The sequence below is a fragment of the Loxodonta africana genome, chromosome 4 (assembly GCF_030014295.1).
Source record: "Loxodonta africana isolate mLoxAfr1 chromosome 4, mLoxAfr1.hap2, whole genome shotgun sequence".
Taxonomy (NCBI): Eukaryota; Metazoa; Chordata; class Mammalia; order Proboscidea; family Elephantidae; genus Loxodonta; species Loxodonta africana.
In genome coordinates this window covers 130,054,681-130,176,017 of record NC_087345.1, presented here as the reverse complement: position 1 = coordinate 130,176,017, position 121,337 = coordinate 130,054,681, and the positions used below count along the sequence as shown (strand labels likewise).

The 121,337-nt window shown below is 38.7% G+C and overlaps 1 protein-coding gene across 6 annotated transcripts; it reads left to right on the top strand.

The window, feature by feature from the left end:
- The first annotated feature begins 14,245 nt into the window (after positions 1-14,245).
- LOC100660388 (C-type lectin domain family 12 member A-like) lies at positions 14,246-110,372 on the top strand. Of its 6 annotated transcripts, XM_064284632.1 has the most exons (7): positions 14,308-14,605; positions 19,897-20,021; positions 20,260-20,448; positions 21,053-21,204; positions 23,338-23,444; positions 109,410-109,543; positions 109,779-110,372. In XM_064284632.1, the coding sequence occupies exons 2-7, from the start codon at positions 19,991-19,993 to the stop codon at positions 109,808-109,810; spliced, it is 645 nt and encodes a 214-aa protein (XP_064140702.1). In that variant the 5' UTR covers positions 14,308-14,605; positions 19,897-19,990; the 3' UTR covers positions 109,811-110,372. The 6 variants fall into 6 exon arrangements, 3 of the variants coding, with proteins under 3 accessions (XP_064140702.1, XP_023404882.2, XP_064140703.1); XR_010321911.1 differs by lacking the exons at positions 19,897-20,021; positions 20,260-20,448; positions 21,053-21,204; positions 23,338-23,444; positions 109,779-110,372 and adding exons at positions 68,899-69,000; positions 72,077-72,196; positions 77,564-78,115; positions 78,734-79,775 and having other exon boundaries at positions 14,246-14,605; positions 109,410-109,758; XM_023549114.2 differs by lacking the exon at positions 109,779-110,372 and having other exon boundaries at positions 14,309-14,605; positions 109,410-109,727.
- The last annotated feature ends 10,965 nt before the right edge of the window (positions 110,373-121,337 follow it).

Here is a 121,337-nt window from a genome sequence, read left to right as displayed (position 1 = left end):
AGGCCCAAGAAAACAGACTTTAAGACCTGAATCACCTGCAGCCCAGCTGGCAATGAGGGACTCATCACTGGTAGTAGTGGAGAAAATAGGGCCCAGATAAAAAGCTGTATCATAATTGTCAAAAATTCACAAGTGGTAAACTGGGATGGTGAACCAGTGGAGGATGTTAAACTAAATAGTGAGAGGTATTAGGAATTTCAGATACATAAGGGGAGTGAGAACTATATAGACAGTGGAATTGTGTGGTTGTTGCTAAGCTCAACTAACATATCGAAAAGTATAATGTAAGACTGAAAGTGAGCAACCCAGCAAAAAGGAAAAAAAAAAAAAAAAGAGTTTTGTGAACGTTGTGAGGGCATCCTGTAGAGGGGCTCTCACTTCATGAAGTTGGAGGACAGAGAAAGATGAGAACCAGGCATATGTCTTAATAATAAAAGTATCAGAGCTCCAAAGAATGTTAAAATTTTAACCAAGGCAAGCTTGCTTTTCCAGTATTAGGGTCTTTGGCATAAAAGGGGACATCTTGGTTAAGGACCCCCAAAATCTTTCTCCACAGATTTTTCTGAACTCTCTGAGATTGCAGAAGGGAACTGTGATGTTGTTTTGGGTGACTGAAAGTCAATTCTGACTCATAGCAACCATATAGGACAGTGTAGAACTGTCCCATCAGGCTTCCTAGTCTGTAGTCTTTATGGGAGCAGATACCCAAGTCTTTTCTTCTACAAAGCTGCTGGTGGGTTAGAAGTGTTGACCTTTTGGTTAGCAGCTGGGCACTGAAGCACTGCATGACCAGGGCTGCTTCTCTGTATTAGGTGCTAGCACTCTCACTTTGCTTACACACCATGTAGAGGCTTCTCACTACAAGTCAAGATTCATCACCCTAAAAGTCTTCACTGACTTCTCCTCCTGGTCACAAGGCAAACAACCAGACAACCTGGCCAAGGACATTCTGGGCCTCATAAAAAAAGAAAGAAATTGCAGGACCAAGACAATATGTCCAACAGGAGTAGGGAGAGTACACATAGGACTAGCTTCTCAGGCTGCTGGCTCAAGGGCGGGGGGGAGGGGCATAACATTAGATAAGAGAGAGTTTATTGATTTGGGGACATGTTCCTAAGATAGAGTCTTTAGCAACCTGGCAAAAACTCTGGGATAAGGTGCAAACATTCTAATAGGATTGCTTCTAGAAGAATGAAAATATGAATGGTCCGCACTAAACAAGGAAGAAATGCCATAATTGCCTTGGCAGAAAAAACAGAGGAATAAAACGTTCAAAGATGTAGCAGTATTAGAGTGGGTATATTATATGCTGGTAGGTTTCCTAAACCCGTCAGAGGACTGAATTCTATGTAAGGTCTGTAGAATGCAAACTCTTCCAAAGCAATAATGCATGTACTGGCTATAGGGTCACCATCCTGAGGAAGTTGACTTCCTTGGTATGACTCTCCTTTGGAGACAAGTGCAGGGTTGCATTCCTGCAGAGAAGCAGCTTCCACAGAAACAATGATTCCAGAAAGACAATGGTGTCTATGGAGAAAGCATTTCCCAGAGATACAGCATCTTTCTCAAAGGCAACAGGTACCACATAATCTGTGTCCTCCACAAAAGGGGAAAATTTCACAGGACTCACCAAGAGCTCCCCCTTTGTAGTCCCACAAATGGAGGTCAGATAAACACGAATTCTTGAAATGTTCCCTCTCCCAAACTGTAGCAGGCTAAATAGTGGACACCCAAGGATATAGCAGGTAAGAACTTAGCAAAAGGTCAGCAGTTTGAATCCACCAGTCCCTCCTTGGAAACCCTAGGGGACAGTTTTACTATGTCCTATAGGATCACTATGAGTTGGAATTGACTTGATGTCAACAAGTTTGATTTTGGTTTTTAAGGATATCAGGGCTTAATTCCTGGAAACTGTAGATGTCACCTTATCAGGAGAAGGGTCCTGGTAGATGTGCTTAAGTTAAGGATCTTCAGATGGGGAGATAAACCTGGCTAAAATCCACCAGGTGCTCCTTGGAAACCCTACGGTGCAGTTTTACTCTGTCCTGCAGGGTTGCTGTGAGTTGAAATTGACTTGACAGCAACAGTTTTGTTTTTGGTTTTTTTTGGTTATGTGTGACCACAAAGGCTGAAAATGAGTGATGTGACCATAAATCAAGCAATGCTGCCAACCCTTGGCAAGAAATCGTTCTCCCATAGATCCTCTAGAAGGAGTATGACCCTCCCTACACCATGATTTCAGCTCACTGAAGTTGATTTTTGGACTTCTGGCCTCCAGAACTTGAAGAAGTAAGTCTCTGTTATTAAGCCACTAAGGTTTTGGTGGAAATTCTGGTGGCATAGTTTTTAAGAGTTTAGCTGCCAACCAAAAGGTCAGCAGTTCGAATCCACGGGGAGGTGCTCCTTGAAAACCCTATAGGGCAGTTCTACTGTGACCTGTAGGGTCACTGTGAGTTGGAATTGACTCGGAGACAATGACTTTGTTTTTCTCTTTTTTTGGTTTAAGCTTTGGGTAATTTGTTATGTCACTCATAGGCTAATAAACACACAGGCCTTCCAAGATCCAGATTCTTCCCCACTGTAAATCCTCTATAATGTCCCTTAGCGGCCCCTCCCCACACCACACAGTTGCAGTGGCTGCTTCTGTGACTGAACACTGGCTGATGCAATTGTCCTGGGAACCAGATTAAGGATAAAATTATGGGATTTTTTTTTTCTTTTAAATATCCAGATTTAAAATCATCAACGACTCAACTCCACTCTTAAATTGGACACTGACACTCTACGGTATGCGTAACAAAAATGCGCTTATGTTACCACTTATAGTCACCTGAAATCAAGTGCTTATTGAAGGCCAGGTTTTGGAAGACTAAATGTCAGCAGCAATAGAGTATAGCATTAGAGTGTAAATGGAGCAGAGCTTGACAGAACTTTCTGGAGTATGGTAATCTTCTGTATCTTCACCTGGTTATTACATACGGATGCATACACACATTAAAACCCATCATCTGTTGCATATTCTTCAGTTTTATGTTCTTAGCTCATGGACCATACAAAAACTGAGTGGAATTGGTCATGGATTGTTAACCCAGGTTAAACATAATAAATAAATAAACTAAAAAAAAAAAAGTTGCGTAAAATATAAAAGATTTATACACTCTACACAAGTAGGATTTATCCCATAAATGAGAAGATAGTTCACTGTTTCAAACTAACTGACATAATTCTTTATATAAAATGGTTAGAAAGGGACATATGATTTTGTCAAATGGCATTTGATGAAATTCAATAATCAATATGATTATGCCCTATCTAATAAAGTAGAAATGAGAGAAAATTACTGAAGTATGTTAAATATTAGACAAAAACCACAAAAATAATCATATTGAGAGGCATAATGCTGGTGATCTATTCTAAGACAAGGATGCATACTACAAGTACTAGTAGTCTAATTTAATCTGAATGTTTCTAGGTAATGCAATAAAAGGAAAAATGAAAATATCAGTATTGCATTGTATATGTTGTTGTTGTTCGGTGCCATCAAATCAATTTGAACTCATAGGGACCCCACGTACAACAGAACAAAGCACTGCCTGGTCCTGCACCATCATCACAATCGTTGTTATGCTAAAGCCCATTGTTGCAACCAGTGTCAATCCCTCTCATTGAGGGTCTTCCTCTTTTTCAGTGACCCTCTACTTTACCAAGCATTGTGTATCTCCTGGGGCTGATCCTTCCTGATAACATGTCCAAAGCAAGTGAGACATAGTCTCGTCACCCTTGCTTCAAAGGAACATTCTGGTCATACAACTTCCAACACAGATCTGTTCCTTCTTTTTGCAGTCCACGGTATATTCGATATTCTTCTCCAAAACTGCAATTTAAAGGCATCAATTCTTCTTTGCTCTTCCTTATCCATTCGAGCAGAACAAGGGGATACTGTGTGGCTTAAAGTCAGGAAAGATGTGTGTCTGGGTTATCTCCTTTCATTGTACTTAATCTGTACGATGAGCTAATAATCTGAGAAGCTAGATGAACGAAGAAGATCGTGCCATCAGGATTGGAGGAAGACTAATTAACAATCTGCAAAATGGGGATGACACAACCTTGTTGGCTGAAAACTAAGACTACTTGAAGTACTTATGAAAATCAAAGACTATAGCCTTCAGCAACACTTCAACATAAAGAAAATAAAACTCTCACAACTGGACTAATAGGCAACACCATAACAAAGGAAGAAAATGTTGAAGTTGTCAAGGATTTCATCTTATATGGATTCGCAATCAATGTTCATGGAAGCAGCAGTCAAGAAATCAAACAACCTACTTCACGGAGCAAATCTGCTGCAAAACACCCCTTTAAGGTGTTGAAAAGCAAAGATGTCACTTTGAGGACTTAGTGCGGCTGACCCCAAGCCATGGTATTTTCAATCACCTCATATGCAGACAAATGCTGAACAATGAATAAGGAAGACCAAAAAAGACTTCATGTCTTTGAATTATGGTGTTGGTGAAGAATATTGAATACACCATGGACTTCCAGCATAACGAACAAATCCAGCTTGGAAAAAGTACAGCCAGAGTGCTCCTTAGAAGTGAAGATGGTGAAACTTTGTCTCATGTATTTTGGACATATCAGAAGGGGCGAGCCCCTGGAGAAGAACATCGTGCTTGGTAGAGGGTCAGTGAAAAAGAGGAAGACCCTCCAGGGGATGGGTTGACACAATGCTGCAACAATGGGCTCAAACATAGTAAAGACTGTTAGGATGGTGCAGGACTGGGCAGTGTTTCATTCTGTTGTACACAGGGTCGCCATGAGTTGGAACCAACTAGACCACATGTTACAACAACAACCCGATTGTTCAAAGTCATCCCAAAATTTCTTTGGTTCACAGTTGGGTATCATTTGCTACTGTTTTATGCTTTTTTCTTTGATTGTCTGTCTTTATTTCTCTGTTTATATCATATCCTTAGGATTTTGAGATCCTCAGTCATATTGTTTATTCTGTGGTGTGTCCTTTTCTTTCAGAGCCCTCCTTCCCAGAATCCTCAGTTCTCCTGCTTCATTCTGAAAGAGTGGTTTGCAAGGCCTGCTGCACTATTCATCCTGGGACTTTCATCACTGCTCTCCTGGGCATTGTCATGAGCATAGGAGCCATATCCCATGCCCTTCACTTTTTTGGTTTATTCCAACTTTTGCTTAATTGTTATTTTTTCAATGGGTGCTAGATTCACAAATTGGTCAGTTTAGACATAGCCAGTGATGAAGCGTTTCTGACAAAGAGGAAAGAAAAAGGTTAAAGAATTCTGAACAAAGAAACTCACCTGAATCGCCAATTGTGTAGGAAGTTACTGGAGTGGATCAGGGACTCCAGAGGTTGATACATGAATTAATTCTTATTCATGTCAGATGAGGACACCCAGGATTTGATATATTTCTAACCTTGCTTAGAATTGGCAAGGGATTCGTTTTGGGCCAGAAATTGAAAATAGGGAACATATTATGAAGAAATAGAAGGAGAGAGGAAAGATAAAGAAAACAGAAAACCTTTAAAATGGTAGTGAAAATAATTACTTTTAGAAATTATTCTGACTCGAATTATGATTTCAGGAAATAATAGAGATGGTAGGCACAGTACCATAGTGGGAAATTAGCATATTTTTATTGAATAACAAAGGTCTTGAGATCTTTGCATGGTATAGTCCTGATACCTGGAACACTCTTCCCCTCTAACACCGGGACTTGTTTTTCATGTGATTAATGTCTCTGCTCAAAGGTCAACTCTGCAGGGAGGTCTTCCATGAACACCCTATTTTAAATAACCCTTCCTTCCTTCCTTTGTCACACTTTCTTTTATCTTGTTTTAGTTCTCTTCATAGTACTTATCACTACTTAGCAGTATAATTTTACCCTTGGGAAATATATATATATATATCATTGTATATTTACAAAGAAATATATGTAGCATAGAGTGCAATCACCATTAAGAGAAATATTTTTCTACAATTTACTCTGAAATAATGCCCAGCACATAGTAGGCATTCAATTAATATTTGTAGAATGAAGGAATAAATGAATGTTTCTGAAGCCCTAAGTAAAAATATTGATTTTCCTTTTCAAGGTTAAATTGGCAAAGTTCAGCTATGAAATAAAACGCATTGCCCTTAGGTTTACGAAGACAAAGTTTATTATATTGGATTGGGATGTTTATCTGTACCTGTAAGAAGAAAGCAGGTGCCTTGGCGATGAGGTGAACAATTACACAAGTTTTCTAAAAGAAGTTTATGCTATCGACAGATTTTTATCTAGGTTATTTCGTGACAATCAAAGCACATTTGGAAGGATGGAGAAACAATTGTTAAAGGATGGAGACCTTTAACTATGTGAAATTCTGAGCTTCACAGTAAGTCTTGGTTTTTTTTTTTTTTTTTCCATTTCATCAAGGTTTACAAATGAGAACATGCTTTTCCTAAAATGTGTATTTTTATATTCGATTTGTTAACACTAAGTGAAATATTCCTAAACTTCTGGCTTTTCAATGTTTTTATGGTACCCCATTTTTATCCAAACACACTGCATCCTAAACACAATGTGTTCTATTAGGAAGAGAGGAAGAGAATGTCCACCAGGCTCCTGATTATGCAAATAAGGGTAAAAAAAAAAAAAAGCTAAGTGAGCACACAAATAAAATTAGCCCAGTTTAAGCCTATCTTTGTTCTGAATAAGACTCAGTATTATTCCCTCTTCTATTCTCATTCAATTTCTTTTCATCTGTCACGGTCTGTATGGGTTGTTTGAGTAGTTGTATCCCTAACGTCCAGGACACTGCCAAGTACATAAATGATTGATAAATAATGTTCAAGAAGAAAAACAATACCGACATCAACAATTCTTATGTTAACAGTCTAGGACTGTCTTCTGAGCTGAAGATTTATTTATTACATTGCCTACTCAATATCTCAAAATCACACTCAATTTAGTCTAGAATTGAACTCATAGTTTTAACTCCCTAATATGTTTGGTCCTATTCCAATACGTTTACCATATTTAAAGGCACCAATCTATGTAATTTTGCAAGATCCATGACAATGTATCAATAAGTATTTTTTAAAAACTTTTATTTCTGGAGGTGGGGCCAAGATGGCAGAGAAGTCAGACATTTCCTGTGGTCCTTCTTACAACAAAGAAAAAAAGAGTGAATCAATTATGTATGACAATCTAGGAATTCTAAACACCAAGGTCTAAGTTAAGGAATCAGACTGAGTGGCTGGGAGGAAGGACCATTCAGAAGCAGCAAGCAGTCACCAGATCGGACCCAGAGGGAACCTGCAATCCACAGGCCAGATCCACTGGCATAAATCTCCTGAGGCAAGCAGTGGGTTTCAGGACGTGTTTTCCACGTTGGGAGAAACCGAGTCATGGAGATTCCACTCACACCTCCCAAATCAGCAAAAAGCAGTGTTCAATCTCCAAGAGATAAGTAAACACATCGGATCTATTGCAGAGATCAAAAAATAACCCTTTGGAAAAAAACTCACTCCCATTTACCTGACTCCTCCCCACTCTGCGTCAGTCAGGAGCTGGCTTCAGTGATAGCTGCACTCCCTGGGTCAGAAGTAGGATCTGTGGCACACCATGAGACATTCTCCGCTTCATTTCCTGGGCTGAGTTGTTTCTCCTTAGTATTTTCATTCCTGTTGATTCTGTATTTGCTGAGTCTTTATATTTTTCTTGTTTTTGATTTTTATGTGTAGGATTGTTAGTTTCCTTTGTGGTTACCTTAATATTTACCCCTCTTTTTCTAAGTTTAAACCAATCTTTTATTTCTTTGTATAGCCTTGACTTCCTCTCCATATGAAAGATCTATGAGTACATATTTTAGTCCCTCTTTTTCTTTTTAATGTTGTCATCTCATACATATTGAAGCCTCTGTTTCCCTATTTTCAGAATTTTAGCTTTGATTTATTTTTGTGACTTCCCTATATACAGGTTGATATGTGGTTGCTCTGTCCTGTGTTGTAGTCTTGGGTTATTATTTGATGTTATTGATTTTCTAGCCAGAAGAGTCAGTATAGTATTTCCTATAATTTTGTTTTGGATTTTACAAATTCCGTAAATTTCTGTTTATCTAGAAGTCCTAATTTCACCATCATACTTGAGAAACAGTTTTGCTGGATATATAATTCTTGGCTGGCAATTTGTTTTTTTCCTTCAAGGCTTTATATATGTCATCCCATTGCCTTCTTTCCAGCACAGTTTCTGCTGAGTAGTCCAAGCTGTGTCTTACTGACTGTCCTTTGTAAGTGACTTTTTGTTTATCCGTAGCCACTCTTAAAATTCTCTCTTTGGTTTTGGCGAGTTTGATTATAATATGACTTGGTAACTTTCTTTTGAGATCTACCTTGTGTGGGGATAGATGAGCATCGTGGATAGATCTCTTCTCTTCTTTCACGATATCAGGGAAGATTTCTGGCAACAAATCTTCAACAATTCTCTCTGTATTTTCTGTTATCCTCCCCCTTCTTTCTGGTACTCCAATCACGTGTAAGTTATTTCTCTTGAGAGAAAGAGCTTCACATAATTCTTAGGATTTCTTCATTTTTTTTTAAATTCTTTTATCTGATTTTTCCTCAAATATGTTTGTGTCAAGTGCTTTATCTTCATTCTCACTAATTCTCACTTCCACTTCCTCAATTCTGCTGCTATGACTTTCTATTGAGTTGTCTAATTCTGAAATTTTATTGTTAACATTCTGAATTTCTGTTTGGTGTCTTTCTATGGATTCTTGCTTTCTATTAAACTTGTCATTATGCTCTTCTCTAATCTTCTTAAGTTCCTCTAATGGTATGTCTGTACATTCCCTAGATTTTTCTGCATTTTGCCTGATCTCTTGACGAGTTTGGTATATTAATCTTTTGTAGTCTACCTCTGGTAGTTCCAGGAAGTTCTCTTCATCCAGAAGATTCTTTGTTTTGGGACTGTGCTGAAGTCAGCATGATCTGCCTCTGCCTCTTTATGTGAATTGCTACTGACTGTTGTTTCCAAGGCATCAATAAGTGATTGTATTTATTTTATGTTTGATTACTGTGTCCTAGCTTCTTGTTTGGTTTTGCTTTGATATACCTAAATAGGCTCCTTGAGTGAGCTAGTTTGATTATTGGTGCCTTTGAAGCTCTAACATCCTATCAGCAGGTGGTTAGAGCTGTTAATAGGTATATGAACCCAGGAGTCTGTTTACTTTCCTTGTATGTATTCAGCTTAGGTATCCAGGTAGCCATTCACCAAGTGTGTGGTCCAGGCCCTCACCTACAGTTTAGACAAGCAGCGCTAATGGGTACAGGCATAGGTATCTTGTTGTAGTAGAGGGTCAAGTGCTGAGCAAGGCAGGGGACCGACAACCACTCTGAATGTCTGTGCGGAAAGCATGTCCTTGTTCTCTATAGCATATACCTTGGCGGGTTTTGCAGCTAGACTATGGGTACCTGATGCTGTTGGCTGTACGGACTGGTAGCACCACTTATTCCTGAACCACTGCTGTGGGTGGCTCGGTGGTGTGGGTGAAGTCACCAGTTCTCAGGTCCCTGATATTGGTAGGTGAGGACCCTCCTTAATAGGTACAGTGGTGTCAAATATCAGTACCCTGCCACTCCACCGTATAGCCGATGCAGCTAAAGTTAGGCTTTCAGTGAATACCCTGTTGTACTGTGCTAATGTGGGTGTGAGGGTGTGGAAACATTGGTGGCATAATGGTTAAGTGCTATAGCTGATAACCAAGAGGTTGGAGGTTTGAATCAGGCAGGCACCCCTTAGAAACGTTATGGGGCAGTTCTACTCTCCTATAGGGTAGCTATGAGTCAGAATCTATTTGACGGCAGTGGCTTTTGATTAATGAGAGTGTACACTGCTGAAGTGGGGCCACATGGGTCTATGAGGTAGTGAAAGGCATTCAAAGCCCGTGGACCCCTTATGCCTGTGCCTAGGCAAAGGAGATGTGTCTGCCCAGCATTCCTGGTTTAGGAGAGCTGGCAGGTTATTTTTTCCCTGTTTGTTAATTTGTTCCCTCTCCAAGGCCAGGAGAATGGCTCAGGAGGCACAAAGGATCCTACTTCAGGCCCAGGGCATGTGGCAATCTCTGAAGCCAGGAAGATCCAGTATAGAGCAGGAAGGGGGCAGGTAAATGAGAGAGAGTATTTTTTTTTTTCCCCAAAGGACCCTTTTTGATCCCCCGTGGTTGGCTAGATGCATGTATTTATCTGTTGCCATTTGAGCACCACTTTTCACTGGTTCTGGAGGCTTGGGTAGACCCTCCACTACTCGGTCTCTCCCAACGTGGAAAACGCATCCTGAGTGCCACTGTTTGCCTCACCGCTGGTGCCAGTGGATTCAGCTGGCAGGGTGCTGTTTCTGCTGTGTCAGGTCTGGCAACTCCTTGCTGCTTCTGAACCGTCTCTCCCTCCTCCGGTCATATCAGTCCGATTCCTTAAATTTGCCTTTGATGCCCAGGGCTCCTAGATTCTCACATATAACCAATTCATATTTTTGGGAGTGCCTTTGTTGTAAGAGGGACCAGAAGAAGCTTCTGACTACTCTGCCATCTTGGCTCTGTGTCTAGAGAGCTATCATTTAAAAGCTTTAATTCAAGCCACTCAGGTGTTACTAATTGAGTAATAGGAGGCCCAGCTATTTCCCCAAGCTTACAAATTTACTGAGTATTAGAAAAGGACTAAAACATATGTGACCCTCGTGTTTCCTGCCCTACCTCTGCCCCCATAACCTCCTCACCCTGAATCAAAATATACTCTGCTCCTTCGAGCACAGTGTTTGTGCCTGATTGGAATGAGCTATGAATGTTGCTTCCTGGGTTTTGCATTCTGCTTTTAAAGTGTGTCCCAAACTTGGTGATATAACGTAGCATCTTTTCCTGTTATCAATGCTCATAACACTATCTTTCCAGCTGCACTCTAAGAAGAACAGGTAAGATTCTCTGAAAAGGTCAGCTAATCCAGAGGCAAAGAACTGTGTTGGTGGGTGTGGACAGATTCATGGTCTGTCACATATCTGCTGATATGTTTTTCTTTATTTAACAATTTTATCCTTTTACTGTGTATATACATCTGGGCAGGCATTTTGAACTCCATTTAAAAATAAATAAATAAGGTCACTTAATGTTTGGCTGCCAAAAAAATTAAAAAAAAAAAAAATCATTGTTGGAATCAGGACCAAGCTATGGAAAACTGAATGTAAAAAAGAAGGCTAGGGAAAAGAGTGATTTTGTTTGTTTGTTTTCCCTTTGGTTTTTAATCCCTGAAAAGGCAATGAAAAAAACGTTTGGAGTTGGCGCTGCATAGTGGAGCTGAAGCTGGAACAAAGAGAATCAGAGCACAGCTGAGCTGTGACAGGGCAGAGCTCTGAGAGGTGAGACCTTTTTGGATAAATAGAACTACTGGGTCACAGAGAAAGTTAATAAGAAGGACACTGTGGGAGATATTGAGATAAATAACAGAGATAACTTTTAAAGATAAAGTCTGTAAAGTCTTTGAGAAGAGAACTGAGGAGAATAAACAAAAGATGGTTAACTCATATCCTTTATTAAGAGAAATCATCTCTTTTTGATTACCTGTTCCACTCACCATCAAAGTTTTGATGCCCTTTAATAGAATTTTCCCATTTTAAAATATTAGACCTCATGAGCTCATCCTCTTCCTTTTATGATCATTTTATCCTATTATACCTCGTGGGTGAAATTCCCAATTTATCTTTGAATTTTCCAAATAAAACTGTGTTTCTGGTATCGTTTTGTTTTTCAGGGAACTTTTTTTTGGGTATGTTTTCAAAACTATTCTTTTTATAGCATTCTGTATTTTTGCATGCTATTGTACTTTCAAGTCAATATTGCTGAATTTCTTTAAATACAAAATAGCACACTGGCTTTAAATATACAATTCATCGTCCTAGTGATACAGCCTTGGCACTGAGGACAGAAAGAAGATATTGTTCCCCTTTCAAGGTGGAAGTGAGTTAGAGAAAGGAGTGGTAGAGAAAGACAGGAGACTAGGGGAACCAGTACCTGAGGTGAAAGAAGCACGGAAGGAAAAGAGACATAATGTGTTATCAGGAAAGTTAACACCCTGAAAAACTAAAGCTTAAATAATCAGGCCCTTACCTATCTTTCAGTGTATGGTACTGTCTTGCCACACATGTTATATTGCTGGAAGTTATGCTACCAGTATTTCAAATATCAGCAGAATCACACATGGTGGGCAAGTTTCAGTAGAACTTCCAGGCTAAGAAAGAGTAGGAAGAAAGTAATGTACTAGTAATCTACTTCCAAAAATTAGCCAATATGAAATCCTATGGGTCACAGCAGTACATTGTCCAGCATAGTGCTGGAAGATGAGCCCCCTTAGCAGAATGGATCATGAAGATGGTACAGCACTGAGCAATGTTTCTGTTGCATGTGGGGTCACCAAGTGTTGGAGCTGACTTAATGGCAACTAACACAACAACAACATTCACAATATCACTGGACTCTGTTTTCTGAAGCTCTAGGTAAGTTTGGGCTAATTCTCCAAAGGTGGGAGAATCCCTCTCTAAACCAAACCTAAAAGCAAACCCACTGCCATCGAGTCGATTCTGACTCATAGCGACCCTATAGGACAGAGTAGAATTGCCCCATAGGGTTTCAAAGCAGCGCCTGGTGGATTTGAACTGCCGACCTTTTGGTTAGGAGCCTTAGCACTTAAACACTATGGCACTTTTTGGCAGTGCAGTTTTTCTGACTAAGGCTGTGCCTGCAAGGAGGCAGCCTTCTACAGCTACAGCCTTTGTGCTTTGGTTAGCTGCTCTCAGCCTTGCCCTCTCAGGCCTGGTGGTGGCAATGGCTTCCCACAGTAGCTGTTCACCCCAGAATGATTCACCATCCCTTGTTGTTTCTTTTGACACTATCCATGCCTTGCAAATCGTCCATGTCCCTTATTCTCTTCAAATGGCCCTTTTTATGAGTTCAGCTTTTTCCTTGGGTCCCTGACTAAGGCACTATAGATTTCTTTTAGTACCTAATTGTATGCTGTCACTGTGGTCTTGGACTGTTTATTACAAAATTCTGAAAGTATGTGTCTTGACAATTTTGCCACTGTACACATGTCTTCACCTATCTCTATTTGTTTTCCTTGTTTCCGTTATAATAACCCACAAAAATATAAGTAATTCAGGTATCAGATGATTTTATTTTTCGTTATGTTTGATACTGGAAGGCATGGGAGAATTATTTGAGGATAATCTCTAAATATTGGGCAGGAATGAAGACTGATATAGGATGTGAAGGACAAATCAAAAATCATCCCAGATCGCAGCTGACTTTGTGAAAATAGTCTTACTATTTGTTCTAACATATATTAAAGCACTTAATTTTTTAGTGAATTCTTTTTTAAATCTTTACTCATGCTCCTTAATAGAAAAAAAAAAAAAAAAAGGCTGATGCGTCTCTGTTTTCTTATTTACATGGGATACTATTAATAAGAATTTCAAAGTAAAATTTAGTAATGAAAATGGCTTCCTCCACCCCCACTTCATTAAGAAATCAGTGTATCCTTAGCCTAAGAATGCTGAGTCCACCTGATGAAGCAAAAATCTGCATGCCCCTTGTTGTTCATCCCCTTTACCCTTTGTGTAGCTTAGCTAAGAACTGGCTCCAATCAGTAGTAAGAGAGACACTAAGGCTGATCTCAGCTGTCCTGGCACACAAAACTGTTCCTAGGGTCTTAGGTATGCACTTCGGCCCTGAATATATTGCCTAACTTGGGTTCCTGAGCACCAGATCACATAATACACTCCTAATGTGGAGAAACCAGGTGTTTCCTAGTTCCTCTTAGGCTAACCTTTGCCCTTGTAACTGGTTTAGGGGGCATGGAGCTAGCTCTCTAGTCTCTGGGAGTGCTCTCTGGGAGTGTTCAGTCTCCTGGCTAAGGCAGCCCTTCTCAGTGGGAACCTTAGCCATGATACATCAAAAAACATCTCTCCCAGGCCACAGCTGTGGAGTAATCAGTGTTCTTCAAGGACTGTGTCCTTTCTGTCACTTCTGCTTAAAAGCTTTTCTACAATAAATCCTATAACTGCACCATGTGGTTCTAGTGATTGTGTCCATGACCTCCTTACAGGACGCTAATATTTCCCAAACGCAATTTCAGAAAATGTTTTCTGTGTTTGATTTTCTTGTTTGTTAAAAAAAAAAAAAAAAATTTCCTGCTGTTAGTTGCCATGAAATCAATTCCGACTCATGGTGACCAGAAAAGGGAAGCAATGGGAGGAAGAAGTTTGTTCCCTCTTTCAACATTTACAACAGCTCATTTGCAGACATGTAGGTGATCGACACAACGTATTTATAAATGAAAGTTTAAACATTTAGACTTCATATAGCAGATCCTGTTCAATATTCAACTCTACTAGTTCACCCTTGGCTTTTATAATTATTATTATTAATTTACAGTCTGTGGAGCTTATTTTGCATATCCATCAATGCCTGAAGAAGTTACCTGTGTAGATCTAAACTTCCAGGAATCGAGAAAGACAGAAAATATGCAGAAGTTTGACAATTTGGAGAAAACAGGTAAGTTTTTGGGCTGTGGATGTGTATAAGGTGGTAAAATTGATTATATCCCTTCATCTTAGGTGATGATACTGGTATTCTTCCAACTTTACTTGTTAACTAACACTCTAAGAAGTTGCCTAAAGGATCCATAGAAAATGGTTATAAAAGATATTTAAAAAGCAGCGATCTGTGTCTCAAATAATATCAATCTACTTAATTTTTCCATTTTTTGTGTTGGTTGAAACAATAAACAGAAGTGAAGGAAGTGAAAGAAGAATTCTCATGTTTTATTTAAGACTGTTTTTGGAAAATATATGACATCTTTGAAATTCTCACTTTACTATGAATGGAAATTTTATTTCATTAATTGTTAGATCTTATATCCATTTATAATCACCAATAACAGGAGAATTCTGTGTGATTTTGCCTTTATAGAGGTTTTCTTTTTTGAAAAAAGGCTGTTAGGATTTTATAATAATTTGTCTTTATTTTCTTGTTTGTAATTCTCCTTTATTTTATGGAAAATCAGGATGGGCTTACTGTGAATTTAGCATAACCAACAACTAGAGCTTTGCCCGCATACTGAATTTAAGCATCCCATTCCTCCCTTCCATTTATTTTCCTACTATCCACTTCATTCTGAATTTTCAAATCAGAAGTTCTTCAACACCCTGGAAATCTTGAAGCCATGTCTTCTTTACTTCCTCATTATTGTATATTTTCCCATGTCCCAGCTTAGAGTCTATGTTAGGTAACAAAAGGTATATATCACCTAATATCTACCATTACTCCCCACCCCCTTCAATGTACTTTGTTTTTTCCTTGAAAAACTCTAATCCTGGTTAAATCCAAAAATCCTCCCTCTTTGCCCCACTTGAACAGCTAAATATTGCTTGTGAAAAATATGCACTCTCAACTCCAATGTACTCTCACCTGTTGACCTTTCTTCCTACTTCTTTCTATACCTTTTCTTCCTACTACCAGAATTTTCATTCTACCATATCTGTACTCACACTCTCAGCCTTCCTTCCAGATACTACTTACTAAATGCTTGCTCTGATTAAAAGACACCCTACTCATTTAGCTCATAATTCCTGCCCATCTGGAATTTTCTTCTTGCTCACCTTCTTCATTACCTTTCTTCATTGTGTAGTTGAATATTCTCCCTCAATCAAGACTGTTGCTATCATGTTGATTCTAAGTCATAGGGACCCTATAGAACTTAGTAGAACTGGCCTCATGTGGTGTTCAAAGAGCAGCTGTTGGATTTGAACTGCAGAGTTTTGGTTAACAGCCAAGCTCTTAACCACTGTGCCCCCAGTGGTCCATTCCCCCTTAATTCACTGAAATGTTCCACTTCTCCTCTCTTAACAAAACACAGTCCTCAGTTGTCTACTCAGACCTCTCCATCTATTGTTCCAATTCTTTGTTCCCTTTCACAATTACACTCATTGAGAGCAATATCTGTAGTCACTGACTTCCTATACCTCACCTCTCATTTTCTTCTCACCTGACTGAATTAGGCTTCTGCCCTCATTATTCCATAAACCATGGCTCTTGTCTAGATAACTAGTGGTCTCCTTATAGCATCACAATGGTCACATCTCTGTTCTTTTATTACTTGACTTCACTGCACCCTTCACTAAGTTCAAGAGTCCTTCTTCTTTAAGCACTTTCTTTGCATATACTCACGGACACACATCATCTGGTTTTTTGCTATCAGAGTGTCTGGTCCCTCTCAGTAACCTGTTTTGACTTTTCCGTCTGAATCAAACTCTGTATGTTGGAACACTCCAGGGCTCTGTTCGGGGTTCCCCTTTCTTGTGTCACTCAACTTACTTTTATATGTTACCTTAGTCAATTCTTTGTCTTCAAACACAATGACTCTCAAATATCTCCTTGTGGCCTCTCTTTGGGTCTCAAGGCTAGAAAATTCAAGTATGCATTTGGCATTTCGATATGGATGTCTAAATTAATTTCTAATTAAAAATGGCAAAAGTAGAAATACCTGTTTCCCCTCAAATGTGCTGACTCTCCCCAATCATCCTAATCTCATTAAATACATAAATAAAAATCTAGCAATAATCATGGGTTTCCTATTTGCCAGAACTCTTCTAAGTGCATTGCATATATTGAATCATTAAATTTCCAAAGCTTTGTGGTCTATTTTTACTAATGTAGAAACTGAGATGTATATAGACTTCTAGTGACTTGCCCAAGGACCCACAATGAAAAGCCACAAAACAAGATTTCAGGCCCAAGTATTCTAGCTTTAGAGATTGTGCTGTGCTTTTTATTACCAGGCTGTGCAGCTTGTGTGTGTGTCATCAGTGTCCACCAACTTTCTCAACTCAAAAATCTCTGATAAATAATTCATTAACTTGTACTGTAAATTCCAACTTCAGAATGTATCCTTAATCTACTCCTGGGTTATCACAATTCCTAATACTAGAAAACCAGGACACTATTCTCTGTCAGATGGTACATTTCATTTGCTTTTGTACTATTTGGAAAGCCCGGTTGCATAGTGGTTAAGCATCAGGGCTGCTAACCAAGCGGTTGCCAGTTCAAATCCACCAGATGCTCCTTGGAAAGTCTATGAATCAGTTCTACTCTGCCCTATAGGTTCACTATGAGACAGAATCAACTCGACGGGAATGGCTTTGATTTTTATGGGTTATGTATTATTGTCCTTGATTTCAAAACTGTAGCCCAAAATTAATTCTTCATGTGCGGTCATGGTAGTCTTTCTTAAAAATGAAATGGAAGAAAGAAATCAGCTATTTTTCTCTTCCAATTAAATATTTCTGGTAATTAAAAAAAAAAAATCCAATCTTGTTTCCCTGTCTAGCAGTGCTTTTGTCTGTCTATTGCCTTTCTGTTTGACCTCTTCTGACGTCATATCTTGCCAAGGCCACAATTTGTTGTTTTTTTTTTTTAATAATTTTTATTGATCTTTAACTGAACGTTTACGAATCAAGTCAATTTGTCACATATAAGCTTATATACACCTTACTCCATACTCCCACTTACTCTCCCCCTAATGGGTCAGCCCTTCCAGTCTCTCCTTTACTGACAATTTTGCCAGTTTCTAACCCTCTCTACCTTCCTATCTCCCCTCCAGACGGGAGTTGCCAACACAGTCTCAAGTGTCCACCTGATACAAGTAACTCACTCTTCATCAGCATCTCTCTCCAACCCATTGTCCAGTCCCTTCCATGTCTGATGAGTTGTCTTTGGGAATGGTTCCTGTCCTGGGCCAACAGAAGGTTTGGGGACCATGACCGCGGGATTCCTCTAGTCTCAGTCAGACCATTAAGTATGGTCTTTTTATGAGAATTTGGGGTGTGCATCCCACTGATCTCCTGCTCCCTCAGGGGTTCTCTGTTGTGTTCCCTGTCAGGGCAGTCATCGGTTGTGGCCGGGCACCATCTAGTTCTTCTGGTCTCAGAATGATGTAAGTCTATGGTTCATGTGGCCCTTTCTGTCTCTTGGGCTCATAGTTATCATGTGACCTTGGTGTTCTTCACTCTCTTTTGATCCAGGTGGGTTGAGACCAATTGATGCATCTTAGATGGATGGCCACATTTCTTTAGCCTCTCTGGGTTTCTTTTGCTTTCTAAGTAGGCAAAGCTTTTCCCCAAATGAGGGTCTTTGAGGTAGATGTTGCTGCTTTCTGTAATGTTCTTTCTTCTGAATTTGCATCGATTCCTAGGAGCTGTAAGACGTGAAGAAGCCACTTTCTTTATCACTTGATTTCAAGTTCTTCCTAGCATAGTACAACTTGAGCTTTTCTTATGTATCTGTTTATTTCACTATCTATTCATTTATTTTCTTGCACATTTGAAATTAGTGTCTATTGCATAAGCCTTCAGTAGATAACTTTTAAATAATTGAATTCATGAGAAAATAATTCAAAAGAAAAATGCCCCTTGAAATCATTCTAACCTTGGCAAGACCTCAAAATAGTTCTTTCACTATGGTTATCCAAAGTATGAAGCAACTTTTGCATTTTATTAGAAATCCTGTATTTTTATTGTATCACCAAGTGAGTCACAGGACGTGTAAAGGAAGTATAGTGATATTATCATGTGATCACTGAATTATGTTCTCTTGAAATATCTAGTCTTCGCAGGTACCCATAATGGATTTATATAATACAGTGATTTAATAATAATTCATTCATAATATAAAAGCCATAATTTCTGTTTTATTAATAGGAAAAAATCTGTTTTGGGTTTCATTGTTCAGAAAAAGTTTTTTGTTAAAAAGAGAAAAAAGAAGGAAGAATGAAAGAAAGCAGGCAGAGAGAAAGAAAAACTTATGGATTGAAATGTTTCCCCCCAAAATATGTGTTGTACATCCTGTTGTAAAGCCTGTGGTTATAATCCCATTTGGGAGTGGGTTGTCTTTGTCACAATGATGAGGCAGGAGAACTGTAGGATACATTTTGAATCAATCTCTTATAAGGTATAAAAAGAGCAGATTAAGACAAGGAAGAAACCAGAGATATGGGAAGAGAGATGCCAAGCCACATGAAGGAAGTCCAGTAGCATAAGCTCAAAGAGACAAGGACCGTCCTCCAGAGCCACCTGAGAGAGAAAACCTTCCCCTAGAGCTGACAACCTGAATTCAGACTTCTAGGCTCCCAAACTGTGAAAAAATAAATTTAGTTTTTTTAATGTCATCCACTTGTAGTATTCCTGTTATACCAGCATGAGATAACTATGAAAGATACAAATTGTAAGGAAGGAAAGCTATACATCTGGCCTAACTGAGATGGAGAGCTGATGGAAAGAACCCCCTAGAGACATTATATAGACACAGCCGATCGTGTATGTTCCACTGCCAGACTCTCAGGATGTTCTGGGAAATCTATACACAATGGAAATTGTTTTCTTTGTCACTCTATGTTTTCTATTCAAGCAAATAATACCCAGATTTTTTTAGCTCATAGCTTTTTGATTTTCCCAAATTTGTACAAATAAGAAAAAAGTATCCAGATTGGTTTGCTTTCTCTCCCTCTGTTTTATAAATCCTGCTTTTGCCTCTGTTTCTAATTCAGCGTACCAGTTTACTGCCTCTCCTGTGAAAACCAATTTGCATGCACACTAAATAACTTGACTGTTGTTACCTATTCTTGACTTACTCTTCCAAACGTTTTTTCTTTTTTTCATGCCTATGGTTTTCTAGGAATTCACAGTTAATAGAAGAAAATGTTAAAAAAAAGGGGGGGGGGCAAAAAATCGATCTGTCCTATTAAGATGCATACCATTTCCAGGTCTCTTTGCTGCTTTTGCCTTCCACAGCATCTTCTGCTCCATCCCGAGTAAGGGCACAGATGACCTTGGCTCTGATTCTTCTCTGCCTTCTCCTGCTGATTGGATTGAAAATGGGAAGTGTATGTATGTATTACCCCAGCAACCAGAATTGTGTGAGTTTTATAACCAAAATTTTCTTTTCAAATTGAGGCCTTGGAATGATTATATGTCATATGCCCAGAAAGAGCACTAACAACATGGTGCTTATAGTGTGGTTCTTAGTCTCTTTCTTTCACTCTTGTGGAGCAACTGCTTTCCAACCCCTTCCATCTCCTTAAATAGTTTCTGAAAAACGGAGGTGATGGTTCTTTGGAGGGATAAAAATATTTGATTAATTTTTTTTACCTGAAGTTTACATAATCTTGAAGCTAAAAATGGGAAACTTGAATGAACTGCAAAGTTTCAAAGAAGAACTTCAGAGAAATATTTCTCTACAAGTGATGAACAACAAGAATATTTCCAAGGAGAACATGATCCTGTCCACCACGTTGCAAAACATAGCCACTGAATTATGTCGTGAGCTGTACAAAACCCAAAAAGGTAGTCCTTTATTTCTCTCTAAGTTATTAGACAATGAACTAAGTCTTAAAGTCATTTGAGAACCTTTTCAGCAATAGCTAGGGGTCTTTCCTGATGAAACCATTATTTCAATGAGGGAATTAAATATGTTTGACAGAGGACTCATTGATATAGCAATATACTTAAAAGAAAAAAACAGAAAACTGAATAGTTATTTTATGCCATATGATATAATAATTGTTATTATATTATATGGTGTTAGGTAAGCAATTGCTGTCGAGTTAGTTCTAATCATGGTGACCCTATGTGTATCAGAGTAGAACAGTGCTCTGTATGATTTTCAGTGGCTGGTTTTTTGGAAATAGAACATCAGGGCTTTTTTTAAAGGTGTTTCTGGGTGGACTTGAACCTCCAGTCTTCCGTTAGGAGCCAAGAACATTCACCATTTGCAACACACAGGGACTCCTTGGTATAAGATCGAGGTCTAGAGCATAGAATTTATTTTTTTCTCTTTTGATTTAGAAAGAAGAAATACAAGTGAATTTAATCAATGTAATTTAGAGGTAAAAGGAAAAATGACAGAGAATAACAATAGAGACGACATAAAACCATGTTCTTCTTCCAGAGCACAAATGTAAACCTTGTCCAGAGAAATGGCTGTGGCATGAGGACACCTGTTACGGCTTATCTGATGATGCTGAAACATGGCAAAACAGTATAAGCAGGTGTTCTGCTTGGAATGCCAGTCTACTGAAGATTACGTCAGAAAGTGTTTTGGTAAGGACCCACGTCTCTCTGCCTGTGCGGAAGGAAATCTCTTTTCCATCGAAGAATAGAAAGCAGCGGGACATCTGGAGGGAGAGATGTATTAACCCTGACATGATTCTGCCTTATTTTAGTTATCAAGTGACTTACCTCTGTGTATCATAGCCAAGATAAGTCATATTATTCTTTAGCCTAGGACCTTCGGATCATTGGGGTCTTTAGAAACTGATGGGTGTATGCGTAGATACAAAATACCCAGAATACTCAGGTGTTAATATTTCCAACTGGAGCTCTGAAATCAAATCTCAGAACACAGCTTCTGAACATTTATCTAAAAACAGGGAATCTGGAGATTATTTCTAAGGGTTACTAATTCCATAAAAGCTACACAGGGGGAAATTGTTTTCACCATTTTGGTTTTCTTTCTTTTTTTTTTTTTTTTTAATGAAGAGAAAAAGTTAAGATATCCTAGGATAGCAGATGGTTTTGATGAAATAACTATTGTCAGTCCCCATCTGCTTGGTTCTGCCTTATGGCTACCTTATGTACAACAGGATGAAATGGTGCCTAATCCTGAGCCATCTTCATGTTATGGACATTTTGAGCCCATTGCCATGGCTCCGATATCAATTCATCTCTTTAAGGGTTTTCTTCATTTTTGCTGACCCTTTACTTTATCAAATATAATCAATCTTAGAAAATATACTATCAGAATGCTCCTTAGAAATGAGGATGACAAGGCTTTGGCTCACTCACATTGGACAGTTTCTCACGAAAGACCAATGCCTAGAAAAGGTTATCAAAATATGTAAAAGTAAATATTGAGCTGGGATGGCAAAGTCAAATACCAACCATTTACATGGCACTGAGTCTTTGGGTCTCAGGAAAAATGAGTTCTCTAGTAGGTTTATCTATTTATTTTACTTATTTAATGTTTTCTTGGATCTAAATAATCTCTCCATGCTTTTTTATTACTCTGTTTTGATGTCTCGGGAAGTAATCATATATTTATTCTTTATGCAAAATTACATTTTCCTAAGAGACTCTGCTTCCCTGCTATGAGAATATTTGTCAATGTTGATAGAACAGGTAATCAATCTCTTTCTCTCTCCATCATTCTCAAATGACACATTCATAGTTATTTATTAAAAAAAAAAAAAGTGGAATAAGAAAAAAAAATGTTACTTCAGCTGCATTGGGTTGATTCCAAATTCTGTTCTGATAAGTACTCTCGTCTGACTTTGCTGCATTTTTCACCTATTCTTTTTCCGTTTCTATTAGCTTAAGTTTACAGTCATTAACTATCTCCTTTGCCCTGGACTGAATGTTTAGTACTCAAATATTTGCATCCTGTAACTTGTGAACTTTCATTGACCCTAACTTAAAGTTATGCATGGAAAGGTAGATCCTTTCTTCATGTGAGACAGTACTTGATAGTGTACAAATGCTGGAGGAAATCTTACAGTAAGGGGCACTGTGATGTAGGATCTAAAATTAATGTTCAATATTATGTGCTGCCTTGGTACCACAGGGGGTGAAGGGGTGAAGGCTCAAATGGCCTAACTGCAAGTTCCCCACCCCCACAGATCAGGTCCACTAGCCAAAGAACACTCCTTGTCACATGGACTAACATCAGCTCCTGCTTATCCCTGAGTAGTAGGCTAGGTATTTGTTTTCTGCCAGTTCACTGAATTATACAAACAAGCCAATCACATCCTCCCTTAGAAACCAAGGGGCACCCCATCCTTGATAATACAGAGCCTGCCTCCGAAGCCCCTGCTTGTTCACACTGTTCCCGAGTACAACCCCTGTGTAGCCCTGCATGGCAGCTGGTGTCCTCCTTCCCTGAGCTGAGTGCGTGTGACTAACAAACTGCTGCCCATCTCATCTGTGCAGTGCTGTGTGCTGTGTGTTCAGCCGTTCCCCTCACCCTAGAGCAGGAATCCCTTCTTCACGACCCGCATCATGAGGAGGTCATCAAAGCAAGCACTCTTTCCATTTCCTGTGATGGTGTTGACAAGTAGTAGTACAATGTTACCTAAAATATGTTACCTTTAAAAAGTAGCTTGCAAAAAATCATGTAAGGAGGTAAGGTGCAGAAATGAGAAAAAAAAATTTTAATCAGATCACCTCTATTTCTGGTAGGAATTTGTAAAACTCCAGAGGTTTAATGACGTTTGGCTGGGATTATCTCCGGGACACAAGAGATACGAGTATGAGCTCTTGAAAGAGAAAATTAACTCTTCTGACTGGTAAGCCTCATTTCTTGCAGAATTTTTTCTAGTTGGATTTGCGTGGAGTTATTTCCCTTTGGATCATTTAGATTCCAATTACAATCAGCTTCGACTGGAACTGCATGCGTCAAGAACTCTTTTCTATCAGGCTTCTCTGATGTTTGAAAATGTAGAAAGTTGCAATAAATGTCCTTATTTTGACCAATACTAAGTTTAAGAGCCACATATGGTAGAACTTCAGTGACTAATACTTTCGTCTAAGGAAATTCTAGAGGTCAACAAAATTCACTGTACTCTAACCTACACTAAAAATGAGACGAAGTGCTGGAGATACAAATAGAAGTGAAAGATTGATTCTTCTCTTAAGTTAGTTTTCAATTGCATGTGCAGATTGATAAACAATCTAGAGATAAACAGAATAGAATATAATAAATGCTTCAGTAAAAATATATAAAATAACCAAAATAGATTTTAGCTTTGAAATGTGTGTAATAACTGACCTTTCAAAAGGACATTTTTGAGTGAAATATATAGAGACAGTCTAGAAGCGCATTTTAAGTCAGGAGAATGAAGCGAACTTAGCACGGCATATTGCATGAGTGGGCCGTATCTAATATTTTGTTGTGTAATACCTTGAGGAACGTGTTTATGCCTATGCTATTATTAGTGGACTTTTATACTGTATTTGTCCAGCTTGTAATGGGAAAGACACTTCACTGCTTTACATAAAAACGACTTTGAAATTCCATTCTATTTTATAATCCCACATTTGGGAAGCAGATAGGGTCAGACCAAAGAAAGAAACCGGAGTCTCAAAGTGGTGAATACTGTTGGAAGCCCAAGAGTGAACACTGGTCTGTTAGTTGAGCGCACATCAAACAGGAGAGAACTCAGGGGCACCTGTGTGGGGTGCTGCCGCACTGAATCTAAGCACTGATTCCTGCATCCTCAGCACAGTGGGTCAGGAGCAAATGCAAGTTTTGCCATTTTGTTTGTTTTTTCCTTCAGAAAGAAATAGTGGGTTTAGGCTTTGGGGTCAGAAAAAAAGGTGGCACTATCTTTGATGGTTGGGCAATGAGAGGACAGAATGGGGAAAGGATATGTAAAAATGGAGGAAGGAAGAATATATGCTGTAAAGGTACTACTTGGAGTGAAGAACTAGAGGCAAAGTAGTGTACGTGTCTGGAGACTATAGATGGAATCTCGTGTTGAGAATATAGTAGAATAATGTGTGCTTAGTTGTAATTATAGCAAATGGGAAGGTAATCCGCAATAGAGTGGAGAACACAGTAGATGTTTCTAATTACCAAGGAGTAATGATGCAAAAAAAAAAAAAAAATCCTGTTGCCATCAATTTGCTTCCAACTCATAGAAAACCTGGTGGTAAAAAGCTTTAATGAGCTTGGGTGCTAACTGAAAGTTTGGAGGTTCAAGTCCACCCAGAGGTATCTGAGAACAAAGACCTATTGATCTACTTTCAAAAAATTAATGTACACCTATGGAGTACAGTTCTACTCTGTTACGCATGGGTCATCATAAGTCAGAATTAACTAGAGGAAAAAAAATTATACATGTATAATGAAATAAAAAGGTGGATAAACCACAAAAAATGAAGAAAAATAAAAACGAAAAAAACACAGTGTGGAATAAGTAGTGAACATGGAGCAAGATGAAAGAGTAAAATTAATATATCAAAACAACTGAAGAAAGAAAGCTGAATCCTCTAGAGACATGTTAAAACTGTCAAATGTTCTTAATAAATAAATTCAGTTATAAGTTGTTTCTAAAACATGGTGTCAAAGTATAAAAAATAAAAAAAATAGCAAATACATATCAGGAAATGCAAATAAATAGAAAGCAATCTTATTATAATAATGATATTGTAATATTAATATCATTAACAGGAATTTCAAGTTAAAAGCCGAATATAAGACAGAGAGATATGTGATGACAGAAGGCTGGATTTATGAGACAGTAAAAAAAAAAAAAAAAAATTTTTTTTTTTTAATAGTCTTAGCATATGTATACCAAACAATGTAGATTCTACATAAGTAAACAAAACAATTTAGTAATTTAAAACTTAATAAATAGAATTATAAAAATAAATTTTACATTCCTCTTTCAGAGTGGAAACAGTTTTAAAGATTAAAAAAGGATCTAAGTAACATTATGAAAATGATTGTTTACTTAAATATAAGAGTAAATTTGCAACATATGAGCAAATATACGGACAGATAGGTATGGAGATATTTATCTAGTCTATAATGTATTTTCCTCAAAGATCAGCTACAAATTTTTCAGAAAACAAACTTTAATAAAGTCTAAATTTTAAGATTATTTTCTACTGATAACTTCGGATGAAAATTATAAAACGGGGAAATCTGAACTTGAATTTAAAACAGTTATTGCCCAAAAATAAATTCTAGGCAAAAAGCAAATTTGTTAGAAAAATACATCACAACCAAACTATAAGAAATTGCAGAAACTATACTCAGAGGAAAAGTAATAGTCTTTAATGAGTATGTGATTAAAGATGAAAGACTAATATGAAGGAGCATATAAAAATATGTGCTAGTTAGTTCCAGCCTAAGGCACACTAGGAAAAAGTACCTGGAGATCCACTTCCAAAAATCAGCCAATGAAAACCCTGTGACTCACCATGATAGTCTGATCTGGCTGTGCACGGGGTACCATGATTGGGGGGCCAACTAGATGTCAGCTGTGAACAAAAAGAACACTAAACGCTGAAGAGAATAGAAAAAAAATTAAGGGAAGCCCTATGCATTTAAAATTGATCAGTAAAATGACAAATCCCAATAAATACAATCAGAGCAACTAGCTATGAATTTGAAAAAAAAGTTAGTATACACCCACCATACAAGGACAAAACTACAACGTATTGCTGTTAATTATTGTGGAGTTGGTTCCAACACAAGGCTACCTTGTGATAGCAGAACTAAACATTGCCAGGTCCTGCGCCTTCTTCAAGGTCATGGTATATTTGAATTTATTGTCGCAACTATTGTGTCAAGTCATCTCATTGAGGGCTTCCCTTGTTTTCACTGGCCCTTATTTGCTAAACATGATGTCCTTTTCTAGCAATTGCTCTGTCCTGATGACTTACCCAAACTAAGAGAGCTGAAGTCTTGCCGTTCTTCCTTTTTTTTTTAATTTTCTTTATCATACTTTAGGTGAAAGTTTACAAATCAAGTCAGTCTCTCAAACAAAAGGCCATACACACCCTGCCATGCGCTTCCATCTGCTCTCCCCTTAATGAGACAGCACATTCTGACTCTGCACCTGGTATTTCCCATGCCCATTCAACCAGCTCCTGTCCCAGTCTTCCTTCTCATCTTGCCACCAGACAGGAGTCACCCACATAGTCCCACGTGTCTACTTGAGCCAAGAAGTTCACTCCTCACCAGCATCATTATCTCTCTTATACTCCAGGCCAATCCCTGTCTGTACAGTTGGTTTCAGGAATGGTTGCAATCTTGGGCTATCAAAGACTCCAGGGACCAAGATCTTCAGGGTCCCTCCACTCTCAGTCAGACCATTAAGCCTGGTCTTTCTACGAGAATTTAAGATCTGCATCCTGTGGTTCTCCTGCTCCATCAGGGTTTCTCTGCAGTGATCAAGGGTAGCCAGTCACCATCTAGTTCTTTGGGTTGCAGGCTGATGGAGTCTCTGGCTTATGTGGCCCTTTGTGTCTCTTTGTCTCCTATTTACCTTGTGTCTTTGGTGTTCTTCATTCTCCTTTGCTCCAGGTGTGCTGAGACCAATTTACGCATCTTAGATGGCCACTTGTTAGCATATAAGACCCCAGACGCCTCTCGCCAAAGTGGAGTGCAGACCATTTTCTTAATGCATTTTGTTATGCCAACTGAACTAGATATTCCCTGCAACCATGGTCCCCAGACCCCTGTCCCTGCTACTCTGGCCTTCACAGCTTTTGGTTGTATTCAGGAAACTACTTTTGGCTTAGTCCAGTTACACTATCACTGTGTTATATGTTGCTCTCCCTTCCCCTAAGATTTTTTTTGTTTTACTATCTAGTTAGTGAATATGCCTCTCCCTCCCTCCCCACCCTCGTAACCATCAAAGAATATTTTCTTCTGTGTTTAAACTTTATCTGGAGTTCTTATAATAGTAGTCTCATACAATGTTAATCATTTTCACATTGACTAATTTCACTCAGCATAGCGCCTTCCAGCTTCCTCCATGTTATGAAATGTTTCAGATTCATTGTTGTTAATCATTGCATAGTATTCCATTGTGTGAATGTACCATAATTTATTTATCCACTCATCTTTTGATGGGCACCTTGGTTTCTTCCACATTTTTTCTATCGTAAACAGTGCAGTAGTGAACATGGATGTGCATATGTGTGTTCCTGTGAAGGCTCTTATTTCTTTAGGGTATATTCCAAGGAGTAGGATTGCTAGTCATATGGTAGTTCTATTTCTAGCTTTTCAAGGAAGGGCCAAATTGATTTCAGAAGTGGCCGTACCATTTTACATACCCACCAGCAGTGTATAAGTGTTCCGATCTCTCCACAACCTCTCCAACATTTATTATTTTGTCTTTGGGATTAATGCGAGCCTTGTTGGAGTGAGATGGAATCTCATTGCAGTTTTGATTTGCAGTTCTCTAATAGCTAATGATCATGGCATTTCCTCCTGTATCTGTTAGCAGATGAATGCCTTCTTTGGTAAAGTGTCTGTTCGTATCCTTTGCCAATTTTTTAATTGGTTATCTGCCTTTTTCTTGTTGAGTTTTGGCAGTATCATGTAGACTTTAGAGGTCAGATGCTGATCGGAAATGTCATAGCTAAACACTTTTTCCCAGTCTGTAGGTAACCTTTTTATTCTTTTGGTGAAGTGAAGTCTTTGGATGAGCATAGGTGTTTGACTTTTCGGAGCTCCCAGTTATCTAATGGAAACCCTGGTAGCATAGTGGTTAAGAGCTACGGCTGCTAACCAAAAGGTCAGTGGTTTGAATCCACCAGGTGCTCCTTGGAAACCATATGAGGCAGTTCTACTCTGTCATATAGGGTCACTGTGAGTCAGAATTGACTCGACGGCAGTGGGTTTGATTTGGTTTTAGTTATCTAATATCTCTTCTGGTGTTTGTACAATGTTGGTAATATTTTGTGTACTGTTTATGCCATGTATGAAGACTTCTAGCGTTGTCCCTCTTTTTTTCCCTTCCAAGATCTTCATCATTGTAGATTTTATATTTAGGTCTTTGATCCATTTTGAGCTGTTTTTGAGCATGGTATGAGGTATGGGTATTGTTTCAATTTTTTGCAGATGGATGTCCAGTTATGCCAGCACCATTTGTTGAAGAGACGGTCTTGTCCCCATTTAACAGACTTTGGGCCTCTGTCAAATATCATCTGCTCATATGTGGATGGATTTATGTCTGGATTCTCATTTCTGTTCCATTATTCTATGTATCTGTTGTTGTACCAGTACCAGACTGTTTTGACTACTATGGTGGTATAATAAGCTCTAAAATCAGGTAGTGTGAGGCCTCCCACTTTGTTCTTTTTTCTTCAGTAATGCTTTACTTATCCAGGGCCTCTTTCCCTTCCGTATGAAGTTGGTGATTTGTTTCGCCATCTTGTTAAGCAATGTCACTGATATTTGGCTTGGGATTGCATTGTATCTATAGGTCACTTTGGGTAGAGTAGACATTTTTACAATATTGAGTCTTCCTATCCACGAACAAGGTATGTTTTTCCACTTATGTAGGTCTCTTTTGGTTTCTTGCAGTCATGTCTTATATTTTTCTTTATATAGGTCTTTTACATCTCTGGTTAGATTTATTCCCAAGTACTGGACCTTCTTAGGGGCTATTGTAAATTGTATTGATTTGGTGATTTCCTCTTCGATGTTCTCTTTGTTGGTGTAGAGGAATCCAACTGATTTATGTATGTTTATCTTGTATTCTGATACTCTGCTAAACTCTCCTATGAGTTTCAGTAGTTTTCTTGAGGATTCTTTAGGTTTTTCTGTGTATAAGATCGTGTCATCTGCAAACAGAGATACCTTTACTTCTTCTTTGCCAATATGGGTGCCCTTTATTTCTTTATCTAACCTAATAGCTCTGGCTAGGAGCACCAGCCCAATGTTGAATAAGAGTGGTGATAAAGGGCATCTTTGTCTGGTTCCCATTCTGAAGAGAAATACTTTCAGTCTCTCTCTGTTTAGGGTGATGTTGGCTGTTCGTTTTGTATAAATGCACTTTATAATGTTTAGGAATTTTCCTTCTATTCCTATTTTGCTGAGAGTTTTTATCACGAATGGGTGTTTGACTTTGTCAAATGCCTTTTGTGCATCAATTGATAAGATCATGTGGTCTTGACTTTTGTTTTATTTATGTGATGGATTACATTGTTTTTCTAATGTTGAACCATCCCTGCATCCTGGTATGCATCCCACTTGGTGCTGGTGAATTATTTTTTTGATATGTTGTTGAATTCTATTGGGTAGAATTTTGTTGAGGATTTTTGCATCGAAGTTCATGAGAGATATAGGTCTGTAGTTTTCTTTTTTTGTGTTGTCGTTACCTGATTTTGGTATCAGGGTTATGCTGGCTTCATAGAATGAGTTGGGGAGTATTCCTTCCTTTTCTCTGCTCTGAAATACCTTTTGTTATTAGTGGTGTTAACTCTTCTCTAAAAGTTTGGTAGAGTTCTCCAGTGAAGCCATCGGGGCCAGGGCTTTTCTTTCTTGGGATTTTTTTAATTACTTTTTCAATCTCTTCTTTTGTAATGGGTTTATTCAGCTGTTCTGTCTCTGTTTGTGTTAGTTTAGGTAGGTAACATGTTTCAAGAAATTTGTCCGTTTCCTCTAGTCTTTCAAATTTGTTACAGTACAGGATTTCATAGTATTCTGTTATGATTCTTTTAATTTCAGTTGCAACTGTTGTGATATCGCCCATCTCATTTCTTACTTGAGTTATTATATGCTTAGTCTCCTGTTTTTCTTTTGTCAGTCTGGTCCGTGGTTTATAGATTTTGTTCATCTTTTCAGAGAATCAGCTTTTGTTCTTGTTAAGTCTTTCAATTGTGTTTCTGTTCTCTATTTCATTTAATTCTGCTCTAATTTTTACTATTTGCTTCCTTCTGGTGCCTGAGGGTTTCTTATTTCGCTCTCTTTCTATTATTCAAGTTGTAGGGATAATTCTTTGATTTTGGCCCTTTCTTCTTTTTGTATGTGTGCATTTATTGAAATAAATAGACCTTTGAGCACCGCTTTTTTTTTTTAGCTGTGTCCCAAAGGTTCTGATAGGAAGTATTTTCATTCTCATTGGATTCAATGAAGTTCTTTATTCCGTACCCAATTTTTTCTTTAATCCAATTGTTTTTGAACAAAGTATTATTCAGCTTCCATATGTTTCATTTCTTTTCACTGATTTTTCTGTTATTGACTTTTAGTTTTATGGCTTTATGGTCAAAGAAGATGTTCTGTAATAGTTTGGAGTTTTGGATTCTCTTAAGACGTGCTTTTTATCCTAATATGTGGTCTAGTCTAGAGAATGTTCCATGTGCGTTGGAAAAGAATTTTTGACAGCTGTTGGGTGGAGTGTTCTCTATATGTCTATGAGGTGAAGTTGGTTGATTGTGGCATTTAGCTCTTCAGTGTGTTTATTGAGGTTCTTTCTGGATGTTCTGTCCTTTACCAAAAGTGGTGTGTTGATGTCTCCTACTGTTATTCTGGAGCTGTCTATCTCACTTTTCAATGCTGTTAGAGTTTGTTTTATGTATCTTGAAGGCCTGTCATTGGGTGCATAAATGTTTAATATGGTAACATCCTCCTGGTATAGTGTTGCTTTAATCATTATATATTGTCCTTCCTTATTGTTTGTGGTAGATTTATGTTTGAAGTTTGTTTTGTCAGAAATTAGTATAGCCACTCCTGCTCTTTTTTGATTGTTGTTTGCTTGGTATATTTTTCCCCATCCTTTGAGCTTTAGTTTGTCTGTGTCTTTAAGTCTAAGGTGTGTCTCTTGTAGGCAGCTTATAAACGGATTTTTTTTTTTTTTTGCCCATTCTGCAGCTCTCTGTCTCTCTATTGGTGCATTTAGTCCATTTATATTCAGCATGATTATAGATAGGCATGAGTTTAGTGCTGTCATATTGATGTCTTTGGTGTGTTGTTGACAGTTTCATTTTTCCACTTATTTTTTTGTGCTGAGCAGTTTGTCTTTGTAAATTGTGTGTTCCTCTTTTTCATTGCTGTTGATTTTATTTTTGCTGAGTTTTTATGTTTTTCTTGTATTTTTATGTGTAGAATTTTTAGTCTGCTTTTTGGTTACTTTAATATTTACCCCTATTTTTCTGAGTGTAAACTGAACTTGTATATCTCTGTATCAATTTGATTTCCTCTCCGTATGGAAGACCTATGACTGGGTTATTTAGTCCCTCCTTATTAATTTAATGTTGTCATCTTTTACATAATGATATGGCTGATTCCCTGTTTTGAGCTTTTTTTTTTTTCAATCTTGATTTATTTTTGTGATTATCCTATCTGGGCTTATATGTGGTTGCTCTGTCCTGAGTTCTAGTGTTGTGTTGATATCCGATATTATTGATTTTCTAACCAGAGAATTCCCTTTAGTACTTCTTGTAGTTTTGGTTTGGTTTTTGCAAATTCCTTAAGCTTCTCTTTATCTGGAAATGACTTAATTTCACCTTCATATTTCAGAGGCACTTATGCTGGCTATATGATTCTTGGCTGGCAATTTTTCTCCTTCAATGCTTTATATATATCATCCTATTGCATTCTTCCCTGGATGGTTTCTGCTGATTGGTCCGAGCTTATTTTTATTGATCCTTCTTTGTAGGTAAATTTTCCCTTATCCCTGTCTGCTCTTAAAATTTTCTGTTTATCTTTGGTTTTGGCAAGTTTCATTACAATATGTCTTGGTGACATTCTTTTGGAATCTACCCGGTATGGGGTTCGATGAGCATCTTGGATAGATACCTTTTCATCTTTCACGATGTCAGGGAGGTTTTCTGCCAACAAATTTTAAACAATTTTGTCTGTATTTTCTGTGTTACCTCCCTGTTCTGGCACTCCAGTCACTTGTAGGTTATTTTTCTTGATAAAGTCCCACGGGATTCTTAGGGTTTTTCATTTTTTAAAATTCTTTTATCTGTTTTTTCTTTGACTATATTGTTGCCAAGTGTTTTATTTTCAGTCTCACACATTGTGGCTTCTAGATCCTCAATTCTGCTCTGCTGACTTTCTACAGAGTTGTCTACTTCTGAAATTTTATTGTTAATCTTCTGAATTTCTGTTTGCTCTCTCTGTGTGGATTCTTGCAGCCTATTAAATTTTTCATGATATTCCTGAATAATCTTCTTAATCCCCTCACCTGCTTTATCTGTGTTCTCTTTGGCTTGTTCTGCATTTTGCCTGATCTCCTTCCTGATGCCTTAAAGAGTTCTATATATTAATCTTTTGTATTCTACATCTGGTAATTCCAGGAATACATCTTCACCTGGAAGACTCCTTGATTCTTTGCTTTGGGAGTTTGTTGAAGCAATCATGGTCTGCTTCTTCATGTGATTTGATATCGACTGTTGTCTCTGAGCCATCTATAAGTTATTGTATTAATTTATTTTATGTTTGCTCACTATGTCCTAGCTTCTTGCTTTGTTTCTTGCTGGCGGCGATGTTACGAAGAACTTTGAGGATGTTGGGTACTCTACAGATGCTAGAGAAAAGGCCAAAACATTCATCATTGGGGAGCTTCATCCAGATGACAGATCAAAGCTTACCAAAACTTTGGAAACTCTATTACTACTGTTGATTCTTATTCCAGTTAGTGGACCAATTGGGTGATCCCAGCCATCTTGGCACTGATTGTAGCCCTCATGTATCACCTCTACATAGCAGAAGACTCATCTCTTCCCAGAAGCTAATGCAAGAAAAGACTGCTTCAGACATGGGATAGAAAAGCCAAAGTGATGGTCTACTGGAAGTGACAGAAACGTCCACTGAAAAAATGATTGTAATCTGCCTGTCTTTCTCCTGCATTAGAAAAAAGAAAAGACAAAAAGAGCTGTTATTTTCTTTCTACTCTTTAATTTTAGAGAATGCCTTTTTATTCATCAACATAATTTCGATGTTTCTAATTACATAATTTAGTTATTGAGCTAAATATGACCCTTTAAAAATACACATGGCTTTGAAAATATCCCTCCCCCCCAAAAAAAAAATATTAGGCTACTAGAGTGGGCTAACTTGACTATTGGAGCCTTTGAAACACTAATGTCCTGTTACCTCATGACTAGAGCTATTACCAGGTATATGATCCTGCGAGTCCATTGGCTATTCTTGTATGGATTCAGCTCAGGTTTCCTGGGAGTCTGTCGCCTAATGTGTGACGCAAGCTCTCACCTACGATCTTAAGAGCAGTGGTGGCAATTGGTGTAGATGCACGTTTTTGGTAGCAGCAGGGTGTCACACTTAGAGGAAGGCAGAGTCTGACAACTTTCCCCTGAATGTGAAGGCACATCTCTGCTTTCTAGAGCACTTCCTGGGTTGGCTCTGCAGCTATACCAGTGCTTTTAAGGGTAAGATCTGGCAGGTACCACTTATCCTTGGAGCCCTGTTGCAGGTGCATAGGTGGTGTGGGTGGAGCCTCCAGTTCAGGCCCTAGCTGTGGGTAGCTAAAGGCTGTGTTTAATAGGCGGAGAGGTATCAGATGTCAAAAACCTGACTCTCCACCACAGAGCTAAAGCAGTTACACTCAGGCCTCAAACAGATTCACCCTTGCAATATAACAGCCAGATCTTATCTGATGTAAAGGGGGCCACCAGGATCTATGCAGGGGTGAAGACAAAGTCTGCGCCTGGACTGGAGCCACTTTTGCTCTGAGTTTCCAGATTAGGGGAGTCAGCAGAGTATTATTTCCCCATTTGTTAACTTGTTCCTTCTCTAAGACCAGCGGAATCCCTCAGGGAGTGAAGCAGGACCTATTTCAGGCACAAGGATATCAACTGTTAATGAAGCTAGACGGGGCCGAGGAAGGAGGGATCAGATAGATAGGAGAGAGTTCTTACAAAAGGAGGAGCTATTAGATCTGTGCAGTAAATTAGGCAAAATCTCTAATCTTGTGCCGAGAATGCTGTTTTATATCAGATTCCAGAGGCATGTGTAGCTATTGTGTGCTGGCTCCATGTTCATGCTTGGGGCCAGGGCTGCAGTACCTCATTTACCTTCTTTCGCCGAAGCAGCCATGTCCTTTATGCCACCACCATCTCTGTGGCTGTCACAGCTGGGGTTCCATGGTATGCCTCTTTGCTTGCTTTCTTTCCTTGAAGCAGCCATGTCTCAAAACACTACTGCCAGTCCCACCACAGGGGAATAGAGACTGTAGCACTGCCGCTGACTCGCTATCTCCTTTCTGTTTCTGTATCTTCTCTCCCTCCCCCGTCACTTAGTCCAATTTTTTAACTTTGCCTTTGATGCTCAGAGTTCATATCTTTCCATATATATAATTGACTCACTTTTTTTTTCCTTTGGTCTTTGTTTTATGAGGACCAGGAGAAGTGTCTGACTACTCTGCCATCTTGGCCCTGCTTGTATCCTCACTTCTAAGGAGCATTCTGCTTCTACTTCTAAGACCAAGTTGTTTGTTTTCCTGCTACTGGGTCTCTGCTGCCTGGTCTCTGCTGCCTTTAGTGTTACAGCTTGCTCTTTGTCTTCATCTCCTTTGTCCAGGAGCTTCTCAGTGCAGGGATCCCAGTTCCAAAGGATGATCTGGCTCTTCTTCCATGGTGGATGTAGAATCCACTCTCATGCCTCTGTGGTGGCTCATTGTAAGCCCAAGGGGATGGCAAAAATGACCAATCCTGTTGCTTGACCTCAATTACCCTTTCACACAGTCAGTCCCAGTCACTTAAGGGGGAGTGACAAGATCATGGCTAGAAAGGCCACAGAAAAAGTGATCCATCTCAAGTCAAGGTATAACAATTTTCTGAATATGCCTTTTTGTATACTTTTGACTTTTAAAACTATCTTGTACTTTAGATTAAAAAAATTCACAGTGATTTCAAAAAATAAGACAAAACCCCTCCTAGCCACTCTTTTGATTAAATGTTCTCAAACCAAAGACAAGATCATTATAAACATGTATTGAACTGTGCTTATAAGTTAACATTTCACAGTTGTATGGATTAGAATGTAACCTTGAGGACTAAGGTGCACCTGACCCAAGCCATGGTATTTTAATTGCTCATACACTTGCAAAAGCTGGACAATGAATAAGGAAGTCAGAAGAATTAATGCCTTTGAATTATGCTGTTGGCAAAGAATACTGAATATACCATGAACTACCGGAAAAATGATCAAATCTGTCCTGGAAGAAGTACAGCCAGAATCCTCATTAGAAGCAAGGATGATAGGACTTCATCTCACATATTTAGTATATGTTATCTGGAGGGGCCAGTCCCTGGAGGACGTCATGCTTGGTAAAGTAGAGGTCTAGTGAAAAAGAGGAAGCCTCTCATTGTGATGAACTGACACAGTGGCTGTAACAACTGGCTCAAACATAATAACAATTGTGAGGATGGTGCAGAACCAGGCAGTGTTTCCTTCTATTGCATGTAGGGCTCTTTGTGTTCAAACAGAGTTGACAGCATCAAACAACAACAACATAGATTAGAAACTCTGAAACTATTTCATGTGAATTCTTTTTGTTGTTGTTAGGTGCCCTCAAGTCAATTCTGACTCATAGCGACATCCCTCTCTGTACAACAGAATACCACCCTTCTGCACCATCCTCACAATCGTTATGCTTAAGCCCATTGTTGCAGCCCCTGTGCCAATCCATCTAATTTAGCATCTTCCTCTTTTTCACTGACTCTCTTCTTTACCAAGCATGGTGTCCTTCTCCAGGGACTTGTGCCTCCTGACAACATGTTCCATGTATGTGAGACAAAGTCTCACCATCCTTCCTTTAATAAGCGTTCTGGCTGTACTTCTTCCAAGACAGATTTGTTTGTTCTTCTGGCAGTCCGTAGCATATTCTTCACCAACACCATAATTCAAAGGCATCAATTCTTCTTCTGGCTTCCTTATTCATTGTCCAGGTTTCACGTGCATATGAGGGAATTGGAAATGCCATGGCTTGGGCCAGACACATCTTAGTCCTTAAAGTGACATCTTTATTTTTTAAGACCTGAAAAATTTCATTTTTGCAGAAGATTTGGCCAATGCAATGCATCATGTGAATTCTAGCATTGAGCAAATAAGTAAACAATAAATTTATTTTGGAAAGTAGGAGCCAAGTTTCTTTCTTTCACAGAAGAGAATGATGAATAAGGAAAGCAGATAGGGTAGTGCAAAACCTTTGGTGTTAGATTTGCATGGTAGGCGTGGTTTTAAAGATAGATTGGTAGATAGACAGCAAGCACATACTTCTACTCTGATTCTTCCATTGTTGCTTGCCAGGGGCTCCATTTAACACCCCTTTTGCCACAGACACTTAAATATCATTGGATTTGCTGGATCATAAACCCCACATATTACAGAAGCTTGAACTGCAGTCTAGATCTGCTGACACACCTTCTATTGCTCTTATTTCTATTGTAAATTACTGTGTCTATTGGTGATTCTGTACTTGAGTCACCTTAGTGCATTCAAATATGGTATATGTTGACTCCAAATCCTAAAAAAGCTTTGTGCTGTGGTTTTTTTTGTTTGTTTGTTTTTGGAGATGATACCTTGACATGCTCCATACCACTGATTCCCCCAGGGACTACAATGAGATGGTAGGCCCTTGAATTATTGTGGAGATTATCTCTAACTTTCTAGCTAATGTGCAGCTCATTAAGCTAGTGTGATATTTTTTTAAATGTCTAGGTGATGTAGATCTCTGTGGATTAAATTATTTGCAGAATGGAGGAATCATATAGTACTGAGACCAAATATAAGGAGCTATGTTTAATTGCTTCAGTAAAGATTTGATGTCTGAGAGAGTATCTGATTAATTTTAGTGTAGTTTATTCCCATTCTCCAAGATTCATGTGACTCTTGTATAGTCCAAATAAGTCAGTTAAACAGGGATGAGTTAGGTAGCACATTCCTTCATTTTCAAGACATTGATTGTTGCATTAATCTACTATATACCCAGGGTGCTGGTATTACTTTAGGTTAACTCTCTTTATAGAGAAAGGAAGTTCTAGGAGCTTTCACTTGGCCCTTCTATCGTAACAGCCCTCACCCTGTAAGAGAACCAACATGGGGATTGTGCCAATTGCCAAATTGTTTTATTCCAATTATGCATTCAGAAATCAGAGAAATAATCACAGGGCGTATCCCTTTACTAACCGGGCATACTGGTAGCCACACATGAGCCAATATTCCATCTATCAACTGACTACCTACCATAAGTTGCCATTGGGTCTAGTGATTCACATTAGTGTTTTGGAGTTTACAGGAATTAGCATCAATTCAGTGTCTCATTACTCCTGATTTGTTTGAGAATCCCTCCTCCCCAGCCAAAGTCATTGGAATGAGTGGCTCCAGGTCTCTTTGGGGAAGTCTTGGAAGAATAATTATGGTGCATCCTTGCAGTAAAGCTATAGAATCCTTCCTAAGCAGTCACAATCTTCTTTTCAATTAAAGAGCTATGGGCCTGTGAATTGGCTTAGGTCAGGAAACAGGATGAGAAGTTGTAATTCTCAATTGTGAAACTGAAATCAGGTTTTCAGACACCAGAAAAAAAGGATTTTCTGATACCCCTATCTTTGTCTATGTGTACGGGGTCAGATTACCCAGTAAGCAAGGTAAGTATGGGCTTACTGTATGCTTACTTACTAATCTGGAGTGAGCAATTTCACATGGGAAATCTATGTGGTGTAACCCATGTGAAATTGTTCACTACAGATTAGTAAAGCACAAGTATGCCCATGCTTACCTTGTTTCCTGGGTAATCTGTCCCTATCAGGGATTGTAAATTTGAAAAAAGGCTCTGATCCTGTAGGAAGGTGCTGTGGGATTGGGAGAGAGACAGATGCCAGGCATGCCTAGAAGTAGAATCTTTTTTTTCTTTCTTTGATATCTAGGTCTGTATTTAATGAGAGATACGTGGACTATATATAGAAAACTAAACCACTTGAAGCAAAGTTATAAAATAAAACATGAACTATAGGAAGCCATCTGATGTTCCTAGATGGAAAAATTTTATATTATTACGAGATTAAATCTCCACTAGTTAATTTATACACATTTAGTCCATAGCTACTGAGAATCGTACTAGGATTACTGGTTGTTCATATTTGATTAATTATAATTTGCAATTAGGCAAATGCCATTGTAGTTTTCTGAAAGAATTGAAGCTTTATAATGGAAATTTCTTTGGCAGGTACTAAAAACTATCAAGTTATTGGAATATTAAAATCTGCTGCCCTTGAGTCAAGCCCCTGTGATACAGAGTAGAACCCCGTGTGCATCATAGGATTTTCTGGCTGTCATCTTTAGGGAGCAGTTCACTAGGCATTTCTTCTAGGGCTTTGCAGGTGGATTGAAACCACCAGCCTTTAGGTAGGCAGTTGATTACACCTCACTTGTGCAACTCAGGCTCCTGTAACTAAGATATGGTGACAGAAAAATAGATAAATGGAACAGTTTAACTTAGACAAAAAAGGTATCCAGGGAATTTAATAATGGTTAGACATTGGAATTTCAGATTATTGGGAAAAAAGGAAGTACAAAATAAGTTAGCAGGCACAATTAGTTATTCAGTTAAATGAAAACATATTTATACTTCCTCTTAATACTTCAAATAAATTAAAAATGTAAATGGAAGCAATACATTTATAAGACACTAGAAAAAATTTGAAGAGCCTTAGTGGTACAGTACTGAGGCACTCGGCTGCTAACCGAAAGGTCAGCAGTTAGACCCCACCAGAGGCCCCGTGGAATAAAGACGTGGCAGTTTAGAAGCAGAATCATTGATGTGTTGAAAGAATGTGGAATTTTTCATTACAGATGATCTGGTAAGCAAGGTAAGCACTGTGCTTACCTTCCCTTTAGGATAATGTATTCCTGTGTATTTATCTCCTTGGGTAGTCTAAATGGTTAAGCTTTCAACTACTAGATGAAAGGTTGGTGGTTCGAACACACTCAGAGGCACCTCGGCAGACAGGCCTGGCGATCTGCTTCCAAAAGGTCACAGTCTTGAAAATCCTGTGGAGCAGTTCTGTTCTCCACACATCGGGTGGTTATGAGTCAAAAGCAACTCAATTGTATACAACAAAAACAACAAATACACACACACACACACGTATGTAAACCAAAAACCAAACAAACCTATTGCTGTCAAGTCAATTCTGCCTTATAGCGTCACGATAGGACAGGATAGAACTGCAGCATGGGGTTTCCAAAGAGCACCTGGTAGATTCAAACTGCCAGCCTTTTGGTTAGCAGCCTTCAGTATGGATTACACCTCAACATAAAGAAAACAAAAATCCTAACAATTGGACCAATAAGCAACATGATGATAAACAAAGGTTGAAGGTGTCAAGGATTTCATTTTACTTGGATCCGCAATCAACGACCACGGAAACAGCAGTCAAGAAATCAAACAATACATTGCATTGGGCAAATCTGCTGCAAAAAACCTCTTTCAAGTGTTAAAAAGCATAGATGTCACTTTAAGGCATGCCTGACCCAAGCCATGGTGTTATGGATTGCCTCATATGCACATGAATGCTAGACAATGAATAAATAAGACAAAAACAAATTGATGCCTTGGAATTATGGCATTGATGAAGAATATTGAATATTTCAAGGACTGCCAAAAGGACGAACAAATCTGTCTTGGAACAAGTACAGCCAGAATGCTTATTGGAAGCAAGGATGATGAAACTTTGTCTCACATATTTTGGATATGTCATCAGGAGGTGGAAACCATGGTAGCATAGTGGTTAAGTGCTACAGCTGGTAACCAAGAGGTCAGCAGTTTGAATCTGCCAGGCGCTCCTTGGAAACTCTATTGGGCAGTTCTACTCTGTCCTATAGGGTTGCTATGAGTCGGAATCGACTCGACGGCAGCTGGTTAGTTATTGTTTGGTTTTCATCAGGAGGCACTAGTCACTGGAGACAGACTTCATGCTTGGTGAAGAAGAGAGTCAGTGAAAAAGAAGAACCTCATCAAGGTGAACTAATAGTGACTGCAACAATTGGCTCAAGCATAACAACAATTGTGAAGATGATGCAGGACCAGGCAGTGTTTTGTTCCGTTTTACACAGGGTTGCCATGAGTCAGAACCAACTCCATGGTACCTAACAACAACACACTGTTAAATTTTATATTTGATTGTCATGAATAAGACTGTGGTCACAAGCTTTTTAGAAGTTCACCAATTCTCAGGCCATGACTTAAATGGGAGGTAAAAACCCTGAGCTTATTATTTTCTTTCTTTAAGTGCTCCTGTGCACTCGGGAAATTCCATCCCACACTATAGTCCTCGTAGTTGTCATTATTAACTTAAGATTTAGTGCAGCACGACTGGGGCTTTCAAGGCACTTGCTTCAGTTGATACTTCATCACAATTAATCAGAGATTATACCCTGATTAATGGTGATGCCGCTAAGGTTTCTTCGATCATTAATATCTCATTTTCCACTGGCAAGGAGCTGAGCACTGGGCTGAAGCTAACTTGAACAAATTAATCCCCAAATCACATCTTCATGTGTCTATCTCCATAGGCCACTCCTTTAGCAATTCTTTATCATTCAGGGTTAATTCAGGAAATGGAAGTAATCACCAACAATTTGAACAGGCTAAACTGAATGCTAGGAATTACTAACTGGCCAGAGGAGATTACCTCTAGCAAAGAAAGAGCTCTAGAGCTGAAATCCCTGAGAGATGAGGGCCCAGGGAGCAGTTCCCAAAGAAAGTACTTGAAACTTATGGGAGGGTCCCCACCCAAGCCTGAATTTATGACTTTCCCACCCTTGGAAAGGGTGTGTTTGTGGCCTACTAGATGTCAGAGAAGCTCTCTGAGTTCCTGCAGGCCAGGGCTGGCAAAAAGAAAGCCTCCTGCTGGTGAAACTCCATGTATCCATTAACTGGAATATTGCAAACACTCATTCTTAAGGACTCTGTCTTCTGAGGTGTTAGCATAACTACTGGGAGATCACCTGCTGCAGTATTGGGGTGAGTTTCAGGGAAATCACTCATCGGATTCCAACAAACTGGATGAAACCTCTTCCACTAAGAAGCTGCTCCCTGGAGATCTAGCCAAACTCACAGGGCAGTTGTTTAAGGAAGTACTGACACAATTTCCAGGAGGGTGTATTGCACTGTGTCTCCAGCATACAACTGGCAAAAAGAATTACCCGCAAGTCACCCTGTCATAGGAGCAAAGGACAAAATCATCAAAACCAGAAATTAATTCCCTTCTTTGTCCAGTGTCCCTGAAACTCCCTGTACTAACAAAGGCCCTGGGGAAGTATCTACAGTGTCCTAAAATAGGGGAAAAAATGGGTGGATTTGGGACTGAAAGGCTACAAATTGAAAATTAGCACTTGGTGTATTTAATTATAAAAATTCCTGAGTAATTTAGAAATTTTCTTTTTTTTTCCATTAAACTTGAGTGATTTAAGAGTGCATGTGCTTCACATGCAAGCATATGGGGAAATTTTCACATATCTCCCTTCCATTATTCTCAAAATTAATTAGTCTTTGATCCTAGAATGTAGTCTGAATATTACATATTATTTTATATTTGTTGAGAATTGGCTTTTTGCCCAGTACATTTACAAAATTTGTTAAATATCTTCATTGCCTGAGAAAATGTGTGCTTTTAGTGTTAATAAATGTAGGATTTGTATAGGTTGATCAGATCAACTTTATTAATTATGAGGTTTAAATCTTCTACTTTTTTTTGGGTTGATCAATGTCAGGGAAGTATATTGAAATTTTTCACTACAGCGGTCTTAGGTTACATTTTATCTGTACTTCTGTCATACATACTGACACTATTTTTTTAAGTTTATCCACGTTTACTTTTAAATTTTTGTTATATTGAAACTTACACTGGTTCTTTCTTTTTTGTTTAGTGTTTATTTTGTCTGATATTAATTTATTTTCACTGATATCATTTTGGAGCCCTGGTGGCAAAGTGGTTAAGAGCTCAGGCTGCTAACCAAAAGGCCTGCTGTCAAATTCACCAGCCGCTCTTTGGAAGCCCTATGTGGCAGTTCTACTCGGTTCTATAGGCTCGCTGTGAGTTGGAATCAACTCAATGGCAAAGGCTTTGGCTTGATATCGTTTTAGCTAGTATTTGCATGATACCTTCTTTCGTTTGTTTATATTTAACATTTCTGTGTCCTCATGCCTTAGTTGTGTCTCTTCTAAGTATTTTTACTGTGAGCTAAATAAGCCTGTTCCAGACCAGCAGAATATCTCCCTAGGTCTCTATGAAGCCCAGTATATACCGTATCTGTTACTTTTGTTTGTGTTTTGGGGAGGGTGAATTAGCTTCTATGTCTCTGTGTCTAGTAAGGATTACCAGCTCTATGGTTACTTGCTATGAGTTATGTGTTGTTTTTTTTTCCTTTCTGGATTACTACATGGCTCATTGGCTTATTTAAAAATAAATTGTCTCCATTTCCCTTGTAAAGCTCCCAATCTCAAGTAGGTCTATCAGGGTCTCTGAATCCAGTCCACTTATCTCAAACTAGATGTATCAAATGAAGTGCCATTTGCTGATCTTGCAGAGTGTGCTATCCTCTTTGACAAAGTCTGTACTCGGGCAGATCTGTCTGTAATTTGTTAATACAGGCATCCTCTGTTTGTGTCACCCTTTAACTCGGCCCAGTTTTCATATCATCTGTCTTGTGCGCCTAGCTTATAAGCGTGAAAGTATATGATATATATCTATATCTAAAATGTATATATATAAAATCTCCCCACCTTATTGCTATTTTTGGATGTTTTTCTGGAAGGGGTTGGTGATCAATGGCATCTGTACTGTTACCACAAATAGGAAATCTCCCTGTTGAAAATTCAATCAAGGAACGTATTTAGTGTCTTAATCCTTATTTATTGACCCAACTATATTGATGTTACATTTCTCCAAAAGATAAAAATTTCAACTTACAAGTTTGGCTTAAATGCATAGTCCCTGATCACTAATCTAGTCTAACCAATAACCAGTTGTCCTTGACACGATTTTGACTTATGGAGACCCAATGTGTACAGAGTAGAGCTGTGCTCCATAGGTTTCCTGTGGTTGGCTTTTCAGCAGTAGACCACTAGACCTTTCTTTTGAGGAGCCTCTGGGTGGGTTCAAACCACCAACCTTTAGATTAGTGGCCAAGCAACTGTTATTCAGAACTTCGTAGTAAAATGTCTGAAAATGGCTAGAAGGAAACATGACTTGGGGAATCTTATGCAATAGCACTCTTCTATATCATATTAGACAAGAGGGTGGGTGAGCTAATCCTGGAAGAAAGGGACAGCAAATAATCCAGGTGTAAGAAAGTGGAGAAGACAAAAGAAACAAGGAAGTCTTTGACATTGTGTAATTTTGGATTAAAACAAGTAACGTGGACATCCTTGATACTGCGAACAATAACGCAAATTTACTGTAGACAGTTTAGACCTTAGGAGCAAAATTGTCACGTTGGAAAAGTAATTTTTTGTTAATGTGTTTCAGGTGTCTGACTTGCCAACTATAATTGTCTATTTTCTCTTTCAGGTTTACAGTAAACACAGACCACTTAAATGATAAATACTGTGGATATAAAGCCACCACATATGTTTATTATGATGACTGTACTGCAAGAAAAAAATTCTTATGTCAGAAACTAGCTGATAAAGTGAAGATTGAAATGCTTAATATTCCAGAGGAAAGAGGGTAGTTAGTGCAATTTTTTGGCTCAGCTAATATCCTGTGGTTGAAGGCAACTTTAGAGAGCAGGTATATCCTGGGATATACAAGAAGAATAAAGATGTGGTAAAACTAAATTTCTACCTTTTCCTTAACATTTACCTCTTCAAATTTCTTCTTTCACTTCATATTCTTAATGAAAGGAATGAAAATTCATAATTTGCAAATGCTGATGAGCATAACTACAGTGTTTTCTAGTCAGAAGACACGAACATGAAGCTGATTTCCCCCTTCTTTTCGTTAAATAAGCAAGATAAATACCAACCTTATAGAAAATCAGAGAAAATTAAATCCAAGAACATATTGATTTATGTATATTTATAAGTCAGAATTGTCTTGACAGCAATGGGGTTCTTTTTGAAATACATATGTAAATTATGTGTATATAAATATGTATTGACCAATTGGGGCTCACAGTAATTCCAGGATGATTCAATATTTTGATAGAGTGGAAGAGGAAAAAAGGATCCTTTCTATAAATATTGAAGCATTTGATGAAATTCAACACTCAGTCATCATAAAACCTGTCAGAAAACTAGAAGCAGAAGACTTCCTTAATCTAATAAACTGTGTCAACCTTAAAAAAGTGAAGATAACAAAAAGCCTAAGGCTAAGATCATACATCTCTTGGTAAAATTGTCTTTGTTTTTTTTTGAGTTCTGGACAAGATAAAGATAGTCATTACCATTTCTTTTGTTTAATAACCTCCACTGTGTAATTTTTTTACTGTGTAATGAAAGACCTAGTTATTGGAATAAGGCAAGAAAAAGAAATAGAAAATATAAAAATGTACAAAGGAGGACCAAGAACATTTTTATTTTTAAATAATTGTGTACATTAAAAAGTCCAATAGAATCTATGAAATATTTAAATAAATTCATTTATCAGAATAATTGGATAAAATCTCTATAAAAGTCAGTCATATTTCTATATATTAGCAGATATAAGTAAAATTTAAAAAAATAATACCATCTAAAAAAACATTCAAAACTTAAAATAGCACGAACTCAAATAAAAACGAGATAAAGCTCTACATGGAAAAATTGCACACAATCTGTAGTTATTCCCTAGCCCAAAGTAACATCCCTTACCCAAGGATTTCAATATCTAATGACTGGTAAGCATGGAGGAACAATGACTCTGCCCCTTTTCCCCGGCATAGAGCCACTTTGAAAAATAATCCCAGCACCAGAATTCCTTATAAACCAAAACCAGTTGCCTTCAAGTCAATTCCAAATTATGTGACCCCAACTGTAGGAAAGTGGAACTGTGATCCACAGGGTTTTCAGAGCTATGACCTTTCAGAAGAAGATCACCAGGCTTTTTTTTCCATGGCACCTCTAAATCAAACCAACCAAACCTGTTGCCATCAAGTCGATATCTACTCATAGGGCACCTCTGGATGGGTTCAAATCACCAACATTTTTGTTAGTAGTAGAGCGCTTAACTGTTTGTACCTCCTAGGAATGCTCAGTAGAGACAGTCAAATACTCCACTGAGAATATATCATTTTCCCTTCTGCCCAACCCTGCTCTCTTTCCTTCCCTTCCTCTGGTAGTGAGCCCAGGCACACTCCACAATAAACCCCCAACAAGTTCATTTCCATCAAAAAGTTTGCTTCTCAGGGAACCAAACCTGTGACAGTGGGTAGGAAGAATGGTCCAAGAAAGCAGACTTTAAGCAAAAATATGGGGCATGAATCACCTGCTGCCCAGCTGACAATGAGGAGGACCCCATTACTGGTATTAGCGGAGAATATATTTATTATGCAGGCACAAAGTTATAGAACGATTGTGAAAAATCCTACCAGTGGTGAACTGGGTTGATGAACCAGTGGAAGGGAATGCACTGTTGTTGTTTTTACTGCATTAAGCCAGTTTTGACTCCTAGTGACCCCATGTGACAGAAAAGAACTTCCTCATAGGGTTTCCTAGCCTTTAATCTTTATGGAAGCAGATCTCCATGTCTTTCCTCATGGAGCTGCTAGATAGGTTCAAAGGGCAAAGTGTTCAGTTAGCAGCTGAGTGCTTAATTATTATACCACCAAAGTATTTGAGAAGTATAGGAGGGAACAGATAAAAAGTAAAAGGACAGTGGAATTAGCAGTTGTTTCTAAGCTCAATTAAAGGCAGACTGAAAGTGAATAATCAGAAAAGAAGAAGAAGACAGAGAGAAAGCCTTCGCCTAGAGCCAATACCCTGAATTTGGACTTCTAACCTACTAGACTATGAGAAAATAAATTAAAAAAAAAAAAAAAGCTAAGCATGAATGCTGTCAGGGTATCTTATAAAGTGACACATCTCCTGCAATTAGAGAACAAAGCGAGCTGACAACCAGATCAAGAACTTAATAACATGAGTTGTAGAGCTTCAAAGAATGTGAAAATTTTAACCTAGGCTAGCTTGCTTTGCCAAGGTTAGGGCCCTTTAACCTTTGCAAGGGTTAGGAAAACCTTTGCAAAAGTTTTATTGGTTAGGGAAGCATGAAAACCTCTTGGTTAATTTCCCTCAAGATCTTTATCTACAGCTCTTTCTGAACTCTTCGAGACTAGAGAAGTTAACTACTCCCCCCTATTAATAGCTAGCACTCTCCCCTTGTTTGAAAACAACTTAGAGGCTTTTCATTAAAGTTGAGGTTCAGCCCCCTTAAAATCTTCACCCACCTTAGCTCCTAGCCACAAGGGAAATAACTGGGCAACCTGGCCAGGGAGAAAAAAAAAAAAAAAAAAAAACCAGGAATTGCAGTACTTGGCCAACATGTCACAATAGCAGGAGTAGGGAGAGTACATATGCCAGAGTGCAGACAAAGGGCAGGGGGCAGAACATTAGATACCCACCACTTGTGGCAGAGTTGGCTCCAACTCATGGTGACCCCAAGTTGTGTCAGAGTAGAACGGTCCTCCGTGGGATTTTCTTTTCTTTCTTTTTCTCTTCCTTTCTTAATTTCTTTTTTCCTTCCTTCTTCTCTCCCTCCTTCACTCCTTGCCTGTCCCTCACTCCTTGCTCACCCTTTTTTTCTTTCTTCCTCTCTTCTTCTTTTTAGGAGGAGAAGAGGCAGCTGCTTCTTTGCATTTGTTGTTGTTAGTTGCCATGCAGTTAATTCCAACTCAGGGTGATCCCATCTGGGTTTTATAGCACTGTTCCATAGGGTGTTCAAGGCTGTGACCTTTCAGAAGCAGATCACCAGGCCTATCTTCCAAGACCCTTACGGGTGGGCTCAAACTGCCAACCTTGCAGCTACTAGTTGAGCGCTCAACCCTTGGAAATGCCCAGGGACTCTCCTACATAGGACCTTCAGTGACTGAGATTTTGGAGGTAGATTGGTAGGTTTCATTCTGGGGCGCCTCTGGGTGGACAAAAACCTCCAACCTTGTGGAGGGAGGGAGCGGGCTGTCTCATTAGGGGGAGAGTCATTGGGAGTGTGTAGCAAGGCGTATATGGGTTTTTGTGTGAGAGACTGACTGGATTTGTAAGCTTTCACTTAGAGCACAATAAAAATTATTTAAAAAAAACCTCCAACCTTTTGGGTAGTAGCTGTCACAGATTGAATTACCAAACCAAACCCAGTGCCATCGATTCTGTTCCGACTCATAGTGATCCTATAGGACAGAGTAGAACTGCCCCATAGAGTTTCCAAGGAATGCCTGGCAGATTCAAACTGCCGACCCTTTGGTTAGCAGCCGTAGCACTTAACCCCTATGCCACCAGGGTTTCGGTTAAGTCCCCCCAAAAATGTGTATATCAACTTGGTTAGGCCATGATTCCCAGTATTGTATGGTTGGCCTCCATTTTGTGATTGTAATTTTATGTTGAGAGGATTAGGGTGGGATTGCAACACCACCCTTATTCAGGTCACCTCTCTGATCCAAGATAAAGGGAGTTTTCCTGGGGTGTGCCTAGTACCACCTTTTATCTCTCAAGAGATAAAAGGAAAGGGAAGCAAGCAGAGCTGGGGACCTCATACCACCAAGAAAGCAGCACCAGGAGCAGAATGTATCCTTTGGACACGAGGTCCCTGTGCCTGAGAAGCTCCTCAACCATGGGAAGATTGAGGACAAGGACCTTTCTCCAGAGCTGACACAGAGAGAAAGCCTTCCCCTGCAGACCAAGTCCTGAATTTTGATTTGTAACCTACTAGACAGTGAGAAAATAAATTCTCTTTTTTAAAGCCAACCACTTGTTTTACTTCTGTAATGGCAGCAATAGATTACTAAAATAAAATTTGGTACAGAGAGTGGGGTGCTGCTCTAACCAAAAAAAAACAAAAACAAAAACAAACCAAACCCAGTGGTGTCTAGTTGATTCCGACTCATAGCGACCCTATAGGACAGAGTACAACTGCCACATAGAGTTTCCAAGGAGCACCTGGCAGATTCAAACTGCCAACTTTTTGGTTAGCAGCTGTAGCACTTAACCACTACACCACCAGAGTTTTCGCCCCTCATAATATCTCTACTTAATTCACCATTCTGATCTATATAAAAACCAGAAGGATCCTGGAGGATGTCCTTGAACTAACAAAATCCCAAACGAGTAACAACTCCAAATAAAAGCTCTAATGCCAAATAAGTTATCTTTGCTAGAGCAGACTATCATGGCCTCAGGTATATGGTATATGACCACTGATCTGCGAAATTTTTTTTTCTTCATTTCTACTAGAACAATAAGTCAAAACAGCTTACATTCACTCGGAATGGACCCTAGTGCATTAGACAACATTCAAAAGTAACTTAGCATAGAGTTTTAGCCTTGTAGGTATATTGATACATGTAAGCTGGGCTTCCTAAAAGTGTTTTTTCTGTTGTTGTTGTTATAACTAATTATGGGGATATTTTTATAAAAAATAATAACAAATTTCTCCTGAAACACTGCACAAAAATTTTATAGACAGTCATTTTGGTGTTACCCACTCTGACAGCATCATTCAGTGCAGTCTGTACCCCTGAGCCCATTGGTGACACTGCTGGTCACTGACTCGCAATTTCTTACCTCTCATTTTCTTTTTTGTTGGTACTTTTTTTTTTTTTTTAACTTTTATTAAGCTTCAAGTGAACGTTTACAAATCCAATCAGTCTGTCACATATAAGTTTACATACATCTCACTCCCTACTCCCACTTGCTCTCCCCTTCTTGAGTCAGCCCTTTCAGTCTCTCCTTTCGTGACAATGTTGCCGGCTTCCCTCTCTCTCTATCCTCCCATCCCCCCTCCAGACAAGAGTTGCCAACACAATCTCAAGTGTCCACCTGATATAATTAGCTCACTCTTCATCAGCGTCTCTCTCCCACCCGCTGACCAGTCCCTTTCATGTCTGATGAGTTGTCTTTGGGGATGGTTCCTGTCCTGTGCCAACAGAAGGTCTGGGGACCATGGCTGCCGGGATTCCTCTAGTCTCAGTCAGACCATTAAGTTTGGTCTTTTTATGAGAATTTGGGGTCTGTATCCCACTGATCTTCTGCTCCCTCAGGGGTCCTCTGCTGTGCTCCCTGTCAGGGCAGTCATCGATTGTGGCCGGGCACCAACTAGTTCTTCTGCTTTCAGGATGATGTAGGTCTCTGGTTCATGTGGCCCTTTCTGTCTCTTGGGCTCTTAGTTGTAGTGTGGCCTTGGTGTTCTTCCTTTTCCTTTGCTCCAGGTGGGTTGAGACCAATTGCTGCATCTTAGATGGCCGCTTGTTAGCATTTAAGACCCCGGACGCCACATTTCAAAGTGGGATGCAGAATGATTTCATAATAGAATTATTTTGCCAATTGACTTAGAAGTCCCCGCAAACCATGTTCCCCAGACCCCCGCCCTTGCTCCGCTGACCTTTGAAGCATTCATTTTATCCCGGAAACTTCTTTGTTTTTGGTCCAGTCCAATTGAGCTGACCTTCCATGTATTGAGTGTTGTCTTTCCCTTCACCTAAAGCATTTCTTATCTACTGATTAATCAATAAAAAACCCTCTCCCACCCTCCCTCCCTCCCCCCCTCGTAACCACAAAAGTATGTGTTCTTCTCAGGTTTACTATTACTCAAGATCTTATAAAAGTGGTCTTATACAATATTTGTCCTTTTGCCTCTGACTAATTTCGCTCAGCATAATGCCTTCCAGGTTCCTCCATGTGAAGAAATGTTTCACAGATTCGTCACTGTTCTTTATCGATGAGTAGTATTCCTTGTCTGTGAATATACCACAATTTATTTACCCATTCATCCGTTGATGGACACCTTGGTTGCTTCCAGCTTTTTGCTATTGTAAACAGAGCTGCAATAAACATGGGTGTGCATATATCTGTTTGTATGAAGGCTCTTGTATCTCTAGGGTACATTCCCAGGAGTGGGATTTCGGGGTTGTATGGTAGTTCTATTTCTAACTGTTTAAGATAACGCCAGATAGATTTCCAAAGTGGTTGTACCATTTTACATTCCCACCAGCAGTGTATGAGAGTTCCAATCTCTCCGCAGCCTCTCCAAATTGATTATTTTGTGTTTTTTGGATTAATGCCAGCTTCGCCGGTGTGAGATGGAATCTCATCGTAGTTTTAATTTGCATTTCTCTAATGGCTAATGATCGTGAGCATTTTCTCATGTGTGTATTGGCTGCCTGAATATCTTCTTTAGTGAAATGTGTGTTCATATCCTTTGCCCACTTTTTGATTGGGTTGTTTGTCTTTTTGTGGTTGAGTTTTGACAGAATCATGTAGATTTTAGAGATCAGGCGCTGGTCGGAGATGTCATAGCTGAAAATTCTTTCCCAGTCTGTAGGTAGTATTTTTACTCTTTTGGTGAAGTCTTTAGATGAGCATAGGTGTTTGATTTTTAGGAGCTCCCAGTTATCTGGTTTCTCTTCATCATTTTTGGTAATGTTTTGTATTCTGTTTATGCCTTGTATTAGGGCTCCTAGGGTTGTCCCAATTTTTTCTTCCATGATCTTTATCGTTTTATCTCATTTTCTTTTTAACTGACTGAATTAGGCTTCTGTCCTCATTATTCTGTGAAGCATCTGTCTCGTCTAGGTCACAAGCGATGTTCTTGTCTCATCCCAATGATCACATCTCCGTTCTTTTATTACTTGAATTCCCTGCCACATTCACCAAGTTGAGCAGCTCTTCTTCTTTAAGCTCTTCCTTTGCATAGCCTCATGGACACACTCAATCTGGTTGTGTGCCATCACAATATCTGCTCCCTCTCAGCCTCCTGTTTGGACTCTTCTCCTTGGACCAAATGCTGTATGTTGGAAAACTCCAGGCTCAGTTCTGGGTTCCCTTTTTTGTGTCACTCAATATATTTCTCTAAGTTAACTCATTCTATCCTTTGTCTTCAATCATCATAACTCCCAAATGCCTCTTTACAGCCATTCTTTGGATCTTCAAACTCAAATACTAAAATATCTAATTGGCATTTTCACATGGAGCTCTAATTTCATTTCAAATTAAAAATGGAAAAAATAGAATATTTTTTCCCCTAAACCTGCTAACTTTCTCCAACCACTCTCATCTCATTAAATACACAAATAAAAATCTGACAACGATCAAGTGTTTTCTTTGTGCTGGCACTGTTCTAAGTATATTCTCATTGCAATCCAGTTAATTCCAACTCACAGAGACCTTATAGGAGAGAGGTGCACTTCCACATAGGGTTTTCAAGGCTGTAATCTTTATGGACACACACTGCCACATCTTTCTCCTGAGGAGTATCTGTTGGGTTCAAACCACTGACTTTTCAGTTAGCAAATGAGCACTTAACTACTGCACCACCAGCGCTCTTTTCTATTAAATCATTTCATTGTGATTAATTTATGCTCTTCCAATTTTTACCAAGGTAAAAATTGAGATAAATAGAGGTTAGGTAACTTGGCCAAGAGTCCACATGTGATAAGCAACAGAACAAGAATTGAAGCCCAGGCATTCTAGCCCTAGAGACTGTGCTGTGCTTCTTACCACCATCCTATGTTGCAGTGGTTAAGAGCTCAACTGCTAACCAAAAGGTCAGCAGTTTGAATCCACCAGCTGCTCCTTGGAAACACTATGGGACAGTTCTACTCTGCCCGATATGGTCACTATGCTCAGAATCAATTCCACTGCAACTTTTTTTTTTCTTGTCTTGCTAATAAAAGTGTGTTTTCATTATCCATCAACTTTCTCAAATGAAAAATCCCTTAAAAACAATTCAAAAATTTGTGCTATGAATTTTAACATCAAAATATATTCTTAATCTTTTCATGGGTCATCACAACACTTAATACAAGTAAACAAAGTCACTATTCTCTCTCATATGGTATATCGCATTAGTTTTGAGACTATTTTCCCTGATTTCAGTGCTCTCACCCTGAAATTTGTTCACCACGTACAGTCACTGTGGTCTTAAAAAAAAAATAATAAACCGCTGTTATTCTTTCCTGATTAAAAGCTTCCAGTGGGTCCTCCTTCCTCTGGCTAACAAATCTAACCTCCTCCCTCTGGCTAACAAATCTAACCTCCTCCCTCTGGCTAACAGATCTTACCTCCTCCCTCTGGCTAATGAAACCTGTGGGTAATCTGTCTTCCACTTCTGTTTGAACTCTTCTAACATCATATCTCACCTTCACCACAATTTCTTAGTCATTCTGGATTTCTTTTAGTTTTCAAATAAGAAAAGCTTTTCCTCAAATTAAAGTCTTTGAACTATATGTTATTTTTCTTCTCTCTTTTTTTTTTTAATTCTACAAGCTGGTTCGAAACTACCACTTTCTATATTATCACTTGGTTTCATATCTCTGTATGTCATAGTACGACTGCATCGTCAGACCATTTTGAGAGTCAGTAAATATAAGAATAGGATTTTGGAGTCAGTGTCTTGCCTGTCCTGCCAAGAGTAATTCTTTATTTTTCTCTTCCAGGTACATAAGAAACAAGGGACATTTAAATGATAAGATATATTGTGGATATATTTTTGGACCATGTATTTATTACGATGACTGTATTAAAACAAAAAAATTCATATGTGAGAAACTTATGAGTCCTGTGAAGACTGAAAGTACACTGAGGATTAAAATTCCAGAGGGAAGAGGGTAGTTAGTACAATTATTTTGCCCCAGCTGATATCCTGTAATTGAAGGCAATTTTAGGGAGCATAGACTACAAAAATGGAATAAGGATGCTGTGAGACTAAAATTTCTACCTTTTTCTTAATGTTTACATTTTCAAACTTTCCTCTTTCTCCTCTTTTGCTATGTGAAAGTAACATAAAGTCATAATTTATCATCTAGATATACTCCAGACAGTGATGAACATAAACACAGTGTTTTCTGGTAAGAAGACAAGAATGTGAAGCTCATTCCCCCTCCTACTCTTCCTAAAATAAATAGGATAAATACCAACCTTATAGAGAATCAGAGAAAATTAAACCCAAATAAACATAAAAGGAATAAAACATCATTACAAATTAGGGTTTATTCCAGTAATGCCAGACTGATTTAACATTGAGAAAGACAGAGAGAGAGAATAAGTTCATTTCTGTAGACCTAGAAGCACCTGATGAAATTCGACACCCAATGATGATAAAATCTCTCAGAAAACTGGGAGCAGAAGGTCTCTCTAATTTAATAAGGAATATGGAATCGACTCGACAGCAATGGGTTTGTTTTTTTTTAATTGACATTCGTTGACTTGACAGCAACAGATTTTTTTTTTTTTGGTTTATGGACAGTAAATGCAAACAAACAAAACCCAAAAGCTAACATCATACTTTTTATTTTTTGTTAGATGTTGTCAAGTCAGTTCTGACTCGTAACAACCCTCCATATAACAGAAGGATATTTGCCCAGCCCTACACCGGCCTCACAATTGTTACTATATTTGAGTGTACTCTTATAGCCACTGTGCCAATCCACCTTGTTGAGCATCTCCCTCTTTTTCACTGACCTTCTGCTTTACCATGCATGATATTCTTCCCCAGGGACCGGTCCCTCTTGATCACATGTCCAAAGTAAGTGAGATGAAGTTTCACTATTCTTGCTTCTAAGGAACATGCTGGCTGTACTTCTTCCAACTTCCAGTAAGATGGTGACTTGTTTTTCTTTTGAGAGCTGAAACAAGATAATGATAGTCGTTATCAATCCTTCTAATCAACAATCTCCACTATATAGTGAAGGTCCTAGCCAATAAAATAAATAAGAAATATCAAAATGGGAGAGAAACAAACAAAACATTTTTGTAAACGATATGCTTGTGTATATTAAAAATCCAACACTATTAGAATATCTAAATATTTTTTTAAATATTAGAATGCATACACACATTTATCAATATCACTGGATAATATTTGTATACAATAATATGCTAATGTATATTGCTGCTAAAATTTTTTTATATATATATATAGGCAGCAAAAAAAAAAAAGACAATTAAAAAGCAATACCGTTTATAACAGTACACAAAAACAAATGACAATAAATTAAAAAAAAAATCTGTTAAATCGCTGCAAGAAAAAAATTCCATGCAATGTGGTCGCTTTGTCAAAGTAACATCCACTTCCCCCATATTCTCCATATCTCCCTCCATTTCCAGTGACTGGTAAGCATGGGGTAAAATCACCCTGCTCACTTGTCCCAATATGGGGAAACTCTGAAGGGCGATCCCAGCTTCAGAATTCTGCCCCCCGCCCCCGCAAAAACAACTTATTGCCCTCTAGCAGATTCTGACTCATACGCATACAGACCCTGTAGTAAAACTGCCCCATAGGCTTTCCAAGGCTATAATTCGTTATAGAATTGCATCACCACATCATTTTCCCACGGAGGGGCTAGTCCCTACAAACTTTCGAACTTTCAGTGAGCAGCCAAGCCCTTAATCATTTTGCCACAAGGGCTTCCTTAGAATTCCCCGTTAAAAAAGAAAAAAAAAAAAAGCTATTGCAATCCAGTCAATTCGGACTCATAGCGACCCTATAGGGCAGAACGGAACAGCCCCATATTGTTTTCAAGGTGCAACTGGGGGATTTCAACTGTAGACCTTCCGGTTTGTAGCCAAGCTCTTAACCACTGCACCACCAGGGCCCCAGAATTTACTATCCAAAACCAAACCAAACCCACTGCCTTAGAGTGGATTCCAACTCATAGCGACCCTATAGAACAGAGTAGAACTGCCCCATAGGGTTTCCAAGGAGCAGCTGTGGGATTCCAACGCTCAACCTTTTGGTTAGCTGGCATAGCTCTTAACCACTATGCCATCAGGGTTTCCGAGTTCCACATAAAGACAGCCAAGTGCTTTCTTTAGAATACATCACTTATCAATTTCTCCTTCTGCACAGACTTTTTTCTTTTCTTCTCTTTCACAGGTACTTAAGCCCAGGCACACTGCGTAATAAACCCCCTACAAGCTCATTTTCATCTAAGAGTCTGTTTCTCAGGGAATTAAACCTGTGACAGTGGTGTAGCAAGAATGGCCCAAGAAAACAGACTTTAAGAAGGGATTTGAGACCTGAATCACCTGCAGTCCAGCTGGCAATGAGGAACTCATCACTGGTAGTAGTGGAGAAAATAGGGCCCAGGTAAAAAGCTGTATCATAATTGTCAAAAATTCACAAATGGTGAACTGGGATGGTGAACCAGTGGAGGATGATAAACTGAATAGTGAAAGGTATTAGGAATTTGAGATATATAAGGGGAGTGAGAACTATATAGACAATGGAATTGTGTTGTTGTTGCTAACCTCAACTAACATATCGAAAAGTATAATGTAAGACTGAAAGTGAGCAACCCACCAAAAAGGAAAAAAAAAAAAAAGAGTTTTGTGAACGTTGTGAGGGCATCCTGTAGAGGGGCTCTCACCTCATGAAGTTGGAGGACAGAGAAAGATGAGAACCAGGAATATGTCTTAATAATAAAAGTATCAGAGCTCCAAAGAACGTTAAAATTTTAACCAAGGCTAGCTTGCTTTTCCAGTATTAGGGTCTTTGGGATAAAAGGGGACATCTTGGTTAAGGACCCCCAAAATCTTTCTCCACAGATTGTTCTGAACTCTATGACATTGCAGAAGGGACCTGTGATGTTGTTTTGGGTGCCTGCAAGTCAATTCTGACTCATAGCAACCATATAGGACAGTGTAGAACTGTCCCATCAGGCTTCCTACCTAGTCTGTAATCTTTATGGGAGCTGATACCCAAGTCTTTTCTTCTACAAAGCTGCTGGTGGGTTAGAAGTGTTGACCTTTTGGTTAGCAGCTGAGCACTGAAGCACTGCATGACCAGGGCTGCTTCTCTGTATTAGGTGCTAGCACTCTCACCTTGCTTACACACCATGTAGAGGCTTCTCACTACAAGTCAAGATTCAGCACCCTAAAAGTCTTCACTGACTTCTCCTCCTGGTCACAAGGCAGACAACCAGACAACCTGGCCAAGGACATTCTGGGCCTCATAAAAAAAGAAAGAAATTGCAGGACCAAGACAATATGTCCAACAGGAGTAGGGAGAGTGCATATAGGACTAGCTTCTCAGGCTGCTGGCTCAAGGGGGGGGGGGGCATAACATTAGATAAAAAAAAAAAAATTTTTTTTTTTTTTTTTTATAAGGGAGAGTTTATTGATTTGGGGACATGTTCCTAAGATAGAGTCTTTAGCAACCTGGCAAAAACTCTGGGATAAGGTGCAAACATTCTAATAGGATTGCTTCTAGAAGAATGAAAATATGAATGGTCCACATTAACAAGGAAGAAATGCCATAATTGCCTTGGCAGAAAAAACAGAGGAATAAAACGTTCAAATATGTAGCAGTATTAAGGTGGGTATATTATATGCTGGTAGGTTTCCTAAACCCGTCAGAGGACTGAATTCTATGTAAGGTCTGTAGAATGCAAACTCTTCCAAAGCAATAATGCATGTACTGGCTATAGGGTCACCATCCTGAGGAAGCTGACTTCCTTGGTATGACTCTCCTTTGGAGACAAGTGCAGGGTTGCATTCCTACAGAGAAGCAGCTTCCACAGAAGCAATGATTCCAGAAAGACAATGGTGTCTATGGAGAAAGCATTTCCCAGAGATGCAGCATCTTTCTCAAAGGCAACAGGTACCACATAATCTGTGGCCTCCACAAAAGGGGAAAATTTCACAGGACTCGCCAAGAGCTCCCTCTTTGTAGTCCCACAAATGGAGGTCAGATAAACACGAATTCTTGAAATGTTCCCCCTCCCAAAATGTAGCAGGCTAAATAATGGACACCCAAGGATATAGCAGGTAAGAGCTTAGCAAAACGTCAGCAGTTTGAATCCGCCAATCTCTCCTTGGAAACCCTAGGGGACAGTTTTACTATGTCCTACAGGATCACTATGAGTTAGAAGTGACTTGATGTCAACAAGTTTGATTTTGGTTTTTAAGGATATCAGGGCTTAATTCCTGGAAACTGTAGATGTTACCTTATCAGGAGAAGGGTCCTGGTAGATGTGATTAAGTTAAGGATCTTCAGATGGGGAGATAAACCTGGCTAAAATCCACCAGGTGCTCCTTGGAAACCTTATGGAGCAGTTTTACTCTGTCCTGCAGGGTTGCTGTGAGTTGAAATCGACATGACAGCAACAGTTTTGTTTTTGTTTTTTTTTTTGGTTATGGGTGACCACAAAGGCTGAAAATGAGTGATGTGACCATAAATCAAGCAATGCTGCCAACCCTTGGCAAGAAGTCGTTCTCCGATAGATCCTCTAGAAGGAGTATGACCCTCCCTGCACCATGATTTCAGCTCACTGAAATTGATTTTTGGACTTCTGGCCTCCAGAACTGTGAAGAAGTAAGTCTCTGTTTTTAAGCCACTAAAGTTTTGGTGGAAACCCTGGTGGCATAGTTTTTAAAAGTTTAGCTGCCAACCAAAAGGTCAGCAGTTGGAATCCACCGGGAGGTGCTCCTTGGAAACCCTATAGGGCAGTTCTACTGTGACCTGTAGGGTCACTGTGCGTTGGAATCAACTCGGAGACAATGACTTTGTTTTTCTCTTTTGTTTGGTTTAAGCTTTGGGTAATTTGTTATGTCGTTCACAGGCTAATAAACACACAGGCCTTCCAAGATCCAGATTCTTCCCCACTGTAACTCCTCTATAATGTCCCTTAGCGGCCCTCCCCACACCACACAGTTGCAGTGGCTGCTTCTGTGACTGAACACTGGCTGATGCAATTGTCCTGGGAACCAGATTAAGGATAAAATTATGGGATTTTTTTTTTTTTTTAAATACCTAGATTTAAAATCATCAACGACTCAACTCCACTCTTAAATTGGACACTGACACTCTACGGTATGCGTAACAAAAATGCGCGTATGTTACCACTTATAGTCACCTGAAGTCAAGTGCTTATTGAAGGCCAGGTTTTGGAGGACTAAATGTCAGCAGCAATAGAGTATAGCGTTAGAGTGTAAATGGAGCAGAGCTTGACAGAACTTTCTGGAGTATGGTTATTTTCTGTATCTTCACCTGGTTATCACACATGGATGCATAAACTCATTAAAACCCATCATCTGTTGCATATTCTTCAGTTTTATGTTCTTAGCTCATGGACCATACAAAAACTGAGTGGAATTGGTCATGGATTGTTAACCCAGGTTAAACATAATAAATAAATAAACTAAAAAAAAAAGTTGCCTAAAATATAAAAGATTAATACACTCTCAACAAGTAAGATTTATCTCATAAATGAAAAGATAGTTCACTGTTTCAAACTAACTGGCGCAATTCTTTATAGAAAATGGTTAAAAAGGGACATATGATTTTGTCAAATGGCATTTGATGAAATTCAATAACGATTATGATTATGCTTTTTTTTTTTAATAAAGTAGAAATGAGGGAAAATTACTGAAGTATGTTAAATATTAGACAAAAACCACAAAAATAATCATATTGAGAGGCATAATGCTGGTGATCTATTCTAAGACAAGGATGCATACTACAAGTACTAGTAGTCTAATTTAATCTGAATGTTTCTAGGTAATGCAATAAAAGGAAAAATGAAAATATCAGTATTGCATTGTATATGTTGTTGTTGTTCGGTGCCATCAAATCAATTCGAACTCATAGGGACCCCGCGTACAACAGAACAAAGCACTGCCTGGTCCTGCACCATCATCACAATCGTTGTTATGCTAAAGCCCGTTGTTGCAACCACTGTCAATCCCTCTCATTGAGGGTCTTCCTCTTTTTCAGTGACCCTCTACTTTACCAAGCATTGTGTATCTCCTGGGGCTGATCCTTCCTGATAACATGTCCAAAGCAAGTGAGACATAGTCTCGTCACCCTTGCTTCAAAGGAACATTCTGGTCATACAACTTCCAACACAGATCTGTTCCTTCTTTTTGCAGTTCACGGAATGTTCGATATTCTTCTCCAAAACTGCAATTTAAAGGCATCAATTCTTCTTTGCTCTTCCTTATCCATTCGAGCAGAACAAGGGGATACTGTGTGGCTTAAAGTCAGGAAAGATGTGTGTCTGGGTTATCTCCTTTCATTATACTTAATCTGTACGATGAGCTAATAATCTGAGAAGCTAGATGTACGAAGAAGATCGTGCCATCAGGATTGGAGGAAGACTCATTAACAATCTGCAAAATGGGGATGACACAACCTTGTTGGCTGAAAACTAAGACTACTTGAAGCACTTATGAAAATCAAAGACTATAGCCTTCAGCAACACTTCAACATAAAGAAAATAAAATTCTCACAACTGGACTAATAGGCAACACCATAACAAAGGAAGAAAATGTTGAAGTTGTCAAGGATTTCATCTTATATGGATTCGCAATCAATGTTCATGGAAGCAGCAGTCAAGAAATCAAACAACCTACTTCACGGAGCAAATCTGCTGCAAAACACCCCTTTAAGGTGTTAAAAAGCAAAGTTGTCACTTTGAGGACTTAGTGCGGCTGACCCCAAGCCATGGTATTTTCAATCGCCTCATATGCAGACAAATGCTGAACAATGAATAAGGAAGACCAAAAAAGACTTCATGTCTTTGAATTATGGTGTTGGTGAAGAATATTGAATACACCATGGACTTCCAGCATAACGAACAAATCCAGCTTGGAAAAAGTACAGCCAGAGTGCTCCTTAGAAGTGAAGATGGTGAAACTTTGTCTCATGTATTTTGGACATGTCAGAAGGGGCGAGCCCCTGGAGAAGAACATCGTGCTTGGTAGAGGGTCAGTGAAAAAGAGGAAGACCCTCCAGGGGATGGGTTGACACAATGCTGCAACAATGGGCTCAAACATAGTAAAAACTGTTAGGATGGTGCAGGACTGGGCAGTGTTTCATTCTGTTGTACATAGGGTTGCCATGAGTTGGAACCAACTAGACCACCCGTTACAACAACAACCCGATTGTTCAAAGTCATTCCAAAATTTCTTTGGTTCACAGTTGGATATCATTTCCTACTGTTTTATGCTTTTTTCTTTGATTGTCTGTCTTTATTTCTCTGTTTATATCATATCGTTAGGATTTTGAGATCCTCAGTCATATTGTATATTCTGTGGTGTGTCCTTTTCTTTCAGAGCCCTCCTTCCCAGAATCCTCAGTTCTCCTGCTTCATTCTGGAAGAGTGGTTTGCAAGGCCTGCTGCACTATTCATCCTGGGACTTTCATCACTGCTCTCCTGGGCATTGTCATGAGCATAGGAGCCATATCCCATGCCCTTCACTTTTTTGGTTTATTCCAACTTTTGCTGAATTGTTATTTTTTCAATGGGTGCTAGATTCACAAATTGGTCAGTTTAGACATAGCCAGTGATGAAGGGTTTCTGACAAACAGGAAAGAAAAAGATTAAAGAATTCTGAACAAAGAAACTCACCTGAATCGCCAATTGTGTAGGAAGTTACTGGAGTGGAGCAGGGACTCCAGAGGTTGATACATGAATTAATTCTTATTCATGTCAGATGAGGACACCGAGGATTTGATATATTTCTAACCTTGCTTAGAATTGGCAAGGGATTCGTTTTGGGCCAGAAATTGAAAATAGGGAACATATTATGAAGAAATAGAAGGAGAGAGGAAAGATAAAGAAAACAGAAAACCTTTAAAATGGTAGTGAAAATAATTACTTTTAGAAATTATTCTGACTCGAATTATGATTTCAGGAAATAATAGAGATGGTAGGCACAGTACCATAGTGGGAAATTAGCATATTTGTATTGAATAACAAAGGTCTTGAGATCTTTGCATGGTATAGTCCTGGTACCTGGAACACTCTTCCCCTCTAACACCGGGACTTGTTTTTCATGTGATTAATGTCTCTGCTCAAAGGTCAACTCTGCAGGGAGGTCTTCCATGAACACCCTATTTTAAATAACCCTTCCTTCCTTCCTTTGTCACACTTTCTTTTATCTTGTTTTAGTTCTCTTCATAGTACTTATCACTACTTAGCAGTATAATTTTACCCTTGGGAAATATATATATATATATCATTGTATATTTACAAAGAAATATATGTAGCATAGAGTGCAATCACCATTAAGAGAAATATTTTTCTACAATTTACTCTGAAATAATGCCCAGCACATAGTAGGCATTCAATTAATATTTGTAGAATGAAGGAATAAATGAATGTTTCTGAAGCCCTAAGTAAAAATATTGATTTTCCTTTTCAAGGTTAAATTGGCAAAGTCCAGCTATGAAATAAAACGCATTGCCCTTAGGTTTACGAAGACAAAGTTTATTATATTGCATTGGGATGTTTATCTGTACCTGTAAGAAGAAAGCGGGTGCCTTGACGATGAGGTGAACAATTACACAAGTTTTCTAAAAGAAGTTTATGCTGTCGACAGATTTTTATCTAGGTTATTTCGTGACAATCAAAGCACATTTGGAAGGATGGGGAAACACTTGTTCCTTCAGGACAACTTTAAGTACGTGAAATTCTGAGCTTCACAGTGAGTCTTGGTTTTTTTTTTCCATTTCATCAAGGTTTACAAATGAGAACATGCTTTTCCTAAAATGTGTATTTTTATATTCGATTTGTTAACACTAAGTGAAATATTCCTAAACTTCTGCCTTTTCAATGTTTTTATCATACCCCATTTTTATCCAAACACACTGCATCCTAAACACAATGTGTTCTATTAGGAAGAGAGGAAGAGAATGTCCACCAGGCTCCTGATTATGCAAATAAGGGTAAAAAAAAAAAAAGCTAAGTGAGCACACAAATACAATTAGCCCAGTTTAAGCCTATCTTTGTTCTGAATAAGACTCAGTATTATTCCCTCTTCTATTCTCATTCAATTTCTTTTCGTCTGTCACGGTCTGTATTGGTTGTTTGAGTAGTTGTATCCCTAACATCCAGGACACTGCCAAGTACGTAAATGATTGATAAATAATGTTCAATAAGAAAAACAATACCGACATCAACAATTCTTATGTTAACAGTCTAGAACTGTCTTCTGAGCTGAAGATTTATTTATTACATTGCCTACTCAATATCTCAAAATCACATACAATTTAGTCTAGAATTGAACTCATAGTTTTAACTCCCTAATATGTTTGATACTATTCCAATATCTTTACCATATTTAAAGGCACCAATCTATGTAATTTTGCAAGATCCATGACAATGTATCAATAAGTATTTTTTAAAAACTTCTATTTCTGGATGTGGGGCCAAGATGGCAGAGAAGTCAGATGTTTCCTGTGGTCCTTCTTAAAAAAAAAAAAAAATTTTTTTTTTTTTTTTAAGAAAGGTCCTTCTTACAACAAAGAAAAAAAGAGTGAATCAATTATGTATGACAATCTAGGAATTCTAAACACCAAGGTCTAAGTTAAGGAATCAGACTGAGTGGCGGGGAGGAAGGACCATTCAGAAGCAGCAAGCAGTCACCAGATCTGACCCAGAGGGAACCTACAATCCGCAGGCCGGATCCGCTGGTATAAATCTCCTGAGGCAAGCAGTGGGTTTCAGGACGTGTTTTCCACGTTGCGAGAGACCCAGTCATGGAGCTTCCACTCAAACCTCCCAAATCAGCAAAGAGCAGTGTTCAATCTCCAAGAGATAAGTAAACACATTGGATCTATTGCAGAGATCAAAAAATAACCCTTTGGAAAAAAACTCACTCCCATTTACCTGACTCCTCCCCCGTCTGCGTCAGTCAGGAGCTGGCTTCAGTGATAGCTGCACTCCCTGGGTCAGAAGTAGGATCTGTGGCACACCATGAGACATTCTCCGCTTCATTTCCTGGGCTGAGTTGTTTCTCTTTAGTATTTTCATTCCTGTTGATTTTGTATTTGCTGAGTCTTTATGTTTTTCTTGTTTTTAATTTTGATGTGTAGGATTGTTAGTTTCCTTTGTATTTACCCCTCTTTTTTTAAGTTTAAACCAATCTTTTATTTCTTTGTATAGCCTTGACTTCCTCTCCATATGAAAGATCTATGAGTACATATTTTAGTCCCTTTTATTTTTTTAATGCTATCATCTCATACATATTGAAGCCTCTGTTCCCCTATTTTCAGAATTTTAGCTTTGATTTATTTTTGTGACTTCCCTATATATAGGTTGATATGCGGTTGCTCTGTTGTGTATTGTAGTCTTGGGTTATTATCTGATGTTATTGATTTTCTAGCCAGAAGAGTCAGTATAGTATTTCCTATAATTTTGTTTTGGATTTTACAAATTCCCTAAATTTCTGTTTATCTGGAAGTCCCTAATTTCACCATCATACTTGAGAGACGGTTTTGCTGGATATATAATTCTTGGCTGGCAATTTGTTTTTTTCCTTCAAGGCCTTATATATGTCATCCCATTGCCTTCTTTCCAGCACGGTTTCTGCTGAGTAGTCCAAGCTTTGTCTTACTGACTGTCCTTTGTAAGTGACTTTTTGTTTATCCGTAGCCACTCTTAAAATTCTCTTTGGTTTTGGCGAGTTTGATTATAATATGACTTGGTAACTTTCTTTGGGGATCTACCTTGTGTGGGGATAGATGAGCATCGTGGGTAGATCTCTTCTCTTCTTTCACGATATCAGGGGAGATTTCTGGCAACAAATCGCCAACAATTCTCTCTGTATTTTCTGTTAATCTCCCCCCTCTTTCTGGTACTCCAATCACATGTAAGTTATTTCTCTTGAGAGAAAGAGCTTCACATAATTCTTAGGATTTCTTCATTTTTTAAAAATCCTTTTATCTGATTTTTCCTCAAATATGTTTGTGTCAAGTGCTTTATCTTCATTCTCACTAATTCTCACTTCCACTTCCTCAATTCTGCTACTATGACTTTCTATTGAGTTGTCTAATTCTAAAATTTTATTGTTAACATTCTGAATTTCTGTTTGGTGTCTTTCTATGGATACTTGCATTCTATTAAACTTGTCATTATGCTCTTCTCTAATCTTCTTAAGTTCCTCTAATGGTATGTCTGTACATTCCCTAGATTTTTCTGCATTTTGCCTGATCTCTTGACGAGTTTGGTATATTAATCTTTTGTATTCTACCTCTGGTAGTTCCAGGAAGTTCTCTTCATCCAGAAGATTCTTTGTTTTGGGACTGTGCTGAAGTCAGCATGATCTGCCTCTGCCTATTTATGTGAATTGATACTGACTGTTGTTTCCAAGCCATCAATAAGTGATTGTATTTATTTTATGTTTGATTACTGTGTCCTAGCTTCTTGTTTGGTTTTGCTTTGATATACCCAAATAGGCTCCTTGAGTGAGCTAGTTTGATGATTGGTGTCTTTGAAGCTCTAACATCCTATCAGCAGGTGGTTAGAGCTGTTAATAGGTATATGAACCCAGGAGTCTGTTTGCTTTCCTTGTATATATTCAGCTCAGGTATCCAGGTAGCCATTCACCAAGTGTGTGGTCCAGGCCCTCACCTACAGCTTAGACAAACAGCGGTAATGGGTGCAGGCATAGGTATCTTGTTGTAGTAGAGGGTCAAGTGCTGAGCAAGGCAGGGGACTGACAACCACTCTGAATGTCTGTGCGGAAAGCATGTCCTTGTTCTCTATAGCATATACCTTGGCGGGTTTTGCAGCTAGACTATGGGCACCCAGTGCTGTTGGCTGTACGGGCTGAAAGCACCACTTATTCTTGAACCACTGCTGTGGGTGGCTCGGTGGTGTGGGTGAAGTCACCAGTCCTCAGGTCCCTGATTTTGGTAGGTGAGGACCCTCCTTAGTAGGTACAGTGGTGTCAAATATCAGTACCCTGCCCCTCCACTGTATAGCCGATGCAGCTGAAGTTAGACTTTAGGTGAATACCCTGTTGTACTGTGCTAATGTGGGTGTGAGGGTGTGGAAACATTGGTGGCATAATGGTTAAGTGCTATAGCTGATAACCAAGAGGTTGGAGGTTCGAATCAGGCTGGCACCCCTTGGAAACGTTATGGGGCAGTTCTACTCTCCTATAGGGTAGCTATGAGTCAGAATCTATTTGACGGCAGTGGCTTTTGATTAATGAGAGCGTACACTGCTGAAGTGGGCCCACATGGGTCCATGAGGTAGTGAAAGGCATTCAAAGCCCGTGGACCCCTTATGCCTGTGCCTAGGCAAAGGAGATGTGTCTGCCCAGCATTCCTGGTTTAGGAGAGCTGGCAGGTTATTTTTTCCCTGTTTGTTAATTTGTTCCCTCTCCAAGGCCAGGAGAATGGCTCAGGAGGCGCAATGGATCCTACTTCAGGCCCAGGGCATGCGACAATCTCTGAAGCCAGGCAGATCCAGTATAGAGCAGGAAGGGGGCAGGTAAATGAGAGAGAGTATTTTTTTTTTTTTCCCAAAGGACCCTTTTTGATCCCCCATGGTTAGCTAGATGCATGTATTTATCTGTTGCCATTTGAGCACCACTTTTCACTGGTTCTGGAGGCTTGAGTAGACCCTCCACTACTCGGTCTCTCCCAACGTGGAAAATGCATCCTGAGTGCCACTGTTTGCCTCACCGCTGGTGCCAGTGGATTCAGCTGGCAGGGTGCTGTTTCTGCTGTGTCAGGTCTGGCAACTCCTTGCTGCTTCTGAACCGTCTTTCCCTCCTCCTGTCATATCAGTCTGACTCCTCAAATTTGCCTTTGATGCCCAGGGCTCCTAGATTCTCACATATAATCGATTCATGTTTTTGGGAGTGCCTTTGTCCTAAGAGGGACCAGAAGAAGCTTCTGACTACTCTGCCATCTTGGCTCTGCCTCCAGAGAGCTATCATTTAAAAGCTTTAATTCAAGCCACTCAGGTGTTACTAATTGAGTAATATGAGGCCCAGCTATTTCCCCAAGCTTACAAATTTACTGAGTATTAGAAAAGGACTAAAACATATGTGACCCTCGTGTTTCCTGCCCTACCTCTGCCCCCATAACCTCCTCACCCTGAATCAAAATATACTCTGCTCCCTCGAGCACAGTGTTTGTGCCTGATTGGAATGAGCTATGAATGTTGCTTCCTGGGTTTTGGATTCTGCTTTTAAAGTGTGTCCCAAACTTGGTGATATAACGTAGCATCTTTTCCTGTTATCAATGCTCATAACACTATCTTTCCTAAATTTACTTCTTCTAGTTCATTTTTCAATTCTGCAAGAGATGATTCTGTCAGCTCACTGTACAATGCCCTAATCTTTCTGGGAAATCAGTGAAAGTGTTCTTATTCATAACAATATTTTAACATTTGGTTTTCACTGAGTAATACTGGTTATTTATGAACAAAATATTGATCTATCCATTTAACAATGGTCATTTAACATCTATTATATGGTTGTTTCATGGGGCAGTTCTACTCTGTCCTATCGGGTTGCTATGAGTTGGAATCAATTCGACAGCACTGGGTTTTTGGGATGATGCTAGATATTCAGGATACAATAAATCTGCTCTGTACTGTCTAACTATGTGCCTAAATGTGAGCCAGGAACTTGGCTTTCCTCAGTTTCAACTCTGAAATGTTTAAAATGGATAAATACAAATATACACACTATCTTCCTCCCAGAAATCAGGTTATTATAATTCAAGCAGTTAAGAAAAGTCAACCTAATCTATAAACTCTGAGGAGGGAATTGTCTCTTCAAAAGTTAAAGCTTTTAAAAAATATGTCTCCCTTCTTACTGGCTTGCTTGTCTTTTTTTTTTTTTTTTGGATAATCTCCCCTTTGTGTAGCTCATCGCTCATAGGAACCTCTCTATTTTTATCTTCTTTTTCTCTTAGTAGCATCTTTCTGAATGTTGTATTTCTGCATTAATGTTCTACCGAAAGACGTCTGCTATTACCTTCTCAGGAGTATGTTTAATTCAGGACAACAAGACGGTATTGAAATGGGAAGGATACAGAATTTTCTGTGTGAATGAATTTACCTGCGGTTTATCTGGGAGTTAGGACTGGAGTAAACACTGCGTGTAACATTAATGCCATTCTCATAAGCCCAAGCTGGTTACCGACTTTATACAACCAAAAGAAATAGCCTGGGTAGTCCTCGGTCTAGGATGTGTGGTTTGCCCTCAATTTTTTTTTGAAAATGTATATACTGAAAAATCACATTCCCTCCTTAGTATCATTTCTTCAGTTTAGGGCGCTTTATAAGAGAAAGTTAGACACAAAAGAGTAGTGGAAAGTTGAGAATAATATAGTGCTGAAATTCTCAGTAGGGCAAAGTTAGATCACACCAGACCTTCAAATCAGATCTTCCTCATTCAACCTCGGCTGACAAAGCAATATTGGAACAGACCCAAATTTCTAAAATGTAGGTAACCCAGAACAATAAAGGGAATGGGAAAAATAATTGGTGGAAGCCCTGCTGGAAAATTAATTTCCCTCTTAGAAAGCAAGACCAGCACGTGCATTGCATAGCAACCAAATGTCTTGCCTGGCAGAGTCAGAAACAGTTGTGCCCCACTCAAAGATGGTGGCCGACCTTGGGGCTTTGAATGCCTATCGAGCTCTACAGCCCTGGCAACAATCCAATCTGCATCAGGCTCCTGAAAGGGCTCACTATGCCTCTTTCAACTTTCCCATTCCAGGGTTTTGACTCCTAACTTTCCTTATTCCAGTTATCATTTCAGTTCATCACATTTAAAAGCTGAGAACTGTTCTGATTTCACTTTGTAGCCCATGACATAACTGGTTCAAACCAGTTCAAAGCCCTGGATTGCAGGACTTAAATCCCAGCGTGGATATATCACCCCAACAGCAGCAGCTTCTCTGAAGTTCGGTGTGATAAACGCAGCAATGGTGTAACTGAATTGTGCTGTATTTGTTCAGTAATGCCCAAAGAAGTAACTTATGCTACTCTCCAACTTCCCAGTCTTTCTAAGACGAAAACACTCCAGGACAGCTACACTCTAAGGAGAACAGATAAAATTCTCTGAAAAGGTTAAGCTAATCCAGACGCAAGGAACTGTGTTGGTGGGTGTGGACAGATTTATGGCCTGTCACATATCTGCTGATATGTTTTTCTTTATTTAACAATTTTATCCTTTTACTGTGTATATACTTTTCGGCAGGCATTTTGAACTCCGTTTAAAAATAAATGAATCAGGTCACATAGTGTTTGGCTGTGAAAAAAAATCATTGTTAGAATCAGGACCAAGCTATAGAAAACTGAATGTAAAAAAGAAGGCTAGGGAAAAGAGTGATTTTGTTTGTTTGTTTTCCCCTTTGTTTTTAATCCCTGAAAAGGTAATGAAAAAACGTTTGGAGTTGGTGCTGCATCATGGAGCTGAAGCTGGAACAAAGAGAATCAGAGCACAGCTGAGCTGTGAGAGGGCAGAGCTCTGAGAGGTGAGACCTTTTTGGATAAATAGAACCACTGGATCACAGAGAAAGTTAATAAGAAGGACATTGTGGGAGATATTGAGATAAATAACAGAGATAACTTTTAAAGATAAAGTCTATAAAATCTTTGAGAAGAAAACTGAGGAGAATAAACCAACGATGGTCAACCCATATCCTTTATTAAGAGAAATCATCTCTTTTTGATTACCTGTTCCACTCACCATCAAAGTTTTGATGCCCTTTAATAGAATTTTCCCATTTTAAAATATTTGACCTCATGACCTCATCCTCTTCCTTTTATTATCATTTTATCCTATTATACCTCATGGGTGAAATTCCCAATTTATCTTTGAATTTTCCAAATAAAACTGTGTTTCTGGTAACGTTTTGTTTTTCAGGGAACTTTTTTTGGGTATGTTTTCAAAACTATTCTTTTTATAGCATTCTGTATTTTTGCATGCTATTGTGCTTTGAAGTCAATATTGCTGAATTACTTTAAATACAAAATAGCACACTGACTTCAAATATACAATTCATCATGCTAGTGACACAGCCTTGGCACTGAGGACAGAAAAAAGATATTGTTCCCCTTTCAAGGTGGAAGTGAGTTAGAGAAAGGAGTGGTAGAGAAAGACAGGAGAGTAGGGGAACCAGTACCTGAGGTGAAAGAAGCACTGAAGGAAAAGACACATAGTGTGTTATCAAGAAAGTTAACACCCTGAAAAACTAAAGCTTAAATAATCAGGCCCTTACCTACCTTTCAGTGTATGGTACTGTCTTGCCACACATGTTGTTATAATGCTGGAAGTTATGCTACCAGTGTTTCAAATATCAGCAGAATCACACATGGTGGGCAGGTTTCAGTAGAACTTCCAGGCTAAGAAAGAGTAGGAAGAAAGTAACGTACTAGTAATGTACTTGCAAAAATTAGCCAATGAAATCCTGTGGATCACAGCAGTATGTTGTCCAGCATAGTGCTGGAACATGAGCCTCCCTTAGCCGAATGGATCATGAAGATGGCACAGCCTGAGCAATGTTTCTGTTGCATGTGGGGTCACCAAGTGTTGGAGCTGACTTAATGGCAACTAACGCAACAACAACATTCACAATATCACTGGACCCTGTTTTCTGAAGCTCTAGGTAAGTTTGGGCTAATTCTCCAAAGGTGGGAGAATCCCTCCCTAAACCAAACCTAAAAGCAAACCCACTGCCATCGAGTCGATTCCGACTCATAGCGACCCTATAGGACAGAGTAGAACTGCCCCACACGGCTTCTAAGCAGCGCCTGGTGGATTTGAACTGCCGACCTTTTGGTTAGGAGCCTTAGCACTTAAACACTACGCCACTTTTTGGCAGTGCAGTTTTTCTGACTAAGGCTGTGTCTGCAAGGAGGCAGCCTTCTACAGCTATAGCCTTTGCGCTTCAGTTAACTGCTCTCAGCCTTGCCCTCTCAGGCCTAGTGGTGGCAATGGCTTCCCACAGCAGCTGTTCACCCCAGAATGATTCACCATCCCTTGTTGTTTCTTTTGACACTATCCATGTCTTGCAAATCGTCCATGTCCCTTATTCTCTTCAAATGGCCCTTTTTATGAGTCCAGCTTTTTTCTTCGGTCCTTGACTAAGGCACTATAGTTTTCTTTTAGTACCTAATTGTACGCTGTCACTGTGTTCTTGGACTCTTTATTACAAGATTCTGAAAGTATGTGTCTTGACAATTTTGTCACTGTACACGTCTTCACCTATCTCTATTTGTTTTCCTTGTTTCCGTTTTAATAACCCACAAAAATATAAGTAATTCAGGTATCAGATGATTTTATTTTTCGTTATGTTTGATACTGGAAGGCATGGGAGAATTATTTGAGGATCATCTCTTAATACTGGGCAGGAATCAAGACTGATATAGGATGTGGAGGACAAATCATTAAAGCATCCCAGGTCGCAGCTGACTTTGTGAAAATAAAGATCTTACTATTTGTTCTAACATATATTGAAGCAGTTAATTTTTTATTGAATTCTTTTTTAAATCTTTACTCATGCTCCTTAATAGAAAAAAAAAAAAAAAAAAAGGCTGATGTGTCTCTGTTTTCTTATTTACATGGGATACTATTAATAAGAATTTCAAAGTAAAATTTAGTAATGAAAATGGCTTCCTCCATCCCCACTTCATTAAGAAATCAGTGTATCCTTAGCCTAAGAACGCTGAGTCCACCTGATGAGGCAAAAATCTGCATGACCCTTGTTGTTCATCCCCTTTACCCTTTGTGTAGCTTAGCTAAGAACTGGCTCCAATCAGTAGTAAGAGAGACACTAAGGCTGATCTCAGCTGTCCTGGCACACAAAACTGTTCCTAGGGTCTTGGGTATGCACTTTGGCCATGAATATACTCCTTATCTTGGGTTCCTGGGCACCAGATCACATAATACATTCCTAATGTGGAGAAACCAGGTGTTTCCTAGTTCCTCTTAGGCTAACCTTTGCCCTTATAACTGGTTTAGGGGGCATGGAGCTAGCTCTCTAGTCTCTGGGAGTGCTCTCTGGGAGTGTTCAGTCTCCTGGCTAAGGCAGCCCTTCTCAGTGGGAACCTTAGCCATGATACATCAAAAACATCTCTGCCAGGCCACTGCTGGGGAGTAATCAGTGTTCTTCAAGGACTGTGTCCTTTCTGTCACTTCTGCTTAAAAGTTTTTCTACAACAAATTCCCTAACTGCACCATGTGGTTCTAGTGATTGTGTCCATGACCTCCTTACAGGATGCTAATATTTCCCAAATGCAATTTCAAAAAATGTTTTCTGTGTTTGATTTTCTTGTTTGTTTAAAAAAAAAAAAAAATTCTTGTTATTTGCCATGAAATCAATTCCAACTCATGGTGACCAGAAAAGGGAAGTAATGGGAGGAAGAATTTTGTTCCCTCTTTCGACATTTTCAGCAACTCATTTGCAGACATGTAGGTGATTGACACAACGAATTTATAAATGGAAGTTTGAACATTTAGACTTCATATAGCAGATCCTGTTCAATATATTCAACTCTGCTAGTTCACTCTTGGCTTTTATAATTATAATTATTATTATTAATTTACAGTCTGTGGAGCTTACTTTGCATATCCATCAATGCCTAAAGAAGTTACCTGTGTAGATCTAAACTTCCAGGAATCGAGAAAGACAGAAAATATGCAGGAGTTTGACAATTTGGAGAAAACAGGTAAGTTTTTGGGCTATGGATGTACATAAGGTGGTAAAATTGATTATAGACCTTCATCTTAGGTATTAGTGACTTGACAATGATAGTGGTATTCTTCCAACTTTAATTGTTAACTAACACTCTCCTCTTATAGAAGTTGCCTAAAGGATCCATAGAAAATGGTTATAAAAGGTATTTAAAAAGGAGCGATCTGTGTCTCAAATAATACCAATCTACTAAATTTTTCCATTTTTTTGTGTTGGCTGAAAGAATAAACAGAAGAGAAGGAAGTGAAAGAAGAATTCTCATGTTTTATTTAAGACTGTTTTTGCAAAATATATGACATCTTTGAAATTCTCACTTCACTATGAATGGAAATTTTATTTCATTAATTGTTAGATCTTATATCCATTTATAATCACCAGTAACAAGATAATTCTGTGTGATTTTGCCTTTATACAGGTTTTCTTTTTTGAAAAAAAGGCTGTTGGGATTTTATAATAATTTGTCTTTATTTTCTTGTTTGTAATTCTCCTTTATTTTATGGAAAATCAGGATGGGCTTACTGTGAATTTAGCATAACCAACAACTAGACCTTTGCCAGCATACTGACTTTAAGCATCCCATTCCATCCCTTGCATTTATTTTCCTACTAATCCACTTCATTCTGAATTTTCAAATCAGAAGTTCTTCAACACCCTGGAAATCTTGAAGCCATGTCTTCTTTACTTCCTCATTTCTGTATATTTTCCCATGTCCCAGCTTAGAGTCTATGTTAGATAACAAAAGGTATATATCACCTAATATCTACCATTACTCCCCACCCCCTTCAATGTACTTTGTTTTTTCCTTGAAAAACTCTAATCCTGGTTAAATCCAAAAATCCTCCCTCTTTGCCCCACTTGAACAGCTAAATATTGCTTGTGAAAAATATGTACTCTCAACTCCAGTGTACTCTCACCTGGTGACCTTTCTTCCTACTTCATTGTATACCTTTTCTTCCTACTACCAGAATTTCCATTCTACCGTATCTGTACTCACACTCTCAGCCTTCCTTCCAGATAAAAAAAAAAAAAAAATCCAGATACTACTTACTAAATGCTTGCTCTGATTAAAGACACCCTACTCATTTTGCTCATAATTCCTGCCCATCTGGAATTTTCTTCTTGCTCACCTGCTTCATTATCTTTCTTCATTGTGTAGTTGAATATTCTCCCTTCAATCAAACCTGTTGCTATTGTGTTGATTCTAAGTCATAGGGACCCTATAGAACTAAGTAGAACTGGTCTCATGTGGTGTTCAAAGAGCAGCTGTTGGATTTGAACTGCAGAGTTTTGGTTAACAGCCAAGCTCTTAACCACTGTGCCCCCAGTGGTCCATTCCTCCTTAATTCACTGAAATGTTCCACTTCTCCTATCTTAACAAAACACAGTTCTCGGTTGTATATTCAGACCTCTCCATCTATTGTTACACTTCTCTGTTCCCTTTCACAATTAGATTCATTGAGAGCAATATCTGTAGTCACTGTCTTCCTACACCTCACCTCTCATTTTCTTCTCACCTGACTGAATTAGGCTTCTGCCCTCATTATTCCATAAACCATGGCTCTTGTCTAGATAACTAGTGGTCTCCTTATAGCATCACAATGGTCACATGTCTGTTCTTTTATTACTTGACTTCACTGCACCCTTTACTAAGTCGAATAGTCCTTCTTTTTTAAGCACTTTCTTTGCATATACTCATGGACACACATCATCTGGTTTTTTGCTATCAGAGTGTCTGGTCCCTCTCAGTATCCTGTTTTGACTTCTCCCTCTGAATCAAACTCTGTATGTTGGAACACTCCAGGGCTCTGTTCTGGGTTCCCCTTTCTTGTGTCACTCAACTTACTTTTATATGTTACCTTAGTCAATTCTTTGTCTTCAAACACAATGACTCTCAAATATCTCCTTGTGGCCTCTCTTTGGGTCTCAAGGCTAGAAAATTCAAGTATGCATTTGACATTTCCATATGGATGTCTAAATTATTTTCCAATTGAAAATGGCAAAAGTAGAAATACCTATTTCCCCTCAAATGTGCTAACTCTCCCATCATCCTAATTTCATTAAATACATAAATAAAAATCTAGCAATAATCATGGGTTTCCTAATTGCCAGAACTCTTCTAAGTGCATTGCATATATTGAATCATTAAATTTCCAAAACTTTGTGGTCTATCTTTACTAATGTAGAAACAGAGGTGTATATAGACTTCTAGTGACTTGCCCAAGGACCCACAATGAAAAGCCACAAAACAAGATTTCAGGCCCAAGTATTCTAGCTTTAGAGATTGTGCTGTGCTTTTTATTACCAGGCTGTGCGGCTTGTAAGTGTGTGTGTCATCAGTGTCCACCAACTTTCTCAACTCAAAAATCTCCTATAAACAATTCATTAACTTGTACTGTAAATTCTAACTTCAGAATGTATCCTTAATCTACTCCTGGGTTATCACAATTCTTAATACTAGAAAACCAGGACACTATTCTCTGTCAGATGGTACATTTCATTTGCTTTTGTACTATTTGGAAAGCCCAGTGGCATAGTGGTTAAGCATCAGGGCTGCTAACCAAGAGGTTGCCAGTTCAAATCCACCAGATGCTCCTTGGAAACTCTATGAGTCAGTTCTACTCTGCCCTATAGGTTCGCTATGAGACAGAATCAACTCGACGGGAATGGCTTTGATTTTTATGGGTTATGTATTATAGTCCTTGATTTCAAAACTGTAGCCCAAAATTAATTCTTCATGTGCGGTCATGGTAATCTTTCTTAAAAATGAAATGGAAGAAAGAAATCAGCTATTTTTCTCTTCCAATTAAATATTTCTGGTAATTAAAAAAAAAAAATCCAACCTTGTTTCCCTGTCTAGCAGTGCTTTTGTCTGTCCATTGCCTTTCTGTTTGACCTCTTCTGACACCATATCTTGCCATGGCCACAATTTTTTTTTTTAATAATTTTTATTGAGCTTTAAGTGAACGTTTACAAATCAAGTCAGTCTGTCACATATAAGCTTATGTACACCTTACTCCATGCTCCCACTTACTCTCCCCTTAATGAGTCAGCCCTTCCATTCTCTCCTTTCATGACAATTTTGCCAGTTTCTAACCCTCTCTACCCTCCTATCTCCCCTCCAGACAGGAGATGCCAACACAGTCTCAAGTGTCCACCTGATACAAGTAGCTAACTCTTCATCAGCATCTCTCTCCAACCCATTGTCCAGTCCCTTCCATGTCTGATGAGTTGTCTTTGGGAATGGTTCCTGTCCTGGGCCAACAGAAGGTTTGGGGACCATGACCGCCGGGATTCCTCTAGTCTCAGTCAGACCATTAAGTCTTATCGTTTTATGAGAATTTGGGGTGTGCATCCGACTGATCTCCTGCTCCCTCAGGGGTTCTCTGTTTTGCTCCCTGTCAGGGCAGTCATCAGTTGTGGCCAGACACCATCTAGTTCTTCTGGTCTCAGGATGATGTAAGTCTCTGGTTCCTGTGGCCCCTTCCATCTCTTGGGCTCATAGTTATCATGTGACCTTGGTGTTCTTCATTCTCCTTTGATCCAGGTGGGTTGAGACCAATTGATGCATCTTAGATGGATGGCCACATTTCTTTAGCCTCTCTAGATTTCTTTTGCTTTTTAAGTAGGCAAAGCTTTTCCCCAAATGAGGGTCTTTGAGGTAGATGTTGCTGCTTTCTGTAATGTTCTTTCTTCTGAATTTGCATCGATTCCTATGAGCTGTAAGATGTGAAGAAGCCACTTTCTTTATCACTTGATTTCAAGTTCTTCCTGGCATAGTACAACTTGAGCTTTTCATATTTATCTATTTATTTCACTATTTATTCATTTATTTTCTTGCACATTTGAAATTAGTCTATTGCATAAGTCTTCAGTAGATAACTTTTAAATAATTGAATTCATGAGAAAATAATTCAAGAGAAAAATGCCCCTTGAAATCATTCTAACCTTGGCAAGACCTCAAAATAGTTCTTTCACTATGGTTATCCAAAGTATGAAGCAACTTTTGCATTTTATTAGAAATCCTGTATTTTTATTGCATCATCAAGTGAGTCACAGGACGTGTAAAGGAAGTATAGTGATATTATCATGTGATCACTGAATTATGTTCTCTTGAAATATCTAGTCTTCACAGGTAAACATAATGAATTTATATAATACAGTGATTTAGTAATAATTCATTCATAATATAAAAGCCATAATTTCTGTTTTATTAATAGGAAAAAATCTGTTTTATGTTTCATTGTTCAGAAAAAGCTTTTTGTTAAAAAGAGAAAAAAGAAGGAAGAATGAAAGAAAGCAGGCAGAAAGAAAGAAAAACTTATGGATTGAAATGTTTCCCCCCAAAATATGTGTTGTACATCCTGTTGTAAAGTCTGTGGTTATAATCCCATTTGGGAGTGGGTTTTCTTCGTCATATTGATGAGGCAGGAGGACTGTAGGATACATTTTGAATCAATCTCTTATAAGGTATAAAAAGAGCAGATTAAGACAAGGAAGAAACCAGAGATGTGGGAAGAGAGATGCCAAGCCACATGAAGGAAGTCCAGGGGTATAAGCTCAAAGAGACAAGCACTCTCCTCCAGAGCCACCTGGGAGAGAAAGACTTCCCCTAGAGCTGACACCCCGAATTCAGACTTCTAGCCTCCCAAACTGTGAAAAAATAAATTTAGTTTTTTTAATGTCATCCACCTGTAGTATTCCTGTTATACCAGCATGAGATAACCATGAAAGATACAAATTGTAAGGAAGGAAAGCTATACATCTGGCCTAACTAAGATGGAGAGCTGATGGAAAGACTCCCCTAGAGACATTGTATAGACACAGCATAACGTGTATGTTCCACTGCCAGACTCTCAGGATGTTCTGGGAAATCCATACACAATGGAAATTGTTTTCTTTGTCACCCTGTGTTTCCTATTCAAGCAAAGAATACCCAGATTTTTTTAGCTGATAACTATTCGGTTTTCCCAAATTTGTACAAATAAGAAAAAAGTATCCTGATTGGTTAGCTTTCTCTCCCTTTGTTTTGTAAATTCTGCTTTTGCCTCTTTGTTTCTAAATCAGCGTACCAGTTTACTGCCTCGCCTGTGAAAACCAATTTGCATGCACACTAAATAACTTGACTATTGTTACCTATTCTTGACTTACTCTTTCAGACGTTTTTTCTTTTTTTTTCATGCCTAAAAAAAAAAAAAAAAATTTTTTTTTAATGGGGTTCTAGGAATTCACAGTTAATAGAAGTAAATGTTAAAAAAAAAAGGGGGGGGGAGGCAAAAAATCAATCTGTCCCATTAAGATGCATACCATTTCCAGGTCTCTTTGCTGCTTTTGCCTTCCACAGCATCTTCTGCTCCATCCCGAGTAAGGGCACAGATGACCTTGGCTCTGACTCTTCTCTGCCTTCTCCTGCTGATTGGATTGAAAATAGGAAGTGTATGTATGTATTACCCCAGCAACCAGAATTGTGTGAGTTTTATAACCAAAGTTTTCTTTTCAAATTGAGGCCTTGGAATGATTACATGTCATATGCCCAGAAAGAGCACTAACAACACGGTACTTATAGTGTGGTTCTTAGTCTCTTTCTCTCACTCTTGTGGAGCAACTGCTTTCCAACCCTTTCCATCTCCTTAAATAGTTTCTGAAAAAGGGAGGTGGTGATTCTTTTGAGGGATAAAAATATTTGATTAATTTTTTTTACCTGAAGTTTACATAATCTTGAAGCTAGAAAAGGGAAATTTGAATGAACTGCAAAGTTTCAAAGAAGAACTTCAGAGAAATATTTCTCTACAAGTGATGAAACACAAGAATATTTCCAAGGAGAACATGATCCTCTCCATCACACTGCAAAACATCGCCACTGAATTATGTCGTGAGCTGTACAAAACCTAAAAAGGTAGTCTTTTATTTCTCTCTAAGTTATTAGACAATGAATTAAATCTTAAAGTCATTTGAGAATCTTTTCAGCAATAGCTAGGGGCCTTTCCTGATGAAACAATTATTTAAGTGAGGGAATTAAATATGGTTGACAGAGGACTCATTTGTACAACAATATACTTAAAAGAAAAAAACAGAAAACTGAATAGTTATTTTATGTCATACGATATAATAATAGTTATTATATTATACGGTGTTAGGTAAGCAATTGCTGTCGAGTTAGTTCTAATCATGGTGACCCTATGTGTATCAGAGTAGAACAGTGCTCTGTACGATTTTCAGAGGCTGGTTTTTTGGAAATAGGACATCAGGGCTTTTTTTAAAGGTGCTTCTGGGTGGACTTGAACCTCCAGTCTTTCCATTAGGAGCAGAGCACATTCACCATTTGCAACACACAGGGACTCCTTGGCATAAGATTGAGGTCTAGAGCATAGAATTTTTTTTTTCTCTTTTGATTTAAAAAGAAGAAATACAAGTGAATTTAATCAATGTAATTCAGAGGTAAAGGGAAAAATGACAGAGAATAAAAATACAGATGAAATAAAAAAATTTTTTTTTTTCTTTTTTCTTCTTCCAGAGCACAAATGTAAACCTTGTCCAGAGAAATGGCTGTGGCATGAGGACACCTGTTATAGCTTACCTGACGAGGCTGAAACATGGCAAAACAGTGAAAGGAGGTGTTCTGCTTGGAATGCCAGTCTACTGAAGATTAAATCAGAAAGTGTTTTGGTAAGGACCCACGGTTCTCTGCCTGTGAGGAAGGAAATCCCTTTTCCATCAAAGAATAGAAAGCAGTGGGACGTTTGGAGGAAGAGATATATTAACCCTGACATGATTCTGCCTATTTTAGTTGAGATATCAACTGACTTACCTTTGGGTATCATAGCCAAGATAAACCATATTATTTTTTAGCCTAGGACCTTAGGATCATTGGGGTCTTTAGAAACTGATGGGTATATGAGTGGATACAGCATGCCCGGAATGCTCAGGTCTTAATATTTCCAGACTGGAGCTCTGAAATCATATCTCAGAACACAGCTTCTGAACATTTGTCTAAAAACTGAGGATCTGGAGATTATTTCTGAGAGTTACTAATTCCATAAAATCTACACATGGGGAAATATGTTTGTTTTCACCATTTTGGATTTCTTTTTCTTTTAATGAAGAGAAAAAGGTAAGATATCCTAGGATAGCAGATGGTTTTGGTGAAATATGTGTTGTTAGTCCCCATCTGCTTGGTTCTGCCTCATGACTACCTTACGTATAACGGAATGAAATGGTGCCTGGTCCTGAGCCATCTGCATGGTCATTGGATCTTGAGCCCATTGCCATGGCCATTGTGTCAATTCATCTCATTAAGGGTTTTTTTCATTTTTGCTGACCATCTACTGTATCAAACATAATCCATCTTAGAAAATATAGTATCAGAAACCTCCATAGAGGCAAAGATAACAAGGCTTTGGCTTGCTTACATTGGATACATTCTCAAGAAAGACCAACGTCTAGAAAACGTCATCAAAATATGTAAAAATAGATAGAATTGTAATGGGATGGCAAAGTCAAATACCAAGATATACATGGCATTGAGTCCTTGGGTCTCAGGAAAAACGAATTCTCTGGTAGGTTTATTTATTTTATTTTATTTAACGTTTTCTTATATCGGAATAATCTCTCCATGCTTTTATATTATTCCGTGATGTCTCAGAAAATAATCATATGTTTATTCTTTAAGCAAAATTGTATTTTCCTAAGATTTTCTGCTTCCCTACTATGATAATCTTTGCCAATCTTTATAGAAGAGCAGGTAATCAATCTCTTTCTCTCCCCATCATTCTCAAATGACACATTCATAGTTACTTATTAAAAGGAAAAAAAAAAAAAAAGCCTGGAATAGGAAAAAAAAAAAGTTAATTCAATGCATTGGGCTGATTCCAAATTCTGTTTTTATAAGCACTCTCATCTCACTTTGGTGCATTTTTCACATATTCTTTTTTCCATTTCCATTAACTTAAGTTTACAGTCATTAGCTACCTCCTTTGCCCTGGAGTGAACATTTACTGCTTAAATATTTGAATCCTGTAATTTGTGAACTTTCACTGAACCCAACTTAAAGTTATGCATGGAAAGGTAGATCCTTTCTTCATGTGAGACAGTACTTGATAGTGTACAAATGCTGGAGGAAATCTTATAGTAAGGGGCACTGTGATGTAGGGTCTAAAATTAATGTTCAATATTATGTCCTGCCTTGGTACAGCAAGGGGTGAAGGGGTGAAGGCTCAAATGGCCTAACTGCAAGTTCCCTACCCCCACAGATTAGGTCCACTAGTCAAGAACACTCCTTGCCACATGGACTAACATCAGCTCCTGCTTATCCCTGAGGAGAAGGCTAGGTATTTGTTTTCTGCCAGTTCACTGAATTATACAAACAAACCAAGCGCATCCTCCCATAGAAACCAAGGGGCACCCCATCCTTGATAATACAGAGCCTGCCTCCGAAGCCCCTGCTTGTTCACACTGTTCCTGAGTACAACCCCTGTGTAGCCCTGCATGGCAGCTGGTGTCCTCCTTCCCTGAGCTGAGTGCATGTGACTAACAAACTGTTGCCCATCTCACCTGTGCAGTGCTGTGTGCTGTATGTTCAGCCATTCCCCTCACCCTAGAGCAGAAATCCCTTCTTCACGACCTGGTGATGAGGAGGCCATCAAAGCAAGCACTTTCTTTCCATTTCCTGTGATGGCGTTGACAAGTAGTAGAATCATGTTACCTAAAATATGTCACCTTTAAAAGGTAGCTTGGAAAAAATCTTGTAAGGAGGTAATGTGCAGAAAGGAGAAAAAAAAAAACTTAATCAGATCACCTCTATTTCTGGTAGGAATTTACACAATCCCAGAGGTTTAATTAAGTTTGGCTGGGATTATCTCCGAGACAAAAGAGAGATGACTATATGCTCTTGAAAGAGAAAATTAACTCTTCTGACCGGTAAGCCTCATTTATTGCTGAATTTTTTCTACTTGGATTTGAGTGGAGTTATTTCCCTTTGGAAGATTTAGATTCCAGGTACAATCAGCTTCGTTTGGAACTGCATGCTTCAAGAACGCTTTTCTATCAGGCTTCTTTGATGTTTGAAAATGCAGAAAGTTGCAATAAATGTCCTTATTTTGACCAATATTAAGTTTAAGAGCCACATATGGCATAATTTCAGTGACTAATACTTTCGTCTAAGGAAATTCTAGAGGTCAACAAAATTCACTGTACTCTAACCTACACTAAAACTGAGACGAAGTGCTGGAGATACAAATAGAAGTGAAAGATTGATTCTTCTCTTAAGTTAGTTATCAATTGCATGTGCAGATTGATAAACAATCTAGAGATAAACAGAATAGAATAGAATAAATGCTTCAGTAAAAATATATAAAATAACCAAAATAGATTTTAGCTTTGAAATGTGTGTTATAACTGACCTTTCAAAAGGACATTTTTGAGTGAAATATATAGAGACAGTCTAGAAGCGCATTTTAAGTCAAGAGAATGAAGCGAACTTAGCACGGCATATTGCATGCGTGGGCCGTATCTAATATTTTGTTGTGTAATACCTTGAGGAACGTGTTTATGCCTATGCTATTATTAGTGGACTTTTATACTGTATTTGTCCAGCTTGTAATGGGAAAGACACTTCACTGCTTTACATAAAAACGACTTTGAAATTCCATTCTATTTTATAATCCCACATTTGGGAAGCAGATAGAGTCAGACCAAAGAAAGAAACCGGAGTCTCAAAGTGGTGAATACTGTTGGAAGCCCAAGAGTGAACACAGGTCTGTTAGTTGAGCGCACATCAAACAGGAGAGAACTCAGGGGCACCTGTGTGGGGTGCTGCCGCACTGAATCTAAGCACTGATTCCTGCATCCTCAGCACAGTGGGTCAGGAGCAAATGCAAGTTTTGCCATTTTGTTTGTTTTTTCCTTCAGAAAGAAATAGTGGGTTTAGGCTGTGGGTCAGAAAAAAAGGTGGCACTATCTTTGATGGTTGGGCAATGAGAGGACAGAATGGGGAAAGGATATGTAAAAATGGAGGAAGGAAGAATATATGCTGTAAAGGTACTACTTGGAGTGAAGAACTAGAGGCAAAGTAGTGTATGTGTCAGGGGAGACTATAGATGGAATCTTGTTTTGAGAATATTGTAGAATATATGTGTGCTTAGTTGTAATTATAGCAAATGGGAAGGTAATCTGTAATAGAGTAGAGAACACAGTAGATATTTCAAATTACTAAGGAGTAATGATGGGAAACAAAACAAAACAAAACATTGCCATCAGTTTGCTTCCAACTCATAGAAAACCTGGTGGTAATAAACGTTAATGAGCTTGGGTGCTAACCGAAAGCTTGGAAGTTCAAGTCCACCCAGAGATGTCTCAGAAGGAAGGCCTGTTGATCTATTTTCAAAAAATTAATGTACACCTATGGAGTACAGTTCTACTCTGTCACGCACGGGTCATCATGAGTCGGAATTAACTAGAGGAAAAAACAATTTATACATACATAATGAAATAAAAAGGTTGATAAACCACAAAAAAATGAAGAAAAATAAAAATGAAAAAAATACAGTGTGAAATAAGTAGTCAACATGGAGCAAGATGAAAGAGTAAAACTAATATGTCAAAAGAACTGAAGAAAGAAAGCTGAATCCTCTAGAGACATGTTAAAACTGTCAAATGTTCTTAATAAATTCAGTTATAAGTTGTTTCTAAAACATGGTGTCAAAGTATAAAAAAAATAACAAATACATATCAGGAAATGCAAATAAATAGAAAGCAATCTTATTATAATAATGATATTGTAATATTAATATCATTAACAGGAATTTCAAGTTAAAAGCAAATATGAGACAGAGAGATATGTGATGACAAAAGGCTGGATTTATGAGAAAGTAATAGTCTTAGCATATGTATACCAGAAAATGTAGATTCTACATAAGTAAACAAAACAATTTAGTAAATCAAAAACTTCATAAATAGAATTATAAAAATAAATTTTACTTTCCTCTTTCAGAGTGGAAACAGTTTTAAAGATTAAAAAAGGAGCTAAGTAATATTATGAAAATGATTGTTTACTTAAATATGACAGTAAATTTGCAACATGTGAGCAAATATACAGACAGTTATGGAGATATTTATCTAGTCTCCAATGTATTTTCCTCAAAGATCAGCTACAAATTTTTCAGAAAACAAACTTTAATAAATTCTAAATTTTAAAATGATTTTCTACTGATAACTTCGGATGAAAATTATAAAAAGGGGAAATCTGAACTTGAATTTAAAACAGTTATTGCCCAAAAATAAATTCTAGGCAAAAAGCAAATTGCAAATTTGTTAGAAAAATACATCATAACCAAACTATAAGAAATGGCAGAAACTATACTCAGAGGAAAAGTAAGAGTCTTTAATGAGTATGTGATTAAAAATGAAAGACTAAAATAAAGGAGCATATAAAAATATGTGCTAGTTAGTTCCATCCTAAGGCACGCTAGGAAAAAGTACCTGGAGATCCACTTCCAAAAATCAGCCAGTGAAAACCCTGTGACTCACCATGATAGTCTGATCTGGTTGTGCACAGGGTACCATGACTGGGGGGCCAACTAGATGTCAGCTGTGAACAAAAAGAACACTAAACGCTGAAGAGAATACAAAAAAAATTTAAGGGAAACCCTATGCATTTAAAATTGATCAGTAAAATGACAAATCCCAATAAATACAATCAGAGCAACTAGCTATGAATTTGAAAAAAAGTTAGTATACACCCACCATACAAGGACAAAACTACAACGTATTGCTGTTAATTATTGAGGAGTTGGTTCCAACACAAGGCTACCCTGTGATAGCAGAACTAAACATTGCCAGGTCCTGTGCCATCTTCAAGGTCATGGTATATTTGAATTTATTGTTGCAACTATTGTGTCAAGTCATCTCATTGAGGGTTTCCCTTGTTTTCACTGGCCCTTATTTGCTAAACATGATGTCCTTTTCTAGCAATTGCTCTTTCCTGATGACTTACACAAAGGAAGAGAGCCGAAGTCTTGCCGTTCTCCCTTTTTTTTTTTTAATTTTCTTTATCATACTTTAGATGAAAGTTTACAAATCAAGTCAGTCTCTCAAACAAAAGGCCATACACACCCTGCCATGCGCTCCCATCTGCTCTCCCCTTAATGAGACAGCACATTCCGACTCTGCACCTGGTATTTCCCATGCCCATTCAACCAGCTCCTGTCCCAGTCTTCCTTCTCATCTTGCCACCAGACAGGAATCACCCACATAGTCTCATGTGCCTTCTTGAGCCAAGAAGTTCACTCCTCACCAGCATCATTATCTATCTTACATTCCAGGCCAATCCTGTCTGTACAGTTGGTTTCAGGAATGGTTGCAATCTTGGGCTATCAAAGACTCCAGGGACCGAGATTTTCAGGGTCCCTCCACTCTCAGTCAGACCACTAAGCCTGGTCTTTCTACGAGAATTTAAGTTCTGCATTCCACTGTTCTCCTGCTCCATCAGGGTTTCTCTGCAGTGATCTAGGGTAGCCGGTCACCATCTAGTTCTTTGGGTTGCAGGCTGATGGAGTCTCTGGCTTATGTGGCCCTTTGTGTCTCTTTGGGCTCCTATTTACCTTGTGTCTTTGGTGTTCTTCATTCTCCTTTGCTCCAGGTGTGCTGAGACCAATCAATGCATCTTAGATGGCCGCTTGCTAGCATATAAGACCCCAGATGCCTCTCGCCAAAGTGGAATGCAGACCATTTTCTTAATGCATTTTGTTATGCCAACTGAACTAGATACTCCCTGCAAACATGGTTCCCAGACCCCTGTCCCTGCTACTCTGGCCTTCACAGCTCTTGGTTGTATTCAGGAAACTACTTTTGGTTTAGTCCAGTTGCACTATCACTGTGTTATATGTTGCTCTTCCTTCCCCTAAAATTTTTTTTGCCTACTATCTAGTTAGTGAATATGCCTCTCCCTCCCTCCCCACCCTCGTAACCATCAAAGAATATTTTCTTCTGTGTTTAAACTTTATCTGGAGTTCTTATAATAGTCGTCTCATACAATGTTAGTCATTTTCACGCTGACTAATTTCACTCAGCGTAGCGCCTTCCAGGTTCCTCCATGTTATGAAATGTTTCAGATTCATTGTTGTTAATCATTGCATAGTATTCCATTGTGTGAATGTCCCATAATTTATTTATCCATTCATCTATTGATGGGCACCTTGGTTGCTTCCACATTTTTGCTATTGTAAACAGTGCTGCCGTGAACATGGATGTGCATATATGTGTTTGTGTGAAGGCTCTTATTTCTTTAGGGTATATTCCAAGGAGTGGGATTGCTAGTCGTATGGTAGTTCTATTTCTAGCTTTTCAAGGAAGGCCAAATTGATTTCAGAAGTGGCCATACATTTTACATTCCCACCAGCAGTGTATAAGTGTTCCGATCTCTCCGCAACCTCTCCAACATTTATTATTTTGTCTTTGGGATTAATGCGAGCCTTGTTGGAGTGAGATGGAATCTCATTGTAGTTTTGATTTGCAGTTCTCTAATAGCTAATGATCATGGCATTTCCTCATGTATCTGTTAGCAGGCTGAATGCCTTCTTCGGTAAAGTGTCTGTTCGTATCCTTTGCCAATTTTTTAATTGGTTATCTGCCTTTTTCTTGTTGAGTTTTGGCAGTATCATGTAGACTTTAGAGGTCAGATGCTGATCGGAAATGTCATAGCTAAACACTTTTTCCCAGTCTGTAGGTAACCTTTTTATTCTTTTGGTGAAGTCTTTGGATGAGCATAGCTGTTTGACTTTTAGGAGCTCCCAGTTATCTAATGGAAACCCTGGTAGAATAGTGGTTAAGAGCTACGGCTGCTAACCAAAAGGTCAGTGGTTTGAATCCACCAGGTGCTCCTTGGAAACCATATGAGGCAGTTCTACTCTGTCATATAGGGCCACTGTGAGTCAGAATTGACTTTACGGCAATGGGTTTGATTTGGTTTTAGTTATCTAATATCTCCTCTGGTGTTTGTACAATGTTGGTAATATTTTGTGTACTCTTTATGCCATGTATTAAGACTTCTAGCATTGTCCCTCTTTTTTTTCCTTCCAAGATCTTTTTCATTTTAGATTTTATATTTAGGTCTTTGATCCATTTTGAGCTGTTTTTGAGCATGATGTGAGGTATGGGTATTGTTTCATTTTTTTGCAGATGGATGTCCAGTTATGCCAGCACCATTTGTTGAAGAGACGGTCTTGTCCCCATTTAACAGACTTTGGACCTCTGTCAACTATCAGCTGCTCATATGTGGATGGATTTATGTCTGGATTCTCATTTCTGTTCCATTATTCTATGTATCTGTTGTTGTACCAGTACCAGACTGTTTTGACTACTATGGTGGTATAATAAGCTCTAAAATCAGGTAGTGTGAGGCCTCCCATTTTGTTCCTTTTTCTTCAGTAATGCTTTACTTATCCGGGGCCTCTTTCCCTTCTGTATGAAGTTGGTGATTTGTTTCTCCATCTTGTTAAGCAATGTCACTGGTATTTGGCTTGGGATTGCATTGCACCTATAGGTCACTTTGGGTAGAGTAGACATTTTTACAATATTGAGTCTTCCTATCCACGAACAAGGTATGTTTTTCCACTTATGTAGGTCTCTTTTGGTTTCTTGCAGTAATGTCTTATATTTTTCTTTATATAGGTCTTTTACATCTCTGGTTAGATTTATTCCAAAGTATTTGATCTTCTTAGGGGCTATTGTAAATTGTATTGATTTGGTGATTTCCTCTTCGATGTTCTCTTTGTTGGTGTAGAGGAATCCAACTGATTTATGTATGTTTATCTTGTATCCTGATACTCTGCTAAACTATGAGTTTCAGTAGTTTTCTTGAGGATTCTTTAGGTTTTTCTGTGTATAAGATCGTGTCATCTGCAAACAAAGATACTTTTACTTCTTCTTTGCCAATATGGGTGCCCTTTATTTCTTTATCTAACCTAATAGCTCTGGCTAGGAGCACCAGCCCAATGTTGAATAAGAGTGGTGATAAGGGGCATCTTTGTCTGGTTCCCATTCTCAAGGGGAATGCTTTCAGTCTCTCTCTGTTTGGGTTGATGTTGGCTGTTCGTTTTGTATAAATGTACTTTATAATGTTTAGGAATTTTCCTTCTATTCCTATTTTGCTGAGAGTTTTTACCATGAATGGGTGTTTGACTTTGTCAAATGCCTTTTGTGCATCAATTGATAAGATCATGTGGTCTTGACTTTTGTTTTATTTATGTGATGGATTACATTGTTTTTCTAATGTTGAACCATCCCTGCATCCTGGTATGAATCCCACTTGGTGGTGGTGAATTATTTTTTTGATATGTTGTTGAATTCTATTGGGTAGAATTTTGTTGAGGATTTTTGTGTCGAAGTTCATGAGAGATATAGGTCTGTAGTTTTCTTTTTTTGTGTTGTCGTTACCTGATTTTGGTATCAGGGTTATGCTGGCTTCATAGAATGAGTTGGGGAGCATTCCTTCCTTTTCTCTGCTCTGAAATACCTTTTGTTATTAGTGGTGTTAACTCTTCTCTAAAAGTTTGTTAGAGTTCTCCAGTGAAGCCATCGGGGCCAGGGCTTTTCTTTCTTGGGATTTTTTAAATTACTTTTTCAATCTCTTCTTTTGTAATGGGTTTATTCAGCTGTTCTGTCTCTGTGTTAGTTTAGGTAGGTAACATGCTTCAAGAAATTTGTCCGTTTCCTCCAGTCTTTCAAATTTGTTACAGTACAAGATTTCATAGTATTCTGTTACGATTCTTTTAATTTCAGTTGCAACTGTTGTGATATCGCCCGTCTCATTTCTTACTTGGGTTATATGCTTAGTCTCTTGTTTTTCTTTTGTCAGTCTGGTCCGTGGTTTATAGATTTTTTTTTCATCTTTTCAGAGAATCAGCTTTTGGTCTTGTTAAGTCTTTCAATTGTGTTTCTGTTCTCTATTTCATTTAATTCTGCTCTAATTTTTAGTATTTGCTTCCTTCTGGTGCCTGAGGGTTTCTTATTTTGCTCTCTTTCTATTATTCAAGTTGTAGGGATAATTCTTTGATTTTGGCCCTTTCTTCCTTTTGTATGTGTGCATTTATTGAAATAAATAGACCTTTGAGCCCTGCTTTAGCTGTGTCCCAAAGGTTCTGATAGGAAGTATTTTCATTCTCATTGAATTCAATGAAGTTCTTTATTCTGTACCCATTTTTTTCTTTAATCCAATTGTTTTTGAACAAAGTATTATTCAGTTTCCATATGTTTCATTTCTTTTCCCTGATTTTTCTGTTATTGACTTCTAGTTTTATGGTCAAAGAAGATGTTCTGTAATATTTTGAAGTTTTGGATTCTGTTAAGACGTGCTTTTTATCCTAATGTGTGGTATAGTCTAGAGAATGTTCCATGTGCATTGGAAAAGAAAGTATTTTTGGCAGCTGTTGGGTGGAGTGTTCTGTATGTGTCTATGAGGTCAAGTTGGTTGATTGTGGCATTTAGCTCTTCTGTGTGTTTATTGAGGTTCTTTCTTGATGTTCTGTCCTTTACCAAAAGTGGTGTGTTAATGTCTCCTACTGTTATTGTGGGGCTGTCTATCTCACTTTTCAATGCTGTTAGAGTTTGTTTTATGTATCTTGAAGGCCTGTCATTGGGTGCATAAATGTTTAATATGGTATCATCCTCCTGGTATAAATCATTATATATTGTCCTTCCTTATTGTTTGTGGTAGATTTATGTTTGAAGTTTGTTTTGTCAGAAATTAGTATAGCCACTCCTGCTCTTTTTTGATTGTTGTTTGCTTGGTATATTTTTCCCCATCCTTTGAGCTTTAGTTTGTCTGTGTTTTTAAGTCTAAGATGTGCCTCTTGTAGGCAGATTATAGATTTTTTTTTGCCCATTCTGCAGCTCTCTGTCTCTCTATTGGTGCATTTAGTCCGTTTATATTCAGCATGATTATAGATAGGCATGAGTTTAGTGCTGTCATATTGATGTCTTTTTTGGTGTGTTGTTGACAGTTTCATTTTTCCACTTATTTTTTTGTGCTGAGCAGTTTGTCTTTGTAAATTGTGTTTTCCTCTTTTTCATTGCTGTTGATTTTGTTTTTGCTGAGTTTTTATGTTTTTCTTGTATTGTATTTTTATGTGCAGAATTTTTAGTCTGCTTTTTGGTTACTTTAATATTTACCCCTATTTTTCTGAGTGTAAACTGAACTTGTATATCCCTATATCACTTGATTTCCTCTTCGTATGGAAGACCTATGACTGGGTTATTTAGTCCCTCCTTATTGATTTAATGTTCTCATCTTTTACATAATGACATGGCTGATTCCCTGTTTTGAGCAATTTTTTTTTTTAATCTTGATTTATTTTTGTGATTATCCTGTCTGGGCTTATATGTGGTTGCTCTGTCCTGAGTTCTAGTGTTGTGTTGATATCCGATATTATTGATTTTCTAACCAGAGAATTCCCTTTAGTACTTCTTCTAGTTTTGGTTTGGTTTTTGCAAATTCCTTAAGCTTCTGTTTATCTGGAAATGACTTAATTTCACCTTCATATTTCAGAGGCACTTATGCTGGCTATATGATTCTTGGCTGGCAATTTTTCTCCTTCAATGCTTTATATATATCATCCTATTGCATTCTTCCCTGGATGGTTTCTGCTGATTGGTCCGAGCTTATTTTTATTGATCCTTCTTTGTAGGTAAATTTTCCCTTATCCCTGTCTGCTCTTAAAATTTTCTGTTTATCTTTGGTTTTGGCAAGTTTCATTATAATATGTCTTGGTGACTTTCTTTTGGAATCTGCCTTATATGGGGTTCGATGAGCATCTTGGATAGATACCCTTTCGTCTTTCACGATGTCAGGGAGGTTTTCTGCCAACAAATTTTAAACAATTCTCTCTGTATTTTCTGTGTTACCTCCCTGTTCTGGTACTCCAGTCACTTGTAGGTTATTTTTCTTGATACAATCCCACAGGATTCTTAGGGTTTTTCATTTTTTTAATTCTTTTACCTGATTTTTCTTTGACTATATTGTTGCCAAGTGTTTTATTTTCAGTCTCACTCATTGTGGCTTCTAGATCCTCAATTCTGCTCTGCTGACTTTCTACAGAGTTGTCTACTTCTGAAATTTTATTGTTAATCTTCTGAATTTCTGTTTCCTCTCTCTGTGTGGATTCTTGCAGCCTATTAAATTTTTCATGATATTCCTGAATAATCTTCTTAATACCCTCAACTGCTTTATCTGTGTTCTCCTTGGCTTGTTCTGCATTTTGCGTGATCTCCTTCCTGATGTCTTAAAGAGTTCTATATATTAATCTTTTGTATTCTACATCTGGTAATTGCAGGAATACATCTTCACCTGGAAGACTCCTTGATTCTTTGCTTTGGGAGTTTGTTGAAGCAATCATGGTCTGCTTCCTCATGTGATTTGACATTGACTGTTGTCTCTGAGCCATCTATAAGTTATTGTATTAATTTATTTTATGTTTGCTCACTATGTCCTAGCTTCTTGCTTTGTTTCTTGCTGGCAGTGATGTTACGAAGAACTTTGAGGATGTTGGGCACTCTAAAGATGCTAGAGAAAAGGCCAAAACATTCATCATTGGGGAGCTTCATCCAGATGACAGGTCAAAGCCTACCAAACCTTTGGAAACTTTATTACTACTGTTGATTCTTTTTTTTTTTTTAATTTTTATTAAGCTTCAAGTGAACATTTACCATTCCAATCAGTCTGTCACATGTAGGTTTACATACATCTTACTCCCTTCTCCCACTTGCTCTCCCCCTATTGAGTCAGCCCTTTCAGTCTCTCGTTTCGTGCCAATTTTGCCATCTTCCCTCTCTCTCTATCTTCCCATCCCCCCTCCAGTCAAGAGTTGCCTACACACTCTCTCATGTCCACCTGATTTAATTAGCTCACTCTTCATCAGCATCTCTCTCCCCCCTACTGACCAGTCCTTTTCATGCCTGATGATTTGTCTTCGGGGATGGTTCCTGTCCTGTGCCATCAGAAGTTCTGGGGAGCATTGTCTCTGGGATTCCTCTAGTCACAATCATACCATTAGGTGTGGTCTTTTAGTGAGAATTTGGGGTCTGTATCCCATTGGTCTCCTGCTCCCTCAGGAGTTGTCTGTTGTGCTCCCTGACAGGACAGACATCGATTGTGGCTGGGCACCAACTAGTTCTTCTGGTCTCAGGATAATGTAGGTCTCTGGTTCATGTGGCCCTTTCTGTCTCTTGGGTTCTTAGTTGTCGTGTGACCTTGGTGTTCTTCCTTTGCCTTTGCTCCAGGTGGGTTGAGACCAATTAATGTATTTTAGATGGCCGCTTGTTGGCATTTAGGACCCCAGGCGCCACAATTCAAAGTGGGATGCAGAGTGTTTTCATAATAGAATTGTTTTGCCCATTGACTTAGAAGTCCTCTCAAACCAAGTTCCCCAGACCCCAGCCCCTGCTTCGCTGACCTTTGAAGCTTTCATTTTATCCCGGAAACCTCTTTACTTTTAATCCAGTCCAATTAGGCTGACCTTCCTTGTTTTGAGTGTTATCTTTCCCTTCACCCAAAGCAGTTCTTATCTACAGATTGATCAATAAAAAGCCCTCTCCCTCCCTCCCTCCCTCCCCCCTTTGTAACCACATAAGTATGTGTTCTTCTCCGTTTTTTCTATTTCTCAAGATCTTATAATAGTGGTCTTATACAATATTTGTCCTTTTGCAACTCACTCATTTCGCTCAGCATAATGCCTTCCAGATTCCTCCATGTTATGAAATGTTTCAGAGATTCGTCACTGTTCTTTATCGATGCGTAGTATTCCATTGTGTGAATATACCACAATTTATTTGCCCATTTGTCCGTTGATGGACACCTCGCTTGCTTCCAGCTTTTTGCTATTGTAAACAGAGCTGCAATAAACACGGGTGTGCATATATCTGTTTGTGTGAAGGCTCTTGTATCTTTAGGGTATATTCCGAGGAGTGGCATTTCTGGGTTGTATGGTAGTTCTATTTCTAACTGTTTAAGATAACGCCAGATGGATTTCCAAAGTGGTTGTACCATTTTACAATCCCACCAGCAGTGTATGAGAGTTCCAATCTCTCCGCAGCCTCTCCAACATTTATTATTTTGTGTTTTTTGAATTAATGCCAGTCTAGTTGGTGTGAGATGGAATCTCATCGTAGTTTTAATTTGCATTTCTCTAATGGCTAATGATCGAGAGCATTTTCTCATGTATCTGTTGGCTGCCTGAATATCTTCCTTAGTGAAATGTGTGTTCATCTCCTTTGCCCACTTCTTGATTGGGTTGTTTGTCTTTTTGTGGTTGAGTTTTGACAGAATCATGTAGATTTTAGAGATCAGGCGCTGGTCTGAGATGTCATAGCTGAATATTCTTTCCCAGTCTGTAGGTGGTCTTTTTACTCTTTTGGTGAAGTCTTTAGATGAGCATAGGTGTTTGATTTTTAGGAGCTCCCAGTTATCTGGTTTCTCTTCATCATTTTTGGTAATGTTTTGTATTCTGTTTATGCCCTTTATTAGGGCTCCTAGGGTAGATCCTATTTTTTCTTCCATGATTTTTATCGTTTTAGTCTTTATGTTTAGGTCTTTGATCCACTTGGAGTTAGTTTTTGTGCATGGTGTGAGGTATGGGTCCTGTTTCATTCTTTTGCAGATGGATATCCAGTTATGCCAGCACCATTTGTTAAAAAGACTATTATTTCCCCAATTGACTGACACTGGTCCTTTGTCAAATATCAGCTGCTCATACGAGGATGGATTTATATCTGGATTCTCAATTCTGTTCCATTGGTCTATGTGCCTGTTGTTGTACCAGTACCAGGCTGTTTTGACTACTGTAGCTATATAATAGGTTCTGAAATCAGGTAGAGTGAGGCCTCCCACTTTCTTCTTCTTTTTCAGTAATGTTTTGCTTATCCAGGGGTTCTTTCCTTTCCATATGAAGTTAGTGATTTGTTTCTCTATCCCCTTAAAGTATGACATTGGTATTTGGATTGGAAGTGCGTTATATGTATAAATGGCTTTTGGTAGAATAGACATTTTTACTATTTTAAGTCTTCCTATCCATGAGCAGGGTATGTTTTTCCACTTAAGTATGTCCTTTTGAATTTCTTGTGCAAGAGTTTTATAGTTTTCTTTGTATAGGTCTTTTACATCTTTGGTAAGATTTATTCCTAAGTATTTTATCTTCTTGGGGGCTACTGTGAATGGTATTCATTTGGTTATTTCCTCTTCGGTGTTCTTTTTGTTGATGTAGAGGAATCCAAGTGATTTTTGTATGTTTATTTTATATCCTGAGACTCTTCCAAACTCTTCTATTAGTTTCAGTAGTTTTCTGGAGGATTCCTTAGGGTTTTCCATGTATACGATCATGTCATCTGCAAATAGTGATAGCTCTACTTCCTCCTTACCAATCTGGATACCCTTTATTTCTTTGTCTAGCCTAATTGCCCTGGCTAGGACTTCAAGTACGATGTTGAATAAGAGCAGTGATAAAGGGCATCCTTGTCTGGTTCCCGTTCTCAAGGGAAATGCTTTCAGGTTCTCTCCATTTAGAGTGATATTAGCCGTTGGCTTTGCATAGATGCCCTTTATTATGTTGAGGAATTTTCCTTCAATTCCTATTTTGGTGAGAGTTTTTATCATAAATGGGTGTTGAACTTTGTCAAATGCCTTTTCTGCATCTATTGATAAGATCATGTGGTTTTTATCTTTTGTTTTATTTATGTGATGGATTACATTAATGGTTTTTCTGATATTAAACCAGCCTTGCATACCTGGTATAAATCCCACTTGATCAGGGTGTATTATTTTTTTGATGTGTTGTTGGATTCTATTGGCTAGAATTTTGTTGAGGATTTTTGCATCTATGTTCATGAGGGATATAGGTCTAAAATTTTCTTTTTTTGTAATGTCTTTACCTGGTTTTGGTATCAGGGAGATGGTAGCTTCATAGAATGAGTTGGGTAGTATTCTGTCTTTTTCTATACTTTGAAATACCTTCAATAGTAATGGTGTTAAATCTTCTCTGAAGGTTTGGTAGAACTCTGCAGTGAAGCCATCTGGGCCAGGACTTTTTTTTGTTGGAAGTTTTTTGATTACCGTTTCAATCTCTTTTTTTGTTATGGGTCTATTTAGTTGTTCTACTTCTGAATGTGTTAGTTTAGGTAGGTAGTATTGTTCCAAGAATTTATCCATTTCTTCTAGGTTTTCAAATTTGTTAGAGTACAATTTTATGTAGTAATCTGATATGATTCTTTTGATTTCATTTGGTTCTGTTGTGATGTGGTCCTTCTCGTTTCTTATTCGGGTTATTTGTTTCCTTTCCTGTTTTTCTTTAGTCAGTCTAGCCAGTGGTTTATCAATTTTGTTATTTTTTTCAAAGAACCAGCTTTTGGCTTTGTTAATTCTTTCAATTGTTTTTCTGTTCTCTAATTCATTTAGTTCAGCTCTAATTTTTATTATTTGTGTTCTTCTGGTGGCTGATGGGTTCTTTTGTTGCTCATTTTCTATTTGTTCAAGTTGTCGGGACAGTTCTTTGATTTTGGCTCTTTCTTCTTTTTGTATGTGTGCATTTATCGATATAAATTGGCCTCTGAGCACTGCTTTTGCTGTGTCCCAGAGGTTTTGTTAGGAAGTATTTTCATTCTCGTTGCTTTCTAAGAATTTCCTTATTCCCTCCTTGATGTCTTCTATAACCCAGTCTTTTTTCAGGAGGGTATTGTTCATTTTCCAAGTATTTGATTTCTTTTCCCTAGTTTTTCTGTTATTGATTTCTAGTTTTATTGCCTTGTGGTCTGAGAAGATGCTTTGTAATATTTTGATGTTTTGGATTCTGGAAAGATTTTTTTTATGACCTAATATGTGGTCTATTCTAGAGAATGTTCCATGTGCACTAGAAAAAAAAGTATATTTTGCAGCAGTTGAGTGGAGAGTTCTGTATAAGTCAACGAGGTCAAGTTGGTTGATTGTTGTAAGTAGGTCTTCCGTGTCTCTATTGAGCTTCTTACTGGATGTCCTGTCCTTCTCCGAAAGTGGTGTGTTGAGGTCTCCTACTATATATGTGGAGGTGTCTATCTCACTTTTCAATTCTGTTAAAATTTGATTTATGTATCTTGCAGCCCTGTCATTGGGTGCGTAAATATTTACTATGGTTATGTCTTCCTGATCAATTGTCCCTTTTATCATTATATAGTGTCCTTCTTTATCCTTTGTGGTGGATTTAAGTCTAAAGTCTATTTTGTCAGAAATTAATATTGCTACTCCTCTTCTTTTTTGCTTATTGTTTGCTTGATATATTTTTTTCCATCTTTTGAGTTTTAGTTTGTTTGTGTCTCTAAGTCTAAGGTGTGTCTCTTGTAGGCAGCATATAGATGGATCGTGTTTTTTTATCCAGTCTGTGACTCTCTGTCTCTTTATTGGTGCATTTAGTCCATTTACATTCAGCGTAATTATAGATAAGTAAGTTTTTAGTGCTGTCATTTTGATGCCTTTTCATGTGTGTTGTTGGCCATTTCATTTTTCCACATGCTTTTTTGTGCTGAGACGTTTTTCTTAGTAGCTTGTGAGATCCTCATTTTCATAATGTTTAACTTTGTGTTTATTGAGTCGTTACGTTTTTCTTGGCTTTTTTCTTGAGTTATGGAATTGATATTCCTTTTTGTGGTTACCTTTTTATTTACCCCTATTTTTCTAAGTAAAAACCTAACTTGTATCCTTCTATATCACCTTGTATCACTTTCCATCTGGCAGTTCAATGCCTCCTATATTTAGTCCCTCTTTTTGATTATTGTGATCGTTTATCTATTGATTTCCAGTTGTGTGTATTATTTTGTTTATTTATTTATTTTTAAGAATTAGTCTTAATTTGTTTGTTTTTGTGCTTTCCCTATTTGAGTTGCGTTGATATCAGGACGTTCTGTTTTGTGACCTTGTATTGTGCTGGTACCTGATATTATTGGTCATCCGGCCAAACAATCTCCTTTAGCATTTCTTGCAGTCTTGGTTTAGTTTTTGCAAATTCTCTAAACTTGTGTTTATCTGTAAATATCTTAATTTCTCCTTCGTATTTCAGAGAGAGTTTTGCTGGATATATGATCCTTGGTTGGCAGTTTTTCTCGTTCAGTGCTCTGTATACGTTGTCCCATTCCCTTCTTGCCTGCATGGTTTCTGCTGAGTAGTCTGAACTTATTCTTATTGATTCTCCCTTGAAGGAAACCTTTCTTTTCTCCCTGGCTGCTTTTAAAATTTTCTGTTTATCTTTGGTTTTGGCGAGTTTGATGATAATATGTCTTGGTGGTTTTCTTTTTGGATCAATCTTAAATGGGGTTCGATGAGCATCTTGGATAGATATCCTTTCGTCTTTCATGATGTCAGGGAAGTTTTGTGTCAGGAGTTCTTCAACTATTTTCTCTGTGTTTTCTGTCCCCCCTCCCTGTTCTGGGACTCCAATCACTCGCAAGTTATCCTTCTTGAGAGAGTCCCACATGATTCTTAGGCTTTCTTCATTTTTTTTTAATTCTTTTATCTGATTTTTTTTCAGCTATGTTGGTGTTGTTTCCCTGGTCCTCCAGAAGTCCCAGTCTACATTCCAATTGCTCGAGTCTGCTCCTCTGACTTTCTATTGTGTTGTCAAATTCTGTAATTTTGTTGTTAATCTTTTGGATTTCTACATGCTGTCTCTCTATGGATTCTTGCAACTTGTTAATTTTTCCACTATGTTCTTGAATAATCTTTCTGAGTTCTTCAACAGTTTTATCAGTGTGTTCCTTGGCTTTTTCTGTATTTATCCTAATTTCATTTGTGATATCTTTAAGCATTCTGTAAATTAGTTTTTTATATTCTGTATCTGATAATTCCAGGATTGTATCTTCATTTGGGAAAGATTTTGATTCTTTTGTTTGGGGGGTTGGAGAAGCTGTCATGGTCTGTTTCTTTATGTGGTTTGATATGGACTGCTGTCTCCGAGCCATCATTGGGAAACTAGATTTTCCAGGTAGTCGGCTAAAAAAAAATGCAGTCAAATCCCTATCTGAATTCTCCCTCTGGCTCCGGGTATTCGGATGTTAATGGGGCCGCCTGGGGAGGGTGGGGGAGGGATCTGAGAGCTAGGAGTGTAAAAAAAAAAAAAAAAGGAGTGTAGCATCACAGAATATAGAGCTGAACACCGCGTTCACGCTCCGCCCCCATTCGCCAAAATCCGGGCGGGACAGGTCCCCGGCTAGGACGCTGCTTTCCTTGCTCGGATACCAGTCACTTCCTCCCGGGGACTTCTCCCTCCGGTGCGTGGCATCGCTTGCGGGCACTGGGTGGGCGTTTCCAGCACGAATGGGTGGGCCTGCCCCCAGGGTCTATTCAGGTGATTATAACTGGGCCCCGCGGTCACGCCCCGCCCGTGCGCGTGCCCAAATCCCAGCGGGACGACTTCCGGGTTGGGACGCTGCTTTCCCCATTCCGGAACCAGTCACTTCCTCCCGGGGACTTCTCCTTCTGGTGCGCCACACCTCTCACGCGAACTGGGTGGGCGTCACTCACACGACCAGGTGGGCCCGCCCCCTGGGTCAATTCAGGGTAATAAAAATGGACCCCGCGCTCACGCCCCGCCGGCGCGTGTGCCCAGATCCCAGCGGATTAGCTCCCCATCTGGGATGCTGCTTTCCCTGCTTTGAGAACAGTCACTTCCGGGGATTTCTCCCTCTGGTGTGCCGCGCCACACGCGTGGACTGGGTGTGCGTCCTCTTGCACGAACGTGTGGGCCCCGCCCCGGGGTCACTTTAGGGAAATATAGTTGACCCCCCCCCCGCTCGCGCCCCGTCGGCTTCTCGCCTAACTCCCGGCGGGACGGCACCCCAGCTGGGATGCTGTTCTCCCCACTCCCAGATCAGTCACTGCCTCCCGGGTGCTTCTCCCTCCGGCTGTGCCTCTACGCCGCCCGCGCCAACCAGCTAGACTTCCTCCCGGGATGGGTTCGGGGGGGAAGGGGTGGGCCCCCTTTCTGTGCCGCCTGCCCCCCTGGGCTCTGCCCCAGATCGGGCTCCGAAGGTCACCTGCCTGGTACGCTGGCTCCTGGTTCTGAAAACAGTCGCTGTCTGCCCGTATTTGTTCGTTTTCCATCTCTAAGTCTGTGCTTATTGTTCAGAGTTCGTAGATTGTTATGTATGTGATCGATTCCCTTGTTTTTCCGAGTCTTTGTTGCAAGAGGGATCCGCGGTAGCGTCCACCTAGTCCGCCATCTTGGCTCCGTCTCCTACTGTTGATTCTTATTCCAGTTGCTGGACCAATTGGGTGATCCCAGCAATCTTGGCACTGATTTTAGCCCTCATGTATCACCTCTACATAGCAGAAGACTCATCTCTTCCCAGAAGCTAATGCAAGAAAAGACTGCTTCAGACATGGGACAGAGAAGCCAACGTAACGGTCTACTGGAAGTGACAGAAACGTCCACTGAAAAAATGATTGTAATCTGCCTGTCTCTCTTTCCTCTGCGTTAGAAACAAAAAACAAGACAAAAAGAGCTGTTATTTTCTTTCTACTCTTTAAGTTTTCTATTAGAGAATGTCTTTTTATTCATCAACATAATTTCGATGTTTGTAATTACATAATTAAGTTATTGAGCTAGATATGACCCTTTTAAAATACTCAGGGCTTTGAAAATATCCCCTCCCCCCAAAAATATTAGGCTACTAGAGTGACCTAACGTGACTATTGTACCCTTTGAAGCACTAATGTCCTGTTACCTCATGACTAGAGCTATTACCAGGTATATGATCCTAGGAGTCCATTCACTATTCTTGTATGGATTTAGCTCAGGTGTCCTGGTAGTCTGTCACCTAGTGTGTGATGCAAGCTCTCATCTATGATATTAGAGGAGCAGTGGCGATTGGTGTACGTGCATGTTTTTGGTAGCAGCAGGGTGTCACACTTTGAGGAAGGCAGGGGCTGACAACTTTCCCCTGAATGTCTGTGAAGGCACATCCCTGTTTTCTAGAGCACTTCCTGGGTGGGCTCTGCAGCTATACCAGTGCTTTTAAGGGTAAGATATGGCAGGTACCACTTATCCTTGGAGCCCTGTTGCAGGTGGATAGGTGGTATGGGTGGAGCCTCCAGTTCAGGCCCTAGCTGTGGGTAGCTAAGGGCCGTGTTTAATAGACAGAGAGGTATCAGATGTCAAAAACCTGACTCTCCACCGCAGAGCTAAAACAGTTACAGTCAGACCTCGAACAGATTCGCCCTTACAATATAACAGCTAGATCTTATCTGATGTAAAGGGGGCCACCTGGATCTATGCAGGGGTGAAGACAAAGTCTGCGCCTAGACTGGAGCCACTTTTCCTCTGAGTTTCCAGATTAGGGGAGTCAGCAGAGTATGATTTCCCCATTCGTTAACTTGTTCCTTCTCTAAAACTAGCGGAATCCCTCAGGGAGTGCAGCAGGACCTATTTCAGGCACAAGGATATCAACTGTTAGTGAAGCTAGAGGGGGCTGAGGGAGGAGGGATCAGATAGATAGGAGAGAGTTCTTTCAAAAGGAGGAGCTATTAGATCTGTGCAGTAAATTAGGCAAAATCACTTATCTTGTGCTGAGAATGCTGTTTTATATCAGATTCCGGAGGCATGTGTAGATTTTGTGTGCTGGCTCCATGTTCATGCTTGGGGCCAGGGCTGCAGTACCTCATTTACCTTCTTTCCCCGAAGCAGCCTTGTCCTTTATGCCACCGCCATCCCCACAGCTGTCACAGCTGGGGTTCTGTGGTAAGCCTCTTCGTTTGCTTTCTTTCCTTGAAGCAGTCATGTCTCAAAACACTACTGCCAGTCCCACCACAGGGGAATAGAGACTGTAGCACTGCTGCTGACTCGCCATCTCCTTTCGGTTTTTATACCTTCTCTCCCTCCCCCGTCACTTAGTCCAATTTTTTAACGTTGCCTTTGATGCTCAGAGTTCATATCTTGCCATGTATATAACTGACTCACTTTTTTTTTCCTTTGGTCTTTGTTTTATGAGGACCAGTGGAAGTGCCTGACTACTCTGCCATCTTGGCCCTGCTTGTGTCCTCACTTCTAAGGAGCATTCTGCTTCTACTTCTAAGACCAATTTGTTTGTTTTCCTGCTACTGGGTCTCTGCTGCCTTTAGTGTTATAGCTTGCTCTTTCTCTTCATCTCCTTTTTCTAGGAGCTTCTCAGTGCAGGGATCCCAGTTCCAAAGGATAATCTGGCTCTTCTTCCATGGTGGATGTAGGATCCACTCTCATGCCTCTGTGGTGGCTCATTGTAAGCCCAGGGGAATGGCAAAAATGACCAATCCTGTTGATAGACCTCAATTACCCTTTCGCACAGTCAGTCCCAGTCACTTGAGGGGGAGTGACAAGACCATGGCTAGAAAGGCCACAGAAAAAGTGATCCATCTCAAGTCAAGGTATAACAATTTTCTGAATATGCCTTTTTGTATACTTTTGACTTTTAAAACTATCTTGTACTTTAGATTAAGAAAATACACAGTGATTTCAAAAAATAAGACAAAACCCCTCATATCCACTATTTTGATTAAATGTTCTCAAACCAAAGACAAGATCATTATAAACATGTATCGAACTGTGCTTATGAGTTAACATTTCACAGTTGTATGGATTAGAATGTAACTTTGAGGACTAAGGTGCACCTGACCCAAGCCATGGTATTTTAATTGCTCATACACTTGCAAAAGCTGGACAATGAATAAGGAAGTCAGAAGAAAAATTAATGCCTTTGAATTATGCTGTTGGCAAAGAATACTGAATATACCATGAACTACCAGAAGAATGATCAAATCTGTCCTGGAAGAAGTACAGCCAGAATCCTCATTAGAAGCAAGGATGGTAGGACTTCATCTCACATATTTAGGATATGTTATCTGTAGGGGCCAGTCGCTGGAGGACGTCATGCTTGGTAAAGTAGAGGTCTAGTGAAAAAGAGGAAGACTCTCATTGTGATGAACTGACACAGTGGCTGTAAGAACTGGCTCAAACATAATAACAATTGTGAGGATGGTGCAGAACCAGGCAATGTTTCCTTCTATTGCATGTAGGGCTCTTTGTGTTCAAACAGAGTTGACAGCATCAAACAACAACAACAACATGGATTACAAACTTTGAAACTATTTCATGTGAATTCTTTTTGTTGTTGTTAGATGCCCTCAAGTCAATTCTGACTCATAGAGACATTCCTCTCTGTACAACAGAATACCACCCTTCTGTACCATCCTCACAATCGTTATGCTTAAGCCCATTGTTGCAGCCCCTGTGCCAATCCATCTAATTTAGCATCTTCCTCATTTTCACTGACCCTCTTCTTTACCAAGCATGATGTCCTCCTCCAGGGACTGGTGCCTCCTGACATCATGTTCAATGTATGTGAGACAAAGTCTCACCATCCTTCCTTTAATAAGCATTCTGGCTGTACTTCTTCCAAGACAGATTTGTTCGTTCTTCTGGCAGTCCGTAGCGTATTCTTCACCAACACCATAATTCAAAGGCATCAATTCTTCTTCTGGCTTCCTTATTCGATGTCCAGCTTTCACGTGCATATGAGGGAATTGAAAATGCCATGGCTTGGGCCAGACACATCTTAGTCCTTAAAGTGACATCTTTATTTTTTAACACCTCAAAAATTTCATTTTTGCAGAAGATTTGGCCAATGCAATGCATCATGTGAATTCTAGCATTGAGCTAATAAGTAAACAATAAATTTATTTTGGAAAGTGGGAGCCAAGTTTCTTTCTTTCACAGAAGAGAATGATGAATAAGGAAAGCAGATAGGGTAGTGCAAAACCTTTGGTGTTAGATTTGCGTGGTAGGCGTGGTTTTAAAGATAGATAGGTAGATAGACAGCAAGCACATACTTCTACTCTGATTCTTCCATTGTTGCTTGCCAGGGGCTCCATTTAATACCCCTTTTGCCACAGACACTTGAATATCTTTGGATTTGCTGGATCATAAACTCCACATATTACAGAAGCTTGAACTGCAGTCTAGATCTGCTGACATACCTTCTATTGCTCTTATTTCTTTTGTAAATTACTGTGTATATTGGTGATTCTGTACTTGAGTCACCTTAGTGCATTCAAATATGGTATATGTTGCCTCCAATCCTAAAAAAATGTTGTTCTGTGGTTTTTTTTGTTTTGTTTTTGAGATGATACCTTGACATGCTCCATACCACTGATTCCCCCAGGAACTACAATGAGATGGTAGGCCCTTGAATTATTGTGGAGATTATCTCTAACTTTCTAGCTAATTGCAGCTCATCAAACTAGTGTGGTATTTTGTAAAATGTCTAGGTGTTATAGATCTCTGTGGATTAAATTATTTGCAGAATGGAGGAATCGTATAGTACTGAGACCAAATATAAGGAGCTATGTTTAATTGCTTCAATGAAGATTTGACGTCTGAGAGAGTATCTGAATAATTTTAGTGTAGTTTATACCCATTCTCCAAGATTCATGTGACTCCTGTATAGTCCAAATAAGTCAGTTAAACAGGGATGAGTTAGGTAGTACATTCCTCCATTTTCAAGACACTGATTTTTGCATTAATCTGATTTTTTTTTTTTTTTATACCCAGGGTGGTGGTATTACTTTAGGTTAACTCTCTTTATAGAGAAAGGAAGTTCTAGGAGCTTTCACTTGGCCCTTCTATCGTAACAGCCCTCACCCTGTCAGAGAACCAACATGGGGATTGTGCCAATTGCCAAATTGTTTTATTCCAATTATGCATTCAGAAATCAGAGAAATAATCACAGGGCGTATCCCTTTACTAACTGGGCATACTGGTAGCCACAGATGAGCCAATTTTCCATCTATCAACTGACTACCTACCATAAGTTGCCATTTGGTCTAGTGATTCACATTAGTGTTTTGGGGTTTACAGGAATTAGCATCAATTCAGTGTCTCATTACTCCTGATTTGTTTGAGTATCCCTCCTCCCCAGCCAAAGTCTTTGGAATGAGTGGCTCCAGGTCTCTTTGGGGAAGTCTTGGAAGAATATTTATGGTGCATCCTTGCAGTAAAGCTATAGGATCCTTCCTAAGCAGTCACAATCTTCTTTTCAATTAAAGAGCTATGGGCCTGTGAATTGGCTTAGGTCAGGAAACAGGATGAGAAGTTGTAATTCTCAATTGTGGCAACAGAAATCAGGTTTTTGGACACCAAAACAAAAGGATTTTCTGATACACCTATTTTAGCTATGTGTACGGGGTCAGATTACCCAGTAAGCAAGGTAAGTATGGGCTTACTGTATGCTTACTTACTAATCTGGAGGAGCAATTTCACATGGGAAACCCATGTGGTGTAACCCATGTGAAATTGTTCACTACAGATTAGTAAAGCACAAGTATGCCCATGCTTACCTTGTTTACTATGTAATCTGTCCCTATCAGGGATTTTAAATGTGAAAAAAGGCTCTGATCTTGTAGGAAGGTGCTGTGGGATTGGGAGAGAGACAGATGGCAGCCATGCCTAGGAGTAGAATCTTTTTTTTCTTTCTTTGATATCTAGGTCTGTATTTAATAAGAGAGATACATGGACTATATATAGAAAACTAAACCATTTTGAGCAAACTTATAAAATAAAACATGAACTATAAGAAGTCATCTGATGTTCCTAAAAAAAAAATCCTAGATGGGAAAATTCTATATTATTAAGAGATTAAATCTCTACTAGTTAATTTATACACATTTAGTCCATTGCTACTGAGAATCCTACTAGGATTGCTGGTTGTTCATATTTGATTAATTATAATTTGTAATTAGGCAAATGCCATTGTAGTTTTCTGAAAGAATTGAAGCTTTATAATGGAAATTTCTTTGCCATGTACTAAAAACTATCAAGTTACTAGAATATAAAAATACTAGACTATAAAAATCTGCTGGTGTTGAGTCAACCCCATGTGATACAGAGTAGAACCCCTTGTGCGTCATGGGATTTTCTGGCTGTCATCTTTAGGGAGCTGTTCACTAGGCATTTCTTCTAGGGATTTGTAGGTGGATTAAAACCACCAGCCTTTAGGTAGGCAGTTGATTACACCCCACTTGTGCAACTCAGGCTCCTGTAACTAAGGTATGGTGACAGAAAAACAGATAAATGGAACAGTATAACTTAGAGAAAAAAAAAAGGTATCCAAGGAATTTAATAATGATTAAAAAAAAAAATTCAGATTATTGGGAAAAAAAGGAAGTACAAAATAAAATAGCAGGTACAATTAGTTATTCACTTGAATGAAAACATTTATATTTCCACTTAATACTTCAAATAAATTAAAAATATAAATGGAAGCAATACATTTATAAGACACTAGAAAAAATATGAGGAGCCCTGGTGGTAGAGTAGTGAGGCACTCGGCTGCTAAAAGAAAGGTCAGCAGTTAGAACCCACCAGAGGCCCTGTGGAACAAAGACGGGGCACTTTAAAAGCAGAATCTTTGATGTGTTGAAAGAATGTGAAATTTTTCATTACAGATGATCTGGTGAGCAAGGTAAGCACTGTGCTTACCTTCCCTATTGGATAATCTATTCGTGTATATTTATCTCCCTGGGTGGCCTAAATGGTTAAGCTTTCAACTACTTACATGAAAGGTTGGTGGTTCGAACACATTCAGAGGCACCTTGGCAGACGGGCCTGGCGATCTGCTTCCAAAAGGTCACAGTCTTGAAAATCCTGTGGAGCAGTTCTGTTCTCCACACATCGGGTGGTTATGAGTCAAAAGCAACTCAATTGTATACAACAAAAACAACAAATACACACACACACACACGCATATGTATGTAAACCAAAAACCAAACAAACCTATTGCTGTCAAGTCAGTTCTGACTTAAAGCGTCACGATAGGACAGATAGAACTGCACCACGGGGTTTCCAAAGAACACCTGGTAGATTCAAACTGCCAGCCTTTTGGTTAGCAGCCTTCAGGATGGATTACACCTCAACATAAAGAAAACAAAAATCCTAACAATTGGACCAATAAGCAACATGATGATAAACAAAGATTGAAGGTGTCAAGGATTTCATTTTGCTTGGATCTGCAATCAACGCCCATGGAAGCAGCAGTCAAGAAATCAAAAAATACATTGCATTGGGCAAATCTGCTGCAAAAAACCTCTTTCAAGTGTTAAAAAGCGTAGATACCATTTTAAGGCGTGCCTGACCCAAGTCATGGTGTTATGGATTGTCTCATATGCACATGAATGCTAGACAATGAATAAATTAGACGAAAAAGAACGATGCCTTAGAATTATGGCATTGATGAAGAATATTGAATATTCCATGGACTGCCAAAAGGATGAACAAATCTGTCTTGGAAGAAGTACAGCCAGAATGCTCATTGGAAGCAAGAATGATGAAACTTCATCTCATGTATTTTGGATATGTCATCAGGAGGCAGAAACCATGGTAGGTAGTGCTCAAGTGCTACAGTTGCTAACCAAGAGGTCAGCAGTTTGAATCTGCCAGGCGCTCCTTGGAAACTCTATCGGGCAGTTCTACTCTGTCCTATAGGGTCGCTATGAGTCAAAATCGACTCGACTGCAGTCGGCTTGTTTTTCTTTTTGGTTTTCATCAGGAGGCACCAGTTGCTGGAGACAGACTTCATGCTTGGTGAAGAAGAGGGTCAGTGAAAAAGAAGAACCTCATCAAGATGAACTAACAGTGACTGCAACAATTGGCTCAAGCATAACAACGATTGTGAAGAGGATGCAGGACCAAGCAGTGTTTTGTTCTCTTGTACATAGGGTCGCCATAAGTCAGAACCAACTCCATGGTGCCTAACAACAACACACTGTTAAATTTTATATTTGATTATCATGAATAAGACTGTGGTTACAAGCTGTTTAGAAGCTCAGTAATTCTCAGGCCATGACTTAAATGGGAGGTAAAAACCCTGAGCTTATTATTTTCTTTCTGTAAGTGCTCCTGTGCACTCAGGAAAATCCATCCCACACCATAGTCGTCATTATTAACTTAAGATTTAGTGTAGCACGACTGGGGCTTTCAAGGCACTTGCTTCAGTTGATACTTCATCACAATTAATCAGAAATCATACCCTGATTAATGGTGATGCCTCTAAGTTTCTTAGGTCATTAATATCTCATTTTCCTCTGGCAAGGAGCTGAGCACTGGGCTGAAGCTAACTTGAACAAATTAATCCCCATATCACATCTTCAAGTGTCTATCTCCATAGGCCAGTCCTTTAGCAATTCTTTATCATTCAGTGTTAATTCAGGAAACAGAAGTAATTACCAGCATTTTGAACAGGATAAACTGAATTCTAAGAATTATTAACTGGTGAGAGGAGATTACCTCTAGCAAAGAAAGAGCTCTAGAGCTGAAATCCATGAGAGATGAGGGCCCAGGGAGCAGTTCCCAAAGAAAGTACTTGAAACTTGTGGGAGGGTCCCCACCCAAGCCTGAATTTATGACTTTCCCACCCTTGGAAAGGGTGTGTTTGTGGCCTACTAGATGGCAGAGAAGCTCTCTGAGTTCCTGCAGGCCAGGGCTGGCAAAAGAAAAAACCCTCCTGCTGGTGAAACTCCATGTATCCATTAACTGGAATGTTGCAAACACTCATTCTTAAGGACTCCCTCTTCGGAGGTGTTAGCAAAACTACTTGGGGGATCACCTGCTGCAGTATTGGGGTGAGTTTTAAGGAAGTCACTCATTGGATTCCAAGAAACTTGATGGAACCCCTTCCACTAAGAAGCTGCCCCCTGGAGATCTAGCAAAACTCACAGGGCAGTTGTTTAAGGAAGTACTGACACAATTTGCAGGAGGGTATATTGCACTGTGTCTCCAGCATACAACTGGTAAAAAGAATTACACGCAAGCCACCCTGTCGTAGAAGCAAAGGACAAAATCATGAAAACCAGGAATTCCCTTCTTTGTGCAGTGTCCCTGAAACTCCCTGTACTAACAAAGGCCATGGGGAAGTATCTACAGTGTCCTAAAACAGGGCAAAAAAATGGGTGGATTTGGAACCGAAAGGCTACAAATTGAAAACTAGCACTTGGTGTATTTAATTATAAAAATTTCTGAGTATTTTAGAAATTATCTTTTTTTTCCATTAAACTTGAGTTATTTAAGAGTGCATGTGCTTCCCATGCAAGCATATGGGGGAATTTTCACATATCTCTGTTCCATTATTCTAAAAATTAATTAGGCTTTGGTCCTAGAATGTTGTCTGAATATTACATATTATTTTAAATTTGCTGAGAATTGATTTTTAGCCCAGTACATTTATAAAATTTGTAAATATCATCATCACCTGAGAAAATGGGTGCTTTTAAAGTTAATAAATGTAGAATTTGTATAAGCTGATTAGATCAACTTTATTATGTGGTTTAAATCTTTTTTTTTGTTGTTGCTTGAACAAATTAATTATTTTTTTTTTTTTGATTGCTTGATCAATGTCAAGGAAGTGTACTGAAAAAATCTTTTACTTTAGTGGTCTTAGCTTACATTCTACCTGTACTTCTATTATACATATTGACATTATTTCTTTAAGTTTATCCACATTTACTTTTTAAATTTTTGTTAAATTGAAACTTACACTGGCTCTTTCTTTTCGTTTAATGTTTATTTTGTCTGATATTTACTGATATCTCTTTGGAGACTTGGTGGTGCAGTGGTTAAGAGCTCAGGCTGCTAACCAAAAGGCCAGCTTTCAAATTCGCCAGCCGCTCTTTGGAAGCCCTGTGTGGCAGTTCTACTCTGTTCTATAGGCTCGCTATGAGTTGGAATCAATTTAGTGGCAAAGGAGTTGGTTTGATATCATTTAAGTGAATATTTGCTTGATACCCTCTTCCATTTGTTTATATTTGACATTCCTGTGTCCTGATGCCTTAGTTGTGTCTCTTCTAAATATTTTTACTGTGAACATAATGAGTGTGTTCCAAACTGGCAAAACATCTCCCTAGTCCTCTGTGAAGCCCAATATATACCGTATCTGTTACTTTTGTTGCATTTTGGGGAGGGTGAATTAGCCTCCATTTCTCTGTGGGTAGTAAGGATTACCAGCTCTATGGCCACTTACTACATGGCTAATTGACTTATTTCAAAATAAATTGTCTTCATTTTCCTCATAAATCTCCCAACCTCAAGTAGGTCTTTTGGGGCCGCTGAATCCAGTCCGCTTATTTCCAACTAGATGTTTCAAAGAAAGTTCCATTTGTTGGTCTTCCAGAGTGTGCTATCCTCTTTGACAAAATTTGTACTCAGACATATTTATCTGTGATCCATTAATATAGGCATCCTCTGTTTTGTTTATGTCACCTCTTAACTTGGTTCAGTTTTCACAGCATCTGTTTTGTGCTCCAGGCTTATAAGCATTAATGTATATGATATATATCTATATCTGATATGTATATGAATATATGTGTATATAAAATTTCCCTTTTATTCTCATTGCTATTATTGTACTTTTTTTCTGGAAGAGTTTGTGGATCAATGGCATCTGTATTATGTCACCACAAATAGGAAATTTCCCTCTTGAAAATTTAATCAAGGAACAGATTTAGTGTCTTAATCCTTATTTATTGACCCAACTATTGATGTTACATTTCTCCAAAAGATAAAAATTTCAATTTACAAGTTTGGCTTAAACGCATGGTCCCCGATCACTAATCTAGTCTAACCAATAACCAGTTGCCCTCGAAACCATTTGTCTTACAGAGACCCAATGTGTGCAGAGTAGAGCTGTGCTCCATAGGCTTTCTATGGCTGGCTTTTCAGCAGTAGATCACCAGACCTTTCTTTTGAGGAGCCTCTGGGTGGGTTCAAACCACCAACCTTTAGATTAGTAGCCAAGCAGCTGTTATTCAGAACTTCGTAGTAAAATGTCCGAAAACGGCTAGAAGGAAACATGACTTGGGGAATCTTATGCAATAGCATTCTTCTATATCATATTAGACAAGAGGGTGGGTGAGCTAATCCTGGAAGAAAGGGACAGCAAATAATCCAGGTGTGAGAAAGCAGAGGAGACAAAATAAGGCAGTCTTTGACATTGTGTAATTGAGGATTAAAACAAGTAACATGGACATCCTTGATACTACAAACATTAATTCAGATTTACTGTAGACAATTCAGAACTTAGAAGCAATATGTCATGTGGAAAAGTAATTTTTTGTTGAAGTAGTTCAAATGTCTGACTTGTCATCTATAATTGTTTATTTTTTCTTTCAGGTTTACAGGAAACACAGAACACTTAAATGATAAATATTGTTACTATACAGACAGAACATATGTTCATGGTACTACATGTACTACAAGAGAAAAGTTCATGTGTGACAAATTGGCTGATAGAGTGAAGATCGAAAGTAAACTAATGATTAATGTTCCAGAGGGAACTGGGTAGTTAGTGCAATTTTTTTGCCTCAGCTAATACCCTGTAGTTGAAGGCATCTTTAGAGAGCAGGTATATCCTGGAATGTACAAATGGAATAAAGATATTGTAAAACTAAATTTCTGCCTTTGTCTTAACATTTACATCTTCCAACTTTCTTCTTTTATTTCATTTTCTGAATAAAAAAAAATTTATAACTTATTTTGCAGATGCTGATGAGAATAACTACAGTGCTTTCTAGCATGAAGACAGGAAACGTGAAGCTGATTTTTCCCCTCCTTTTCCTAAAATTAATAAGATAAATACCAACCTTATAGAAAATCTGAGAAAATTAAATCCAAGAAGGTATATATATATACACACACACACGCATATACATATATGTACATATATATGCATATATATAAATTATGACCATTTGGGGCTTACAGTAATTTCAGGATAATTCAATATTTTGATGGAAAGAGAGGAAGAGAAAAAAATGATCATTTTGATAAGAATTGAAGTATTTGATAAAATTCACCACTCATAATAAAACCTGTCATAAAACTAGAAGCACGAGATTTCCCAAATCTAACTAAGAGTGCTGACCTTCAAAAAAGAAAATAAAATGAAAACAACAACAACAAAAACCCTGAAGCTAAGATAGTATAGCTTCTGGTAAAATTGTGCTTTTTTTTTGAGTTCTGGACAAGATAAAGATAGTCATTGTCAATTCTTTTATTTAACAACCTCCACTGTCTAATGAAAGACATAGCACTAGTGGAATAAGGCAGGAAAAAGAAATAAAGAAAGGTGAAAGGGAGAAATAAAGTTATTTTTGTTTGTAAATGTTGTAATTGTCTACATTAAAAAGTCCAACAGAATCTACGAACTATTCAAATAAATGAATCCATTTATCAAAATCATTGGATAAAATCTCTTTAAAAACCAGTCTTATTTCTATATATTAGCAGAAATAAGAAAATAAACTTAAAAAATAATACCATTGAAGAGAGCACTCGAAACTTAAAATAGTGATAAATAAAAATGAGATAAACGTCTACATGGAAAAATTACATGAGATCTGCAGTCATTCCCTCGCCCAAAGTAACATCCCTTACCTAAGGATTTCAATATCAAATGACTAGTAAGCCTAGAGGACAACGGCTCTGTCCCTTTCCCCGACATGAAGCCACTTTAAAAAACAATCCCAGGGCCAGAATTCCTCATAAACCAAAGACCAGTTGCTGTCAAGTCAATTCCAACTCATGCAACCTTGTCTGTTGCAAAGTAAGACAGTGATCCATAGGGTTTTCAAAGCTGTGACCTTTTGGAAGAAGATCACCAGGACTTTTTTCCAAGGCACTTCTGGATGGGTTCAAATCACCAACCTTTCTGTTAGTAGTAGAGCGCTTATCCATTTGCGCCTCCTAGAAATGCCTAGAATTCCCAATAAAGACAGTCAAATACTTCATCGAGAATAAAACATTTCTCCTTCTGGCAACCCTGCTTTCTTTCCTTCCTTTCCACAGGTAGTGAGCCCAGGCACACTCCACAATAAACCCCCAACAAGCTCATTTCCATCAAAAAGTCTGCTTCTCAGGGAACCAGACCTGTGACAGCGGTAGGAAGAATGGTACAAGAAAGCAGACTTTGAGTGGAAATATGTGCCATGAACCACCTGCTGACCAGCTGGCAATGAGGAGGACCCCGTTACTGGTAGTAGTGGAGAATATATCTTGCAGGCACAAAGCTATAGAACGATCGTGAAAAATTTCACAAGTGGTGAACTGGGTTGATGAACCAGTGGAAGGAAATCCACTGTTGTTGTTTTTACTGCCATTGAGCCAATTTTAACTCATAGTGACCCCATGTGACAGAACAGAACTTCGTCATAGGGTTTCCTAGGCTATAATCTTTATGGAAGCAGATCTCCACGTCCTTCCTCATGGAGCTGCTGGATATGTTCAAAGTGCAAACTGTTCAGTTAGCAGCTGAGTGCTTAACTTTTGCCCCACTAAAGTGTTTGAGAAATATGGGGGGGTAGATAAAAAGTATAAGAACAGTGGAATTAGTAGTTGTTCTTAAGCTCAATTAAAGGCTGAAAGTGAATGATCAAAAGAAGAAGAAAAGAAAAAGAAAAAGCTAAGAATGAATGCTGTCAAGGTATCTTATAAAGTGATTCCATCTCATGCAGTTAGAGAGCAAAGAAAGCTGAGGACCAGGTCTAGAACTTAATGAATGGTAGAGCTTCAAAGAATGCTAAAATTTTAACCTAGGCCAACTTGCTTTGCCAAGGTTAGGGCCCTTTATCCTTTGCAAGGGTTAGGAAAACCTTTGCAAAGGTTTTATTGGTTGGGGAAGTATGAAAACCTCCTGGTAAGTTTCCCTCAAAACCTTTATCTACAGCTCTTTCTGAACTCTCTGGGACTGGAGAAGTTAACTACTTCCCCCTATTAATAACTAGCACTCTCATCTTGCTTGAAAACAATGTAAAGGCTTTTCACTAAAAGTCGAGGCTCAACCGCCTCAGAATCTTCACCCACATTTGCTCCCAGTCACAAGGAAAATAACTGGGCAACCTGGCCAGGGAAAAAAAGGAATTGCAGTACTTGGCCAACATGTCACAATAGCAGGAGTAGGGAGAGTACAAATGCCAGGGTGCAGACAAAGGGCAGGGGGCATAACATTAGATAACCACCACTTGTGTCAGAGTTGGCTCCAACTCATGGTGACCCCAAGTTGTGTCAGAGTAGAACTGTCCTCCATGGGATTTTCTTTTCTATTTCTGTTCCTTTTTTAATTCCTTCCTTCCTTCTTCCCTCCCTGCCCCTGCCCTTTTTCTCTTTCCCTCCTTTTAGGAGGAGAAGTAGGCACTTCTTTGCTTCTGTTGTTGTTAGTTGCCATACAGTTAATTCCAACTCAGGGTGATCCCATCTGTGTTTTATAGAACTGTTCCATAGGGTGTTCAAAGCTGTGACTTTTCAGAAGCAGGTCACCAGGTCTGTCTTCTGAGATACTTATGGGTGGGCTCAAACTCCCAACCTTTTAGTTAGTAGTTGAGTGCTTAATCTTTTGCAATAGCCAGGGACTCTTCTCCATAGAATTTTCAGTGAGTGAGATTTTGGAGGTAGATTGCCAGGCTTTTCTTCTGAGGCACCCCTGGGTGAACACAAAATTCTAACCTTTCAGTTAATAGCCTAGTGTGTTAACCATTTGTACCAACCACAGACTGCTAAAGTTAAAGACAGAGTTTATGGATTTGGGAATATTCTCCTGAGATAAAGTATTTAACAACCGGTTAAGAACAGGATTCCTTTTAGAAGCTTGAAAAAAAAAAAAAAAAGGGCCACATTAAGTGAGAATAAAATACCGTAATTATCCCGACAGAAAGAAGAGGGAAATAAAATATTAAAAAATATAGCAGTATTAGACTTGATCTATTATATCATGATAGGATTATAAACCCATCACAGGACTATGTTCCATGCGAAGGTCTGTAGAATTCAATCTCTTTCAAAGAAATAATGCGTATGCTGGTGATAAGGTCAACAGCATGACTAAGAAACTGACTTCTTTGAAGTGACTCTCCTTTGGAGGGTGGGGTTGGTAATCATAGAAGCAATTACAGAACTAAGCTAACTAATAGCAAAGATGATGATAGTACACTGAAACTACAGAGTGCAAATCAAAACGATTCATCCAGTTTGTCCCTATTGTGACTTATGGCCATGCACTCAGGTAATCATGCTTTGGTAAAAAATAACCAAACATTCTGATGACTGTTGGACATACGATTTTAGTTAAAATTAAAAATCAGAATATTAGAGTTAAAGTTGGGGGTTATATAGGGACAGATATGAGATAGAATCCAGACTAGACTTCTGGCCAACATGGCACCATAGGCAGAAGCACCATGCTGTCTCTCCACAACAAAGACCTGAGAAACTAAATAAAACAGAGCGAACATCAGTCCTGGAACCTGAAGTGTCAAATGAAGAGATAAAGAACTCAGCCAAACACCGAATGGAATAAAAAACTGACAGTGGACTGAGAGTGAGGAGAGAGAGTCCCAAGGTTCCTTATCAATTAATGCAGCACAGATTTTCCATCTTGGGCTCCTACCGGATATCAGCTGACAGGGAGCATGGGAAAGTAGCTTCATGGAACTCCTGGGAGGAGACAGAGCACCCAGTAACCAGCAGTGCATGCCTTCCCAGCCCCCATCATCTCCCTGCTGCTCTACCTCTGAGCTTTCTGGCTGGCTGTGGTGGCTTGGCTGACCGGGAAGTGCAGTGTCTTTGTCACTTGGATTCTCCCCACCCACATCAAAGATCTGCAGACAGGTAGTGAGTGAAAGCAGCTTCACGAAGTTCCCAGCAGGGGACAGAGCACCCAGTAAGAAGCAATATGCAGTTTTCTAACCCCCATCTTTCTTCCCCTTCCCCTTCCCCTTCAGCCTCCTCTGCTTCCTGCCAGCCACAGTCTCTTGGCCAGGAGGCAACTGCTTCTGCCTCAGGCTGCGTGGATCACCCTGCCCGCATGGATTAGGTCCCTGAGCTGACATTGCTTCTTTCTTTTTCTTTTGGTTTCTTCTGTGCCTCCCACCACCTCCCCCTTCTTTCTCTCAAACACCTGGCTCCATGCATCATCTTTGCTTCTTCATGAAAGGCTGTGAAGCCATGCTCGACTGGGGATCCACATCCCCAGGCCCGTGACACCATGCTGGGGCTTTTTTTTTTTTCTTTCCTTGCTTGTTTTGTTTGTTTGTTTTCTTTTTCTTTTCACGCTTAGGAGCCCCTTCTGGCCAGGCTGCACTACACGGTCTAGGAGACACTCCCCCAGTCTCCGCAGCCACGTAGGCAGGATCCCTGGGGGCATTTTTTTTTTCTTTCTTTTGTTTTTTTTTTCTCTTTTCCTTCTCTCTTTTTCCCTTTGTGTCTTTCTTCATTTCTCAGTTCTCATCTTTCTATACTTACCTTCCTTTCCTGTCTCCTGAATACCTGGTGCCGTGTGATACCTATACCCCCTCTAGCCAGGCTATACTGTGCATCCTGGGAGACTTCCCTGGACTTTGAGGCAACACTGGTGAGACTGCTGGGGGATTTTCTTTTCTTCTTTTTTTTTTCTCTTTTCCAAATTTTTATCCAGTTATATATATACATATATATATATATTTTTTAATTTCCCTTTTCTTTTTTGCTTGTCCCCAATTTCTTAGGTTCTCATCTCTCCACTCCAACAGCAAGCTCCCTTTGCACTTTTTTTTTGTTTGTTTTTCCTTTGTTTGTTTCTGGCCCCTGTTTCTCTCTCCTCTTTCCAATACCCATACTAGCTCCACACATCACAACCTCCCACTCTTTCCTGCCTACCTGCACCATGTGCTGAACATCACACCTCCTAGCAGCACAGGCATGGCCTACTGGAACCTGTCGGCACTGATTCCTGGCCCTCCCGGTCAACCCCAGTAAGTGCCACAAACAACCCATCTCAGACCCTCCCCTTCAGCTGGATATGCCCTGCTGCCCCATAGCTGAGTGACCGACCCCACCCATTGGACAAGGAAGTGAAAAGTATCATAACTACAGATAAGGAAACAACAAAGAAGGCACAGCCCACCTGCTCAGACATAACTAAACAAAAAAGGAGATGAACCAAACAAATCTACAGTCAAGAAATGAAGAAAATAACTACTGAATGTCCCAAAGACAGCAGAAAATATTAAAACATATAATAAAAAAAAAGGAAATGTTTCCAGTAGGCATCCAAAAATAAAACACAAGATGACCTTCCGGAAGAAGAAAAGGCACTAGAACTACCCAAAAGGGAATTCAAATCTCTACTATTTGGAGCAATAAAAGAGTTGAAGCAAAAAGCAGACAAAAATGAAGAAAAAATAAACAAATTTATGGAAAATACAGACAAATTCACAGAAAATACAGATGAAAAATGGAAGAATTCAGGAAAATAATACAAGAACAAAATGCCAAAATAAATTAACAACTAGAAATCATACTAAAACAACAATTAGAAATGCAAAAGATAATCAACAAGATTTCAGAAATGGACAGTGCCATCGAAAGGCTGAGGAGCAAGTTTGAAATGATGGCAGATGGCATCAGTGAAATTGAAGACAAATGCTTGGCTACAACTCTGTTTGAGGAAAATCAGAAAAAGAACAAAGAAAAATGAAGAAATCCTGAGAATTATGTGGGATACGCTCAAAAGCAAATATTTGCAAGTGATTAGAGTTCCAGAAAAGGGAGAGAAAATGGAAAACACTGAAAGCATCACTGCGGAATTGCTGACAGGAAACTTCCCTAATATCATGACTGATGAAAAGCTGACCATCCAAGAAGCTCAACAAACCCCATACTGGATAGACCCCAAAAGAAAAACACCAAGGCATATCATAATCACACTCACTAAAACCAAAGACAAAGAAAAATCCTGCCAGCAGCTCGAGAAAAGCAAAAAGCCACATACAGAGAAGAAACAATAAGATTAAGCTCTGAGTATTCAGTAGAAACCATGCAGGCAAGAAGGAAATGGGATGATATATACACAAAACCTTGAAAGAAAAACATGGCCAACCTTTAGTAATACATCCTGCAAAATTTTCATTCAAATATGACAGTGAAATTAGGACGTTTCCAGATAAACAGGAATTAAGGGAATATGTAAAAACCAAACCGAACCTACAAGAATTATTAAAGGGAGTCCTTCTGTCTGAGAACAAACAACATCAGACCACAGCCTGAATTGAGGATGCAAGATTGTAGCAGCGAGATACCAACCTAGGAAATGAACTCTCAAGGACTATCCAAAACCAAAATACTTGCAAAAAAGAACCAGAGAAATTAATCTGTAAATAACAACACCACAGCAATAAAAGAGGGAATAAATGCTGTAGGTATAGAACTTTCTAATGGAGAGGAAAGCAAGGTGATACCAAGTAATAATAGTCTGGTTCAAATCTAGGAAGATAAGGGTAAATTTCAAAGTAACCGCAAAGAAAGTTAAAAAACCTACTCATCAAAATAAACAAGAAAAAATAAAGTCTCAGTAAAAACAAAACCTACAAAAACAAAAGAAACCCACAGACGAAAGGGACTCAGCACAGGAGAGTAAGAGGAACAACAACAACAAAAAATGTTAGCACCACATATCAATAATTACACTGAATGTAAATGGCCTAAATGCACCCACAAAGAGACACAAAGCGACAGAATGGATAAAAAACAGGATCCGTCAACATGCTGTCTACAAGACATACACCATAGAAACAAAGACTCAAATTTATTAAAAATCAAAGGATGGAAAAAAATATATCAAGCAAGTAACCAGCAAAAAACAGCAGGAGTGGCAATACTAATCTCAGATAAAATAGACTTTAAAACAAAATCTACCATAAAAGACAAAGAAGGGGACTACATAATGATTAAAGGGCCAATCCAACATGAAGTCTTAGCCATAACAAACATCTGCACACCCAATGGCAGGGCTCCAAAACATATAAAACAAACTCTAACAGCAGTGAAAAGAGAAATTGACAGTTCCATAATAATACTAGAAGACTTCAACACAACACTCTTGGTAAATGACAGAACTTCTAGAAAGAAGCTCATTAAAGATACAGAAGCACTAAAGAGCACAATCAGCCAAATTGACCTCATAGACATATACAGAACATTCCATCCAACAGCTGCAAAGTACACATTCTTTTCCAATGCACATGGAACATTCTCTAGAATAGACCACATATTAGGCCACAGAGCAACCCTCAACAAAATCCAAAACACCGAGATAATACAAAGTGTCTTCTCTGACCACAATGCCATCAAAGTAGAAATTACAAGAACATTAAGGAAAAAAATCAATTACATATAAACTGAATAACATCCTGCTTAAAAACCACTGGGTAATAGAAGAAATAAGGGATGGAATAAAAAAATTCTTAGAATCAAGCAAGAATGAAAACACATCATACCAAAACCTTTGGGACACAGCAAAAGCAGTCCTCAGAGGCCAATTTATACAAATAGATGCACATATCAAAAAAGAAGAAAGAGACAAAATCAAAACATTAGCTACACAACTTGAACAAAGAGAAAGAAAACAGCAAAAGAAGCCCACAGCCACCAGAAGAAAGGAAATAATACAGGTCAGAGTAGAAATAAATGAAATAGAGAATAGAAAAACAAAAGAAAGAATCAACAAAACCAAAAGTTGGTTCTTTGAAAGGATCAACAAAATCAATAAGCCACTGGCCAAATTGACAAAAGAAAAACAGAGGAGCACGAAATTACCCAGATAAGAAATGAAATGGGGGACATTACAACAGACTCCAACTGAAATAAAAAAGACCGTAACAGAATAGTATGAAAAACCATACTCCAACAAATTTGAAAACCTAGAGGAAATGGACAAATTTCTAGAGAAAAACTGCCTACCCAAAGTAACATAAAATGATGTTGAAATCTGAACAGACCCATAACAAGAGAAGAGATTGAAAAGGTAATTAAAAAAAAAAAAGCCCTTGCCCAGATGGCTTCACTGGAGAATTTTACCAAACATTCAGAGAAGAGCTTACACCAATACTACACAAACTATTTCAGAACATAGAAAAAGAAGTGATACTTCCAAATTTATTCTATGAAGCCAGCATAACCCTGATACTAAAACCAGGCAAAGACACCACAAAAAAAAAAAAAAAAATTACTGACCAATATCTGTCATGAATATACATGCAAAAATTGTCAGCAAAGTTCTAGACGATAGAATTCAGCATCATATAAAAATATATATATACCAAAGATTTTTTTTTTTTTTTTAAAGATGATGATAGCATATTGAAACTAAACCAAAAAAAAACTAAACCCATTGCCATCGAGTTGATTCCAGCACATAGTGACCCTATAGGGCAGAGTAGAGCTGCCCCATAGAGTTTCCAATGAGCTCCTGGTGGATTCAAACTGCTGACCTTTTGTTAGCAGCCGTAGCACTTAAGCACTACACCACCAGGGTTTCCACATTGAAACTACAGGGTGCAAATCAAAATGATTCATCCAGTCTATCCCCATTGTGACTTATGGCCATGCACTCATATAATCACGCTTGGCTAAAGAGGACTAACCAAACATTTTGATGACTGTTGGACATATGATTCCAATTAACATTAATAATCAGTGTTCTAAAGTGAGTGTGGGGGTTTATGAGAGACAGCTATGAAATAGGATCCTGGACTACGTCTAGCTTAGCATATACCTGTGGCCTCAGGTTCCCAGTCCTAGGATGTATAATTTGTACATATATACTCTGTAGTTGCCATTATCCCTACATTCATTCCTTGTCATTTAGGGTAAGAGTTACCACACTAGGGAAGACAATATAGAGCTGTGAGAGAAGATGCCAACACTGCATGGTGCTCACAGGTTGCACCCAATTTTTAAATAGCCAGGTAGCCATTAGAAAATGAAGACCAATAATTAATGTGAGTTAAAAAAAAAAAAAAAAAACCACTCCCGTTGAGTCGATTCCGACTCATAGCAACCCTATAGAACAAAGTAGAACTGCCCCATAGAGTTTTCGAGGAGCTCCTGGTAGATTCAAACTGACATTCTTTTGGTTAGCAGCCATAGCACTTAACCACTGTGCCACCAGGGTTTCCAATTAATGTGGATAGCTCCATAACTATTATGTCCTTCCAATCAGATTCTGAACATATCTTAGCACATAGAACATAGCTTCTATTACTGACCACTAAAAGCAAACTATATACAATAGATAAGCAGTTCCTCTTTGATCAAAAGATGTTCCAGCAAAGGGGATGAATCTTCCACATACCTCTCACTTTGTGCCATGGGTGAGGGACTTAAATAGGAGCCCACCTTCTGGTCTTACCATGGCAAAGAAGGTGCAGTTAACTGGGCTGTAAGCTTAATGTTATTCATGTTCCATTAGCAACGTCATTGAGGAGACAAAGAAAAATTCCTCTCTCAGCCCCATTTTCACCCCCAGACTATGTGACTAATTGTATTATTTTTAACCCTCCTAAAAAAAAAAAAAAAAAAAAATTTTTTTTTTTTTTTTTTTAACAAACATCAGGCCTCAGTGAATGTGATGGCTTGTTCCCAGGCTGACTGCATTATGCCCCTCTGGCTTCCTGAAAAGGGGGAGGGGGGATTTGCACAGAATTGTATCTTTTTTTTTTCTAAATTTTACTCATTTTGTTGTTGATTACAATATACAAAGCAAAACATACCCCAGTTCAACAGAGTCTACATGAACGATTGTGGTGTTGATTACATTATTCAGGTTATGCAACCATTCTCACTCTCCTTTTCTGAGTTATTCCTACTTCAGCAATATAAACTTACTGCTTCCCAAGGTTCCTATCTAATCTTTCAATTTGCTTTTGTCAATTTGATCCTATAGATAGTTCTTAAAAGTGCACAATGTTCAAGGCATACGTTTTTTACTAGTTAAGCTAAACTATTGTTGGGTTTTAAGATGAGTTCATGGAATATTTTTGGTATAAGTTTTAAAGATTATCTCAGGGCACTAATTTCATCAGTTCATCCACCCCCATGGCTCCAGAAAGTCTAGGGTCCATGAGAATTTTAAATTCTGTTCTGCATTTCACCCCTTTGGTCAGAATTCTTCCATGTAAGCTTTGATTAAAATGTTCAGTAATGGTAGCCAGGCACCATCCAATACTTCTGGTCTTGTGGCAAAGGGGGTAGCTGTACATGGAGGCAATTAGCCACATATTCCATATCCTTCTTCGATCTCTGACTCTCCATCTTCCTCTTTTGTTCCAGGTGAATAGAGATCAATTACTGTGTCTTGGATGGCAGTTGCAAGCTTTTAAGACCACAGGGACTATGCAATTAACAGGACGTAGAAAAGAAGCACTAAACACATAATTAGGCCAATTAACTGGGATGACCCATGACACCATGACCCTTAACCTCCCAACCAATGAACCAAATCCCAGGGGTGTTTGGTTGGACATGAGCAGCCTCATTACTCTTTTTTTTTTTTGTCATTGTAAATGTATCTATCACACAACTTGTGCTAATTCAGCACTTATTACGAATGTTTAACTTATTGACAGCAATTACAATAATCTGCTGTGCAGCCTTACCCTTAATCAGTGTGATTTTTTTCATCACAGTTAACCCCCGCTTCTTCCTCCCTCCTGCCCATACGCGCAACATCAGCAGCCATTACAGAAATACAAATTAATACGATAATGGGATACCATTACTCATCTATTAGAATGACTTAAATAAAAAATACTAATGCAACTTAACAAGAAAAAGACAATCCAATCATAAAATGGTCAAAGGACTTGAATAGACATTTCACCAGAGAGGACATTCAATTGGCCACCAAACACATGAGAAGATGTTCAGTATCATCAGCCATCCCAAAACACCAAAAACCAAGCCCATTGTCACCGAGTAGATTCCGACTCATAGCAACCTAACAGGGCAGAGTAGAACTTCACCATAGGGTTTCCAAGGAGTAGCTGGTGGATTCAAATGTCCTACCTTTTGGTTAGCCACCTGAACTCTTAACCACGCCACCACCAAGGCTTCCATTAGCCATCAGAGAGATGCAAATCAAGACCACAATGAGATACCGTTTTACTCCCACAAGGGTGGCTAAGATAAAAGGGCAGAGTAGAACAGCACCATAGGGTTTCTAAGCTGTAATCTTTACAGGAACAGATAGCCAGATCTTTTCTACCATGGAGCCACTGGTGCGTTGGACCACTG

What these genes read in the sequence shown, in the direction of transcription:
- LOC100660388 (XM_023549114.2), top strand. Translation starts at nt 19,991, where the DNA reads ATGTATGTATTACCCCAGCAACCAGAATTGT. An exon ending in ACCCCAGCAACCAGAATTGT is followed by an intron (nt 20,022 to 20,259) that starts GTGAGTTTTATA and finishes TTTTACCTGAAG; the next exon opens with TTTACATAATCTTGAAGCTA. An exon ending in TTACGTCAGAAAGTGTTTTG is followed by an intron (nt 21,205 to 23,337) that starts GTAAGGACCCAC and finishes TATTTCTGGTAG; the next exon opens with GAATTTGTAAAACTCCAGAG.